General features: G+C 41.2%; 2 protein-coding genes across 6 annotated transcripts; one reads left to right on the forward strand and one right to left on the reverse strand.

The window, feature by feature from the left end:
• Positions 1–8632: 8632 nt before the first annotated feature.
• AFTPH (aftiphilin) lies at positions 8633–74985 on the forward strand. Of its 5 annotated transcripts, XM_080813022.1 has the most exons (11): positions 20204–20350; positions 21519–21587; positions 35683–37646; positions 48875–49026; positions 50869–50995; positions 51411–51467; positions 54707–54829; positions 61480–61540; positions 63082–63165; positions 67043–67166; positions 73871–74985. In XM_080813022.1, the coding sequence occupies exons 3-11, from the start codon at positions 35715–35717 to the stop codon at positions 74013–74015; spliced, it is 2805 nt and encodes a 934-aa protein (XP_080669148.1). In that variant the 5' UTR covers positions 20204–20350; positions 21519–21587; positions 35683–35714; the 3' UTR covers positions 74016–74985. The 5 variants fall into 5 exon arrangements, 3 of the variants coding, with proteins under 3 accessions (XP_080669147.1, XP_080669149.1, XP_080669148.1); XM_080813021.1 differs by lacking the exons at positions 20204–20350; positions 21519–21587 and adding an exon at positions 8633–8911; XM_080813023.1 differs by lacking the exons at positions 20204–20350; positions 21519–21587; positions 63082–63165 and adding an exon at positions 8633–8911.
• A 33557-nt stretch (positions 74986–108542) lies between these two features.
• On the reverse strand, positions 108543–126530 carry SERTAD2 (SERTA domain containing 2). Its single transcript, XM_080813940.1, has 2 exons — positions 126369–126530; positions 108543–109861 (listed from the first exon to the last, which is right to left on the reverse strand). Exon 2 carries the CDS (start codon positions 109855–109857, stop codon positions 108916–108918), a length of 942 nt encoding a protein of 313 aa, XP_080670066.1. The 5' UTR covers positions 109858–109861; positions 126369–126530; the 3' UTR covers positions 108543–108915.
• Between the last annotated feature and the right edge of the window lie 17649 nt (positions 126531–144179).

Here is a 144179-nt window from a genome sequence, read left to right on the forward strand (position 1 = left end):
AAAAGTGCACAAAACATGTAAAATCTTTGCATGTACCTGATACCAGGCTGCAGATTGCTGAGGGCTAAGAAGTAGCTTGTTCATATTTGTCTTCACAGCACCTGGGACAGGGCCTTAACAAAGTGGTTAATGTTGTTACATGGTTAAATAATAAGCTCATGGCCAAACGTAGATAAATAGCCCCTTGTCTTGGGGGCGCCTGGGTGGCTAAGTGAGTTAAAGCCTCTGCCTTCGGCTCAGGTCATGATCTCAGGGTCCTGAGATCGAGTCCTACATTGGGTTCCCTGCTGAGCGGGGAGCCTGCTTCCTCCTCTCTCTCTGCCTGCCTCTCTGCCTACTTGTGATCTCTCTCTGTCAAATAAATAAATAAAATCTTAAAAAAAAATAGTCCCTTGTCTTGTTATCAACTTTTTGGCACATCATTATCATCTGTGGAAATTTGAAGATTTTTTTTAAATTTATTTATTTGACAAAGAGACAGTGAGAGAGGGAACACAAGCGGGGGAGTGGGAGAGGAAGAAGCAGACTCCCCACTGAGCAGGGAGCCCAATGCAGGGCTTGATCCCAGGACCCTGGGATCATGACCTGAGCTGAAGGCAGACGCTTAACTGACTGAGCCACCCAGGTGCCCCATCATCTGTGGAACTTTGAAAGACACGGCTGACTATGCTCCAAGCCTGGGGATCCTGATACAGTGGGAGACTTTTGATTCAGTAGCTGGATTTTTGGCCATATAAATGTTTTCATTAACCTTTAACCTGATGCTGTTCTCAAATGAGAACACTTTGCTATGACTCCACTAAATCACATGGCTAGAAGCTTCAAAATGTGTACCTGTCATCGCTTTACTTCTAAAATGACTTTTTTACACAACTCTTTATCTCAAATGCCTAAATTAAAGTACTCTAGGGGATATCACTTAAAGGGTTTCTTAAACCCACACTTTCAACATTTTTACATCAAAAAAAGAATAAAAGTAATCATTGGAATAACAATGAAAATGTCTCTGGCAGTGCACAAAAGGGAAATAGTTACTAGATTAAGAAGGAATCCATTAATATTATGGGTATCGGTAATATTCAAAGAATTTACAGTGGTATTTTGTAAAAGCAATACTCCAAAATTTGCTCTATTTTTCTTGTCAAGAGAACCTTATCGATGTTCTATTATGACAAGAATGTAAATGGTTAAAAAAAGAAAACCTTAGAAATGGTAACAATTTATGTCCAGAGCTGTTATAAACATACTAAATTTCATACCATCAATTTCATGCACTCAATTACTCATTCATCCAACAAATATTAGATAAACATCATACTAGGCACTAGAGATACAGAGATGAAGAACACAGTTCTTTCCTTTAAAGTTATGCGTTTAGTGAGAGAGACAGTTCAGGAAATTAGAAATTACAATGGATGTGATAAGAACAATATTATAGATACACACAAAGCACGACAAGGGCTTAGAAGAGAAGAAACAAATTTGAGGGGGGCAGGGAGTACAGGGAAGAGGTCAGTGAAGGTTTTCAGGAGGAGTAATTCTTGTGGTTTGAATTTTATCTCAAGGAACAAATAGAAGCCACAGAGGTAAAAGGAGTATCTGTCAGAGTTCTTAGTCTCCAGCAACAGAAATGGACATTAACTGTTTAAAATATTAGGTAGCTCACAGAATTTCCTATATGATTCCAGAACCAGGCTCAGAGTCCAAACAGCCAGAAATATCTCCCCCAAATCATGCCAGAGATCTGGTCCAGTGAGGAGGCTGCGGAAACTGGTCTCGACCACGCCACTGACCCTGGATATGAGGCGGTCCCCAGACCCTGCTGCCTCAGAAGCTCAGTGTCACCAAGAGAGCGGCCATCACCATCAGAAAAAGTTCTCTGTGGTTCTTGCTTCTATTTGTTAATTTGCTTCTAATTCCAAGTCTGGGGAGGGGCATCTGTTCATGCTCCACCTTTGCAGCAGCAAAGGAAGCTGAGAAAGGAAGTTTCTTCCTGTTTTCATTGCCAGTTGCTGAGTAACAAACCACCACAGAACTTAGTGGCTTAAAACAGCAATGACCATTATATCTCAAGAGTCTATGGAATGACTGGACTCAGCTGTTTGTTCTTCGGCTCTACATGGTACCTGCTGGGTCTAAAAATCATCTGAACACTCGTCTGCCTGGAAGGTCCCAGACGGCTCACTTACATAGCTGGCTGTTGGCTGGGAGTTTAGCGTAAGTCACTTCTCCCATCCTCATGGAGATTGGGCTTCCCACAGCATGCTGCAGTCAGGGGAGTTGTACGTTTTATGTGATGTCTCTCTTCCAGGATGGTCATGCCAAGCAGCAAAGTGAGAAGCTTCAGCTCTCTTAATACTCAGCCTGAGAACTCACGCAGCACCCCATCCATCCATTCTGTGGGTCAAGTTAAGCCACAGGCTACCTACTACACACTCAAGAGTGATAAACTCCATCACAGAATTGCAAAGTGGCAAAAATCTGCAGGGGTCCTTAATTCCCCACATTGGCCCTTTCAGCCTTTAAACTGGGAGGAAGGCGTTGCCTCCCGCCTAGACTCATATATTGGTAATTTTCCCAAACATAGGAAAGAGGTTCAGATTCTGAGCTCTTCAAAAAGAGAAAGAAAAAAGAAAGAGATAATCGTCCACTGTAAGAATCAGGAAGAAAGGCATTTCAAGCAGAAGGAACAGTCTTGGAAAGTCAGAGAGGGCTCGGCAGAGACTGCCACTTAAATAGTGCTCTACTCTTGATAATTCCTGCTGTGCCCTTGCTAACACTGCATTAGAACTGCTCCTTGTTGAGCAGAGCTGTAATTCTACTGTATTTGTGCGTATTAGAGGATTTAAACTAATTACAATTGATTTGGAAGTTGCAGTCCTTGCTTGTTTTCTCCTTTCTACATCTTTAAAACCCCTTACAAGACCACAGTTTACAAGGTCTGCTCCAGAACCAGAAATGTGTATTTGACAGTGATTGCCTAGGGAATGCAGTCATTTGGAAATAAATGTAAGGGAAACCCAGACCTCATCGGTATACTTGGTATTGTTTAATAGCCTTTTCTTTTACTTCTTATCACGAAATACTCAAAATAGCAGAAAAGTAAAAAGAACAGCATAATAAACACTAGGACATGCACCGCCTAGATTCAATTTAATAATTTCTAGCATTTTGCCATATTTGTTTTATCTCTACGTATTTGGGGTTTTTTTTTTCCTGAACCATCTTATTTTTATTTCTTTATTTATAAAGATTTATTTATTTATTTGAGAGAGACAGAGAGAGCAAGCAGGGGGAGGGGCAGAGGGAGAGGAAGACAAGAAGACTGATCTGAGCAGGGAGCTCAACAATGGGGCTAATCCCAGGACCCTGAGATCATGACCTGAGCCAAAACCAAGAGTCAGATGCTTAACAAACTGAGCCACCCAGACATCCCCTCCTAAACCATTTTAAAATAAATTATATATATATATACATACATATGTGTGTGTGTGTGTGTGTGTGTGTGTATCATTACATGTCAGGCATCTCCAAAAAGGGCATTCTCATGCATATACATAATTCCATTAATCTATCTTAAAAATTAATAATTACTCAGAACACTTAATGCCAGTACATACTCAGATTTCCTCTCTCCCCAAAATGTCTTTTATAACTGGTTTATTCAAATAACAATTCTATCAAGAACCACAAATTGCATTAGGTTGTAATTTCTCTTAAGTCTCTCTTTTTTTTAAGATTTTTATTTATTTATTTGACAGTCAGAAATCACAAATAAGCAGAGAAGCAGGCTCCCCGCTGAGCAGAGAGCCCGACATGGGGCTCGATTCCAAGACCCTGGGATCATGACCTGAGCCGAAGGCAGAGGCTTTAACCCACTGAGCCACCCAGGCGCCCCTCTTAAGTCTCTTTTAACTTAGACTATCCCTTTTGAAGAGAATAAGTTATTTGTTTGTAGAATAATCCATGTACTGGGCTGGTACAGTTGTTTCTCAGCAGTCCTGCTTAACTCGTTCCTCCAGTATTTCCTATAAACTGGAAGGTCGTTTTAAAGGCTTAATGAGATTCAGATTAAATGTATTTGGCGGGAATACTATGTACTTCTGCCATCTCCATACTTTTTGTGATCTGTGTATTTTAGCTATGATCTGCATCACATTGGGGGCTCATTGTGTCCGATTGCCTTTGTCTTTCAGTTGGGGGAGGGACAAACAGAAATAATGTACACAGGCTGGGTGAGACAAAATAGTCTAAGACAGGATTACAGCAGGACTAAAGGTGTGGAGAGAAGTGACAGCCAGCCCCATGGGGTTGCTCTCTGCTTCTGAGCCTTAGGCTGACTCGATTACCTGAGAGGAGAGACACTCATCTTGATGGTATTAATGACGGGAGGCAAAGATCCCGCCTGGAGTCTGAGAACAAGTCCTCCTCTACCCCAGAGAAGAGTTAAGTTCCCAGCATAGTCCCTGCTCAAGTGCCTCTGGCCTTGTTCTGGGAGATTCTGGCCTGATTTCCTGTTAGGAAAGTACTACACCAACATTTACCTCAGGGGTCTACAGTGCTGTAAGAATTTAGGGTATGGCATACTTAATATGGAGGTCAGAGGTCAGAATTACTGTCTCTGTCAGTTCTAATACACCAGTAGAGGCCCAAAATGCCAGTAGGAAGCTCTCCAGAAAACCAGTGTGGCAGTTTGGCTCCTGGAATGATTTTTAAGTTTGGGGGAGCATAGCAGACACTTGAGGGAGGGACCCTAGAGGCTCTACAGGGACTGTGTGAGAATCAGGAGAGATAGTATAGTGAAAAGCTTTGAAAAGTTGTACAAATCTCAGATACTAGCATTAGCACAATACGTCAGGAACTCTCTAGAATGCTGTACACAATTCATGGTTTTAAACTAACTAGCTCTGGAAAAGCTATTCATGTAAAAATGAATACAGAGCATGTCAGAGCATTATATAACACCCATCCATGTACCCTCCACCTAGAATTAAATGTATATGGCTTTTTCACAACATCAATTATACATCTTAAGTAAATATAATTTTTATTTGTTAAAGCTAGAAAAAAGGGGCGCCTGGGTGGCTCAGTGGGTTAAGCCTCTGCCTTCGGCTCAGGTCATGATCTCAGCGTCCTGGGATCGAGCCCCGCATCGGGCTCTCTGCTCAGTGGAGAGCCTGCTTCCCTCTCTCTTTGCCTGCCTCTCTGTCTACTTGTGATCTCTCTGTCAAATAAATAAATAAAATCTTTAAAAAAAAAAAAAAAAAAAAAAGCTAGAAAAAAAACTGTAAATGGCTTGTCACATTTGCTTCAGATTTTCTTAAAGATATAAAACATTGCAATTACAGATAAAGTCTCCTTTAGTGTTCTCTGACCCATTCCATACTTGCCCCTAATGAGTTTTGTGTATATCATTCCAGTCCATATTTTATACTTTATTATATAAAATTTATATCCATAAAGTACTCATTCATTTTTAAAACTCACAGACACTATAAAATTCATATCACATTTTACCCATTCTGAAGCTTCATTCACTCTTGTTTTTATAATCTAACCATATTGATACCTATAGACCTAGTTTATTTAAGTGCTGAAAAGTAATCCATCTATGAATGTATTATCATTTATTTGTCCACTAAAAAGTATTACTTAGCCAGAAAGTGTTTACTGGATCATAAAATGAAATCCTAGGAAAATGTGCAGATGCAAAGGACCTTGGAAGGCATCTGATGCAGGGTTTCTGAAGCTGAGGTTCACAGACCCTCTTCCGTGAATGAGCTTTAGGAGGTCTAAGAAATCTGAACCTCTGTGGGATGAGCATTTTCTGCAGAAAAAACTGAAGATTTGACCATATCCTCAAAGAGATACATGTGCCATTTACTCGTCCTAAAGGTGTAGAGAGCCTGTGATCTAGTTTTACACTCTCATTTGACATATAAAAAGACTGAAGTCCAGAGAGGTTAAGTAACTTATACAGAATCATAGTGATAATAGACCTATTTATAAATCCAAGTGTATATTATTGCTTTTCCAGAATATCACATTGCTGGGATTTTGTGCTTGTTGATTTCTTATACAATATGAGTTAAGTTCCTTTCAGCTTTTAGTCCATTAAGTATAATTCCATCTTTTTTTTTGTTTTAATTATTATCCACTACTGGTAAGGAGGTGGTAAAATTGGTACATTCCTACATTACTGGTGGTATTGTAAATTGGTATATTCCTTTGGAAAATAATATGAAAAAGTGCCAATAAAACATTAATAGTTTTTTGGCTCAATCATTTTTATATTGAGAAAAGAAGTCCTACAATTGGACAAAGCCGCATGCACAAATGTTCATTAGAGTATTATTTGTAATAATGGAAAATATCTACTAATAGGATAATGGATAAATCACAGTATGTCCACTCCATTGAATACCATGTAGACAATTAAAGTTAAGGTTTTATAAAATGTTAAGCAATAGAAGGAAACCCTTAGAGCATAATATTAAGCGGAAAGTTATGTTTATATAACTTTATTAAGTCATGATTACAACTTTGTAAAAATAATCTGCACAGGAGGAAAAACTAAAACTAAATACAACACAATGATAAATGATCACTTACTTTTTCTTTTCTTGATGCAAATTCTTAGATAAGGAAGTTATGGTCGTAATTTTTAAAAATAAACAAAAATAATACCATCATTGGATCCAAATGCAATGATTTTTTTTCAGATACAATGAATTTTGATAATTGTCTCCTACAGGTTCATCATCTTAAAAACAGAAGCAAAAACTGTCATTTTGTACTACATTTTTGTAGGCTTTGGAATGCTGTCTTCAGAATCCTCTGTAAGATTACCAATTACAAGTTGGTTGATTGCACTCACATGTCATCTGACCAAACAGCTACTCAATTTCCATATTCAAAGTTGGACACTGATTCTTAAATTGTTGTCCTTAAGTGAATAGAATTGGCTTCTACAGTTATCTGACAAAAATCATCACATTATAAATCATGTTATGTATGGATCAGGGAGATATTTTTCCTAAAGCAGGGTTTTCTTTTTAACGTTTTGATGTTTAAATTCATTATTTCAATTTAAACATTTTCTTGGTGTAAGATCTGCTTTAGGATTTTATCATATGTTCTTCTTACTCCAATATTTCTGTTTAGTAGAGCTATCAAATTAAAACAAGCATGTGTTCACCTAAAGTCAATTCATTTCCAGTTCTCTACACATATATTTTTTTCCTCGGTCAATAAACATTTATAGTGACATACACACATATTTTGTTTCACCCTTGCACGCAAGCTACCAGCAGGGGGCGAAATACAATAGGAATTTGACAAGCCAGGTAGATTTTTCTTTAGTGACTGAGCAATAACAAAAAATCCAGTACCACCACAAAGCAATTGGTACTCCAACTTAAAGTGATGCAGTCTCCGTATTTCTTGCAGCGATTGAGTTGTAAAAAGACAAATGCGGGTCTATTTTAGCGCTCTAAGTTAATTTGTCTAGAACATTGCAGAGGCGGGATAAACCGTGATGAACTGCTTTTGTCCTTATCGTTCCCCTGATTTGTATAATTTCTCCACTCAAGGGGGTGGACACTTCTCTGTGGCTGAGGGGGTGTTTTCCGTCCTTGTTTCTTTGCGTAGCTGTTGAGCTTTGCTGTCTTGGAACTATTTTAAATTATTCAAATGATTGGTGCAGGTTTCGCAAAAGTGAGCAGAATGAGCGCTCAGCAGGGCTCATCACCCCGGACGGTAACAATAATCTCTGAAACCTTTGTAGACTGATTTTTACAGTGGTCGGTGTTGTAACACGTATTTGATTTTAAAAAAAGGGGGGGGGGTTATAAAAACCCAAATGATTAACTGCTCAAGATTGATGATAGAAAAAGAATCCTTTATGACCCTTGCTAAAGAAATGCATAAGTTGATTTGATATCTTTAGCTTCATTGGATATTCTCCCGCAGCATCTATGAAAAATTACCACCGTCTCCATCTGTTAGCAAAATTCCCAATTTTTTTTTTCCTGTTGGTCTCAAAGCCGATTTGTCAGTCTTCGGCGGGTGCTTTCCCTCTTAGGGTTGATTTATAACAATCTCTTTGTTATGTATCAACCACCAGCTTCCTCTTCTGTCAGTTTTAATTACAAAGAGGAAGGGACTCGTACTGAAGGAAAAGTTGTCTTTCGAGGCGAAAAGGGCAAGGTGGTAAGGCTCTCTGGTAGGTTTTTGGTGGAGAAGATATGGTTCTGTACTTCAAAATCTTGGAAATTTTATTCGGAGAGCAAAAGACTTAACTAGGTCCTAACTGAACGATATCGTCAATCAGCGGAAAAGCACCTGTCCCTCGGCCGGAGCGCAGCTTCAGCGGGAGGCGGAACGCGGAAAGACGTCTTTCCCCGCAAGAGCTCGATGACTCGCAAGGAAGTAAAGGGAAAGGGCAGCTTGCCCACACTCAAAATGGCGGCCGGCACGCTGCACCACCGCGCCTGCGCAAGGGTAAGCGTTCTGTGACACTAATTCCCCTGGAGTGTCCTCCCCCCCAACCCCCCTGCACCCACCAGCGCCCGGCCCCGACCTAGCCACCTGCGCCCGGAAGTGACGTGTCGGCGGCAGCGGTTCCCCCGCTGCATGATGGGAGAGTGTGTGGAGTGGGCGGGGGGTCTCGGCGGAGGAGGAGGTGGAGGCGGCGGCGGCGGAAGAGGGCGGAGGGTAATGGGATGGGGGTCCCGCGACAGCGCTGAAACTCCGGGTGGGCGTCCATGGCGCTGCTTCGCTGACAGGGCTGTGAGCAGCCTGCCTTCCGCTCTCACCAGCTCCGCGTCGGACTAGCCGGTCCTTCCCCGGGGAGCCAGTTACTCCCCGGGCCCCTGAGCCATGCCCATCGCGGCCGCCCCGAACGAGCCAGGTAAGCGCCACCGCTCCGCTTCCCTGGCTGCGCGGGGTAGCAGGGTGCTGGGACCCGGCCCGGCTCACTGGCCGGACCCTTGCCGGGGCCGGGAGCACCTGCCTGCCGCGGAGCCTGGGACTGCGGAGACGGGAACTGTGCCGGCTCTGCGGGCCTGCGGGCTCCGGACTTGGGCTCTGCCCTCTTCCGCGGCGGGTGCTGGGACGCCGGCGGCAGCGCCCAAAGCGCACAGATTCCTCCCTGCCTTCCCGGGCACCGGCTGGGGAACTGTAAGCCGTTCCCACATCCCCGGGGCCGCCGTTGGCTCGCCCTGCCTCTCCGCTTCCACCTGCCAAAGCTTCGGCCCGCCGCTCCCTCCTGGGAGCTGTAAAGAAGTTTGGGGCTTTGCTCCGGCTTTCTCTTTTTCCCTCCCCCATCCTCGTGACAGGTGTAAACATTCTGCTTTTCCCAGGCCTGAGGCCGGCTGCGACCGGAGTGTAGTTGCTTCCAAGGGTCTCTGAAGCAAGCGGATTTTGAGTCCTCCAACAGGCAGAGGAGAGCCCCAGAGCTCATGCATCCCTTCCTGAAAGGATCTTTTTTGCTCCTTTCTTGCACTTCTCAAGAAATAATCTGTCTCCTCCCCAGATTGCGTTCGCAAAGTTGGACCATTATTCTTTACTCTTCCAGTTTGTCAGGTACAGTGTATCTTGCTTGGGCAAAGGGCAAGAGTATAGGGTGAACAGTGGTAGGGGTCTTTTCTCCATTAGGAAAGTACTGAGAGTGGCTAGGTTTTTTCTGTTAGTGATTAGTGCAAGTTTTAGCTTGGTTTCCCACTGAATCTTCTCTTTGGGGGCCGAGGAAAAGAGTAACTCATACTTGTAAATATTGTAAATATTGTAGTGGGGACGTGGAAAGGGGGCAAATTAAACAAAAGCAGTGGTTCCGTATCAGAGTTCTCACTTTAGGAGAAGAAAAGTAACACTTTACTTTTGAACTTTAATCTTCCCAGTTCACTGGCTTCCACGGAGTACATTCTCATACTCGGAATTGGGGTTTTTTGGGTTTTGTTTGTTTTTTCTTTTGAGGATGGGAGGGGTAGACTGTTAGAGCCCTGGTGTTACATTTAATTGTTACTCTCAGTTAACCTTTAGACATTGAAAAATATGCCAAACTCTAGGGAAACAAATGTTTCAGCATTACTCCATTGATATAATCTGCAGTTTATTTACATTTGTATATGCTTTGCTGGCTTAAATGTTGGCTTTGGTAGTTAAATCATTAAGTCATTTTTAACTCTTTGCGGGTTTGTGTTTCTATACAAGAGTACCTATGGTAGCCTTGTAAATTTTGTCCATGAAGATATTGCACATGGATTTAAAGATCTTGTATAAAATATTTAGCTCTGTAAATGACACCTAGTATATGCTCATCAGACTGAATTCCTTTGTGTATCAATTAGATCTATTAATTGATCTTCAAAGTATAGATATATTTTAAAACCTTTAAAAAGCTCTTGTAAGAAATTCATTAGAATTCACATAATAGGGGCGCCTGGGTGGCTCAGTGGGTTAAAGCCTCTGCCTTCGGCTTGGGTCATGATCCCAGGGTCCTGGAATCGAGCCCCACATCGGGCTCTCGGCTCCGCAGGGAGTCTGCTTCCTCCTCTCTCTGCCTGCCTCTCTGCCTAGTTGTGATTTCTCTCTGTCAAATAAATAAAATATTAAAAAAAAAAGAATTCACATAATATATAGGGCATTTGTTCTTCTGTTTCCTGATTTTTGACCTAGAGACTATTATAAAAATAATCCTGTATCAAATGTGTCCATAATTAGATACTGAGACCATACCTGCATTAATAAATTTAATAAATTAATAAACCCAGTTGTCTTTATGAAAATTTTGCAATCTAGGTGAATCCTATTATAAAACATCGTTTAAAATTTTAATTTGTTTTACTTGCAGTTAAAAGATCAGAAAACAAGTGAAATTTGAGTACCAAATGTTTTATTTTTGTGTGAGACCTAAAGTGCTTCCCTTAACAGTTTAAAAAGTCTTTGAATAGCTTCTCATTGAAGAATTACTCCTCCTCTCCTAACCCTATCCCCCCAAACTCATAAAAGGAGGCCATTAAGTATTTAGATATTTTTAAACTGTCATAAATTATTTAAATAAATGTTTATATTGTAATTTAATGTTACCTAAAATTTGTAAGTTAAAAAATAAGGACTTTGTTCTCTCTTAGCAGTTTCAGTTCCTCTTTAATTAGGCTAGTGAATCTTTCCAGCCTGAACTTCATAAGTATTTATAGTTTTTACACACTTTGAAAAATGTCTGTCATTATATGGGTTATATGTACCTATCAGTTCAATAATTAGTCTTTTCTCAGAATGTGTATATAATATAGTCACAGGTGCTTTTACAACTTTATGATAATTAGTAACATTGATATACAGTACTTACTATGAGTGAGATACTTATCTAAGTGATTTATATAGAGTATGTTAACTCATTTAAACCTCATAACAACCCTATAAACTCATAGGTGGTATCCCATTTTTCAGAAGAGAAACTGAGGCACAGATGTTAAGCAGCTTGCCTAAGGTCTAACAGCTGGTAACAGAGCCAGGATATAATATGATAGTTTTGTTTATCATATTTAAGTAGTTTTAATATAGTTTTTAAAACATGCAGACCTATACAATATATTTCCTGGGAATCATGGAATATGTAGCAGAAGTACAAAAGCATTCATGGGAATGATAAATACAAACTGAGAATAAAAATTACTTCTGAAAAACTGAAGAGGGATAAAGGATCTAGGAAGGACCTGTGTTTTTCAACCATAGCTTTTCTCTTTAGTATACATTTGAAGCAATTTGGTAAAAGATTAAGATTTAACACAGCTAGGTGGTGGGTACTCGATCATTCATTATATTTTTTTCTAAACTTGTGTGTTGAAATCGTAATAAAAGGTCAGGTTTTTCATTTTAAAGTGAAGTATCACTTTGTCTTTTAGTATTGTGTATTTAAAAAGAGGATGGGGAAGTAGTTAAGTGTTACTTTGTATTGACTTCCCTTTAAAATATAAGGAGGTTCTAACTTGAAAATGTTTAAATAATTGTTCCCCTTCCGAGGTTCCTCTGCCGTAATCTCCCTTGCCTTGGGCTCTCCTCTTATTCCTGTCAACCATCCATAGCCCTGTATCACACTCCTGGTTTCTATTTCTGGCCTTACCCTGGGGTTGGGACACATAGGTCTGGGTTAGACCTATTCCCTGGGAAAAGCAAAAAGTGAGAAACTATATGCTGGGGAGGAAGCAGAGAGGTAGGGAATCATTGCTCATTCGTCTGGGAGAAATGAAAAATGAAGGAAAATGGGTTTAATGCTCTCTCCTTTCTTCCTCAGTCACCACCATCCCTATTTCTAATAACTAAAGTAAACCTTGCAGAGATAAATTGCTAGTAAATTAAAGGTTGTCTGTATGCTCAAAGCTTAATTTATAAGCACTGTTTTGGTGAATAGTTCCCAGAGGAAAATAAAGTAGTAAATTAGAATATATTCACTGTAGGTTCTATTTATGTAAATACTTTAAAAATGCCATAAACCATTTCAACTAAATATCTAACACCATGGTATTCTCTTCCTTTCATTCTTGCTGCAATATATGAGGCCCTGTTCTAGATGCTGAGGGTACTGAAATGAACAAATAAGGAAAAAATTGCCCTTACTGAGCTTCATTTTCTTGCATTTGTGTGTGTGCGTGTGTGTATGTGTATGGGGATTAAAAAAATAAAATATAGAGCTGGCAGATGATGTTAAGTATCACAGAGAAAAGCAGTCCATTTGAAGGGGTATGGGATTACAAACTTTTTGTCTTAGAGACAGGAGTGGGAGGTGGTGGTTGTTGGGGCTTGCTGTTTTATGTATAATGGACTCAGAGGAAGCCTAAGACCTGAAGTTGGTGAGGAGAATACGGGGGGAAGAGTGGTAGAAGCAGAAGTATGCCTGGAATATTCAAAGAATTGCAAGGGGGCAAGTAGTATATGTGATCACAGAGTTAGAGGGTAAGAGGGCAGTGTTGCAGGGCTTTGTAGAAATTTTAATGACTTTGGCTTTTTACTGTGGGAAATGGGAGGCCATTGCAGGGCTTTTGAGTAGAGATGGGACATAATCTATGTTATAAAAGGATCTGGCTGGGGGGAAAAAAAGGATCTGTCTGGCTGCTGTACAAAAAATAGACTATAGGAGTGCAGGAGTGGAAGCAGGAGGATTCTATTAGGAGGTGGTTACAGTGATATGGACAGTTTCTTGAATTGGAACCTCTGGTAATTTCCTCATTGCTAAATTCAAAAAATTTATGGAGGTACTCCCTTCTGAAAATACAAGGCCCTCACAGCCAGCTTTTCCAGCATACTGCCTACTTCCTTCATATATCCTACATTCTGGCCGAACTATTATGTGACTTACTGTTCTTTGACACTTACCCCATACTTTATTTTTAGTGCCTGCCATTATCTCTATCAGTTAAAATCCTTTTCATTTCAAATTCTGTCTCCACGAAACTTTTTCTCATTTTCACCATTCCTCCTCTTCCCAATCAAGTAAGATCTTTTTCTTAGAATCTTTGTAACTACATTTTCCTTCATTTGATGTTTATATTCTGGCTTGTGTTAATTACCTTTATTTTTCTCTTATGTTGTTTCTCCTAACTAGTTGCAGTTTTCTTTAAGATTGTGACTTCTTTTATTCATTTCTACCTCTTATGGAACCTTGCAGTTTTGTATGTAGTAGATACTCAGAAATAGTGGGTGTATATATATTTTAATTTTTAAAAATTTTTTTAAATTTTTTATAAACATATAATGTATTTTTAGCCCCAGGGGTACAGGTCTGTGAATCGCCAGGTTTACACACTTCACAGCACTCATATATATTTTAATTTTTGAAAGTCTTTAATTACAAGGGCAAAAAATCACATTCCTGCTATTCAGAAAATGGCCTTGTTAACAGTTTAGTGTGTATCTTTCCCCACATTATTTGTGTGTGTGTGTGTGTGTGTGTGTGTGTGTATTGCCCTTTTAACAAACTGCAGTCTTTCCGTACAGACTGTTTTGTAGGTTGTTTTGTGTTAGTCAACTAAATTTCCCTTACCATTTCAGAAAATTTTCATCTAAACTAATATTCAAGTCTATATTCAAGTTTTTCCCCAGGTGGATGTCCCTTTACAGTTGATTTTCCCAAATCAGCATCCACTCCATATTATATTTTTCTGATTGTTAAAGTTACAAAAGGATAATATGTTTACTATAGAATGTTTGGAAAATTTGGAAAAGCCTAAAGAACACTGGTATGCCCTTGATGACAGGGACCCATCTGTTTTAATGCCTGGCACAGAGTAACACTCAATAAATATATATTGAAAGGAACAATAACATGTTAAAAGGATATTAATAATCACACTACAAAGAGATAACTAAACATTTCGGATTGCATTCACTTTTTCCCCCCGTGGGTATGAGTGTCATATACACGTGTATATATGAATAATATTGTATCTTGCTGAAAAAGTTTGTGATCTTTGACTTTGTTTTTGGTTATTTCCATAGGACTGAGTCTTAGAAGTGGAGTTACTAAATCAAAGGGGAAACCAGTTGCTTTCCAAGAGGTTGTAGTAAAATCATTTACCTACAAGCAGTGTTTGAGAGTACCCATCTTCCTTTAATTTCCTCAGGTGATCAGTAAAAATGCACTTTTTAAACTGTTTACCTGAATTTTTATTTTGGATTTAGGCTTTTTAGGAGTTTGAAATATTTGCATAATTTAAACATTTTTGAATGGTTTAAACAGGAGATGTGTCCTTATTTGATATGAAGTTAAAATTGCTTAATGCCATGTTCTTTTTAAAATAACTCTAATTATGTTAGCAAGCTATTTAAGTACAAGAAATACAATATTATCTTCTGGAGCTATGTTGTGCAGTATAATAACCACTAGCCACATGTCACACTTTTAATAAAGCCAGTCCAAAGTAGATGTGCTCTGAGTTAAAAAACACACCAGATTTCAAAAACTAATGCTAAGATATCTATTTTAGGTTGATTATATATTAAAATAATATTTCAGATGCTTTGGATTAAGCAAAATATAATTCATCTGCTTTTTTAATTGACTATTGGAAGAGTTAAAATTGTATACATGGGTCGTGTTGTATTTCATTTGGACAGTGCTGCTCTGGAGCATGGTACTGACTTATTTTTATCTATGGAATAGAAATACGAGATTAATTCACTACTATGGAAAGCAGTAAAAAAGTTTTTAACGCTTCCTGTATTTCAGGTTGTCAGTATGTGTTTCATAGGATACACAATTTGCACAGTCAGCTTTCAAATTATAAGTGTTTGATTACAGACTATAACTTACTGCAGTTCTTATGTTCTGAATGAAATATAGGACTTGGGAGAGGGTGTTAGAAAATTTACCTGAAAATTTGTTCCCTCATCTAAGAATTGAAGGATGTGTGGGAATGTTTTAGGCAGTGGGACTGTAGATGCAAAGGCCCTGGGGCACAAAACAATGTTTGCCTTTCAATAAATGAAAGAGGCCTAGTTTAGAGCATTGGAAAAAACAGGAGAAGGGAAGAGGAGGTGACTGGTGAGATAGGAATGGCTTATATAGACTTTATTAAAGATTTTTTAAAAATCTTTATCACAAGCAGGGAATCAGTGTGATCAGATTGGCGTTTTAGAAGATTACTCGTGTTGCATATGATTGAATACCAGTCAGGAAGAGGCTGTTTAAATGATGATGGCATCTTAGACCAGAACAAGTCATAGAAGGTGAAAGAAGGTACAGATATTCTAGAATTGAGAGATTTATGAGATAAAAATAATTCTTTAGAAGATAAGGTGAGGAGCTTTGTCAGGGGTGGCTCTCTTGTTTCTGACTTAGTAACTAGGTGGGTAGAGGGGCCATTCCCTGAGTTAGAGAGCCCTGGAAGAGGACCAGATTTGAGGAAGAAAAGCTTAAGTTCTGTTACTGTTAAGCTCAGTTTGAGTTGAGGAATTCAAGTGGAGAGAACTAGTAAGAGAGTAGCCCTGGGAGGTCTGAAGCTCAGGTTTGAGAGTTGGGCTGTAGTGATAAATCTGGGAGTTCTAGAATGTGATAATTAAAGCCTAGATGGATGAGATTGTTTGTGGGGGAAGTTGAGTAAGAAAAGAGCCTGGGTGAAACCTGGAAGAACTTACCCTACTAATTTGAATATGTTCATACTTAAAAAAATCTAAGTTTGTTTTGAGACCTGTTTGTAAAAGTGAAAGTAAGGAGTAGATTGGATTGAGTAACTTAAATATTTTTGTTTGACATGTGTGTAATTGAGCAAATAATCTAACACAAGCTTATCTGATTATTTGGAAACACACCTTTTTCCTGCAGCAGAAAACAAACTGGACTTCCCTTATGAACACATTGAAAACAATTAAGAAATATTGGGTTTTTGGTTACTTTAACAGATAGACCTAAGGAAAAATTATGTAATTCCATAAATACTATAACTCCATAAATTTTGAAACTCTTTTTAATTTTTTTAAATGTGTATGCCTCAAATCAAAAAATCAGTATCTTAATTTAGGGGGAATACTAATGCCTGCTATCACCACTATCATTAGATTTGGTATTGGAGGCATTAGCCAACACAATAAAGAAAAAGAGAGACATAAGAATTGGGAAGGAAATGGTCAGACTATTCCAGTTTACTTATGTTGTGATGGTAAATTTTACAAGTAACAGGAACTTTCAATTTTATAAATAGTACTCAGCAGTTAGAAAATAAGATGGAAGTGGAGACCCCATTTTACATGAGCAGCAAAAAAAAAAAGATAAATAAAATACCTAACAGAGGGGCAGCTGGGTGGCTCAGTGGGTTAAGGCCTCTGCCTTCGGCTCAGGTCATGATCCCAGGGTCATGGGATCGAGCCCCGCATCGGGCTCTCTGCTCAGCAGGGAGCCTGCTTCCCTCTCTCTCTCTCTGCCTGCCTCTCTGCCTACTTGTGATCTCTGTCTCTCAAATAAATAAATAAAATCTTAAAAAAAAAAATACCTAACAGATTTAACAACAAATGTAAAAATTCTGCATTGCTAACATTGAATTTTTATGTTAAATTTAACAATTCTTTGTTTAGGTAATAGAGGATATGATTCTTAATTCACATCTTATTAGTCTTTAAATGTTAACTTTAAGTTTTGGGGTTGTTTTGTTTTGTTTTGGCTTTTCTTTTTCTTTCTTTCTTTCTTTTTTTTTTTTTTGACAGAGAGATAGAGCACAAGTAGGCAGAGCAGTAGGCAGAGGGAGACAGTGATGCAGGCTCCCCGAGGAGCAGAGTGCCCAACATGGGACTTATCCCAATCATGACCTGAGTCAAAGGTAGATGCTTAACTTACTGAGCCACCCATGTGCCCCTAAATGTTAACTTTAAATGATACTTTTCAAAGCGAGACTTCTCGGAATAGGATCTTTGATATTTGCATATATCTTAATGAGACCACGGTTGTTTAAAGAGATAAAGTGAATAATGTTTCTGCCTCACATACCCTCCAAGGTGGGTGTTTTTGTTGTTGTTTTCTTTTTAGTCATTGCTAATGTTTTGTAGTATTTTCTATTTTGCTGTGGTTAATCATCTCTCATCTTAATTGTTTATTATTTGGATGTAGAAATGTTGACCTGGAGTATTTTCAGGTAAAATATTTCTGCTACAGTGACACTCAAAATCTAAGGCATTAATTTCTTTTCTTATGGCTTTTGTTTTTGGTAGCTATTTATAAAAAGTAATGACCTTACATTAAGAGATAAATTAACTCTTTGTACTGGATAGTTTTAATAGCATCTTTGTTCCTTAAAAAAAGAAGAAATACCAAGAGTTTCAGGTATCACATCCAAATTTTCTCTTTCCTGAAGCCCAAACTGGAATGTTTGAATATTCATTACTTTTTAAAAAAAAAAAAAGAATATTCATTACTTTTTACCTATAGTCAAGTCATCATTTTTTCTTACTTCTTTCATATTGCAGATGCATTCCGCTATATCATAATGAGCCAGCAAATGACAGCTTTTCATCACATTAGGTTTCAGAAGTTTTCCTGAAACAGTGCAAGTGTTGCACCTAAATAAAAAGTATAGATTTTAATCAGATTACCAGTGATCTTGGTTTCTGAAAGTAGAGAAAAGTTTCTGTTGTTGCTGTTCACATTCATTTCTTAATATTCAGCTGCAAGTGAAACGGATTAATTTTTTTAAACATTATTTTTTCCAAGGGTTCTATAACATTTTTTTTGTGGGGTTCTATAACATTTAAATTATATACATAATTGCATCTGTTTCAAGGATTATTGCAGTAATTTAAATTTGATACTTTAAGGAAATTTTCCAAGTTTCATTTAAGAAAAATATCAAAAATTTTATATTGTGAACTCTTTTAAATCTTGAGTGTGAAATTTCTTTGTGATACTCTCAGATAAATGTGTATGACAGAACTTTAAGAAACATTTATACAGTTAAATCATTTTAAGTAGAGGAAAACTTTTTATAAGAAAAATTACAGTTTCGGGCGCCTGGGTGGCTCAGTGGGTTAAGCCTCTGCCTTCGGCTCAGGTCATGATCTCAGGATCCTGGGATCGAGTCCCGCATCGGGCTCTCTGCTCAGCAGGGAGCCTGCTTCCTCCTCTCTCTCTCTCTCTGCCTCTCTGCCTACTTCTGATCTCTCTCTGTCAAATAAATAAATAAAATCTTAAAAAAAAAAAAAAAAAAAAAAAAAAAGAAAAATTACAGTTTCATTGATTTACCTATATCAGTGAGTTCAGCAGTGAAGTTTACAGACATTTATGTCATCCCCAAGGTAAAAAGTCCGGTGATAGTCTTTTTTTTTTTTTTTTAAGATTTTATTTATTTGACAGAGATCACAAGTAGGCAGAGAAGCAGGCAGAGAGAGAGGGGAAGGGAAGCAGGCTCCCTGCTGAGCAGAGAGCCCGATGCGGGGCTCAATCCCAGTGAGATCATGACCTGAGCCGAAGGCAGAGGCTTTAACCCACTGAGCCACCCAGGCACCCCCCCCCCTTTTTTTTTTAAGATTTTATTTATTTATTTGACAGAGATCACAAGTAGGCAGAGAAGCAGGCAAAGAGAGAGGAAAGCAGGCTCCCCAGTGAGCAGGGAGCCCAGTGTGGGGCTCGATCCCAGTACCCTGAGATCATGACCTGAGCTGAAGGTAGAGGCTTTAACCCACTGAGCCACCCAGATGCCCCTGGTGATAGTCTTATCGTCTGGAAATATAACTCAGTGGCTCTCAATTTTTGCTGACAATCAGCACCATCTTTCAAACTTTTTGAAAAATACTGATCTTTAGGTCCACCTGTTCTATGAAAAAAGGAAAACAATACAGAGCTAAGATTGAGTAGTGTGGGTGTATAGGCTATTGGAAGAGAAAAACATAGAAACAAATTTGATTTACTTTGTCGGATGTAATAAAAGATGTAGATATAAAGAAGGATTAATTAATTCAGAAAGGCAAACTGACATAGTGAAAAGAATACTGGCTGTAATGTTAAAGCCCTACTTTCCATACTTAGTCTTTATGGGACCTTGAGCAGATTATTTGACCTCTCTGAGTCTGTTTTATTCCTCTATAACAATGGGTGGTTGAGATTAAATTGGATAGTGTATGATTCGCACCAAGCATAGTACCTATGACATAACACCTTGATAAGTATTGGTGATCTCATTTCACAGAAAACTTCATGACTGAATAAGGTTTGAAGGTATAGTAAATGGGTTCTCCAAACAGGTAAGGACAGGAAGTTAGAAAAAAGACATGTAACAACCTAGAGGAAACAGTGCCAGTGGAGGAACCAGGGGGTACGTCTGTCTGACTGGAGCAAAGAGAGAGTATCTTAGCCATGTTGGATAAGATAAGAGTTTCAAGTAGACTGTACTAATCCTGGCCAAAAATAATAAGGCCCTTAAATGAGCTATTGGTCAGGGGATATTAAAACAAATATAGTAAGCAATATAGAAGATTTAATTTGTGGTTGATTTAATTCATGGAATGGGGATGGCAAAGGGGGAGTGGTCAGGGATAACACTCAGATTTCTGGACTTAGAATTCAGAATGTTGTGTAGGAAGAAGTGGTTTCTGTTCTTTGAGTAGAGGTTAACTTCAGTTTTGGAATTGGAGAATATGAGCTATCTTTGGGACATCCAAGTAGAGATACTCAGAAAGGCATTTGGGTAGACAGATCTGGAGGTTGGGCAGCCTGTAGATAGATAGGGGTTTCGGTATTATGAACCTATAAAAACAAAAGGTGGATGAGATCTCTCCAGGATAAGAATATGGGGAGGGCGAGGCCTGGGAGACACTGAAATTTGAGAGGCAAGCAAAAGAAGCAGATCCATTGAAGGAGGAGAAGGCTGTGGTAAGTAAGAGGAGAATCAAGAGAGAATGCCTTTCAGAAATGTTTTTTTCACTTAAAAATGTGTTATAGAAACATTTCCCAATTAGTAATATAGTCTATATTTTTTATTTACCCCATTCCTTATTGATAAATATTTGTTATTTTCATTTGCTTTTTAAACTGTGTAGGAGTTAACATTTTTGGGGAATGATCTTTATATACTTCTGTGAATCCTTCTATAGGATGCATTTTTGTGGATGAAATTGTTTAGTCCAAAAAATATGCATTAAAATTTTTGGTATATTGCAGAATTGCCTGGAGTATGAACCAACATTTACTCCCACCAATAGTGTCTTTAATTTTATTCTTAAAGTGGCTTGCTTCCTAGTTTGGGGGTAGTATGAATTTGAAAAACAAATAGTATTTTTTATTACTATGTGTAAAATTCTGTGAAGAGAAAATGAATACTTTCATTTTTATCAAATTACTTAGTTCATTCAAATAATGTAATTTAAGAATGCATTTTGTCATTGTAAGCACTAGATGAAGGAGGAGTTCTTTGTTTTGAAAGAAGCTCTGTTCCCTCCTCTTACATGCTGGAAGCAGTAATTGGATTTAGAGGAAGTGGATCAGAAGGAAAGAGAATGATGGTATTATTGTGAGGGGGATTAAATCTTGAACAAAATTGATGCATGCAAACAGTTCTTGTTATAGACATACATTATTAACACAAATTCTGTGCTAAGATTTTGCACAGAGATAATTTTGAGGGTTTTTTTTCTTGTAGCAAACTTTAAGCAATGCCTACAAGACTATAAAATGAGCTTCCTATAAAACTGATCATAGGAGAATAGATGTTTTAGAAAATACAATAGAAGTACTGCAGAAGTTTTAAGTCCGCTTAAATCCTACTGCTTAAATAGCTTGAAGGTAAAAAATATGGGCAAATTTCCAGGTTTTTTTTTTATTGATTACTTGACATTGTTCATAACATCTATATAGAGGGACCTGCGTTTCGCTAACCTTAGTGGTACTAATAGTATTTAGAGGAAATTGACTGTGAGTTTTGGTCATTTTTGTTAAATTCTTCAGTGTCCTTCTTGTCTTTTTTGTTTCGTTGTTTTTTTTTTTTTTTTTACTTTGCATTTTGACCTATTCCTGGTTTATAAATTTAAGTTTATAAAATCAGTTTAGGTGATCCTGACCAGCTTTTAAGAAAAAATGGTATAGAACTATCAAGAGTACCCAGAGAATAAGGGTAAGTACTGTTTGGTGAAATTCTTTTTACCCTTTAGCCTTTCTACCTCTCAGGAGAAAGTAAAACTTTAAACCAAGAAACAACACTATTGAAAGGTCAACCACCTAGAATTTGTTTGCTAAGAAAATTCCTTCCATAGTTTCCGTGAAGGTTATCAGTATAGGGGACCTACTTGTGGCATTACCTGTGTATACCACACACACATACACTCCTGAGCACTGTTTTGGAGTGTGTTTATATTTGATTTTTCACATATACAAAACTTTTGTTTTATAATAACTCACCCAAGAATGTCATTATTTGTTGCTATTTGTGGATGATTTATGGCTATTTTTAAGTCTGGTTCATCATCTGGTTTCCTTCTCACATGTTTCTAGGTTATCTTTTTCTCAATTGATGGGTGGTCAGGGAACAAATTAAAGTAACAAATAGCACTTGGCAAAGACAATTTGTGAGGTAAATCTGCTGTTACATAGGTCATATTTTAAAGCCAAATTTGTAAGTTATAGGTTATGTAGGACACAGCACCCTTTCTCATTAGCTCAGATAATTGAATTCTAACTGCATTTGGTTGCAATTTTAGAACTATACTAGATGGTTTTTTCTCTAAAAGGTGAGCTGCTCTCATAGTAGGCATTTAGTAGAGAGTAGCACTATCAGGAAGGGCAGCTGCCAAAGACCTGCCAACATGTATGTATTTTAGTTACAGACTAGAGGGGGGCGGTTTCTGTTTTGAAAGTCCACAGAGTAGGTTTTGTGTTTTGGGTTTTTATTTTTTTCAGAATACCATGGGATCTTGAGGTTTAAACTCATCAGTCTTGGCCAGAATTTAAATCTAAAGCTTTACAGCAAGAAATTTCTTTCAAAACATGTCAGCTATTCATGCCGGCTGATTGCAAATCTGTGGGAAATTTTACATGGAGCATTAAAGTTGCTGGGAGCAGAGAACAAGAGCAGGGGAAATTAGTTGGGCCATCCAGAGTCGCATCACGCTTCGGAGACACCAGCTGACACCTCCACTTAGGGTGTGAAACTGCCTCAAATCAGAGAGTCATACTAGTTGGTCTGTACAAAACGCATCAACAAAAATTTGTCCTTCAGCTGATTTTTTTTTCTCCTAGCTTGCATATAAGTACTATCCCTCTCAACATACTCTTTTTTCAAACAGGTGCAGCACAAATGATTGGGTTTGCTCTCTTTTACATGTGTTACATTTCAGACCAGCCTGTCTCAGATCACACTTACTTAACCTTAACTGAACTTTGGTGTTTCCTGACATGGTGGAGCACCAGAGCTGGGTTTAGAAACCTAGTGCGAGGTGGAGGAGGGGACAGTTCACAAGTGGTCATTGGAGTAAATGTCCCAGCAAGAACAATAATCGTGTGTTCAGTTCCTCCTGTGCACCAGGCCCTGAGGATGCAGTGGCCGACAACAGAGGCCTGCCTATTCCTGCACAACATTTCCAGTCTTTTGAGCTCGAGTAAAGTACCTCTTGCAAGAGCAGTTTCAGTGGAGTGGTAGGACAGAAGCCAGATTGTGCTGGGTTGAGGGAGTGAGTGGGAGGTTAGGAAGTAGAGATAGCAAAAAGCAGCTTGATATGATGAGGAGGAGGGGAGGTAGAAGGACACAGAAGGGAGGAAGTTGTTTTGTTTTGCTCTGATTTGTTTTGAGATTGGAAGACTCTTGAACCTTCACAAGCTTGATGAGAAAGCATCAGTAGTAATGGAGAAATTCAAAGGGTCCTCTGAGCAAGCAATTCAGAGAACAGAAGGTCCAGGGGTTATCTGTAGACAATATTGTAGATGTAAGCAAGATTTTAGTGAAAGGACATGAAACTGAAGTAGTTCCTGCTTTTAGATTCTGTTTTCATTGTTTTAAAGGTTCGGGGTTATTAGAGGGAAAATTAGAGTGGCTAATTTATTCTGTAACTATAGTAAGAGCAGAAAGTACTGGGGAAAAAAATGTTTCCCAGGGCTAATGCATCTATCCTCACTGCTGCTTCCATTTCATTGTCTTTGTTATCAGCAGCTATCCAATATCATTTATTCATTTTCACGTTGAAGGACCTTTTGGGAAATAATAGCTAGTAATCTCAAATATGGTTAGTTGATATAATGAATTAAAGGTAAAACAGTTTCAGATGTTTTTATTTATCTTGTTTAATTTTTACTGCGGAACCATACAAACACAAATAAAAAGCCTTACGGATTAATGTAAAAAGTTAAATACACAGTAAAAGGAAAGCTCTTTCTTAGGAATTTTTGAAAACTGCCTTTTGTAAAATGGTGACTCTTACTGCTATTTAGCAACATTCATTGAAGAGTGAATGTGAGTTGCTGCTTATGTCCTCATTTACATTGTACATATGATATTTGTACTTTTGTGAATCATCCTTATTGACATCAAAACCGGGAAGACAAAATTTGGTTGTCATTTTTGGCAGTCTGGCCTTTTGAGGGTAATCAGCTTAGTTATAAAGATATTTTGCCGCTTGTTTCATTTTTCACCACATTTTTACTACTATGTACATTAATACTAAAAGAAAACACTCACCTCTTGGCATTTTTGTTGGTTATTAGGTTGTAAGCATCTTTTTTCTCCTTCCAGATTATTGTGGAAGTTTCAGAAACTTTTTTCTGAACAACTCAGAAACCTTTAAGGGATGATTCTTGTAATTCTAGTATTTGCTCTCAATTATTTCTGCAATAAGACATTTTTCAATTATTTTATTAGCTTGTGACTGATTCACCACTTAGTAATTACACTACCATGAGGGACTATTTAGCCTTTGTAAGCTTTTATTTGTAAAACGAAGACAATAATCCCTACCTCATCGCATAATATGAGAAATAATTATAATAATATGAGAAATAATTCATGAATGCTTTTCACATAGTTTCAACACATAGCATTGAGTAAATGTTAACTTGATATTGGTGTAAGCAGAAAATGAAAGCACTTGGAATATACTATTTGTTGAATGAATGTTTTATTTATTTATTTAGATTTTATTTATTTTTTGAGTGAGTGAGAGAGAGAAAGCACGAGCAGGGTGGAGGGGCGGAGGGAGAGGGAGAAGCAGACTCCTGGCTCAGCAGGGAGTCCGCCCCACGAGGGACTCAATCCCAGGACCCTGAGATCATGACTTGAGCTGAAGGCAGACGCTTAACCAACTGAGCCTCCCAGACACCCCTCAACAAATATTTTAAACAATACTGAGTGTTGGCAGTTGATGTCTGTGATGTCTTGGATTTTTGTTTTTAAATTGGCAAGTTTATAAGGAATTACAAGATCTCTTAAAAATACTCAGCTTCAGAATTAATGGAAATTTGATTAAATAGCCTTAAGTTTGCAGCTTATGTTGAACGTAGTCCTACAAAAAACAACAACAAAACTTTTCTCAATTCTTAGCTAAAAAGCATCTCTTTTTAGGGGCTTTCCTTGTTTTGTTAACGACCATAGAGCTAATAGAATATGCTGAGGACAAATCACTCAAAAAGGAAAAATGAAGATAATTATTCTTGTAGATTTTCAGTTTTAGAAGCATGAAAACTTCTATGACATCACGCATGGTCCAGTCATCTCTAGATGTATCAAAAGCCAGAAAGTTAACTAAAATCTGTATCTTCGCATCACTCAGAAGAAGGGCTCTTTCTGAGACAAGCTAATGAGATGACTCTTAAACAGAATGTAGGCTGGGCAGATTCATTGACAGTATGTTTTGATAGTTATCTTAAAACTCCTGTGAGGATATTACAGTAAAGATTTGAATAATTTGAACTACTGGAATAGCAGGCAACATTTGTAATGCAAATCAATGTTGTTAATTGCTTATGTAACATTTTCATTCATTTTTCTAAAGAAAATACACATTTTTTTCCCCATCACTCGCCCAAATGATTTGACAAGTGACTCATTAAAAACCTTAGACATCATGGTAAGAAGATAATAGTTTTTTTGTGTGTGTGATCTGTTAACTAAACCTTGGTGGTGAAGTTTGTACTACTTAAAGCTTGTAGCACAACTTCAGACATGGTTGTCTGTCCTGTCTTTTTTCTTACCACCATCCTTCTGCTTATATGTGTTCTCCATTACCCCCACCCACATTCCAGTCCAGTAAAACTAAATTTGGAGTGTAAGGTCCTCAATAAAGCTGGGGATGGTATAATCTGGGTGTGCTTATCTGGCCTTGAAAGTTGATGTACACATTGATGCAGCTTGGCTGGTGCCCTGTAAAACATGAGAGTTTCTTTCCTGGTGAGTTTTTAGCTTGTCTGGAAGGTTCTCTCAGTGTTTGAATCTGGGAAATTCCTAAAGGGCCTCTCAGAGACCTTACCTCTACCACCAAATGTGAGCCCAGAGACCCTTAAGATCGTTAACACTCTATGTGAATGATGGAGGATAAAGGGGTGGTCAAGGATGAACTCTATCTTAGAGGAATACATGGAATCCTTTCCATCCCAACCAGGTACCTTCTTAGAAGCCTTTATTCTTGTGGTCTTTTCTCTAAATGGATAGTATCTACAACCAGTTTACTTCAAGTTCCTAGAGAGGACTTCTGGGTCGTATTGTCCTGTTCCTCATCAAAACCTTGATTCCTTTAATAGACTACTACTAGCCTCTGAACTACCAGTGGTTCAGAGGCTATGGTTTCAGTCCTTCAACCTTGAGTATTGTTTCATATTTTCCAGGAATGGGTTCTAGAAATTGGCAATATAGGCAATGTCCTGTATCTTTAGTGTGGTTAGTAATATTTTTCTTAAGGGACTTATTCTTTCATTGACCTTTTAAAGTATATGCAGAGTCATGTGAATGTTTTTGGCAACTAAGCAAACATTGGCTTAGATTTTTGTTAAGGGTAGATTATGGTTTGAACCACAAACTTGGTATAAGTTAAAATGTAATGATAGTTGATAATTTGCTGAGGTACAGAATGTGCCAGGTACTGAAGGTCTGTTATCTGTAATCCTCACAACAGCATTGAAAGGGAGAAACTGCTAACCTTTATAGATAGGAAACTAAAGCTCAAGGAAGGCAAACTCACATAATTAGTAAATGAGGAAACTGGAATCTGAACCTAGTATCTATCTGACTCCAAGTCCAAGATCTTTCTCCTATACCATGCTACCTTTTGAGACATACATATATCACCTTAAATCTCAGAGGTAGGCAAAGTATAAATAAGCAAAACTTTTTTAGTAGCATGGTATGCTTATTATTATGGTCCCGTATGCATTCACTTGTAATATAATTGTTGTTAATATAAGTATGTTGATTTTCTGAGAAACACTTTTTGTTTTTTATTGTAGCATACATACAGCAAAGTGTACAAGTCTTAAATGTATAATGGGATGAATTTTTACAAATATATGTGCCTATGTAACTAGTACTAGGATCAAGAGATAACAACATTATTAGCACGCACCAGGTTCTTTTATACCCCCTTCCAGTCAATATTGTACTTGCTATAGGTACCCCTATTCTGAATTATCACTGTAGTTTAGTTTTGCCATTCCCAGAAATGGAATCACACAATATATATTTTGTGTGTGTATATATCTGGTTTCTTTGATACATCATGTCTGTGATAGTCATCGATTTTTTAAAAAGATTTATTTATTTATTCACTTGACAGAGATCACAAGTAGGCAGAGAGAGAGAGAGAGAGAAAGAGAGAAGCAGGCTCCCCGCTGAGCAGAAAGCCCGATGCGGGGCTCGATCCCAGGACCCTGAGACCATGAACTGAGCCAAAGGCAAAGGCTTAACCCACTGCACCGCCCAGGCGCTCCAGTCATCCATGTTTTTATTTATTTTTTTTTTAAAGATTTTATTTATTTATTTGTCAGAGAGAGAGAGAGGGAGGGAGAACACAAGCAGGCAGAGCGGCAGGCAGAGGCAGAGAGAGAAGCAGGCTCCCCACTGAGCAAGGAGCCCCATGCGGGACTCGATCCCAGGACCTCTGGGCTCATGACCTGAGCCGAAGGCAGTGGCCCAACCAGCTGAGCCACCCAGGCATCCCCATCCATGTTTTAAAATGTAATAATAATCCATAATGTATGCCATTGTATATGTATTATATATAGATACATTATATATATATATATATATATAAGTGCCATGATTCATTTTAACCATTCTGCTGATGGACACTTGAGTTATTTTTAGCTAAAAATAAAGTCATGAACAGTCTTGTACATGCCTTCAGTGCCTATATGTACTCACTTTTGTGAAGTACATACCTGATACAGTGTTAGTAAATACTGCCAGTTTTCCAAATGGGTATACCAGTTTACACTCCAGCCATTAAAGTATGAGAATACCAGTTGTTCATATTGTTGCCATTGGTAGCTATGATTAAAATTGTTTTAATTTTAGCTGTTCTTGTGGGTGTATAGTAGTGTCTTACTGTGGTTTTAGTGTGCATTTTCCCTGATGACTTTTCTTATGCTCACTGGCTGTTTGGATAATCTCTTTTGTGGTTTACCTGTTTTAGTATTTGGCCATTTTTCTGTTGGGTTGTCTCACATTGATTTGTAGGAATTCTGTATATATTCTGACTATGAGTTCTTTGACAGTTATGTGTACCACAGATACCTTCTCCCAGGCAGTGGCTTGCCTTTTCACTCTCTTAACGTTTGGGGTTGTTTTTTAAGATTTTTTTTATTTATGTGACAGAGAGGGAGATCACAAGTAGGCAGAGAGACAGGCAGAGAGAGATGGGGAAGCAGGCTCCCTGCTGAGCAGAGAGCCTGATGCTGGGCTCGATCCCAGGACCCTGAGATCATGACCTGAGCTGAAGGCAGAGGCTTAATCCACTGAGCCACTCAGGCACCCCTCTTAATGTTGTTCTTTAGGTGAACAGAAGTTTTAAATCTTAATGAAGTCCAATGTATCATTTTTCTCTTTTATGATTATTGCTTTCTATGCCCTATTTAAAACAGCTTGCCTTCTCTAAGGTCATGAAAATAATCTCTTAAGTTCTCTTCTAGAACATTGATTGTTTTCACATCTTTCACATTTAGGCCTACAGCCTGTCTGGAGCTGATTTTTCTGTGAGTTATTATGTAGAATCAAAGATTTGTTCCCCTTGTGTAGGTATTCACTTGATCCAGCACAATTTGTTTAAAAAAAAAAAAAAAAAGGCTTGTCCTTTCCCCCTCCACACTGCAGTGGCATCTTTGTTATCACATGACACATAGCTTTAAACTAGGTCTTGATATCTGGTAACTTAAGTGCTCCAACTTTGTTCCTTTATGGGAAACTATTTTTTTTTTTTTTTTATTATTTGTCAGAGAGAGAGAGAGAGCGAGCGAGCACAGGCAGACAGAGTGGCAGAGGGAGAAGCAGGCTCCCTGCGGAGCAAGGAGCCCGATGCGGGACTCGATCCCAGGACACCAGGATCATGACCTGAGCCGAAGGCAGCTGCTTAACCAACTGAGCCACCCAGGCGTCCCTGGGAAACTATTTTTAAATTGCCAGGTAGTTTTAGAAGATAGTTAGCCCCATTCCTCCTTTCATTCCTCTGTGTTACCAAGCCTACCTTTCCACTTGACCCAAGGGTTTTCAACCTACAGACCTACCACCTCTTCTTTTCCATGACCATTTCAGACCTGAGGCTAGAACTCCTTGAGCAGGTGCAACTTCTTTTCTTGTGAGAGATTAATATTGAATCACTTTCACCCATTGTATGCCTTATTACCCTGGCTGCTAATCTGGCACAGGACTCAGGGTTCCACTGCTGATTGCTACTAGGATTGTGGATTATTCCCCTGGCCCCTCTGTATTGGACTCCTGTAAGAATTACCAAACTGAAGATCCTTTGGTTTTCATGGTTTGTAACCCTGAAGATGATCTTTGGTTTGCATTTTTATTTACTGTTTTTCACTTATGTTGTCCCCTAGGCTCTGTATTAAGGATGTGATTTCTGATAGATCTCCAAAGTGTAGAAGGTGTGCCAAATTCTCTATCTGCATGCTCTAACTAACTTCGGGATACCCCATTTATTACCCAAGCATGAAAGCCCCATGTCTACTTTTTGTGTATCCTGTAGCTTGAATCTTTCCTAGATACCCCCATTACTTGTTTAAACAATTACTTGTTTAAGAGGTCTTGGAATAAGCAGGCATCAAAATGGGAAGTTAAACACAGCTTCCTACACACACATACTCACGTGCATGTGTTTGTTAAGTTTATAAAATTAGAGAATTTCTTGTGGTATGAAGTAAGTAGTCCATTAAGAGGGATGAAGAAATATTTATTAAGGTTGCTATGTGCCAGACACAGTATTAAAGTAGCTCATCTAGCTCTTTTTCCTGTTAAGTAAGGAATAACCATTTAAAGTCCATATTTTCTGTGTTTAAAAAAGGAGAATTTGTCTTAAGTCAAACTTAATATGCTAATTCGTCATACAGCTACTTCGTGCTCGCTTCGGCAGCACATATACAGCTACTTCAATTAACACATAATGCTTCAGCTAACAAATTTTACTGAGTTGGAAAGTTTCAAGCCTCCTCCCCACTGGCTGGTTGGCATTCTTGACTGAAACTTGAGAATAGCATTCTCTTAGATTTTTGAAGGGTGAATTGGACCAAAGCCAGGACCTGCTAAAGGGGAATGTGTAGCCCAAGTTCTTCCCATCGGTAGGTGACACCGTTTTGAAAAAGGAGGAAATGTTCATAGTCTGGGAGGCTGACAGAGCCTGTTGCATCTAGAAGGAGAAAGAGAGTACTTTTTCAAGATGTGACAAGAAGAAGAAGTATTTTCTGTGTTGTTGGTTTGATTACAAAGTTTCTGATTCAGATCTTGGTATTTCCTTAACATCCGAGTTTGAAATAAGCCTGAGCTAAGTAAAATATTTCATTTTTCAAATAATGAAAAGTTTTAAGAAAAGCAGTAGGTTAACCATGAACAGATTGTACTAATAAGAAACATCACAGGTGGTTCTTTAAAAAGTAAAGTGTTATGGGGGCACCTGGGTGACTCAGTCAGTTAAGGGTCTGCCTTCAGCTCATGTCCTGGGATCAAGTCCCACATTCCTCATCAGGCTCTTTGCTCAGTGTTGAGCCTGCTGCTCTCCCTGCTTGTATGCTCACGCTCTCTGACAAATACATAAAGTCTTAAAAAAAAAAAAAAAAAGTAAAGCATTGTGAGTATTATGGAAGGTAAAATGGTACAGCACTCTGAAAAATAGTTTGGCAGGCTTTTACAAAACTAAACATGCACTTACCGTAGAGCCCAGTAATCACACTTTTGGGACTTGTCCCAGAAAATAAGAACTTAGGTTAATACAAAAACCTGTACGTAAATGTTGTCATCATCTTTAATATGTGTACTATTTAAATATGCTACTGATACATATATTATTAATGTAGTTTATGTACTATTTATAATATCGGAAATAACCCATATGTCATTCACTTGATGAGTAGTTGAACAAACTGGTATATCTGTACCATAGAATACTACTTAGCAATAAAAATAATTGACCTACTGATAACATGCAATAACCAGGATGGACCTTAAGGGCATTATACTTAGTGAAAAAAGTCACCTTCAAGAGGTTTCATACTATATAATTTCATTTATATAACACTTTTGAAATGACAAAACTATGGAGGCGGAAAACAGATCAGTGGTTGCCCAGGGATGGGGTGTAGGAGAGGGAGCAGTTCTGTATCTTGGTAGTTGTGATAGTTACACCGATCTGTACATAGGATAAAATTGAACAGAACTACACACAAACACAAGTGGATGCAAGTTTTTGTTTTGTTTTATAAAGGTGAAGACTGAATAAGGTCTGTAGTCTAGTTAATAGTACTGTGCCAACATGGTCAATTTCCAGGGTTGCTATTGTACTAGAACTATATACGATTCACCATTAGGGAGAGTTAGGCAAAGGGTGTTCAGGTGTCTACTATTTTCACCTCTCCCAAGTATGTTAGTGTGCATTTCTGACAACCAAAGACATTCTCTTGCATAACCACAATACTACCCTTAAAATCAAGAAATTAGCATCAACACATTGCTCCTTGGCCTCTATTCAGGTTTCACAGTCATCCCAATAATGACCTGTATAGAAAGGGAAGCCAGTTGAAAATCAGGTGTTGAATTTACTTGTCATGTCTCTTTAGTCATCTTCAATTTGGAAGAGTTCTTAAGGTTTTCCTTAATTTTCATGACATTGATAATTTTGAAGATCACAGGCCAGTTGTTTTATAGACTGTCTTTCAATATGAATTTGTCTGAAGTTTCCTCATGAATAGATTGAGGTTGTGTGTTTGGGACAGCAATATTCCAGGAGTGGTCCAGTGTTCTTGTTGCATCTTGTCAGGTGATAAATACATGATTTCAGTATTTCCGTTACTAATGATGTTCACTTTGATCATTTGATGAAGTGTCACCCTCCACCACTGTAAAATTACACTTTTTTCCTTTGTAATTGAGTAATTTTGGGGAAGATATTTTGAAGCTTCAGTTATTTTATGTATTTATATCTGGGAACTGAGAGTTGATTCTTTTATTCAGTAGATTATAATCCAATATTATCTTTATTTTGATGCTCAAGTTGTCACTGATTTTACCACTGAGAATCCCTTCAAGCTGGCTTTTGTGTCCTTTTGACATGTTGCCATCATTATGAATGTTTTTAAACTAAAAAAAAAAAAAGACGAATCATGATATTAATGGCTACATAGTATCCTACTGGAAGGACAAAGCATGATTTGCTTAAATAATCCCTTGGAGCATTTTGTTTTACTTTTAAGGAAAAAAAAAAAAAAACAGTTTGTATAGTATAGCCAGATTGCCTTCTGGAAGCCTTCTAACAATTTACACACCCACCAGCAATATGTGTGTGCAAATGGCCTTTTCTCCACACACTCATTAACGATCAGAGAATTTTTAAAAATAGGAACTTCATAATCTCGGGGAAACTGTTAGAGGTCAAATTACCCCGTATACCTAAACATTGGAAGGGGTTATCAGGACTCTGGACAAAGGAGGAAAGTAGGGCTTATATGTATCTTTTACTGTTATTTTCCTTTTCTCTTTAAATCAGCAGAAAAGAAGGTAATTCAGAATTAAAGCCATCATTTTCTTCTTTATAATGCTGATTTTGTAAGGAAGGCAGTTTAAAATAGATATATTACAATGGAGTCTTTTTCTTTTCTTATGATCTGTTCAATTTCTTTCAAATAACTCCCAGTGACAGACCAGTCATTGACCTCAAAGATCCTCCTCAAAATTCTGAAGCCATTATCTACTAACCAGCTGTATGACCTTTGGGAAAGTTGCTTACCGATAGGCCTCATTTTCTTCATATCTAATTAAATTAAGTGGCTTCTAAGGTACTTTCTTCCTATAGTTAGAAAATCTTATGAAATTTTATTCTGAGAGTTGGAAGAAAGTGGTTGTTTTGTTTTGTTTTTTGAGTTTACAAAACTGAATTTTATAGTAAAATACTTCTTCATGTATCTAATTTTGCACTTGTGAATTTCAGGGAATATTCCTTGGGCTTCAGTTCATTGGAAGTATCAATTTATGGGCTGGTTTTATTCTAGGACTTTTGTTGTTAATTCTGCCTTTGCTTTTAATGTAAATCTGTCTTGTGGCCCTTTTGACTTTTTTATTACAAAGGAACAGGATAATCCAGATAGAGATTCCATTTGAGAGTTAAATGTCTATAGAAAGAAGATACCATGAACTAATGAGTATAGGAAGAATTATTCAGTAAATGGGATTATGATAATTGCTTGGCTATTTAGAAAAAAAGTTACTTTGCCTTAGATCACATACCAAAATAAATTCTAGGTGTATTAAAAACTAACTGCAGGGGCACCTGGGTGGCTTAATGGGTTAAGCCCCTGCTTTCAGCCCAGGTCATGGCCCAGGGCATGATCTCAGGGTCCTGGGATCGAGCCCCTCATCAGGCTCTCTGCTCAGCAGGGAGCCTGCTTCCCCCTATCTCTCTGCCTACTTGTGATCTCTCTCTCTGTGTCAAATAAATAAATAAAATCTTTAAGAAAAAAAAAAAACGAACTGCAGCAACAGATGAATCATTGAACACTACATCAGAAACTAATGATGCACTGTATGTTGGCTAATTGAATTTAAATTTAAAGAAAACCAACTAAAAGCAAAAAAAAAAAATAAGGAATATTAAATCTCAAGCTTATATGAAAGCAAAATAATGAAAATTACTAATGAAAAGTTGATCAGTTTGTCCCCTGAAAAATTAAACTTTGGAAAACAGTTTGGCAGTTTCTCATAAAGTTATACTTACTGTAACCAAGCATTTGCACTCCTGAGAATTTATCTTAGAAAATTAAAAACTCGTGCTCACATAACAGTCTGTACATAAATATTCGTAGCAGCTGTATTTGTAATTATTTGTGATTAGAAATAATCCAGATGTCCTACATTGAGTGAATGGAGAAACAGACTGTGGTGCAGCTATACAATGGAAGACTAGTTGGCATAAAAAAGAATGAACTCTTGACATGCAACAACACGGATGGATCTCAGGGGCATTAAGCCAAATAAAAAAAAAAAACTTCAGAGAATTACATATTCTTTAATTCCATGTACGTAATACTTGTGAAGTAGCAAAATTACAATGATGGAGGATAGATCAGCGGCTGGCACGAGTTAGGGCTTCGGGGAGGGTGTGAGTATTGAGAGGTAACTCAAGGGAGTTACTTTATATTGATGAATATTAATTGCACTGTTTTGCAGCAGTTCTTAACCTAGTTACAGTGATGGTTATTTGAATCTAATCTGCACATGTGATAAAATTTCACAGACCCACATATACAAAACTGGTGAAATCTAAATAAGGTCTGTAGCAGAGTTGATAGTGTTGTACTGATGTCAGTTTTCTGGTTTGGTCATGTACTATCATCATTTACCCTACTATCATTGTGGGAAATTGGGTGGGATATACGTGAGAACTTGATTGTTTTTGCAACTTCCTTTAAGTCAGAAACGATTTCAGTATTGAAAGTTACTTTTTTTAATTGACTTAAATAAACTGGGCTACATCTAGGCAATGGAATATTGTTCAGCACTAAAAAGAAATGAGCTATCAACTATGAAAAGACATGGAGGAGGCTTAGATGCGTATTAGTAAGTGAAAGAACCAATCATGTAGTATGTACAGGCTACATATGATGTGACATACTGTATGATTCCAACTATATGACATCCCAGAAAAGATAAGACTATGGAGACAGTAAAAAGATCAGTGGTTGCCAGGGACGGGGAAAGGAAGGGATATATGGGTGGAACAGAGGATTTTTAGGGCATTGAAATTACTCTGTGTGATACTTTAATGGTGGATTCATATTTATGTATTTGTCCTAACCAAGAATGTACAACACCAAGAGCAAACCCTAATATAAACTATGGACCTTGGGTGATAGTGATGTGATATATGTCAGTGTAGGTTTATCAGTTGTAACAAGTACACCACTCTGATGTAGGATGTTCATAATAGAGGAGGCTATGCATGAGTAGGGGTGGGGAATATATAGGAATTTACTGTACCTTCTGCGCAGTGTTGCAGTGAACCTAAACTGCTCTAAAAAAAACTGCTCTTAGTCTATTTAAAAAGAAAATTAACATGGATCAGAAATAAACATTGAAAAGCAAAGTGAGGAATATATTGTAGCAATTATTAGAGATAAAATTTTCATGTCTTATTTATAAAGAAGTCATACAAATCCGTAAGGCAGGCCCTGAATCCCCAACGGACTGGAAAGAGAACTTAAGAGAACAAGCAAGTTCCCCGAGAGAGTATTTTGTAAATATACTTTGTGTTTATTCCAACTTTTTTGGAAACCTCAAGTTCAGTAATGTAATACCAGTGTTCTTGGAAACATACACTAGAGGAGAGTTTTGTTTTTTTTTTGTTTTGTTTGCTATTATAGCTGTGTAAAGTAATTGCAACTAAGAGAAAAATAATTTGAAAGATACAAAGCAGAGCACTGTAAATTTGCATTGTTTTGAAATAGCTTTGAGAGAATTTTGAAAGACCTTAATATATGTAATCTGTCCCCTCCAAAAAGAAAAAAAAAAAACCCTGTTCTTTTTTTTTCAGGTGTAAATTAATTATTTGAAAGCAGTTGAGCAATGGAGCCAGACATCATTCGAATGTACTCTTCATCCCCACCACCACTAGACAATGGAGCCGAGGATGATGATGATGATGAATTTGGGGAATTTGGTGGGTTTTCAGAAGTTAGCCCTTCTGGTGTAGGGTTTGTTGATTTTGATGCACCAGATTATACTCGTCCCAAGGAAGAGTTTGTACCTTCAAACCATTTTATGCCAATTCATGATTTCTCAGAAAATGTAGATAGCCTTACTAGCTTTAAGTCCATTAAAAATGGTAATGATAAAGACATCACAGCTGAACTTTCTTCTCCTGTAAAAGGACAGTCTGATGTTTTACTTTCTACCACCAGCAAAGAAATAATTTCATCTAAAACGTTAGATACTTCCATTGATGGCGTAGAAAGTCTGGGAGATTTAAATACTATAGTGAAGCAGAGACAGAATGTTGGAACACCTGAAGGTTTCTCTCCAGGAGATTTTAGAACTGATATGAATGTTGTTCATCAAAACAAGCAGTTAGAGAGCTGCAATGGTGAAAAGCCTCCTTGTCTGGAGATTCTGACAAATGGGTTTGCAGTACTGGAAGCTGTAAATCCTCAGGGAACAGAAGATCTGGACACTGTAGCCAATTCAAAAGGAAGAAAGCCTCTTAGCACTCATAGTACTGAGTATAACTTAGACTGTGCACCTAGTCCTGCTGAGGAATTTGCAGATTTTGCCACATTTTCCAAAAAAGAAAGGATACAGCTAGAAGAAATAGGATATGAAGTTTTAAATGATAGAGAAGCATTAACCATTCAGGAAAACAATAAAATTAACAGAGTCAGTGAACTGAATTCTGTAAAAGCAGTGTCTTTGGGTAGAAGTTTTGATGATGAAGGAGACATGGATGGAGAGGATCAGGTTTATGTTTCAGAAATAAGCATAATGAGTACCAGAGGTTTCAGTACTGAAAAACAAGGCCTTCCAACATTGCAACAGGATGAAGTTTTAAAATCAAGTGTTCAGTCAAAGCCTTGGAATTTGGCAGACTCAGCTGATAATTCAGAATCCAGTATGAGAGAAGAGTGTAAAACTGAGGAAAAACTTGATTTGTTTACTCCTGAGTGTGCTGACCTATGTATGGATTCTATTAAAGCTTCTGATGCTAATGATGAAGTTGGTTCTTCCAAAGAAGAAAATAGAAAGTTTACTTATTCCCAAAGCCCCAGCATTGATCCTACAGAAGAAAATATTCTGGATGATTCTATAAGTGTAAAAAATGGTGATAGTAGTAATGACTTTGTGACTTGCAACGATACTAATGAGGATGAGTTTGGTGACTTCGGCACAGCCAGTGGCACAACTCCACCTTTTGTTACTGGTACTCAAGATTCAATGAGCGATATCACTTTTGAAGAGTCCTCAGAGCACTTTCCACATTTTAGTGAACCAGGTGATGACTTCGGAGAATTTGGGGATACGAATGCTGTTTCTTGCCAAGATGAAATTATATTTACAGAGTCCGACCTAAAACAGACTTCTGATAGTTTATCAGAGGAATATAAGTTGGGAGGAAAGTCTACTGAGACAGGCACTGATCCTGTTTCAAAACTGGAAATTGGGCAAGAAGGTGAATTTGGAGATTTTGATTCTGTGCCAAATATTCAAGATGACTGCAGTGCTTTTCAAGACTCTGATGATTTTGCAGACTTCAGTTCAGCTGGGCCTAGCCAAGTTGTAGATTGGAATGCTTTTGAGGATGGACAGAAAGATAGTTGCTCTTGGGCTGCTTTTGGAGACCAGCAGGCTACTGAATCTAACCATCGAAAGGAAACCTGGCAGTCACATAGGACAGATGAAAAGATTGCTACTCCAGGAACCCCCAAAATGCACAGTGTCCCTTCAGCAACTTCCAAAGGAGCAGTTGCTGGTGGCCATTTACAGGAAACAGCCACTTCAGTTCAGGTATTTACTGATTTTCTCTATTTTGTATGATAAATTAATTGCTGTGGAGGCTTTTCAGAAAGTATTTCTAGATTGGGTACCTGCTGAAGGAGTCTCTCATGATACATAATGAATGCTTGCTTGATTTGTAGGTCAGTTACATCTTTCACAACCCTTTGGTAAACTTTAAATAGTCCTATAGTAAGTAATGCTTGGTAAGCTTTTTCTTTATCTCAGTGAATTTAATATTTACAGAAATTCATCAGCTTGGTTTTTTGATTAACATAAATAGCACTTAAATAAAAATTCATTGTTTAGCTAATTAACTGTCCAGTGAATCCTTTCGCTTTTACCTTTACGGTGATTTTTCAGAAGAAGGTTAAACTGAAATATAGAAGATTTTTTTTTTAAGTTTCAGAAATAATGTCTCTTAATTTTGCCCACCGAAAGACCTAGGAAGTTGGAGTACAGTTTGTTTTAAGATTTATTTATTTATTTATTTATTTATTTATTTATTTAAGAGAGAACCAGAGCATGTGCATGAGCTGGGGTAGGGGCAGAGGAAGAGGGAGAGAGAAAGAGAAAGAACCCTCAGACACACTCCCCGCAGAGCCCGATGGAGGAGGGGCTTGATCCCAGGTCCCTGAGATCACGACCTGGCCTGAAATCAAGAGCCAGCCGCTTAACCAGTTGAGCTATCCAAGTGCCCCCGAAGTACAGTTTTGAGTTCAGGAGAGAGCAAGCAGAATTTGAAACCTCAGCCTCTGCTGAGGGCTGTAGGGAATTGAAGGATAGAAAGAATTTGAACAAAGCGGATTTGGACTTTGTAATTTGACAGCGACTAAAGACCTGGGATGAGGGATGAGAAGAATTAAGGGTAGACAGTCACACGTTGATTTACTGTGGCTGTATTTATTTACTTATAATTTCCTGCAAACGTCCATTTGTGTTTACACTTTCTGGGGAGTAGGTGTGTCAGGGAGAATATTTTTACCCCCCAGCACCTGTACTTTATCCTTCTCTGTTCCAGACTTCTTTCAGAGAAGAGCACTAAGATTTATTTTGACTTAAAGTAGCTCCTAGGGGTGCCTGGGTGGCTCAGTGGGTTAAAGCCTCTGCCTTCAGCTCAGGTCATGATCCCAAGGTTCTGGGATCGAGCCCTGCATCAGGCTCTCTGCTCAGCAACGGGCCTACTTCCTCCTCTCTTTCTCTCTGCCTGCCTCTCTGCCTACTTGTGATCTCTGTCTGTCAAATAAATAAACAAAATCTTTAAAAAAAAAATAAAGTAGCTCCTAAAGACACAGTTTGATATCCAGGTTGTTCCCCAATCCTGAGTTATACCTGTGCTAAACCTAACTTTTCCTCAACCCCAGAGGTGTCAAAAAGAGCACTCCCTAGAAAATCACTGCTTTGTAGTGGCAATTGATAAAAATAACACTCATCTCAACGAGCTTCTTTTAAAGACAAAGAACAAGATCAGAATCTGCCAGTTCTTCCAGTTATCTTATGCTAAGCAAACCATTTTCAGTTAGAAGTATTTCCAAAGTCTGAGTGTTAATTGAAATGGTTATACATCATTGCTTTGATACATGAAGATATTATTATGGTATTACCAGGTGGTAGAAATAGCTAATCACTTTTCATTTGACTTTGAGTGTCTAAAGAGCTTAATTCCCTAATTCAGTTATTACATGATTTGGCTAGTGTGTATTACTCCTGTTGATGAATTTATTATTGAAGTAGAAGGTTTCCATTTTAAACAATGAGTAAACTAATTATACAAAGCCAAGACTGTTGACTTTTTTTTTTTTAAGATTTTATTTATTTATTTGACAGACAGAGATCACAAGTAGGCAGAGAGGCAGGCAGAGAGAGAGGAGGAAGCAGGTTCCCCGCTGAGCAGAGAGCCAGATGCGGGGCTCGATCCCAGGACTCTGGGATCACGACCTGAGCGGAAGGCAGAGGCTTTAACCCAGTGAGCCACCCAGATGCCCCAAGACTGTTGACTTTTGACTTTGACCTAATCCTTTCCTATTTAGTTTCATCTTACTATAAGGTGACACTATTATTAAATGATCTTTATAGCCCTAGAACTTGTAACATCATGAGATAATGAATTTTTTAAAGTATGACCACTTCAAAAGGAATTTTCTGCATTACACTAGTTGATTGAAGTTGTTTATAACTTGATAACTGGATATAAGAGATAATAAAGTATATAAGCTTTATATAATCTTACAAGTCTAAGTTTGAGTCTTGACTCAGCCTCTTACAAGCTTTCTGATTTTGGACAAGTTACTTCTGTGCTCAGTTGCTTGTTAAAAAAAAGAGAGATAATCCACTTCAGAGGATTTTTGTGAAGATAAAATGACAGTAAATTTTAAAGTGAATGAAAAAAAATCCACTGAAAAATAAAAATTTTGTAGTATGATTCTGTTTTGTAAAGATACAGCAAAAACTGTGTAGATGTGGCAAGATACATTTAAGACTTCTTGAGATTTGTTTGGCTCACTCATCAGACTTTTATTTTTGCTGATAGGTTTGGAAAATGAATAGAATTTAGAGATGGATTATGGAAAGGAGAAATTGTTGGAAGGGGCTGGAAGATAAGTTTAGAAGGAAGTTGAGGTAGGGAATTGGGTAAGCCCCGCTGAGTAAATGACTGAATTGGAAGTGATTTTCATTCTTACCCTGCTGTTGGGAAGGCAGCTTGTGGCCTGCAGTTTCTTCCTCTCCCAGAATATGCTGGAAAAGTACATTAATGTGAGTAAGTCCCTTAGGAGAGGATTAGATTTACTGGTATTTTTCCTAAAATGTTTCTCCTGCCTGCTACAGTGTTGGGGACAGCACAGGAATCCTCACTTATTAATGACAGTGAATGTCGGGTTCTTTTTTTCCTTTTTTTTTTTTTTTTAAGATTTATTTATTTTAGAGAGCACGCACAAGCGTGGGGAGGAGCAGAGGGAAAGAGGGAGAGAGAGAGAGAGAAGCAGACTCCCCACTGAATGCAGAGCCTGACGTGGCACTTGATCTCAGGACTCTAAGATCGTGACTGGGCTGAAATCAAGAGTTGGGCACTTAACTGACTGAGCTACCCAGGAGCCCCAAATAACAATGAACATTAGGTTTTTAATGGTAAAATTTAGAATGACTTATTCCTCTTGAATCTTACCTGGATGCAGCAATTCTGTCCTGGACAGAGTAGAATGCATTCAAGTCATTTTGTCCAAATTCTGCTTTGACAGAATGTTGTGAGTCTTTTAGAATTCATAGCTCAGTTAATTCATTTAAACAAACATGGGGAACAAGTCTTTGTTTTGAGAAATGAGACAAATGGTGCAGTTGTCATTTCAAATTTCTACTTTTCACTGTGACATTGTCTGGGTCCCTGTTTTTTAGTAATTTCCTTTTTTCAGGCTACCCATAAGATATCTTAATATTTTAATAAAATATATCTTCCTTGGGTCAAGAGACTGTCAGTTGTTGCAGCTTTATTGTAATAATTTATTACTTAGGGAAAAGTCAACCAAGAAGGCATCTTTGAAACTTATAAAATGGTTTTAGTCAAGGGGCACCTGGGTGGCTCAGTGGGTTAAGCCTCTGCCTTCGGCTCAGGTCATGATCTCAGGGTCCTGGGATCGAGTCCCACATTGGGCTCTCTGCTCAGTGGGGAGCCTGCTTCCTTCTCTCTCTCTCTTTCTTTCTGCCTGCCTCTCTGCCTACTTGTGATCTCTCTCTGTCAAATAAATAAATAAATTCTTAAAAAAAATGGTTTTAGTCAAATTAATTCATAAATGTGGGTCTGGTGAGCCTTAGAGGTTCAAGCCTTGATGTAAAAGCCATACGTGACCATTTATTGAGAAATATTCTTCCCTTTCACTGAATATTTTTTTCTGAGAACCCAGAGCTCAATATATTTCATTTTCTTGTTAACATTCTTATAAATTGTAGAAAACAAGTAGTGGTATCTCTGTTGTACAAATTGGAAAAGAGGTCCAAACTGTTCTTTGGTTTTTGGGCTAAGATTCAAAGCAAAATGATGATGATAAAAAAAAAAAAAAATCCTCCTTACTTTCTTTCTTTTTTTTTTTTTTAAAGATTTTATTTATTTATTTGACAGAAATCACAAGTAGGCAGAGAGGCAGGCAGAGAGAGAGGGGGAAGCAGGCTCCCCGCTGAGCAGTGAGCCTGATGTGGGGCTCGATCCCAGGACCCTGAGATCATGACCCGAGCTGAAGGCAGAGGCTTAACCCACCGAACCACCCAGGCGCCCCCTCCTTACTTTCAAAACAGTCCTTTTTTCCAGATTTCTTTCTTTCTTTCTTCCTTTCTCCCTTACTTTCTGTCTCCCTTTCTTTCTTTTTTTAACCTGTTAATATTCCAGAAAGGAAATTCGATTGAAATAACCAAGATTACTTTTTCTTAGATATATGGTAAAGGAGGTTAACATTGTAAGTACTGCATTTAACTCTGAACTTTTATAAAATTTTTAAAATATTGCTGTGGATGTTACTTGAAAATTTAGGTAATTGGTAAGTAATCTCTTTATATTAATTGGCTATAGAAGAGGAAGCTATGAGTAATTTTTTCTTATTAGCCATCTACTTGATAATGCTCCTGGGAAAGTGTTACTAGATGAAGATTTGTTTTGAGAGCCTTAAAAATTAAGAGTATCACAAAAAGAAAAAGAAATAAAATTATGAATAATTTGGCCTATTTTACTTTGAAAGTAAATTTTTTGTTTGTTACCAGAAAGTCAGCATTCTCAAACTGACTCTAACTAACCCCACATTTTCACCTTTGTTTATTTAATCATCTGCGTAAGATTTGTGCACGTTTTCCTTTCTGTGGATGAACACCTGAACTTATTACTGAAAACATAAGCAACCAAATAAATTAAGTGGTCAAAAGATACAGACTTCCAGTTAGAAAATAAGTCCTGGAGATATAATGTACAGCACGGTGACTATAGTTAATAATACTGTATTGTGGGGGCGCCTGGGTGGCTCAGTGGGTTAAAGCCGCTGCTTTCAGCTCAGGTCATGATCTCAGGGTCCTGGGATCGAGTCCCGCATCGGGCTCTCCGCTCAGCGGGGAGCCTGCTTCCCTCCCTCTCTCTGCCTGCCTCTCTGTCTACTTGTGATCTCACTCTGTCAAATGGATAAATAAAAATCTTTAAAAAAAAAATACTGTATTGTGTATTTGAAAATGTCTAAGAAAATAGATCTTAAAAGCTCTCATCACAAGAAATAAAAAATTTGTAACTATGTGTGGTGATTGCTGTTAACTAGACTTACTTACTATGATCATTTTGCAATATATACATATCAAATCATTATGCTGTACTCCTGAAACTAATATAATGTATGTCAATTATATCTCAGTTTCGTTTTTGCTTTTGTTTTTAAGAAATTGAGATTTTGGCCTTATAGCTCTTTGCTTACTTGAAGTATCTGGATAGCAATTTCTTTTGTTATTTTTCCCTCGGAAAATTCTCGTCTTTAATTCCAAAGTAGGTAGAAATATCTTATTAGATTTATCTACAAACTGTGCAGAAGGGCCAGACCATCTTTTTGGAGCATGGTGACTATTACAGTTGGTAACTTTTCTTATGTTATAGCTTGAAATTGGGAATTGGTAAAGTGTACAACTGTAGATTGTACTTGATATCTTACTTAATATTTAATGGTGGGAAGGCATAAGGTAACCTCTTAAATGGAAGATAAAATTACTCAGTGGATTTTATATTTCTTCTAAATTTCCACTTAAGAGTAAGATCTATTGCTATCAATTTTAAAACTATTAATGTTAATCAACTTTTGTTCAGAAGAAAGAAAACTAACTAGAAATATGTTGAAGGAACCTTAGGAACTACCTTAAATACAAGATACTTTAAAGAAGACACACATTTGAGTGGCATAAGAACCAGAGTCTAGGATAGGATCCTAGGTGCTGGTCTTACACACCCCTTTGGAAAACTGAATGAGATTTTCTTTTTTTTGTTGTTTGTTTTTTTGTTAAAGATTTTATTTATTGGGGCGCCTGGGTGACTCAGTGGGTTAAAGCCTCTGCCTTCGGCTCGGGTCATGATCCCAGGGTCCTGGGATCAAGCCCCGCATCGGGCTCTCTGCTCAGCAGAGAGCCTTCTTCCTTTCCTCTCTCTCTCTGCCTGCCTCTCTGCCTACTTGGGATCTCTGTCTGTCAAATAAATAAATAAAATCTTTAAAAAAATAAAAAAAGATTTTATTTATTTATTTGACAGAGATCCCAAGTAGGCAGAGAGGCAAGCAGAGAAGGGGGGGGAAGAAGGCTCTCTGCTCAGCTGGGAGCCTGCTTCCTCCTCTCTGCCTTCCTCTCTGCCTACTTGTGATCTCTCTGTCAAATAAATAAATAAAATCTTAAAAAAAAAAAAATAACCATCAGAAGAGGGAGCACGTTTGTCCCTGTATAGCTTTCACTTATACTCATTCTAAGTTCTGTCATATCTCCATGTTTAGGGTAGGAGGTATATAAGCAGCCATTTCATTTCACCTACTGATGCAAACAGGTCCTATTACTGAATGAAGAGTTTCCCAATTGGTAGGCCCCAGTCACAAACAGGTTACAAGTCTCCCCGAAATCCTGAATGCTGACTTTCTGGTAACAAACCAAAAATTTACTCCCTGAGCTTTCATTTCATCTCTAATATTGGAAATAATAATACTTAGCTTTGGGGATTTTTTTAAAAAAGATACATAAAGTAATATATGTAAGTATCAAGCAATAGTACCTAGTATGTAAGGGATTCAGTTATTATTATTTATACTTGTTACAATTATATAAATATATCCAACCTATGTACAAAAATGGTTTAGATGGCTTATAAAAAGATACACTTTCATAAGTAGAATATGCCCCCTGCAGTCTTAAATAAAAGCGAAGTGTATTTTGTTTTGTTTTGTTTTTTAAATCTAGTGCACACTGATCTCGCTAACATTTCTGTATTGGCTGATACAGAAACCTAAGTACTGGAGATCCAAAATGAGACACATTCCCTGCCCTCAAAGCTCCTATAATTTTTAGAGATTGAGCTTAAAACTGCTTTGATGAGGGGCGCCTGGATGGCTCAATGGGTTAAAGCCTCTGCCTTCGGCTCAGGTCATGATCCCAGGGTCCTGGGATCGAGCCCCACATTGGGCTCTCTGCTCAGCAGGGACTCTGCTTCCTCCTCTCTCTCTGACTGCTTCTCTGCCTATTTGTGATCTCTGTCTGTCAAATAAATAAATAAAATCTTTAATAAAATCTTTTAAAAAAAAAAAACTGCTTTGATGACAGCTTTAATACAGCGTGTAAGAACACAGACTCTGAAACTATACTCCCTAGATCAGGATTCAGCGTGTAATACTCATCTGACTGTGGGCGAGTTAACCTCTTAGTGCTACATTTTTCTCCTCTAGAAAATGGGGATAATAATATGACTGTCACCTCCCTCCTGTGGTTCCTCTGTGTTCTTCTGTAAGTTAATATTTGTAAAGCATTTAGAATAATGCCTGGCATGTGGTGAGCACTGTGTAAGCATTAAATAAAAAACATAATGAGCTATATCAGGCTGTTGCAGTTTCTAACTATGTTTCAGAGAACATCTTTTGATATTTTACTGAATTTAGGTACTCACTTTCTTGAACTGTTTAGGGTTATATTGATATTGTTTGATTTATACATACTGCACTGTCTGCCTAGGGAAACCCATTTAGCCAGTCTGACTTTACCTCTAATTCCAAATAATATACAGTCTTTTAGAATTTTATATCTAATACAAGTCCACTTGTACTATAACATATTAATAAATATTACTATTTAATTCACATCTTTTTCTGAGTTAATTAGCTACAAGGAGTTTAAAAGTATGTAGTGTCCCCATTTAATCAAAACCAGGAGTTGATTGCCTCTTATGGCTAGATATACTCTATACAGAAATAAGAATTCTTATAAGCAGGGTAATATTAAGTTCCTTTTCACTTACACAGTAGAGTAAGTCCAAGTTTAAATAATATTTCACTTTGTTGACCCTAGTGTTGATATAATATTAATTTTATTACTCATTTGGTTTAAGGCTATTGTAGGTATTAAACTGGGCACTGCTTAAGATTCTCTGTCTCTCTCTGCCCTGCACCCCCCTCTTTTCTCTCTCTCAGAAAAAAAATAATTTTTTTAAGCTTTTATTTATTTATTTGACAGAGAGAGAGATCACAAGTAGGCAAAGAGGCAGGCAGAGAGAGAGAGGGAAGCAGGTTCCCTGCTGACCAGAGAGCCTGATGCGGGGCTCAATCCCAGGACCCTGGGATCATGACCTGAGCCGAAGGCAGAGGCTTAACCCACTGAGCCACCCAGGCGCCCCCCCCCCCAAATTTTTTTTTTTTTTTCATAAAAACTAAAATCCACAAGGAGTAGCAGTAAGAGGTTCTATTTATATAAGTGGCTCTTGATGATAGACATTTTTAAAATTGGTACTTATTTTCCAATTCAGTAAGAGGATCTTAAGGAGGGTGCAGAAATTTGGATTATTTAATTTCTTCTTATGGTAGAAATTGATAGATTGAAACAGGTATTTTCATAATGATTTAGAATGCTAAATAGTGGTAGAGAAACATCCCTAGTGAGATTTGAACCTAGTTTTGACATTTATTTTATTCCTTGGTAGGGTACTATGTTTTGTGTACCATCTGTATAACAACAATAGTAGTGATAAAAGTTACTTCTTAGGCACACACTGGTGCCAGACATTTAATCCTGTAATTCGTCACCTACCCTATGAGAGTGCCCCTGCTATTTCCAGTTGATAAGTCCAGAAACTGAGTCTCACCTCTAGGTCCACAGCCCTTGATTGAAGAATTATAGTTAATCAGCCATTTACTTCCTGGAATTAACTAGTAGCAAATGAAATTTGGCATGTATTACCATGAACAACATATTAGTAAGAAACTCTTTTTAGAGGATTCCTTTTTACCATCAGACTAGTCTTGTGGATAGCTGGGAATTGTATTTTTAAAGGAAAATGTCAGGAAATTTAATTTTCATCACAATCTTTGTTAATTCTGTTAGCTGCTTTCTTTTTTAATTGTTAGAGTTCCTCCTTGAGGTGTGGGTGGTGCTGTTAGTGGTGCAGTTAGTGGATTCTGATATTTGAATCTTTGTTATTTATTGCTCTACCTCAGGGGTCAGCAAACTGTGGCCTATGAGACAAATCTATCCTGCTCCCTGTTTTAGTAAATAAAGTTTCATTGGAACACACCTCACTTATTTGTTTATAGATGGCACAAAGCTGAAAATACTTACTACCTGGCCCTATATTGAAAAGAATAGCTAAAAGAAAAGAAAGAATTGCCGACCCCTACTCTACTTCATTCAACAAAATAATTGAAGCAGTTGGGTGTAATACCTAACCGCAAAGATAAATGAAACTTTCTTTTAAGTTTTTCATGTAATTTACATTCTGTATGAAAAAAGGTGAGGTGAATGTGTTCTGTTTGTTCATGTACATTCCACTGATTTGACAATTTGCTCACTGGTGTACCTAAGACTGATAGTTAGGTATAATATTGCCCAATTAACTGAGTGTGTTTTGGGATTATTTCTTCCTTCCTTTGACAAATATTTTTTCTTTCCATTAAAAGGATAACAAAGAGGATATGAGAGAGATTCAGTTTTAATTTACAGAGAAGTAAAATTTAGTCATATGTGAGTTTTTGTTTACCTTCCCTGCCCAGAAGGAGCCAGGGCTCATCATGTTTCCAATTAGATGGTTATCTGATCCCTTTAAAAGTAGTGTCTGTCCATTCCCTCTGCTGAAGCAAGTAAGTGCAGGTCCCCTTGACACACTCAGGTTTCACAAGCCTTGGGATCTTGAGTCTACTCTTTACTGTAGGTTTCATAATTGATACTGAGAAGCTTTTCCCATATCACACACTATGAATATAATGAAGGTGTTCGAGTAACTTTTGGAGAGATAGCAGAAGAGTACCCTGAGACTAATTATTCAGTGTTAAGTTTTTTGCTCTAATATTGCTTCCAGAAGAGAGATTTTGGTTTGGAAAACATGTTTGTGAAGATTTTTCCTTTTGTTTTTTATTTTCCTGTTTGGTGACTGTGCTAAACAACGGAAATCAAGCATTAACTTGTTCTTGTTACTTGGCAGGAAATACCACCATGATGTGGCGTTTTCTTTTACACTTGGTATCATTTCAGGAGTACGCTAACAACAATCTTTAACTTAATAGTTTGTATTCCTGTTTGGTATTTAAGTAGTAAATTGAGCTAAGTTGAAAATATTTTACATGTATCTGACATACAGTTAGGAAAGTGGGAATAAATGTTATCATAGGCTACACGTGTAGAACAACCTAGTAGTATCCCCAAAAATGTAAGTTAATCTCAATTTATTAAGTTTTAATTAATGAACATACTCCAAAATGCCAATGTTTTCAGTGAAAATACTCTAGGGAATATTCTGTCTTTGCTTGGAGGAAAGGCAGCGTTCTATTCAAAAATACATTCATACACACCATAGATAGAAGAGTAGAGAAATGGAATTTTTAAAAGATAACATAGATCATCAAAATGCTAAATGAGCTATTGAATTTCTTAGTAAAAATTGAGGCATTCTTTCCTACTTTGGTTTCTATTAGCAGCAGAGATATTTCTAAAAGGCTTTTAGAATTCAGATGTTTATATTCAAGAAAAAAGTTCTGTTCAACTATAATAGCATAATGCTTTTCATAAACATTCATGTTAATGATTCTTAAATCTAAAGTACATGAGTGGTAGTTGGAACATCTAGTGATAGAAGGAATATGAATGCTGCTTGTTTGTTTTTCTGAGTGTGTCTCTTTGTTTTTATTTTTGCTTTGGGTAGATTATGCACACTTTGAGGTTGCTTTCTCACTGTACAATTGAGTAATAATTTCTTCTTTGTGAATTCTGTAATAGATTAAATAAGGTAATGTTTGTAAAGTACCAGATACGTTGCTTGGCATTTAACTACGTTAGTCACCACTATATCATTATGGTTACTTAATGTAATCATTTAGAACAGTTGTTCTGTGAGTAGTTTTGCTCCTTTCACTTAGTGTTTCCTGTACCTGAGTGGTAGTTAACCTCTCATAGTAGTGGAGAGGGTATGGGGTTAGAGGTATATGTGTGTGTTGATGATAAAACTGATGTCATTGAAATTAGAGAAATGAAAATAAACTTTTGGGGGTGTTTTGATGCAGACAGCTTTACTAAACCGCCTGGAGCGAATTTTCGAAGCATGTTTTCCTTCAATATTTATCCCTGGTACTGAAGAGGAAGTTACTTCCCTGAAGCACTTGCTGGAAACAAGCACCTTCCCAATAAAAACAAGAGAGGCCTTAGCTGAAAGTGGGTAAGTAGTAGACAGTTTTTAGACAGCATGTCTATTTGTTAGTTTCAACTGTTTTAACTTAGAAGATTGTCTTAAAGCTGAAATGTTCTTGTAACATTGTGAATTTTTAAAAATCAGATTGTGCTATTAAAATTTTAAAAACTCCCTGCTCCATTTTTAATGCTTTTTAAAATATTTCTAGATCAATATTCTCATCAATTTTATATATTATCTTTTGACTTCTGATATGACAGATGAGAATTTAGACTCTATATCTGCTCCCTTCATGGTCCCTATATATTTTTTTTATTTTTTATTTTTTAAATTCAGTTAGCCAATACATAGTACGTCATTATATTTATATCATAGTTTTTCATTCGGCTGGTATTTGGTATTTTCATTATTATAATCGTGTAAATAGTGTTCATTGTCCACTATTAGAGCTTCTTCCTGGATATATAATCGCCTCTTTTTCATTTACTAAGTCTTTTCCTACCTTCCAGCAGCCTGTTAATACTTGTGATCAAACCTGTCAGGCTAGCCATTCTATTTTTTTTTCCTGAGTCCTCCGTCCTCCTATTCCAATCTGGAATGGATTCAGTCTAGGCTTCTTAAACACATGTTGTCTTGGGACTTCCCTTCACTCATAGTCCATTTTGGTGGAACACATCCTCTAATAGCCTCCTGAGAAATGAAGTATAGGGGTGGTAAAATTTTACTTTATTCTGCCCTCACATTAAATTTATAATTTAGGATTTTTTGTTGTTGGTATTCTGAAAATTCACAACGAAGTGTCTTGATGAGACTTTTCATTCATTGGACTGAGCACAGGTGTACAATCTTTCAGTGTGGAGACTTCTGTTCTTCAGTACTGGGCAGTTCTCTTGTATTGACAATAACCTTCCCTCCATTGTTTTCTTTCTGGAACTCCTATTATTAGATGTTAGAGGGTCTAGATTGATTTTCTAATTTTAATTTCAGAATTATTCTTATTCCTGTACTCTTGCATTTCATTACTCTCCACCTCTGGACGCATTCTCTCCCTCTGTGCAAGTCTCTCTTTCATCTCTTTTTGTAACCTCAGTGCTTGTGGTTCAGGGTTTTAAGTACCTCTTAATTTCTTTAAAGATGAAGATTATGATCTGCTTCTTGGTGTTTTGGAGGGTGATTTCTGAGAAGAAAAGGGGACAAAAAGGTTTATGCTTTACCATCTTAAGACCATTTAGATGTGTTATTTAAAAATATGCTAGTTGTCCAAATAGACCCAGGAATCTCTCCAGGAGATTCATTTTTGGGATATAACACAACTCTGCAACGAAACACCATAAAATACAGGAAGATACTTTTGCCTTAACTAACAATAGGAGCTGAACAGTAAAAACAACTTACTTAGACTGTAGGGTTGTGGCCAAATAAATGATACATTCTGTCTAGTAGAACACTACACCGCTATTGACAAAGCTATACATGTAGATGAAGAAATGCTTAAAATCTGAAAAAGATTACAAAATTCTCTATATATTATAATTGCAGCTGTGTTTGTGGGTCAAGATTCAAAGAGAAAAAAAGCACAAATATTAAATGGCTCTAGTAATTTGGTGGAAGGTTGAGTGATTTCTTCTTTTAAATGTTTTTGTTTTACAGTTAAAAAAAAGGCTAAATCTTGGTTGTTTACTGGCATATTGTTCCAAATGAGTTTAACTTAGCTACTTTAATGACTAAGTGGTGGTCGTTGATTTTATTCAAATAGTAGTTGTATACTCATGTTAAATGCAAGATTGATTGGAATGTGTAACATTTCACCATCACATTAAAACTAGAATCCATGATGAATTCATGGTGGCTTTGTCATGACCTTTGCAGGGAACTGCTGGATGTGTGGACCGAGCTCCAGGATATCCATGATGCACATGGCTTGAGATATCAGTGGGGCGGCTCCCATAGCAACAAGAAGCTTTTGTGCTCCTTGGGAATAGATACTCGAAACATTGTGAGTTTTGTTAATACCTTGGGAAATCCTTTAGTGGGCCTATGAGTGTTTTTAAATTCTGTTACAACTTCTGATCAAGTTGTGATAAGTAGTTGCTCAGAAAAATTAATTATTAGTTGTCTTAAATGCTCATGTTTTTTGAATATGCCAACCTCTAAACATAAGTCTAAATTTTTCTCCAGTTAGTATTTCTTATTTTAAGAAAAGGTTGTTTTAGTGTTTTTCTGTTATTTATAAAATGAAGGGATTGGACTAAGAGATCAAAAATATAATCCCATATGGGCAATTTAATAATTTGTTGTATTTATTTTTCACAGTGTATATAATAAAGCATTCCAAGCATATTTTAACTGTTTCATTGTATGCCATAGCATTCTCTAACTATGTGTTCTTTTTCTCTAACACATGTATGTAGCTCTTCACGGGTAATAAGAAGCAGCCTGTTATAGTGCCCATGTATGCAGCAGGATTGGTAAGTACAAAAAATGTCTCTGCAAATTTATCATTGCTACATTCTGTAAAATTATCTTACATGGCATGACATGGAAAGTGTATTTTAAGGGGCACTTGGTGTGAGAACATTAAATGATGAACTATTAATTTCCTTTTTGATGTCATAAATCCCTTCAAGTCTTGATTTAAGGACATTTTTCCATATTCTATTAATTAAAGATACTGTTTTGTTTTAGTTTGAAGATTATTTTTATCCAAGTAATAATGGTGCTCATAACTGTAAATGTACCTTTGGAGGTCTTGCTCTTTCTTCCTTTTTTTTTTTTTCTTTCTAAATTTGCTTTTAAAAAGTGGAAGCTGAAGTACCTGAGGGCTTAGATATCGTGTGTTTTAATCCAGTTGTGATAAATTTTAAATGATGCATTAGTGAAGCTATGGATGTATATGAAAGCTTGGGAATACCATATGATAGTAATTGAAAATGAGCCAGGACCCATAATTGGTTCTTAGTTTTGCGCTTAATTTTTTAAATGTGTTCAGTTTTGCTTTTTCAGGTAGGCCAGGTAGTCCAGGATAACTGAGGAATTTTCTTTCTGTACCTTATCAAGACTCACATTTTAGATGTGTTTGTGTTGTTGGCATGTCTTTGAGTTATTGGTGAAAAAAATGTTCTATTAAGCAAGATATTTTTATACATTTTTTTACCAATAACTTGAAAATAAGGTAAAAATACAGTGTTTAAGAAAAAATAACTAATTTGGTATGGGATTTAAATTATACAACCCTTTATGTGCATGCAAAAATGAATTTGCTGTGAAACTTGACCTTCTTTAATGTACAGACTTTTCCCCTGAATAAGTTCTAATTATTGATAATGAATTGGAATGTTTTACTTTGTTTCCATTTTTATAGTTTTCTTTTATGGAATTAGACAAAAACTTTTTTTTTTTTAAGATCTTATTTATTTGACAAAGAGATAGAGACCACAAGTAGGCAGCGGTAGGCAGAGGGAGAGGGAAAACAGGCTCTCCACTGAGCAGAGAGCCTGATGTGGGGCTCCATCCCAGGACCCTTGGATCGTGACCTGAGCCAAAGGCAGAGGCTCAACCGACAGAGCCACCCTGGCGCCCAAGACAAAAACTTTTCTGTGCTTCAGCCTTTTAATCAGTTTCTGCTCCTTTATAAATATAAATGTTACTTATCTGATATTTTCAAAATACCATAATTATCCTTATACTTACTTCTGTTGTGGTAAATATAATGGAGAACATTCTTCAACTTTTTGGTTATTTGTATCTTTTTTTTCCTCAAGGAGTAGCATTCTAGAGATTGTTGGTGTTACTGTCACTTCTGAGTAGAAACTATGAATTCAGTTTGTACGAGTTTTCATTCAGCACATTGGGAGCAGTAACCTACTTAATCCTTATGTGTAGGCTCAGCACATTAGCCAGTCCTTTGAATTTTGTGAGGAGTTAGAGACTAATATTTTTGCTTTATTTTCCTACTTTAATTACAATCTTTATTAGTGATAATTTTACCATTTTTATAAGCTTTTAATACCAAAGTTGATTTAGTAAATACACCTTTCCTGTTCCATCTTTATGATAACTTACATTTAGAAACTTATTCTTTTTCATATCTGGTTTCAAATTGTAATTGTAACGGAATTTTTTCCATGGTGCTTCACACAGATGAAGTGTTCAGTGTCTTTTGGTCTCATCTGGAGGAATAAGACCTGAAATGATGGTTTAAGTCACTCCTTCTCAGACCTTAATATGCATCATAATTGCTTGGAAGACGTGTTAAAACAGAATGCTGGGCACCACCCCGCCCAAGTTTCTTACTCAGTAGGGGTGAGGCTGCACAACTGACAAGTTCCGAGGTGATACAAAAACTACTGATTGGGGACCACTTTGAGACCCACTGATAATAAGAGATAGTTCATGTTAGAAAAGTCAGCTAAGGCTGGGAATTGCATTGTCTCTTTATATAAGGATGCACTAGATAGAAAGCCTGTATGATGTATAAGCTCTTGAGTTAGACCGTGAATTTATTTTCGTTCAGGCTGCTGGAGTAAAGCCTTTCACAAATGCCATTGTTAAGAATTGAATCTGTAAGTTGCTTTAGTTAGCATTTGCCCTATTTTTTGAGAAGAAGGGGGATTGTTCTGAAAACTTGTCCTTAGAAATTTACAGATTTTGACCTTACTGTCGTAGCTGCTTTGCTATTTTTCTCCCAGTAAAGGAAGACTTTTGTGTAGTTTGGTTGATAAATATTCAAGAGTTTATCGAGTATTATTTTTTAAGATTTTATTTATTTGACAGAGATTACAAGTAGGCAGAGTGGCAGGCAGAGGGAGAAGCAGGCTCCCCGCTGAGCAGAGAGCCCAATGTGGGGCTTGATCTCAGGGCCCTGGGATCATGACCTGAGCCAAAGGCAGACGCTTAACCGACTGAGCCACCCAAATGCTCCTTGAGTATTATTTTAAAATGTATTAAAGCTTAGCTTTTTTTCAGGCCATTAACTGATGATTACCCATTATTATTAGTGTTTGGGAAAGTATTGATACAGAATGTTGGGGTGTTTTTTTTTTCCTTCTTTATTTCTACCTCCACCTTCCTGATTGCCTTCCTTTCTTACTCAGAGAGTGTGTTAGATTTGTAACACATCTATAGGAACATGTAACATGTTTTCCCCTCTGAAATGGCTGTGTCTCTGCTTTGCTAATCCCAGAAACTTAAGTATTAAGGCTCTCATCTTTTAATGTAGATAGGATCAAATACTAAATTTACACTGAAGCATGTAGACATCATCACATTAGATGGCATGTTTTAGAATTCTCGCTTCTCCAAGCACCATCATGGTATAAAGGGTACAAAGGGTGTCCTCTTCTGCAGTTTCAGTGTCTGAAACATCATAATAGTGTTGGAGTCTTAGGGCCTTGATATAATCTGTGGTGCTTGCCCTCCCCTCCCCCCTGCCCCCTGCCATCCCAAATTGCTTATGCTTTTGTGTAGCAGAGATAACTAGATACTTTAAGACCAAACAAATACAGTTTGGATTCCAAAAGTACTATTGTAAAACATTTTCCATTACAGTACTAGAAGATCATCTCTAAACAAAATTTAAGAATAGTTCTTTTTGTCTTTAGTACTTTCCAAATGACTTGGTTTTTTACTTTCTGCTAGACTGACTTTCTCATAAAGTTTGAGTTGATTTCTCTCCGTCTTCCACTAATGGCTAATATGCCTTTTTCAGGGTATGTTAGAGCCCACCAAGGAACCACTGAAACCACTCTCTGCTGCAGAAAAAATTGCTTCCATTGGTCAGACAAACACCATGTCACCAGAAATGAATACATGTACATCTGACCAATTCCAGGTAAAAATATCTGTACGTGTATTGATACATTTATGCATGTATACACACATATGTCCAGAAAGACACAGTGTTTCCCATAATATATAACTTTTAGTTTAAGACATTTTAAAAATTGATTTAGAGATGGACATGATTTTGATTACTTATTAACATCCCTTGCAATACAATAAACAAGCTATCTTTAATTTTCAAAAAAGGCACAATTTGAGAACTGGCTGGTTTTGGGTAAGTTCTTTAAACCTTTCTAGGCCCTAATTTCCTTACCTGTAAAATGAAGAGTTTGAAGCAGGCGTCTCTAAAAATCCCTTACAGCCTGAACACTGTATGATCATAATTACTGACACACCAATCTGGTAAGTACTGATTTTCAAAATAATTGGGAAACACTGCATTTACACCAGCTCTTCAAATCTGCTAATGTGTGTTTTTCTGGAAGCCTGGAAATTTTGTAAAGTAATAAAATTAGGTGTGTTTATTACATCAAAAACTGTTGTTTTGAGAGTTTGAATAAAAATATTACTTAAGGTAAAAATGATGTGGCCTTTACAAAACATTATTTGAATTAAGAAAAAAAGCTGTCTTACCTTTCTTATCTTTTACCACCTTGGCACCATTAAGCACAATTTTTTTTTCAGTCTAATATGTTTATTATCAAAGCCATCCCCCTCACTTTTTTATCTGGGAAAAAAATTGCTTACTCTTCCCACATCAAATTAGAAAACTGACTCAGTTTCTTAGAAGATTAATATTTTATATTAATACTTATATTAATATTAATCACTAATATTTATATTAATTTTTATTGATTAATAATAAAGGTTAAAATATGAATATTTTAACGTGAACATTGCCATGCTTGTCACTCCTTACCTTCAATATCATCTTCAGTTTTATCTAACACAAAAATGTGTATTTGGACAGCCGTTCCCAAAATGTGTGTTCCATTGAACGCTAATCCCCAGAGATGCTCCACTAAAGGAGGGTTCCAAGGGGAAGTAAGTTTGGAAAATTTTTCATATCATATCCTTTAACTACCCTTGGAAATTCTCAGCACACAATTAAGGACTCTGGAGAATCCTGCAGTGAATAACCCTATTTAATTTTATTTTATTTTTTTTTTTTTTAAAGATTTTATTTATTTATTTGACAGACAGATCACAAATAGGCAGAGAGGCAGGCAGAGAGAGAAGGGAGGAAGCAGGCTCCCTGCTGAGCAGAGAGCCCGACGCGGGGCTCGATCCCAGGACTCTGGGATCATGACCCGAGCCGAAGGCAGCGGCCTTAACCCACTGAGCCACCCAGGCGCCCCAACCCTATTTAATTTTAATTATTTCTTAAATTTACTTGGCCACAGGACCCGTCTCTGCAGGGACCAGAGGAAAAGAGTCATGACACCCATAGAACTAGTATTTTAAAGAATATGCTTTAGAAAATAATGATACAAAGCAAAGTCCTACCCTTTCATATGTGTTTCAAGGAACATCTAATATTACTGCTGTGCACCACTGTGGTTTATACCTGAGCATAGCTTAAACATCCCTTTGAAGTCGATCTATTATTAGCCCTGAAACAGTGGGCAAGGAGGCCTGAGGCATAAAATGCCTGGCCTTGTTGATGGTTGGGCAACAGGCAAGGAGGTTTGGGCACATTTGTCTCAGCAGGTAGACTCTGTCCTTAGTTATCTTTCTTTAATTGCCCATATATTATTCTCTGGCTATCAGCTTCCCTCCCAGGCTGCCCTGCATAAGCAGATTCCAGAATTACTTATCCCACAGCACCTTCCCACTTCGGCCTTAAGCAAGGTTTTTCTTCCAGCAGTGCTGGGTGTTAGGATAATAATTTGAACTACCTAGTTCAAACTGCCTGCTATGTTTACTGAAAACGAAGCCGTTCTTTATTTGAGGCCACTTGTTGCTAGTTTTGCTTGCCTTCGCCACCTCCTCCTCCTCTTCTCCCCCATCCAAGCACTTCTCTGTGTTACAGCCCCATAAACTTGCTTATTTTATCAGAGTTAGCTCTCACCTGTCATTTTTGCCCCTAGCTGGCTTAATGAATCTCATATATTTCATTCTAGTCACACCTCATATCTATTACCTTTCTTACAGAATTTAATTATAAATGACTAGAAGTCTAGATGATTTAATTTAAAAAGTGTATTAATTTAATGGAACTTCTAATGGAAATTAATGTGTATTAATTTAATGGAGGTCAGTCATAGCTCCATGGTAGGTGTTTAGCTGCTGCTATCTTTTTACATGTACACACCCACCTCTACATTTGTAATCAAAGGACTGTTGTCCCCCTATTCATAGGCAAGTATAGAAGTTTTCAGCAGCATTTAAGCATATCTTACTTTTTTGCTGGAAGATGGAACTTTGGTCTCTTGCTAATTATATAAAAAAAAACCCTCTTAATCACATCCTTTTATTCAGTTTAGTGAACACATCTCTCTTGTTAATCCAGTACTTAGGTATAATTTTTAAAAAGTTTATTCTGTACTTTTTTGTGGTAGTTTGTGATCCTCATTAGCTTTCACTTTTAGGCTTTTTTGGGAGCCAATGAAAATATTATTTCCCAGTGGAAGTTGTTGTTCAAACTTAGTTCTGAATCAGCTTGAGCTTCTCTCAGTCTTCATTCTAACATACACACAATTAAACTGAACATTTCAGTATTTATGCCTCACCTTCAGTATTTATGCCTCACCTTCTTCACTAAATTACATGATCTTTGCTTGGCTCCTTACCCCTGAGTCAAGTTAAATTATTTTTAAAACATCTCAAATGAATTGTAAGATTCTCTTTATATAAAGCAGTATTTCTTACCACTATTCTTTGGCAGACAGTGTATATATTATTTTTACATTTTGGCCATGCAGTAATACTCTTACGTCTTCCCACTAGTCATAATATCTAGAGGAAATGGCCATAGACTTTAGTGCTGAAGTTCAGCGAAATGTATCAGGAAAGATCTGGTTTCTTTTGTTGTTTTGTTTTGTTTTGTCAACCATACACCAAACCTTGCTTTTACGTTTTTATATTGGCACCACTAACAGTGACTTTCAAACTTAGCATCATTGTTTAATTCTCATTATGGCTGCCTGTTTTCTAATCTGTCTGTTCTGTCTCAGTTTTGGTACCCACTGGATTTTTATTATTTCTTCCAAATTAGTTTATACTCATTATCCTAATAACTAGTACATCTCATGTTTAGGAGCTGGATGACTTACTAACCACTGCTCCTGGTGTTTTTTCCAGGATACTTTCACCTGAAAAGAGAGCTTATGGGCAAAAAGCAGTAGTGATACTTCTGTTGTTTTGTTTTTCAGAAATCTTTATTCACTGAATTTCAGGGTCACATCACTCATAGTGCCATTATTGACCTCCCGGGTAAGATCAGTGTGCTAACCACACTCCAGCCACTGCTGAGTAGTCAGCTCTCTGGCTAGCAGTTACCCAGCTAGTCACTACTTAGCAAATTTCCTCTTAGACCATTTGATGTGGCTCTTTCATTTGTGAATCAGAATTTTAAAGTTAGAAGAAAGAAAAAAAAGATTATGTGGCACTGTGCTCTTTTTTACATTAAGAGAACATATTTGGAAAGGCTAAATGGTACACCTAAAATCATTAATCAGTAGTACAGCTAGGAGTAGAACCCAAATCTGTGATCTCAAGTCCCCATGGGGGGGAGGGGGGATGGGGCCTGCTTTTTTTTTTTTAATAAGCATCTTTGTCTTTATTCACAAATGATATGATCATCTACACAGAAAATTCCAATGAATTTACAAAAAAAAACGACAGTAATGCCAGTTAGTGAATTTAGCGAAATTTCAGGGTCTCAGATCAATATTAAAAAATGAACCTATATTTCTATATATATTAAAAACAAGGATTGGAAATTGAAATAAAAAGCATGTTATTTACCAAAGCAACAAAACCATGAAATACTTAGGAATAAATCAAAATGTACTTAATTTTTCTCATTTCATTCTTTTTTATTTCAAGTTTTTATTTAAACTCCAATTAGTTAACATAAAGTGTTTTTGCTCTTTTTTATTAAGACCTTTTCTTCCTTTAGTGCTTTTAGTTACTGTAGTAATCATTCATACCACATTGCTTGAAGTTGTTTTAAAGATTTTATTTATTTATTTGAGAGAGAGAGACAGAGTGAGAGAGCATGAGAGGGGAGGTCAGAGAGAGAAGCAGACTCCCCATTGAGCTGGGAGCCTGATGTGGGCCTCCATCCCAGGATTCCGGGATCATGACCTGAACCCGAAGGCATCACTTAACCAACTGAGCCACCCAGGCACCCTGAAGTTGTTTTATTTTATTTTATTTTTTTTTAAGGATTTTATTTATCAGACAGAGATCACAAGTAGGCAGAGAGGCAGGCAGAGAGAGAGAGGAAGGGAAGCAGGCTCCCCACCGAGCAGAGAGCCCGACGCAGGGCTCGATCCCAGGACCCCGAGATCATGACCCGAGCCGAAGGCAAAGGCTTCAACCCACTGAGCCACCCAGGCGCCCCCCCCCCCTTTTTTTTAAGCCTGAAGTTGCTTTAAAATGCTTCATTCAGTGCTTTCTCTTTAAGTAGCCTTCCTCACCAGTGCCATTTGTTAGCTTATAATTGCTAAGGTCTTCTGTTTTACTTCTGTCTTATTTCCATTAAATGTTGATTCGTGTTTTAGCACCTCATTATTATAATATTGGCTATGTCTTCTATTCTTTAGAAGAATCTAAAATTCCAGCAAATCATGAAATGTTTCTAAGCAACCAGCTACTTGACATTATTTAGGTAAAACATGTTAATGAAAGAGCTTTGCTCCATTTAACCAGAAATTTGTTATTGCGTAAACCTGGGTGTTATCCATCCAGTCAGTATTCAGTAGGACTGAAGGTTTCACTGATCTCTAAGAAGAATAATAGGAGTTGAATCTGTGGGAATACTTAGAGGTTTTTGTTTGTTTTTGAGATCAGCTAAAGAAGATCTTTTCTAAATGTTTATTAGTCTTGTAGGTAGGTTATAAACTAGATTTTCACCAGCATTATTTCTAATTTTATTTGAAATAATTACAGAGTCACAGGAAGTTGCAAAGATAGTACAAGTTGCAAAGACAGTACAAGAGGAGATGCTTTGTAGCCTTCACTAGTTTCTCCCCTTAATTATATCTTAATTATGGCATAATATCAAAACAAGGGATATGACTTGATTACAATGTGTGTATAGCTCTGTGTCATTTTATCATGTGGATAGATTTGTGTAACCACCACCACAATCAAGATACATGACTCTTCACCACCATAAAGAACTGTCTTAATAGCTGTCCCCACCCCCAACTATCCCTAATGCCCTAGCAACCACTAATGTGAGGATTTTGCTTTGTTTATACCCCCCTCTTCAACCTCCAGGCCTGACCTGATTTAGGAAAGACTGATTGCGTAATAGTAACATGCCTGTCATTGGCATCCCAGTTATCAAGACAACTGTATTATAATATCATGGGATTAGACTTCGAAAAATACCCAATTCATACTCCTTTTCTACAGGGAACAAGTCTTTATCTACACACCAAAAAAATGAACGTAAAGTTTTAATAGTACCTACCTTAAAATAAAGCATAGTGGTAAGCGATACCAGAAAAAAAAAAAGATAGCAGCAACATGTTGGTATTGAGAGTCTGTCAGAACACAGGCTATTTCAGTGTTGTCAGCACCACCCTAAAATAAAAGAAGAAAATCAGGAATTCCAATTTTTTCTTATTAAGATTGTTCCTAAAGCAATGGTCATTTTTTAAATGTTTTGTATTTTCCATTTTAACATGTATTGTTTGCTCAATTTATCCTTATGTGTCTGGCAGTCAACAAAATTTAAAAACCTAGAATATTCAGATGAGCTCTGAGTATACTTTTTAAGTACATTATTTTAAAAATTAAGTTCTGATACTGATTATAAGTAATTGCTAAAGAAGTTGATTTAAATTTTTTTTTTTAATTTTAAATTTAGTTCCTATTTACTGGCCCATAATTTTCTTTGTAATTTGGGAAATTGTAAAGAACCAGAGACCTTGGTCTTTAAACCTTCTCGTTTTATTTACAAAGAGACCAACTAAGTTAAGCTACACATGGTCATGCAACTAGTTATTTAGCAGTTACTTGGTCTTGAATAACTCAAATCTTATTTTCAGTGTGGTACCTTATCTATTCCATTAGACTGTCCATGGAGAAATTTTAAGTGGCTAGTCATTTAATATAGAGTAGATCACTCTTTAGTGATAAAAGTCAGTGATTTTTTTTAAATATTTGAATTATAATCTAGCCAATAGTTTAAATCATAACTTGAGAATAGATTGAAATCTTGATATAAAATCAGTCCATAAAAATCTGAAAATGTAAAGTGAATTCCATTTCTCAAAGACAGTTTTTTGGTATCAATAAGCTATATTATTTGTCAGTTTTTCAGTTTCAGTTTGTGTTCATATTTTTAGGTAACCTTCTGAAATGGTAAATTATCCCAATTTTGTCTTTAGGTACTTTATTGCCTAATGATCTTGCTATAATAGTTTTTGGGGCTTTTTTTGGTTTTTTGTTTTTTTAAGAATTCTTTATGTTGCTATAGTCTGTACTGATTAATTTTGATTTTTTGGTTTCCAACTCTAGGAGTCTCTACCACCCGTCCAGTTTGACTGGAGTAGCAGTGGCCTTACTAACCCTTTAGATGGTACGTCTCTCCGTAGAGCCTCTAGCACCAGAGCTAGAGTTAAGAAAGCTACAAAGTTCAGACAAACTTCTCTCTGCTGATTTCCTTTTTTGTTTGAACATAACTTCTTATTCTTATCTTTGGAAATTCAGGCTTTCTTTCTGAATAGTAATTGCTCAAAAAAACAGCTGTTACTATTATTAACAGTAATAATGTCCATAAGTAGGTAGCAGTAGCTAGGTAAAATTTTAATTTATCTTAAGTCAAAAAAAAAGCGTCTTTATTTTTTACAATTATCTAAGTAGTTGAAATGATATTTTAGGTAGGACCAGTTTACTTGAAATTTGTTTCTGTAGTTTTAATTTATGGAATTTTCTTGGATGCAAAGTCTTGTGGCTAGAGGCTGCTTAAAAAAAAGCACAAAGCACAATTATATAACCAAAAACAATGTGCAAATAGATCCATATTTACTGACTAAAAGTAGTTTTCAGATTTAATAATATTTTATAGTGCACTTATTATGCAAATAGAAAATGAATGATTTTCATTATCCTTTTCTAAAACTTATCTCAAAATACTAGTAGGTAGTTCCAGAAATAATTGGTTTCTCTCATGGCTTTAAGAGAAAATCCTGAAAAAGGAATAACATCCTAGTAATGTGGGTCTTTAAAATAAATGACACAAAATGGTAGTTTTCCAGTGCATTGACACCACAGATTTTAATTGGACCCTAAAATACAATTATTCTTACTCCTTATACTTCATAAGTTATTTGAGCCATTGTCTAAAACACCTGTCATTCTATCAGCTTTGCCTTAGATGAGGGGTCCTAGGACTTCTGAAAAGCATCCAATTGAATAACAGTGCTGAAGGAAAGCCTGGATGCACCTTTTGCTGTTGTCTGGTGTCTCAAATATTCAGTCAAATCATCATGCTTTTTATTAACAAACTTCTTTAAAACTGTATACTATTTCTGATTACTGTTTCAGAGTTAAAGGGGAACAGTACAGCTTGAGGTTGCACATCAGGGTAGGGCAGTTATGACAGTCCTTACAAATGTTACTTTAATTTAAACAAAGTTAACGTATTGGTGCGTGTCCTGAAACTGACAACTTTGTCACTTTTTAAAAATCATTAATTCAAAACCAACATTACTAACATGGAAGATTGATTTGGGCATGTACAGTAATTTACTGTTGGGCTGAGATTAAAGTATTGTTTCCCTTTAACGGGTACACTTTCCCCTTGGTCTTTATGGTATGGCTTTGAGTTTTGATTGAAAGAACTGAACTCCTAACTAAAACCTTACTAAGTGTTAAATTTTTTACTTTGTACATGAGAAAATGTACATTGAATTATTAAATTGTTACTTTAGAAATGTCCTTAGTAATGAAAAACTAATACTGTACACATTGTTTTAATGTTGATTTTAAAATATGTAATGACTACTAATTATAACCTGCATGTTCAAGTGTGTGTCTTACCCCTTTTTACACATAACCCCTCCTCCCTTGGCTTACCTTCTGTGTGGCTGCCTACCAACACGGTCACTGAATTTCAAGCTAGTGGAGGTTCCACTCTTCTGAACCTTGATTTCTTTGGGCCCGTGGATGACAGTAGCTCTAGCAGCAGCACCACAATCCCAGGTCAGCAGAGTGTTAAAACCACAATTCTGGTTTAATTACTAAAAGCATGACCACATCACTTGACTTTCCTATAAACAAGGAAACAAGTAGTTGTATTCTCTGTATCTTTCTAATACTTTTCCTTTATCTATCTATTGTTATTTTCTAGTATCTGACTATAACAAATGACTTCTGTGAAATGTGTTTTAAGGAAAGCTTTCTCAGTGTACCAGTCAGAGCTGAAAGTAGTTTCTAGGAATAAAGTAGCCCTAATGTCCTTAGACAGTTAAAGGCAGGGTTTTGTTTGGGGGCGGGTGGGGGGAGGGTTCCTGTAAATGGAAAATGTGATATTTTATATGCTTATTTTTGAAAGCATATTCTATAAAGCCATTTGAAAAAAATACAGGTTTAGAGATACAAGAATATTTTAGTATACAAAGATGATTTACATTGTAGTGCCTGTGGTAATAGAACCTCTAAAATTCTAGCATTCAGTTAGTTGTTTATTAATGCTAAGTGTATAATTAGGTTCCAAAATGTTAAGAGTCTAGCACTTAGTTCTATATAGATCCCACATAGAACTTATGTAGTTTTTATGTAGCTCTTAAATAGAAAGTATTGTTAGTTTTCCATGGAGAAAAAAGAAATGTTACAGAAGTTACTAGAAAATAATTGCTATGAGATATTAAAAGCTAGAAATTAAAACTTACTGGAGTGCCTGTTAATGTTCAGCCCTGCGAAATTCAGTTTATTGACCAAAGGACTAATGTACTTTGTCATTTTTTTAACTGAATAAAAGATTAAAATATAATGGCATTTTTATGTTTACATTTTATTTGATATGATTTTAATGAATCCCTGTCATCCCTCCTTGTGATCTGGTAATCATGACCATTGATCACCAGACAGCTGTTGGGGTGCTATATAGATGCTGCTACCCAGAATGCGTAGCAAGGATCCGTTTAGCCCCACTAGCAGCCAGTTACACAGCCAGCCTTGTTCCCGAGAATTTGCTGGTTTTGTCTATTCCACTTGATACCCTACCACTCACTTCCAGCAGTTCAGGAGCCATGGTGGGAAATGGGGGAGACCAAGAGAGTCAGATAAGGGTGAGCGTGGAACCCAGCACATCCTTCTCTAAAATCTGGTCATGGAAATCTGTTCCTACTCTAAGGAAGTTCCAAGGCCTTTAGGTAGAATGACTGGATTTCTCAAATCTAAGCCCCTGAATCATTTTCATTACTTCCAGGATTTTGCAAGCATATGAAAAAAAAAAAAATCTATGTCTGGTTTTGACTTCAAAATGGTATTTTACTATTTACTCAAATTACCTTTAAATACATTTGAGCTATGAAATGACCAGGGTGAGCCTAATTAGCTACTTTTAATTCTTAATTGGGGGAAAAGACAACAAAAGTTTATGTATCAGTTTCCTTATTACCTTATTCCCAAGAATGAATTACCAAACTCCATTTTTAATTTGCTCTCAGATTTGTTTTGTCATGAACTGTACTATAATTTACATGAGTTCACTACTTTTGGATACCTAAAACCTGGTTTAAATTTAATTCTTGATTACATTTCAAACTCAGTTAAGATCACAAAGAAGTACAGAAATTACATGATAACTAGACTCAGTATACACAGCTTCAAGAAGAACAAGTGGTTTCAAAAACTTAGAGCTATAATGGAAGTGAAATTAGCCTGCTCAAATGCAGTCCTCATTACTTTGAAACCTTTAAGTATTTTTGTTCCATATTTTCATTAATACGCTCTAGCTGCTGTATATAAACTTGATTACTATAAATTTGCTTTGGCTTCTTTTTATTGCTATTGGGTTTTGTTAAAACTTAGCATCAACCTACAGGTATCAACACCTTTCTCAGTATTCCATTTTACCACTTGCTTGCACTTTTTCTGACTTGTTTCTGGGAAAGTCATTTTGTCTTAGCTTGCGGTTATTTAATTATTTTGTGTGTGAGACTTAGGAGGTTGGCATAGAACTTGGTTGGCTAGCTTTAGTTATGTAACTAAACTATGCCTCATTAAGGTTCTGTAAAAAACAAAAACAAGCAGACTCTTCCATTAAAAAAAAAATTACTCTCCAATTATTAGTGTAGACTAAGCAGTTATTTTTTGAAAAATATAAAATATAGTCATGGTACTTTCCTGGGTTTTTTGTTTTGGTTTGGTTTGACTTGGTTTTTTTGTGATGGTGGTGGTTTTGTTTAGGGCAAGGGGGGCTCGGGTTTTTTGTTTTTTTTTCTCCCTTTTTTTTTTTATCTCCCACTTTATTCTTTGACAGCCAAGTGGCCAGTATTTTACAAACCCGACCAAATTTTTACTACCACTTTTCTGTTGGCAGTCAGAATACAGTTGTTTATTCTGCACTATATATTAGACATCAGCTTAAATTTTGTGGTTACTTGGAATCTAACCTTTCACAGTGGAGGAAGGAGGTACTTTGGGTTCATTTGGTCCCCTACAGGTATCTACAATTTTTTTAGGTTTTAATTGAAACTCACATCCTTACAGAGATACAAAGAAAGGGCCTCATTAAGTAATTTTTGAAACTGTACCTTAATGAAATATTAAGAACTTGGGAGAGTCAACAAACATTTTCTATAGCCTTCCTCCCTTGTTGGACATGATAACTGTGGAAGCTGCTTTTGCTTGTTTGATTTCTGTAAACATCTGAGATCTGTGTTTACATCTGCCACTCATCTGCAAAGCTGGTTAATAGAAGGCAGTTCGTGATTTTTTTTCTTAACCTTAAAATATCTTAAAAGGAGGAAAATTAATAACACTAGTATTTACACTTATATATAATTTTCTCTGCCGATTTTCAGAATTTTAGAAATAAGTAAAAATTGATGAAACTAATAAGACATTCTTCTCTTATAATCTGCATTTCTGCTATAATCTGAAACTACTAAACTTTTTACCTCAGATAATTTGCTGGTACCATAGAGAGTAGGGGATTTTTTTTTTTTTAATCTGAGTCTCTATTATCCAAAGTTGAGCTTGAGTTGAAAATATTTATTGTTCTTTTCATTGTTTTTGTAGTCAGTTAATATAAATCTATATTCTTTGGAAATATAAAAATGTATATTTAGTGAAGTCAAATCTAAGAGACTCAGCTTCATTTTGAATTCCTTAAAACCAGGTCGAATATGAAACCAAAGAAATATAATTAACCCTTGAGACAGTTTTCATTTTGTCTAAAAGTAGTGCTTTTATTAGTTTTTCTGGGAATATTTTACCCTCCCTACTTCTGACCTGAAGAAAGAACAATGTGGTACATAATTTATCTTTAGTAATAATTTGACACTTTGAGTAATATTTTATGTCCTCGGGTGGTCAGAATATATTTAACCAAGTCATTTACTGTATTTGAGACTTTAGACTAGCTCCTAAATCTTTCAGTATGGAAAAAAGTATAATGGAGGTAAAATTGTTAGAGAGGTGTAGAGGGGGAGAAAATTCCAAAAATGAAGTTAATCAGTCCATTTAAACATTGAGGTACCTGTAACAAATCATGTGCACTTTCTATAAAACATTGATAACTTTTATATCACTAACTAATCCAAAATTGAGTTTTCTACAGCAGATAGAAATTGTAGAAGTATTTGCATGATATCTACTACATAAATGTTAGATGAATTAAGGCTGTATTTAATACCTAAGTGAGATTTTAAAAGTATTTTCCTACTTTATAAAAATTCTGAAAGTTGGAATCTATAATTTAAAAAATAAATGCAACATTAGTCTAAAGACGTTGTGCTCATAAAAGACTCAGATGTTTACAGAATGAGTGCCTTTTGCATCTTGGATCGTGGCTGACTGAGTAATAACGCACTGCAGCTTGCCCTCACTGACTGTCGTTTTATACTATAAGGTGTGGATCCAGAGTTGTATGAGTTAACAACTTCTAAGCTGGAAATCTCCACCTCAAGCCTCAAAGTGACTGATGCATTTGCAAGACTCATGTCCACAGTAGAGAAGACAAGCACATCTACCAGGTAAACAGCTAGTGTTCATTATACCCTAAATTTTGAATTTAAGAAAGCAATAAGTTGACGGTATTTCAGTATATTGTATTAAAATGCACTTTCTATTTATCAGTAGGTGATGCCTAATTCCAAAAAACAGTTATCAAATTATGTTTAATTATGGACTTTATTAGAGCAGAGCTATTTCATAAGAAGCTGGAAAGGGCTGCAGATGTGTTTTTTTCTTTTTACCCCCCTCCCTCGGCCAAACTTTGTTGAGAAGAATTCTGATTAAGTATTGAGATCTTAAGCCATTTTAGAAACTGTCCCTCTTTCCCTTCATAACCACTGAGATGATGATCACTTTCACACTCCCAGTCACTTAGGCTAAACTTTTTACCCCGGACCTAAGCTGGAGTAGGTGAGGCAATGGCTACTCTTATTTTCTGCATTTTTGCTGATGTGCAGCACCTCTGATTTGGGATGTGAAGCCTTACTTAAGCCAAGCTTTCCGGGAGGCCCTTCAGGGACATGGCCTTTAGAAAAGCAGTGTTGGAACCAAACGGAAGGAATGTCACTTGGGCCCTGTGCTCAGGATTCAGGAAACCTTTAGTTTAACGTAGTTTAGCACCGAAGAGTAAGCCATTGCTTAGACACGTTAGCCATAAGAATAGGCCAGTTCCTCAGAAGAGGTAATCATTGTGAACCCGGAGACCACGACTGTTGGAGCAAATACTGGTTGATAGGAGCACCAGCTTCGCTGTTCCAAATGCGCTGTTCATCAGCATTTTCAAGTGGAAATATTTACCTGCTAGTGGCCCACTTTGGCAGAAGTATTATAGCCCTTACTCCTCAACAAATAAACTGTCAGATTCAGATTTATCTTTTGAAGCAGTTCTTCTGGAGAAAAACAGCCATTTAAAAAAAAAAACAACTTTTTTCCTTATAAATAATAAATGCTTACCAGGCTTAAAACTGTAGTTTGAATTATCCATTGCCTTTCAAACTGTGTTGTGTGCTTAAATATCCATTCATTCAACAGATATATATTATTAATAATATTTATAATTATAAAAGAGGCATTGTTATGTATTTTATAATTGTGGATACTCTTAACTTCTCCCTAGAATAATTTACAGAGTGCACACACCACAGATTCTCTTATTCTCATTGTTCCCATGTCTTTGGGATAAAGCCTCCTCTTAAGTGAACCTATTTGTAAATGAATCCTCTGTGGATCCTTTTTGCTCACTTTATAATTTTTTCCTCTCCCCCCAAATCATATTTTCAAATTGAAATTCTCAAATTTCTCGTCCATTTTTTCTATATGTTAGCCAAAAGCTACTGCACATTTGACTTAAAAAAAAAATTACTGATGCCTTTATTGTTTGGGCTTTTTTCCCCTGTCATTTTTAGGGCAGCCTTCTCTAAGGACAGTACTACTGTTTCATTACCCTTTTCCTTCTGCAGTGTCACTGAATGAACTATGGTAGTGTTTCCAAAGTCCCATGTTGAGAATTCAGTCTTTGTGCCATTAGGAGGAGCTCTATACCACATTGTTAGCTTGCTTGCTCTCCTAACTGGAACTCATCCTTGAAACATCCCATGTATACCCGGGAACTTGAACAACTCCTGTCACTTTAAGAAATTATTTTCATTGTTTCCCTTATTCTGTACTACTACAGAATGAACTAGAACCATTGTGTGTATCCTAAGGTGAGTGTTACAACTGCACCGAATTGCTCTCTAATATCTGTCCAACTTCGTGTTTAAAACATAACAAATTGGGGGGGGGGGGCGGAAATGAGTTGCCAACTCATTTCAGTTATTTGATAATGGTAAGAAATGCAAATTTTCACAAGCCTTTACAATTACTGTAAAATGTACCCATGAATGATTCTCAGTTGCACAGGTAAGAGAAAGGCAGATGGCAGGCATCGTTTCAGAAAATGTCAATGTCTTTTTTTTTTTTTTTTACATCGTTCTGTTTTTTGTTTTGAATGGAATAAACTACAGAAAGTAAAGCTCAGCAAAATCTTCTTGACTACTGACAACACACAGAAGGTAGAGTGATGTAGGGTACTACAAGGTTAAGAAACCAAGGTGTAAGTAGAGGAAGTTGACGGGTAACAGCATACTCTTTTCCAAGTGCCTTTGCTGCATATGTAGGAAGACGTGCATGAGCTCATCTCTTTCCGTACACAGCCTGTTAAAAGTAACTTCTCACTTTTTAAAGAAATGCACATTCTTAGTTTTAAAATAGTTCCTCCTTCTTGCTTTACCTTTTCTAGTATAGAGAAAAATAACTTCCTTAATCAGTGGGTGACCACCTAGTTAGTAGTGGTAGATCTCTAACTCAAGTTTATACAAGCCTAACGACTAGTTGCCAAAATAGATACATATTTTTTTCTTTTTTTTTAACCTTTTAATTTTGACCTTTGACCTTTTAATTGGCTAACATACATAGTCCACATAACGTAAAATCCACCCTTCTCAAGTGTGCAGTTCGGTGATTTTTAGTACATTCATAGCATTGCACAACCATTACCACTAATTCCAGAACATTTTTATCACCCTCAGTGGAAACTCCATACTCATTAATTAGCAGTTACTCCCTTTTCTGTCAGTTTTCCCAGGCATCCTGACATCTACTAATCTGCCTTCTGTCTCTAGGAATTTGTCTGTTCTGGCTATTTCCTGTAAATGGAATCATCTATGTGACCTTTTGTCCCTGGCTTCTTTCTCTTAGTGTGTTTTCAAGTTTGGCCATGATATTGTGTGTATCAGTATTTTTCATTCCTTTTTACAGCTGCATAATATTCCTTTGTGTGATTATACCACGTTTTACTTACCCATTAGTCAGTTGATGGATACTTGGGTTGTATTCACTTTTTGACTATTACGACTAATGCTGCTATGAGCATTCATGTACAGGTTCTTATGTGGACAAATGCTTTCCATTTTCTTGGGAATGAAACTACCAGGTCCTATGGTAACAATGTTGAACTTTTTGAGCAACTGCTGAACTGTTTTTCAAAGTAGTGCCACCATTTTACATTCTTTACATTATTTACATTACACTATTTACATTTACATTATATATTTATATTTACATTATTTACATCCATTTTACATTCATACATATTCATTATATATTCTTACATATGTCATGGATTCTTGTTTCTCCACATTCTCACTGAGGCTTGTTTTGTCTGACTTTCTGGTTACAGCCATCCCAGAAACCATTGCCTACTTCATGGTCAGGAAGATTTGCACCTAGGTTTTTTTCTTGATAGTTCTATAGCTTCAACTCTTACATTTAGGTCTTTGATCCATTGATTTAATATTTGAATTTAATATTTGAATGTTCTGAGATAGGGGTCCAGCTTCATTCTTTTACATGTCAATATCCCACACTATTTGAAAAGACTTTCTTCCCCATCAGTGGTCGTGGCACCCTTACTGAAAATCAACTTTCCATTAATATATGGGTTTGTTTCTGGACTCTCAGTTGTATTCCACTGACAAAAAGGATAAATCCTGGCTAGCAAGAATATAAATCAGAATTAGATCACTGCTTTTGGATTTGAGAAAAGTTCATGATACAACTTTTTATTTTCAAATCCTCCTCTAGAACACATCAATGCACAGTGACTATAGATAAATACACAGACTATCGGCTCTGTAAACTATTATTTCAATTTACTATTGCCTCTAAGTAGTGCCTCTGAAACAAGACCATTAAGTAGAAAGTCCAGAGTAATCTTTACTAACCATTTCTTGGGTAAAAGTTTCTACCTTGTTCTCCTTCCCCATATTCCAACTGCATTTCACAAATGAGAAAGTTCCTTTAGGTGCAGTTTTTATTTTTTACTGCATTTTTTTTTTTTTTAAGATTTATTAGAGAGAGTACAAGTCGGTGGGGAGGGACAGACAGACTCTCTGCTGAGCAGGGAGCCTGACACAGGGCTCCATCCCAGGACCCCAGGATCATGACCTGAGCCAAAGGCAGATGCTTAACTGAGCCACACAGGTGCCCCTATTTGTTACTGTTTTTTTGTTTCTTTTTAATTCAATAACCAACATACAGTACATTCATTAGTTTTTGATATAATGTTCGATGATTCATTAGTTGCATATAATATCCAGTGCTCATCACATCACGTTCCCTCCTTAGTGCCCATCACCCAGTTACCCCATCCCCCTACCCGCCGCCCCTTCCACAGCCCTGTGTTTTTCCTGGAGTCAGGAGTCTCTCTGTTACTGTTTTTTTTTGTGTTTTTTTTTTTTTAAGATTTTATTTATTTATTTGACAGAGATCACAAGCAGGCAGAGAGGAAGGCAGAGAGAGAAAGGGAAGCAGGCTCCCAGCTGAGCAGAGAGCCCGATGCGGGGCTCGATCCCAGGACCCTGGGATCATGACCTGAGCCGAAGGCAGAGGCTTTAACCCACTGAGCCACCCAGGCACCCCTTTGTTACTGTTTTTAATTAACTTTCTGTCATTACAGAAGCAGTAAGATATATTATGGAAAGTTAGAAAATACAAAAATTAAAACTTAGTTTCACATTCTTACCTCTCAGATCAGTGTAACTCCTTTCAGATCACTTTCCATGCAAATACATACATATGTGTCTTGTTTTAACCAAAAATGAGATTTTATAGTCCATACAAAATTCAACTTACCTCTGCAGCCTGTGATCTCCATCTGTCAACTTCAGTGCACTTTTAGTCCATCTTATACCAAAGCTATATTCAGATGTCCCCTCAACTCAATATTGGTTTCAACAAAGCAGGGAACTGTTGTACCTGGCTGTTACGGCTCTTCAACCTCCTTTAACCTAGCTTATCCACCCCCAACCCTTTTGTTTGTTTTCAGTTTTAGCAGTAGCATATTAAAAAGATCAGCCCAGATGTCCTGCAGAATGTCCCAACCTCAGGATTTATCTGTTGGCTTCCTCAAGTAGTATTTAATGTTTCTCATTTCCCCTTACTTCCTGTAAGCTAGAAATTATATCCACAAGTTTAATGAGCTTGGGTGAAACATTGTGGCTGGACTACAGCACAGGTGTTGTACTGTGTCAGAAGTTGCATAATAACCTGGTTGACTCCATCGTTAGTGATGCTAAGATGGACCACTGGTTGAGAGGCTGGCCTTTTTCATTATGCAGACACTTCCAGTCTTTCACTTTACTCTCTGGTTTTTCTTCATCAAACATCCACCTAGTAATTTTGCCACCATTTAAATGCAATGAAAATTGTAGATTTTAAGTAGAAAATACTGGATTGCTCTTCCGTTCTTCTGAGAAACCGTAGAACTGAGTATTGGTTGATCTGATGGTTTTGGTGTGCTTAAAGCCCACCCCTTTTTGAAGAACTTTGGTCCTAAAATTCTGATGTTTGATTTTTCCATCATTCTAATAAATCATTTCATTGCAGCCTGAATTCGAAAGTGATAACAGAAAAGTCTAGGTATGAAGTAAAGACCCGTATCTATCTTTCCCTTCTCGCCTCATCTCCTGATGTCCCATTCCCCATCCCAACAACAAAGAAAATAATTAGGTGGAAGAAATAACTTGTACTGGGGCACCTGGGTGGCTCAGTGAGTTAAAGCCTCTGCCTTTGGCTCAGGTCATGATCCCAGGGTCCTGGGATCGAGCCCCACATCGGGCTCTCTGCTCAGCAGGGAGCCTGCTTCCTCCTCTCTGCCTGCTTCTCTGTGATCTCTGTCTGTCAAATAAATAAATAAAATCTTTAAAAAAAAAAAAGAAATAACTTGTACCACACCTAATATAGTACCAGCTATTTTACCATAAAAGAGTATTGAGCTTTTTAGAATGAACAGTTTTAAATGAACTTTAGTCTAAAATTAGTATCTGTATGACCGCAACTATTCTTTGAATATTTTTAACATTCTGGAAAAAATCAAGGTTGGCTTACAGTCATGTGCTCAATTTGAGCCACATTTGAGGCTCTCTTGACATTTCTGCAGCTCACCATCTGGGAAGCCCTGGATGAAAAGGAGTTCTTCCTATCTGTGTTAGGCACTAACATGCTCACCTTTAATACCAGGGGCAGTGAGTGAAATGTACTTTGTCTCTGGAACCTCTAGGATTTCAAGATTTCCCCTCTCCCCAAGCACTTCCTGCCCACGTCCATTCTCAGCATCTGCAACCAGCTCCCGCGCTGCTCCTGTTGGACCTGCTGTCTGTGTCCCAGCAGGGTCAAGCCTAGGTGTTTCTGAGCCAAGGGCTTTCTCCTGGAATTCCCCATTGGAGATTGAGAGAGCCTGAGGTTAAAATGACTTACAGGGTCTTGTGCCAGATATACTTTGTTTTATATTGAAGTAATTTCACGGGGGTCAGAGGGAAATCCGGTTGGGTGAAGTTTTATCAGGGCTCCAGCATTCTGTTTCTGCTTAGAACATTTTAAAAGCGGGCCTGAGTAGATGCTTCGAGCCTTCAGCAAATCTGTGACCTGCCCATGGGTACATGGGAATGTCTGTATGTCCATGCCCAGCTATAACAAGCACACATAACATGGGCATGCAGCTCTGTAAGGGATTTGGCCTCTGGCACTGGAAGCACACGCACGTGTGCATGCACACACACACATGTTACAAGGTTCAGGACCTGGCAGAGAAGCCCCACAGATCGCTGTCTACCCTGAGAAAGGATTTTCCCCCATTTCTCCTACAGCAAAGTCACATTAACAAGTTTTTTTCATTTGTCAATAGGAAACCAAAAAGAGAAGAGCACCTGAGTGAAGAAGCCATCAAGGTGATCGCGAGCCTTCCGGACTTAACATTCATGCATGCCAAGGTGTTGATGTTCCCAGCCACGTTAACACCTTCCACAAGGTCCCAAGAGAAAGCAGACTGATAACTGATGCGAATTGGACAATTTCAATTGCTTTTCCTTCCCTCCCACCCATCCCTCCCTCCCATCAAAAGCATACCTGCTCTAATTAAAAAAAAAAAAAAAAGTTCAGCTGATTTGTTGGTAAGCCGCACTAGAAAGGTATACATAGTAATGTATATTTATTTACATACTGAAGTCCTAAATTTATATTAGAAAAAAATGTAAATAATTGGGGGTGAACATTTTTGAAGATTTATTCTTTTTGTGTTGCTGGGGTGTATACATTTATGTCTTTGTGAAATACACTGGTGGTGTCCTTCTTACAAAACTTTTGAAATAAAAAAAAGAAAATTAAAAATTCAAATCTCCACTGTCTGTGAAATCCCCTTCAGTCTTTCCAGATTGCATTGAATGTTCTATTAATTTTTCATATCACATGTTGAATTACTTTTGCTATCATAAATAAGCTCCAAAGTCCCCGTTTTTTTTGTTTGTTTTTTTTTTCAATTTCATGTGTGGTGGGTTTGTTTCAGATCCGGCTTTTGTTAACATTTTTGCCTCTTTTTTTAATCTTTCCAATCTGGCATATTGCTGTTTGACCTTTTGCAAGGTACTTTATCGATTGCTCTTTTGTCACAGGGTGTGGATCATTGTCAGAACTTGATTGGAGGGGTTTAAAGAGATTGTGTCTGTTTTCGATCAGTTTGGTTTGGAGAAGGACCAAATTACATGTCTTACAATGAAATTTACTTGTTAATGATTTTTTGTTTTATCGTACCACTATTTTTTGAGGATTTTGCACAGTGTAAAATGACATAATCATAGATTGCTATGGTTTAGGCTGTATATACAGTAAAAACTATGGGTTTTAAATGTTTGGGGAAATTCCTATGGAAAAAAGAAAGACATGTAGAAGAACCTCTGACAGGGTTAATGTGCATGCCCAAGGTCTTTTGAGATTTCAGTGTGTAAATTTCCTTTTAGCTTACACAAAAATAAAATAATTTAAAAGAAATTTAGCCTGGCCTTTTTGTACTTTGGTATCTGAGGGAAAATATGATGAGTTTGGATGTGAAGGTTTATTCTATCTTAATGTATTTCAATCCAGTGGAAATCATTTGGTAGGTCGGGCTTCCACTTTTTTGAAAGCAGACAGGTTTAGGCTGAGGCCCCATAGGAACTGGATCAGTACTAAGGCAGAGCCGTTTTTATGTAGAACATGAAATCATAAAAGAAATTCCCATGATTCACTATAATATATCTTCATCAGAACTGGCAAGGTTAAATAAGCATTTCTAGGGAATTTTTTCTTTTCCAGTAAACACATGCATGATATTAAGGTGAGCAGGAAATTTCTCCAAGGTAATTTTTAAATATTGTTAGTAGCTATTACATCAGCAGAGTCACATGACATATTTCATTAGGAATAGGCAGTCGGCCCGACAGTAGTCCACCTTCTGCCAGGGGAACCTGTGCTGCTCCCTCACTGACAGATTCCTGCACTGCAGGTTATCACAAGCGCTGTGGGAACCTCTGGTGAGTGTACTAGGAGTCTGGCCTGGAGCAACGGTGCCTGTCTGGTCCATTCCCACCACTTACCTAACGTTTTCGTTGTCATCGTCATTGTCATTTCAGAGTCTCTTTCAGAATAGTCTCAAGTCCTCAGTGTCCAGTGACCCTTCTGAATGGAAGGATAAAAGTATTCCTTAGCAGAATTTTACACATTTCAGTAATTGAAGCTGAAAGTGCTGCTTCTCAGTACAACTGCACTATAATGGTGGCCTTTACCAACGTAAGTCCAGAGCCCATTTATTAGTTGCGTTACTATGAGAAAGTTAATCAACTTCTCAGAGCCTTAATTTGAAAATGGGAATGATCCTGCCTTTCTGTAGGGTTGATGTATTAAATAATAAATGTAAAACACTTGTCACGTGAGGAAAGAGTCAATAAATGGTAGCCAGAATGTAGAGTCAGCAAAATCTGTGATGGCCCCCGGAGTCCCAGTAGATTCAAGAAGCAATCCCCGGAGAAAGGATCCCGTAAAGTAACAAGTAATTGCAGTATTATTTAGAGGAGGTCAAGTGGGTCTTCCTCCTGAACGTGACCCTGCTTTAATGATACACAGAATGGATATTTCATCTTAGAGTCACATTCAGATAAGCGAGATTGCCCTTTTGTTTGTCCTATTGGCCTTTGACGTTTTAACCACAACAGGCACATCAGTACTGAATCATCACAGGTTAAAGTCAGGACTCACCTTGAGGACCGGAAGTGCTCGCCCCAAACCAGGGCTCAGGCTGCACCAAAAAGCGGTAGCAGTGGCTGCTGAGGGAGGAGCCTCTCGGCTAACCGAGCCCATTGGCAGCACACAGCTGCTGGCCATTGGTCCTTTCTCAAAGTCAACCAGGTGGACACTGCAGAGTCGGGGAGAAGGCTCTGAAGAGGCAGAGACCCTAAAAGCCAATCACACACAGTGGAGACTGCTTTAACAATCAGTTTTGTGTCCTCGACACCTTAAAGGCAGCTCAACTCACAGCCAAATCCAAGTAGCCGTACCTAAGTCCCCATTTATTCCAAGCCAGACTGGGAAGTAAAGGAGAAATGTCCCTAAATTGAGTCATGTGTCACTACTATTTTTGTGAGTCATTCTTTTATATAGAAACTTGTTCCTCCCTCTACATGATAATCATGTTCTTTATTTAGAACTTGCCACTTTTCGTTCCCTCATGTTTCTTGAATCAGTTAGGATTAGGTTTGGCTGTGAGTAACAAAAACCCAAAATACTGCATTCCATGTAATAAGACTCATACTTCTGTCACATCTGAACTTCTGAGATTGGAATGTGCCCTACAATCAGAGGGGCATCCCATTTCACTGGCAGTGGTTTTCCTGTTAGTGATGTACAAATTAATGCTGTCTTAGAGCTGATGGCCAGAGTTGCTGAACTGTGGTAATGGTGGCTTAAACCATAGAAGTTCATTTCTCTCACAGTCTAGCGCTGGCAAGGGGGCTTCAGAAGATCATCAGTGACTGAAGCTCTTGACTATCCTGTTGTTACACCATGACCCACAACCCACATATGGTGTCTGCTTCATGGTCCAAGGTGGCTGCTGAAAGATCAGCCACTGTGCCTATGTTCCAGCCATCAGTGAAGGAAGAGCAAAGAAGAGTATTCTCTAACACTTTCTATGGGGCGCCTGGGTGGCTCAGTTGTTGGGCATCTGCCTTCAGCTCAGGTCGTGATCCCAGGATCCTGGGATCGAGCCCCACATCGGGCTCCCTGCTCGGCAGGAAGCCTGCTTCTCCCTCTCCCATTCCCCCTGCTTGTGTTCCCTCTCTTATTGTGTCTCTCTCTGTCAAGTAAATAAAATCTAAAAAAAAAAAAAAAATTTCCATAAGGTATACAAAATATTTCTAATTATTACTTCATGGCCAGAACTTCGTTGCAGCGCCCTATCTGGTTACAAAAGAGACAGGGAAGTTCCTGTGTTCCAGGCAGCCATCTAAACAGGGCGCTCATGGCAAAAAGGGGAGGATACTGTAGGACCACTGCAAAGCTGGGCCTCATTTTTCACTTCACATTTCATACACACACTATTTCACTGAGCTCAAGTCATACCTAGAGAAATGAATTCCAGAATCGTCTCAGAGCTGGATCTGTTGGCTCTCTGGTGTTTTCTTGTCAGAGGGGAAGGAATCTATAGGGGGCAACACAGGTTTCCCCTTAGCATGAGGAACTCATGCTAAGACAAATCGCTGGTGGTGGTAAGGAGCAGCTTGGGGAGGTAGAAGGGACCCCGGATTAGGCTGGGAGTTGTGTCCTCTAAATACAGATCTCCACTAATCAGCTGGAAGATGCCGAGTAAATCTCTTTTCTAAGTCTCTGGTACTTCAGCATCTACAGAATTGAAAACTAAGGTAGGAAGAAATCTTAGAGAATCACAGAATTCTAGGGTTGGAAGATGAGCCAGTTGGGCACCTGGAAACCACCCCTGGGGAGCCCTGCAGTGCCTGCCCCACAGTGACCAGGGCGGGGGAGGGGGGGGCGCGGGCTACTAACTCTCTGGGACTCTCTGATGGGGGACAGGCGTGCAGCAGATTCCAAATCTGAAAAAGCCAAGGCATTCCCGTCTGCAAGCTGTAGCGATGGGAAGTCTACACAGAAAACAGACTTGCACAGCCTTATGCATCTATAACCAAAGAGGCATGACCTGAACCCGGTTTTCCTGACTCTCCTGCATCTCCCCTCTGTAGGGGTGGCCAGGGCCTGCCCGTGAACACTCATAGGGACCTCGAATGAGCTCCGAATCTCACAAGACAGCTGCCAGCACCTACCGCCAGCACCTACCAGTAGAGCAGACACCTAGGGTCCCCACAGCCTCCTGCAGTTGTATCCTGGTTGAGTCCTGACAGGTAAGTCAGCCTGACTCCACAGCCTTCCATGTCAGTTAGCCACTGTTGTAGTTGGTCCTTTGGGCCTGGCCTATCAAGGAGAAGAGCATTTCCAATCACTTGGCACAATATGTGTGAGGTCCTGAGATCTTCATCCTCTCTGCCCCTGCCTGGGCTCCTGGAGACTGATCCTGGCTAGTGCCTCTTCAGGGAACGCCCTTCCTCACCAGCCAGCCAGCACCCCTCCCTCTGGGAGCCTTTCTGGACGTCTCCCACCCCGGATCCCACCTCACCCCACACAGCCACTCTCCGGTCTCCCAGAGTGCTCAGCAAGCCTCTCTGATAATGTAACACTTGTAATAAACCCAGTATACACTGATTACGAGCATTCCTGAGTGCCAGACACTGGGGCTTCACACACATTCTCTCCCTGAATCCTCCCACGACCCCTAACAGGCACCTGACCTTTACCTAGCTCCAGTTTACTGGTGAGGAAACCAAGACTAGGAACAGGATGTCACATCCCCAAGGTCACTCAGCCAGGAAGAGGAAGTCTAGAACCCAAGTCTGTCTGATCCCAAAGGCTGAACGCTTCCCCACAGGGTATCAGCCTCTTGGCATGATGAGGGTCCCTAGAGCACCCGTCACCTTGCTTTATGATGACCGATTTGCTCTTCTTTCTCCTCTAAGCTGTGAGGTCCTTGAGGGCAGGATCAGTGTCTGGCCCAGATTTGTCCCCCTGGCCCCTGGCACAGTGCCAGACACGTAGGCGAACTCTCACCTGGTTTGCTTCCTAAACCAGTTTATGCATAAGCCTCCCAGTGAAATGGATGGGGATCCTTCTAGAATCTGTGTTTCGCCTTTGCCTGCAAATATTCTAAACCCCACCTCAAGCCCCATCTGAATTTTTTCCAAAACATACCCTATTCTATTGATCACTGACTCAACCCTTCAAGCTCTGAAGCAACCCCCAAACACCACCCCAACCCTGTGGGGCTCCATTTTGCCAAAAGCTATTTGTTTGGGTTTGGTTTTGCCTCAATCCCTGCCTTGGGCAAGCAGCAAGTAGGGGCTGAACATACAGGGATCTGGGCCACTCCTGGGGCACAACTCTGCAGCCTACATACACCCCCAGCGGCCCCTGGCTGAGAAGTACATGGCTCTCTAAGAGACTCCCAAACCTAGAATGATCCTGACCATTTCCCAGAGGGTTCCCTAAGCAGATGGTTATCTGGGATAGTAAAGATGCCTCAGTCTCGAGCAAGGCCCGACGTGACTCAGAGGGGCTCACATGACCATGCCATTGGGTCCTCAGACAAAGCTGGACAGCCCTGAAAGCGGATGTTACGCTGACTGTCATTACCTTCCAGGGACACAACGAGGATGCCTGAAGGCATGCTCCAAGATGAAAACTGCCTCTCGGGCCTTGGCTTTCCCACTTACTCAACCCCTTTTCTTCTGTTCTCCAAAGCAGGGCTTCCATTCCAGAGCTGGCAGTGGCGCAGGCCTGCCCGGTGGGGAACACTGCTTCTGACTGTATGGTTCTGGGCCCAGGCTCCCATCACGGCCGCAGGACCCCAAATCCAGCAGGACTGCCGCCAGAGCAAGCTACCCCAAGGGCTCGCCTTCCGTTAGGAAGTCAAGCCTCCATGGAATGCAGACATTTTACTGAAATCAGTATTTTTTTCTCTGTCAGAGAAGTGTGGCCCAATGACCATCCAACTCCCCCCTTCAGGCTCTGCTCAGGGAAGCATCTGTTTGAGGAGCTTACAATTTGTTTCACTTATTTTTGCTGAGTTGCCGTGGGAGCCTGAACTTTGATCTGGGTGGGAGTCACTAATTCATTGGCTCAAGAGAACGACACAGAACAGTGTTCCACCTCTTGTCAGAAGAAAACAGCCCTCCCTGGCTCAGAGAAGAGCCCAGAACTCTCTCCCAAGCCACCTCCTACCTGTGGCAGGCCCTCCTGGACTCCAATCCCTGTTCCTGGGCCTGGCGTGTCACCTTCCCCGGTGGCCCGTGCCCGCAGTGCAGCCACAGCTCAGACCCAGAGAACAGGGAGGCGTTGTTTCCCTGCAGCTACTATCTTGTAACTCCCTCTTAATTTACAGTCTGTTTGCTGTTTCAGATGTTTGGAAAGAAAACTCCTTACTCAGCAGCTCTGCAAAGCTTCATTTGCAGTGAAATCTGGACTCTTCTTTCCACCCCAGATTTTTTTTTCTTTTTTTTTTTCTTTTTGGTTTTGTGGCTAGAACCTAACATCTGTGAGGCAGGCAGGACCTCATGGGCCCTGTGTCACCAAACACCTATTGAAAGGATGCATTCAAGGGTGGCAAATCTGGGCAGAGCCCACCGGTGACAACTGGTGTTTATCTAATATCGGCTTCAGCCGACTAGGACATGGGCTGTCATCCCATGTCCCTCCCCCGACACCACCATCATCAAAATACAAAGATATTCTCATCGAACTACAATACTATTATCACACCTACAAAATAAACAATAATATCTGAATACCATTTGAAAACCAGTCCATTTCAATTCCCCAAAGCATCCCTAAAATGTCTGTCATAGCTTCCCTGTTAAAACCAGGGTCTGCTCAATGTGGACGCATCCCATTTGACTCTCTATTCCTTTTAATCTAGAACAGTTCTCCCATCCTTATTTTTTATTACATTGTTGTCATTTTTAAGAGACCAGGACAGCTGTGTTGCAGAATGTCCCACATTCTGGATGTACCTGGTTCCTCCTGGTGTCACGTAGCTTGTTCATTTCTCTCTCCCCCATACATCCTCTAACAGCGTCTGAGTCCCTTCAGCCTGTTTAAACAACAGTACCATAGATAGGGTGGTTTGTAACGTCAGGAATTATTTCTCACAGTTCTGAAGGCTGAGAAGTCCAAGGTCAAGACACCAGCTTGGCTAGGTTCTGGTGAGAGCCCGTGTCCTGGTTCATAGACAGCTGTCTTTTACCTCATCCTCACATGGCAAAAGGGGTGAGGGAGCTCTCTGGGGTGTCATAGAGAAGCACTAATCTTATCCCAAAGGCCTAATCACCTCCCAAAGATCCCACCTCCAAATACCATCACACTGTGGCTTAGGATTTCAACACAGGAGTTTTGAGAGGTCACAAACCACAAACATTCAGTCTATAGCAAACAGTATAGCCTTTCCTAAGGTCAGCATCTTGAAATATCACTGACTCCATCCAACTTTCAGCAGAAATCTTTGGGCTCTGAGAAGTATAGGTACAATAGGGAAGGGAAAGGCTCTAGAAGAAATGTGCTCTCAGCATGGCAGAGAGGCCTGAGCACATAGCCAGGAAGGACCTATGTGCCCCAGGAAGGTTCTAGCAAAGGGCAGGGACCATCCAGCCGCCTGGCTATTCAGAAACCCCCAGCTGTGGGAACTGGCCTTTGGGTCCTCAGTCATGCTGGGCTGTCCAACCCAACCAGGATTGGCCACCTGGTAGATGGCCTTCCTTCTTCCTAGGGACCTCCCCAGACCTCCGCATGGCTCCAGGTCTTTTCCTTTAGGCCTCAGCCCAAAGAAGCTTTCCTGAGCACTAGCTAAAATAGTGTCCCATGACCCTGTCTAGCCACTAGGGGCCATATTTTTCTTCTCAGTACACATTACCATCCGACATATAGTTACTGTTTATTTGGTTATCTGTCTCTCCTGCCAAGACTGTAAACTTCATTAGGACAGGGAACTTTGCTGCCTTGTGCACTGCTCTATCTCCAGTGCCTCGAACAGGTCTTCGTGTGTAAGGAAGGTACCTAATAAATCTCGAATGAATGAATTGGGCCCCACAGCATACAGCCCAATTCCAAGCCCACAACTGACCTCAAGCAAATAGATATTGAGGTTATTGTCTTTCCAGAAACTCGTATGAAAATTCTGAAACTACACTTAATATTAAGTGGATCAAAAAATCACACCAATTGTGAACAATAAAATCTCCCCTGCAAGCTGTCTGATCTCTCCAGCCCCGTGTCCTTCCTCCCTGCTGCCAGAGTTTGGGCAACTCCTGAATCACTCAACTCAGGGTGAGCTCAGGGCCTGTTGGTCATAAATATCATTTAGTCCCACTCAGCGAATAAATGCCGATGAATTATGGCATTGGGTTTAGAGGATGATTCCTTTTTTTTTTTTTTTTTTTTTGAGTCTTCTTCTCTTTCTTCTCCTTCTTTTTTTTCTTCTTCACCCTCAAACATTGAGCAGGTGCTGTTAACTCCTAGCCAAGGGTCATGGCCTGGAGTAGGTAGGTACTCAGTGAGCCAGGGGGCCTGTGGAGAGGAATTGGGGGGGGCATGGGAGCCAGTGTAGAAGCCAAGCAGCCACCCACTGATGAGTAAAGGAAAAGAGGCAGCTTTTGTTTTGTTGGAGTGAAACCTACAAACAACACATGCAGGGTGTCTCATCCAAAGAGGGGCTACTGAGGATGCCTGGGTGGCTCAGTCAGTTAAACATCTGCTTTCAGCTCAGGTCATGATCCCGGGGTCCGGGGATTGAGCCCCGCATCGGCCTCCCTACTTGGCAGAGAGCCTGGTTCTCCCTCTCCTTCTTCTGCTCCCCCTGCTATTTATTTACTAAATAAATAAAACCTTTTAAAAAATAAATAAAGAGGGGCTTCTCACCCTGGCCCTCAAGGGGTCCAGGAATCCTCTGAAACCCTGTGCAACATACTGTGAATATTTGCCTCTGAGTGCCTTTCTGGGGAGACGGTCCAGAGCTTTCATCAGTTTCCCAGCAAACTTTGTGACACGGTTCCAACCTCTACTCCCACTAAAGAGGTGGGAATAAAAGTAAGAAAACACAGAGAGGGCATCTGGCAGCTTGCTGGATGGTGAATCAACGAAGCTGCATCAAACTCCTGCCTTGTGCCCCTCCCACCCAGGAGCGTAAGCTAATGGGGAGAAGAGGCCTGAAATGAGGAGTGGGATTGGGGTGCTGGGGCTCCTTCCCTGCAAGGGCTACCATGCACACAGCTCTATGGCAGTGGGCGCCCACCTAGCCCGCAGTAAGGGCCAGGCTTGGCTCAAAGTGCCCTCCGTGCATTTGCTCACTTATTCTCCCAGCAGTCCTGGGAACTGCTTCTTGGGAATTCCTCACCTTACAGACCATAAAACTGAGGCCCAGAAAGCTCAAGTAACTTGCCCAAAGCACCCAGCAGACTGGATTGAATCCTGGAGTTTAGAGAGCAGGTGCCATTGCTCCAGCTCTGATCTCTTGGGAGCCTCCCCACCACCCCCCTGAAGTATCTCCGATGATGATCTCCATTCCACAGGTAGTGACACTAAGGTTGGGTAACTTGCCAGACGTCACCCTGGGCTTTCCAGATCTCCTGCTGGGAGGGCTGAGAGCCAAAAAGAAAGTCAGAGGAATTCTGAGGGGCAAGAGGTCACGCTGGGCAGGGGTGACCAGGGGAAGATTGGGCACGAAGCAATGGACACTGGAAGGTCGTCCAGCTTGGCTGTAGGGGGCCTCTAGGACAGCTCCCGGGGACCACCAAGCAGGGCTCCTCGTCCTGGTCCCATCACTTTGCCTCCTTCCAGAGACCCCAGCTGGGAAGAGATGGCTTATGAGGTGGGGCCCTGGCGTCAAGGTTAAGATCCTCTCTCACTCTCTCTTCTGCACATAAGTCACAGGGTCTTCCGAGGAGTGCCTTCCATGGGGAGAGAGAGATGCACAAGCCTCCCCAGTCCGCTCGCATCCCACCTCAACCCTCCTCCTCAGGCTGCTGTCCCACTTTTGCTGACCAGGTACCTATTTACAGTTCTGCAGGAGAGACCTGGCAGAAGACAGCGGGGCCTCCAGCAGACCTTTCTCAAATGTTCTCTGGGGTTTGCTAAGGATTCCCTTGCTTTAGATGTTTGGACAAAAGTCACAGTGAGACCTCAAGTCTCGAAGCTTGGGAGATGCCAGCCAAGTCCCACTGCATTCAAGACCCCTCACATTCCTGCCCTTCCTGCTGGTATTTAACCTTTATCTAGATTTTGTGAAACAAATATACAAACAAAATAGTACACATATTTATACATTCTATATTTTTTTATATCTTTAAGCTACTTGCCAGGGCCTTTTTGCCACTTGCAACCAGACTGTGTTCTATAATTCTCTGAGCCATCTGGACATTTTGTAAGAGCTTCCCTTCTTGCAGATGGGGGTAGGGGTGGGCTGGGGAGCACATGAAGGCCTCTGGGTTAATCTATTGGAAGCTGCTGCCAAGCTTATAAATTAAGAAGTAGTGTCTTTAAAACTCATTCAGTAAATCTATAGAAAAATGGATTTAAGTTGAAAATAATGTCATTTCCACCCAGTCTCAGGAGCAGGTGCAAAGCCTCAAAGCTAAAGGCTCCTAGACACTGTGTCCAAGAGCTCCCAGCCTGGTGGCAGCTGCCTGCAGCCCTCATGGGGGCTTGGGCCCTTAGGGCCTTCCTGTGGCACTGGGGCAGGGCCAAGCCAGGCTTCAGCCTCAGCGGGAGGTACAGCCAGGAGCTGTCTCCTGTCCAGCTGGATTTTCCAGTCAAGCCTGCACGTTCCTTCCTGTTCCTTCCCTCATCCCCGGGCAAACACGTGACTGTAAACCGGGCACCCAGATAGTGAGGGGATTCCCACAGGGACCTCCCCTTTTGGAGGCCAGGATGCCTGCCTTCTGCCTCATCCTACTTCCCTCCCCCACTGCATGGCTCCCCACCTAGCCTCACCTCTGTTCTCTGCCCTCCTTTGGACCCGAGCCCACCCTCACCCACTTACACGGTCCAGGTGGGCAATCAGAGCCCTGGACAGCTGGAGGGGACCTCAGAGACCACGTCCCTCCAACTCAGTTGCTTTACACAGGAGAAACTGAGGCCAGGGAGATGAAGGGAGCTGTAGAAGGCCACATAGCTGTGAGGGACCACCCCGGAGATAGGATCCAGGTGGCTAGACCCGTGGTCTGGGGCTGGAGGGTGCTTGAAGCCTCGGTCTGGTCCTGTGGGCCAGAGGGCGAGCCCCGCGCTCCAGCCACAGGCAGCAGAGGAGGCGAAAAGCTCAGGAGGGACGGTCAGCAGGGTAGCCTCAGCCGCTGGCCCCTGAGCGCACCTCGATCCCGCCACGCTGGGCTCCGGCTTGCCCGCCCCCACTGCTCCCCTCGGTGGGCCCCAACCCACCACCCCCTCCCCGGCCGCTGCCGCCGCCCACTAGCGCACTCCCGCCCGCCCGGGGCCCGAGCCCGAGCCCGTCCCGCCGCCCGGGGGCGCCGCTGCCTGCCTCCCCCACCCCGCTCCGGCCCCGTGAGCCGCCCTCGTCCCCCCTTGCCAGACCCCGGACCGTGGGACGTGCCGCCGGGACCACAAAACACCCTCCACCCCCACCCCCAACAGCAGCCGAGTCTCCGGCGCGGCAGCCGCGCTCCGCAGGGCCGCAGGACACCGTCAGGTCCGCGGAAGTTTGCAAAGCGCGACTCCGGAGCACGGACCCCTCCGCGCCCCTCTGTCTGTGGAAGGACGCCGGTCCTGTCTTTGTTCCCTCCGTTAGCGGGCTGTTCGGTGCACCCATTCACCTCTGCGGCTTGAGTGACTCCGGGAGAGGTGTTCCTCCGGGCAGCCCTGGCTTCTTTAATGAAACTCGTCTTTCCTGGATGATGACCAGGAGGGACTTGGAAATTGACCCAAATTTCCTCAAAGAATGGATCCACTTAGCATTTCCCTAGTTTAAACCCCAAATTGTTCACAGGAGAGCTGGAAGAGCACTCTGATTCTTGTTTTCCAGGCCTCTGAGGAGCTCGAAACACCCGGCGTGACTGTCTATCCAGCCTTTGCTGGGGGCCGTGGGCCGCTGCTTTATGGAGGTCATTCATAGGCTGGATGAAACTCTCCCCAAGAAGAGTTTTGAATACATTTAAAGATACTGATCTAAAAGCTCACTAAAGGTCATTCCTATTCCACAAGAAGAGACTACTTCACTAACCTAGAACAATGTGGAAGGATGAAAAAGATAGCTTTTTCCCAGAATCATCTTCAATATTTTTATATAAATGTTTTCAATAAAAATTTAAACATGCATAACTCTAAGGTGTCCCATTCTCCGAGACCCAAATCTTGACTATTAACCTAGTGACAGAGAAGGGTAACCTAGTAGCTGTGATTTAGAGGGAAGGTCTCCAACTGGAGACACCTTACATTTTACAACCAATTTACAACCAGCAACCTTTGAGCCACACTGCCCTTCATCCAAGAAATAATTCTGATGATGGAATCCAGACCAGAGAGGGGTAGATTTGAGCAGGGGTTGGCCACGGCCTTCAGTCCCATCTCCCAGGTGACCCTCCCACTTGCTTCTGAGCATCTGAAAGGTCAGAGTGTTGTGGAATAAGAGAAGGCCCTAGAGAACTGGGCCTCTGGCTGGTCGATTGTGCACCGGGCTAGGTGAGGCAAGAGAGGGTTTGAGAGCAGGGGTTTGTTCAGAGACAACTGTGATATGTCAAGAGCCTTGCAAAGAGCCTTTCTCTTTGTCCCAGCGATGATTCCACTTCAGGTGTTTCTCATGGAGATATCAGAGAAGCCTTAAATGGACCACAACAAGGTGGGAGTGGTTTAAATAGGAGGAGCACTACCACATAAAAGAACAATCTACAGCCATCAAACATCCCATTTCAAATCATTCCTAATGATCTGGGAATTGCTCATGATATAAGGTGGAAAAGCAGTGTAAAAAGTATCATCGGACCGGGCACCTGGGTGGCTCAGTGGGTTGAAGCCTCTGCCTTCGGCTCAGGTCATCCCAGGGTCCTAGGATCGAGCCCCGCATCGGGCTCTCTACTCAGCAGGGAGCCTTCTGCCTACCTCTCTGCGTACTTGTGATCTCTATCAAATAAATAAAATCTTTTAAAAAAAAATTATCATTGGAGGGCCTGGCTACCTTAGCCGGTGGAGTGTGTGACTCTTAATCTCAAGGTTGTGGGTTCGAGTCCCACACTGGGTGTAGAGATTACTTGGAAAGAAAATATTTTTTTAAATGGTATTGTATGTTGTTCTGTTTTATCTGAAATACATATTATTTGTCTAAAGATGCATATTATTATGATATACTTATTTATATATAAAGAAAACAAAGGGCTAAAAGGAAATTCACCAAAATAGTAACAAAGGTTTTCTCTGGGTGGTGGGATCACAGGTGATATTTATTTTCTATTTCACTTCTTCTGTGTTTTCCTTTTTCTAGAATGAGAACTTCCTTAGAGTTAGAAAATTTAAGAGACTGCAATGTTCTAAGCATTGCACCAGACTCAAAGATGCATAAGATAACAAAAGCATATTTTCTGCCCTGGGGGAACTCATGGTCCAAGGAGACAGAGGTACCCCCAAAATACCAATTCAAGGCAGGGTAGGATGAATCCTGAAGAAATGAGCATGATAGAGTGGGAGCACAGGGGAGGGAAAGAGAACACCTACTGGAGTTGAAGCTCCCTGGGGCCAGGCACAAAGGAGAAGGTCAGCGTATATGACTTGGAACACAGAGCACGGTGGAGTGAGAATTCAACCCTGCTCCCCAATCCCCTGTGATTTTAGGCAAGCTATGCAGAACTAGTCTAACTTTCCTCATCTGTAAAATGGGATAACAAAAATGTTCCTGTGAATAGTTCATAAGGTCATGGAGATGAAGCACAGTGCCTGGCACAAAGTAAGCTCAATAAAAATTAGATTTACAGTAAAAACTTTAGTCAAGTCTGGGTGGGAAGCACTAGGGCTATGGGGAATGGATGGGAGAGTATGGGATTCTCGGGGGAGGAGGGATGAGGCAGGGGGCTGAGTGCAGGCAGAGGAGTCCAGCTTCTGGTGTAGGAGAGGCTCAGTGCGGGGGGGGAGGGGGGGGACGACTTTGGGGGACTGCCTCCTCCGTCCCAAGGATGAAAAGGAGGGTGGGGACTCAAGCTGGACTCTGAGCCTTCAGCTTGGCTTTGACCCGCAAATGTAGGGAAAGGGCATGGAGGGGCATGCACGGAACACCCCTGGCTTATACTCAGAATCCACAGCGTGCTACATACTGCTTTTCTGGTCTTTTCAGTGATCCTGAGCATCAGCATTACAACTTCCATTTTACAGATGAACACACTGAGGCTCAGGGTTGCCTACCAGCACAAGGGAGACTAGGATCCACATGTGGCTTCCCCCTTCCTCTGGGAGCAATAGCACCTGGAAGACCCACTTTGCAAGGCCTCAGCCACACCACCTAGCATGGCACCAAGCCAGGCTGGGGCTTTCCAGGGAACTTCCTGAGTACCTCACCAGAAAGACCCTTTCACCCCCATCCTGTCCACCGGGTGGGACCTGCACAGCCCACGCCAGGGCAGTCCTGTGGGTTTTAACAGAATTTAACAGAATTCAAGTAAGTTTGCTTTGACAACGTATTCAACCCCTTGAGAGGACCAGACCGTAGTGGAGGTAGCCCTCCCATTACCTATGGGACCCCTCCCACCCTCGAGGCAGCGCTCGGAGCCAGGGGATGGTTCTCTCCAGGATGGCCTGATTCCTTGGGCCTGCACTCCTCTCTCATGCTGACAACTGAAAGGAGATCAAATGCCTCAGAGAAGACTTTGATTCGAAAACTTGAGGCCCCAGAGAGGGCAAGACTGCTGTGCATCTGAAGGGGAGGATGCAACAGAGAAGCAAATATGTTCCACAGAAACCCAACCTTTTACTACGCCACCCACCCCCCCACCCCTGGCTTAGAGCTCAGCCTGTCTTCGGGGAAAGCCTTGTTGCCTGAGCGAGCATTTTTAATTTTTTCCAATCCACCTGGCAGAGAGCCTGACCACAGCATCTGCCTCACCCTTTCTCCTGAAACTGGCCTCCTTGATGGGATTTATAGAATTTAGGAGGGGGTGCTGTGTTGTTTTCCAGTTCTGCTGCCCATTTTTCACAAGAGAAAACTGGGTGTCAAAGAAAGGAGAATAGATTCTGCAATAAAACCTTTGGAGCCAGACAGGGAGAAATCTAATTTATAACAAGGGTTCTCAACCATAGCTGCAAATTAGAAGCACGAGGACACTTTAAAACATACTGATAGCCAGGCTCCAGCAAATATTTACTCTGGGATGAGGACTTTTCCCTTCTCTCTCTCTCCCTCCCTTCCTTCCATCCTCCCTCTCTTCATTTCTTTAAAAAGACTTCCAGGTGATTCTCATACAACAGGGGCAAGAACTACTCACGTAAATAAGACAACTGCGTTAAAAAGAAGATGATCCAATAGAAAAATGGACCCAGGATGTGAATGGGTAATTCAGAGAAGAAATAAAAATGGCTAATAGGCACATGAAAAACTGTTGACCCCAATTAATAATTAAAGAAATGCTAAATAAAACAATGATGAGATAGCATTTCATGTATCAAATTATCAACCTTTTTTTTTAATGGAAGAATATTCCTAGGAATGGCAACAGTGTCTTGTGAGTGAGTGTGGTGGGGAGGGGTTTCAAGCACTGTTTAAGAGGGCAGAGGAACTTGGCAATAGGTACACACCTTTTGACTCATCAACTTCACTTCAAGATTCTAGATAAGGACGTCCTGAGATTTTTAACTAAAGTTGTTAATCATAGCAAGAATAAAAAAATCAGAAATTCCTAAATATTTAACATTAGGAAATTAGTTCAATGAATTACAGTGTAGCCACAGAACAGAATGCCACACAGCATATGATATAGTAGGTGAATAACTATGTCCCTGCTTGGGACAATGTTTAGATACATTGAATGCAAAAAGTTTCCAAATAATAATGGTAACAGTTTTGCTTTGTTAGAAAAATAGAGTATGAAACAGTGTATGTGTGTCCCTACTTCCAAAAGAACTTACAAAAATACATGCAAGGTTTCAGCAGTCATCACCTCTAACACAAAAATGAGTATTTTACATTTTTATTTTTGCTTCTCTGTATTTTCTAGCTTTGCCCTACAAAAGACATTCTTGTTTTTGTCAAGAGGAAAAAAATTTAATTTTAAAACTTACTTACCGGAGCAAAATTTGCTAATCTGTTTTCTTCTGGGAGGGGCAGCGTCAATATCTTGGAACCAGGAAATCTCCAGATAATCCCGACTACTCATCTTCCTCTAGAATCTCATCTTTGACCAAGAAGCCAAAAGAGAGGCTCAAACTTGGATTCTTCCTCTCCTTCCAGGCCTTTCCCACATTGTTGAGCTGTGAGAACTGGCTAGGGAGTTGGCACTGGGGAAGAAGAGAATCCAGAGGTCTGAGGAATCCCCATCAGCGTGGAGAAGAACCCAGGGTTTGAAGTCCTGGATCCACCTCTATTTAGCTATGTGACCTTGGGTGAAACCCTTAACCTCTCTAAGCCTCAGTGTGCGCCGCTGCTATCAAGTGGGAATAATAATAGTGCTGACCTCATGGGTGACGATAAGGCTTTACTAGATAATGCACGTAAAGGGTTCAGCACATTGCCTGGCACAAAGCACTCAGTAAATGGCACTTCAGATCATTTCGGATTTGGGAAGGCAGACTCTTTCCTGCCCAAGAGGTGGGAGAGCCACACAGGGAGCCTCTGACAGTGCTGACATTCACTCACTGAGGCCTTTCCAGCCATCTTGGGAAGGAAACTGGAAGAGAAGCCAAATCCCTGACCCACAGACTCCAGAAGGGCCTTCTAGACTCCGGGCTGGACCTATCACCTAGGAGGCTGCTCATGGTGAGGGCTATTAACTGCAGCCCTTTCCCCACATGCCCTATCCCTCCTTCCTGTAATTGCCCCCAGAGCCTGGGTCCCCATCTTGACCCTTCTTCCACAGTACCTCCATCCATCATAGTCTACTTGGGGATGCCTCAGAACCACCCAAGGCCTGTAAACTTATCTTGTTCACCACCCAACGTGGGACTAAGGGATTCAAAAAAACCTTCCCCGCTCATCCTCTCAACCCCCATGACCATCTCCATGCTGCCAAGCCCGTGCTATCAACCCAGAAGAAAGTTCTCACGGAGTTGACCCAGCTCTGCAGTCTAGAGCAAGGGTCGTGGTTCCCCAGTCAGTGCAGCAGCTGGGACCTGTCCCCCAGGCTCAAGGAGTTTTCTCAACAACAGCACAGCCACCCTCTGAAAAAAGTGGGAACAGAGTGACTCTCTGGTCTTCTAGAAGGTTCCATCTGGGAGACAGAGAAGCTATGCCCACTCCCTGACACAGAGGAAGCCACAGTCCCTGGAGGCAGCAACTGGCCCACCCATTCTCCACCCCTATCCAGAGAAGGGTTGCCCAAACAGGGCCTCAGAAACAGTTGGGAGGAGAGAGCCTTTATAGCACCACAGAGAGGACCTGTGAAAGCCTCTTCCCTGAAGACCATGAAAGAGTTGGGGGAACAACTAGGGTTTTCAGTATAAAGGATCTGGTAGGCCAGCCTGACTTCACTTATCCTGAATGAGTGAGGGGATGAATAAATGAATTATTGGAGATTATTTTTTATATTTGTAGAGTTAATTAACATAGAATAAAACATTCATATAAATAAGATGTGGTATATACATATATATATACACACACACACACACACACATACATACCTACCCAGAGGAATATTATTCAGCCATAAAAAAGCACAAGATCTTGCCATTTACAACAACATGGACAGACCTGGAGGGTTTTATGTTAAGTGAAATAAGTCAGATTGAGAAAGACAAGTACCATATGTGGAATCTAAAACCTATAAGTATAGACAACAAACTGATGGTTTCCAGAAGGGAGGTGAGGGATGGGCAAAATGGGGGATGGGGAATGGGAGATGAAGTCTTCCAGGTATGAAATAAATAAGTCATGGGAATGAAAAGGATAGCATAGGGAATACAGTCAATGATATCATAATAGCACTGTATGGTGAAAGAAGGCAGCTACACTTGTGGGGAGCACAGCTTGATAGATGTTGAATCACTATGTTGTTCACCTGGAAATAATGTCCCGGTGTGGGCCAACTATCCTCAAATAAAAACTGTTTTTTAAAAAAATCTGTAAGTGTGCTAACCATTAGAAAATAGTTAAACAAGGGCACCTGGGTGGCTCCATTGGTTAAGTAGCTGACTCTTGATTAGGCTCAGGTCATGACCTCAGGGTCGTGAGATGGAGCCCTGTGACAAGCTCCTCACTCATTGTGGAGTCTGGTTGAGATTCTCTCTCTCGCCCTCTCCCTCTGGAGCTCCCCTGCTCCTGTTCTCTCTCTCTCTCTAAGTAAACAAATAAAATCTTTTTTTAAAAAAGCAAATAGTTAAATAAACCCAGAAGCTTAGTTGAGCACACAAGTGTCAGTCAGGAGTCACATGTTGCATTTGCGGCTCAGCCGCTAAACCAGAACAACAGTTGAATCAGCTACTGAATGGACGAATGAATGACTTTACCAGACCTCTGAGATAAGGCAGGGAAAAGGGGAGGAAGCTCTGGGTGTGTCTTCACACCCTCCGGAGTTAAAACTACTTGCACTTGCTGGTGTGACCTGAAAAGGTGGTGAACATTTGGAGTCACACACCCGCAGATGGGAAGCTCATTTAAAAAGGTGAAATTAACGGGGCGCCTGGGTGGCTCAGTGGGTCAAGCCTCTGCCTTCGGCTCAGGTCATGTGGTCCTGGGATCAAGCACCGCATCGGGCTCTCTGCTCAGTGGGGAGCCTGCTTCCCTCTCTCTCTCTCTGACTGCCTTTATGCCTACTTGTGATCTCTCTCTGTCAAATAAATAAATATAATCTTTAAAAAAAAAAAAGTGAAATTAACAAAGCAGGAGGGGCGGGCAGGTCAGGGGGTTTCCACTGGCCCCACAGGCCACTCTCCTGACCCACTAGTAACCAGCCCAGAGCTCCTGCTGAGTAAGAGAATCCAGTAATACCTGTCTGGGCCGTGGGTCGCTACCCACCCCCCCCACCCTCAGAACTGCCTGACACTCTAAGACACACAGCCCACCCCTCTCCACATAGACACTCTGACCCTGTCCCTGACATTCTGACCCTGTCCTGGACTGTTCTGAGTGTCGGACGCTCAAGCCAGAGTTAGGGTTTGTGTAGACTAGATTCCTCGGAGGTGGAGCTCCTGGATGGGACCAAGTGCCCAAGAATTTCTAGGGAGAACCCAACACAAGCCACTGGGTGACCTATTGCCTCAGAGCCTCTGGCCTTATTGCTCTGTTGTTGACTCAGCTGGGGTGGCTGTGAGGCTCTCCCCAATCTGGATTTTTCCCCGGGGCTCCGGCCTTCTGCTTGGTCCCGATCTCCTGTCTTCCATCCTTGGACTCCCCTAGCAATGGGCTGCTCCAGTCTGAAAGGGGCAGTACCAGGGGCAGTGCCCAGGCCCAGTCAAGCTAGGGCCTCAGCACCAGGCAGCATCTGGAGTGCAAGGCAGACCCAGGAAGCTGGTGTTTTTTTTCTTGGGGAGTGGCCCCTTTTTGTGACTCAGACCCTGGGAATCTGGGAGCCTTGCTAGGCTCTCGCTGAAGCTGGGCTCCCAGGAGCCCCCACCGGGCTCAGAGTGAATGGACTTGGGTTTCTTAGCTCCCCTGGCCCCCTCCCATTTCCCTCAGTGGGTTCCTTTTGTTGTCACTAAATCCCCTCCAATCTCCCTTTCCAAAAGCCGGCAGATCCAAGTGGAATTCAACACCCAAACACTCACACAAAAGCTAGGATTAATAGCTGGCTTTGTCTGGGCACAGATGTGCAGCAGCTTGGAAGGGGGGGCGTATTTTCCTGCCACTTGAGTCAACCCAGCTCCACACGGCAGGGGGGTGGGGAGGGACTGCTACAAGGGCCCTCTGGGAGGGTGGGGGGAACCATGCCCCACCTCTCTGAACTTGTGTGTTCTTGGGGGTCTGATTCCACCAAGGAGGAGACAAAAGTCCCCCCTCACTGGGAGGCCCCTCAGTCTCTCCTCCTTCCCTTTCTAGCAAGTCACACTCCTCCTCAGCAGCAAGGCAGCATGGCCAGCTGGCACTCAGTCTCTGGACTCAGTCCCTATTCTTCTGGATCCTGACCTCTGAAACAGACCCCAGCAAATCTCAAAGAAACCCTGTGAGCTGCCCGAGATAACAGGTCACTGCCAGGAGACATGCAATGTCAGAGAGGCAGGGGAGGCTCTCGGAGGAGACAGAGCTTACTCGGAGCTCCAAAGGACAGGCTGGGTCTGGTTAGGTACCCAGGGAGAAAGGACTCCAGAAAGAGTCCATGGGGCAGGGGACAGCAGGGTCTGGCCATAAGGAACCACCAAAAGTTATAGATCTGGAGGAACATGGTAGGGTGTAAGGAAAGCCATTCTGTTGTTGAGTGGAGGACAGGAGGGTAGAGGTGGTAGCCAAGAAAACAAGTAGGTGTTGCTGGTGCAGAGACGGTTCTTACTCAGTGCCCTCTGCCTCCAGGAGAATACCTTTCTTGAACAATCCACGCTACTGTCCAACTACATGGTTGTAGAGATTTTGAACTTGGTCCTTAACACTTAGGGGAAGACATATTTCTCTGTTGTTCTATGTCAGATAAATCAGGCTCCCTGCCCAACAGGATTGCTGGTCGGAAATATGACATCAGTCAAGTTTTGGAGTGGGGTGGGAGGAGGCAACCCCCTCCCCAAAACTACTGCTAGGAGGTTTATATGCCAAAGGAAATAAATGGGTAACAAACAAGGAAATAAATAAATGAATGCGATGATCTCACATGCCAATAAATGTTATGAAGAAAATAAAACAGAGCTATGTGCCTAGCTGAGGGTGGGGTAGGGTGGTCAGGGATGGGCCACTCTGGGGAGGTGACATTAGAGCTGAATCTTGGAAGATGAGAAACAACAGAATGTATTAGATTGACCCCCAGGTAATTATGGAGATTTAACCTTTTGGGGGGGACGGTCTACAAAAATACTAATTTCATAGGGTTTAGCAAAATACAAGGGTAGAGAGGAAAGGCACAGCAAATGCCAAGGTCCTGAGGCAAAACCAAGCTTGGAGTGGTGGTCCAACTTCGGAAAGGTTAATGGAGTCATGGGGCATCAAGCAAGGGAAAGACTTAGGAAGAATGAGGTTGGAGGGGAGGACTGGTCAGGAAAGGAACTGGGAATATTGAGGGAGAAAAAAAAAAATTAGGATCTGACCCCTCAACCTCCTGATTTACAATAAAGCTATGGTGATCAAGACGGCCCTGTAAGGAAAGAAGAAACACAGATGAGTGCAAGAGAACACAGTACCTGGAAACAGACCCACCCCAATATAGTAACTAATCTTTGATAAAAGAGCAAAGGCAATTCAATGGAGAAATGATAGTCCTTTCAACAAAAGATCCTAGAACAACTGAGCATTCACAACACACACAATGAATCCAAGCACAGACCTTGGATTCTTCGCAAAAATCAACTCAAAACAGATTATAGACTTAAATATAAAATGCAAAACTACGTGAAACTTCTATAAGATAACACTGGGGAAAATCTAGGTGACATTGGGTTTGGTGATTACTTTTTAGAGAAAACACCAAAAGTGTGATCCATGAAAGAAAAAATTAGAAAAGATGGACTTCATTAAAATTTAGCCTTTCTGCTCTGCAAAAGACACTACTAAGAGAACAAAAGGAAGTCACAGAGGGAAGAAAATGTTAGCAAAGCACATATCTGATAAAGAACTAGTATCTCAAATATACAAAGAACTTTTCAACAATTAGAAAAGAAACAACCTAATTAAAAATGGGCAAAAGGGGCGCCTGGGTGGCTCAGTGGATTAAAGCCGCTGCCTTCAGCTCAGGTCATGATCCCAGCATCCTGGGATCGAGCCCCGCATTGGGCTCTGCTGCTCAGCAGGGAGCCTGCTTCCTCCCTTCTCTTTCTGCCTGCCTCTCTGCCTACTTGTGATCTCTCAAATAAATAAAATAAAATAAAAATCTTTAAAAAAAAATGGGCAAAAGATCTGAATAAACAAATACATCAGATGACAGATAGGCACACGAAAAGATCATCAACATCATTTGTCATTACGGAACTGCAAATTAAGGGGGTATCACTACACACCTATTAGAATGGCTGAAGTCCAAAATGCTGATACCACCAAATGCTGGTGAGAATGTGAAGCAACAGGGACTCTCCTTCACTACTAGGGCACAGCCACTTGGGAAGACCAGTTCATTAGTTTCTTACAAAGAATACTCTCAGGGAGCCTGGGTGGCTCAGTTAGTTAAGCATCTGCCTTCAGTTCAGGTCATGATCCCAGGGTCCTGGGATCAAGTCCCACATCAGGTTCCCTGCTTAGTGGGGAGCCTGCTTCTCCCTCTCCCTCTGCCTGTCACTCCCACTGCTTGAGCGCGCGCTCTCTCTCTCTCTGCCAAATAAATAAATACAATCTTAAAAAAAAAAAAAAGAAGAAGAAGAAGAATCCAGTCTGAGAAGGCTACATATTATAATGTTCCAATTACACGACATTCTGGAATAGGCAAAACTATGGATATAGAAAAGATATTAGGGGTTGTCAGGGGCCCAGTGGGGAGAGGAGGGATGAACAGGTGAAGAAGGGGAGATTTTAGAGTAGAAAAGCTATTCTGTATGACACTGTAATTGTGGACACTACATTAGAATTTTATCAAAATCCATAGAAGTGTACGACACAAGAAGTGAGCCCTAATATAAACTGTGGACTTTAGGTGATAACAGTAATGCATTAATATTGGCTCGTCAATTGTAACAAATGTAATACTCTAATACAAAACGATATAATGGGGGAAAATTTAGGGGGATAGGGAGAGGGGATATATGGGAACTCTTGTTTTGTTTTGTTTTGAGAAGGTCAGGGGCGGGGCAGGGGGAGAGAGACTCTCAAGCAGGCTCCATGCCCAGCACAGACCCAGAAGCCAGGCTCCATCTCAGGACCCTGAGATCAAAACCTGAGCAGAAATCAAGAGTCAGCCACTAAACCGACTGAGCCACCAAAGCCCCTAGGAACTCTGTACTTTGGTTACAACTTTTCTATAAACCTAAAGATGCTCTAAAAAGTAAACTTTATTAATAAAAAGTCTTCAAAAGTAGTTTAAAAAAGATTTCGGCTACCCACTTCTCTCTCCTTCAGGGCAGGGCTGGCCCACCCACCTCCCTCAGCGGCAGCAGCACCGCCACTCCCCCACCCCCACCCCAGCCAAAGCCCTTCAGGGGAGGAGGGCTGGGGAGAAGTGCACAAAACTTCCCTGGCTGGAAAAGGGAAATTCCCACCCGGAAACAAGCCCAGCACATACATCATTCTCCCAATCAGTTACCTGCCCTAGGGTGATGGCCCTTGGGCCTGCTCCCTCCAGGCTGGAGCCACTGGGACCCCACCATGCCATCCCTTAGCAGCAAAGGTGGTGGGGGTGAGGGTGGGGGTGGGGGAGACTGGACAAGTGCCTGGTACCTGGACCTGGTCCAAGAGCACAAGGCTGCGGAGGAGGTGCAGGTCTAGCGCCTTCTCCTCTCTGAAGGATGCCCAGGCTTTGCCCATGAGGGATGAAGAGTGAGGAAGTCAGGTCACCAATGCGGGGGGAGAGAAAGCACATCCCGAAAGGGCGAGCAGGAGGCCGCCCTGAAACAGGAAGGTGGTGGTAATGACACCTACCTTACTGCGCTGTAGCAGGGTTAAATGAGATACTTCACGGAAAACATTTCGCCCAGGGCAAACCCAAGAACAGACTGAGTACTGACTGACCACAACCGTTTGGTGACTCAACCCCACGCCTGTCCTCAACCCCACACTCGGCACCTCCATGTGTCGTCCATGGACCAGTGTCTCCCAGAAGCCTGTTAGAAACACAGGTGCTCAGCCTGCACTCCAGGCCTGCCCCCCAGGTGTACATTTTGGGGAGCACGGTGATTATTTCTATTTCTAAAGGGTCATTCTGCTGCTCTGCTGAAGACAGAGGATCCAGACAAGGGTGGGGGCAGGGAGACAAGCTAGGAGGCGGAGCCACTGGGCTGCAACTTTGTGGAGGGCAGAGCATATACGGGGCAGAGTGGGGGCAAGGAGGGGCTCAAGAAGGACTCTGAGGACTTGGGCCCCATCAGTTAGGGGGTGGTGGCAGCATCTACTGCACTAGGGACACTGGGGGTGAGCCAATACAGGCTAACTGAATGAAAGAACAAATGAGCCCCGTGAGCTCGCTGGCCTGAGCTGCCTCCGAAGACTTCCTGCTGCTACCGGCCCTCAGACAGGCTCACAGGTTGTTTCTGACTGGTGAGGGATCTGTCCCGTGGTTTGTTATGACCCACAGGGATCAGTCTCATGGGGTGGGAGCCCTTCTGGCCTCTGAAGTTTCTCTCTTGTCCATCCTATTCTTCCTTGGAGCCCAGCAGAGGTGGTTGGCAGGCCAGGGAGGCAAGCTGCTAGGATTTGGGGATTCAAACCTCCTCCTGGCCCCACATTCCCCCAAGGCAGCTGCAGACCATGTCCAAGCCTTGCCTGGCAGCATCTCCACAATGACCCACAGTGTGGCCCGCACCGCCTGGACAGTAGTGGGCTACGTCCCCACTGCAGAACAGAGTCTTACAGGCACACATAGAACTCTACTCTGAGACCCCCATTACCAGCTATACCACCTTGGACAACTTGCCTAACTTTTCGGGACCTCAGTTTCCCTAGGCGGATTAGTGAGAGTGGGACCAGTGAATCCAGTGTCTAGCAGAACGAAGTTGCTTTAAAGAAGGTAGTCTCCCCTCGCTTATCACCCTGAACATAGGCTCTTGGCCTGACCCCTCAGCCAGCCCTCACTTGGGGTCCCAAGCAGACTCTTGCCCACACTATGCAGTCTGTTTGCAGATCACTTAGAACAGAATGACCCAAGACTCATCCAGCGCCCATTCCCTGCCAGCACCACTGGCTCCTGGTAGTGTCCTGCCAGGTAGACCCCTCTCCTCAGAGCCTACCTTGCCCAGCACTGACCCCCCAGCCAGCTCAGCCAGGCCTCCCCTCTGCTTAGAATCTCTCTCCCTGCCTGTAGGCCAACTGCACTCAGTCCAGTCAGAGCTGCTCAGGCCAACCTGGCAAACAAAGCTAAAAAAACCTCTTACTCTAACTGGCCCCACAGCCAGGTGGCCAGGGGGTCCCGGGTAGGAAGCTGGGGACTCAAAGGCCCTTGATGAGCAGGTGAGCCCCACTCAGAGCTCCCCCTCCTCCTCCCAATCCCACCAGGATCACTCAAGGGTCTACCCAGTTCCCCAGATCCTAGGGCAAAGAGACCTGTGCTATCCACAGACTCTGGGGCAGCAAAGCTGGCTTGTAAGTACAAATGTAGGAGACAGACAGATGGAGGCAGACAGACTGACTGAGACAGAAGGGGCAAGGAGGGATACCAAGAGACTGAGAGTCAAGAGATTGAGGGAGGGAGCGAGACCGAGAGAGAGTGGGAGAGAGAGATGGAGACAGGAAGACTAAGATCCAGCCCTTGGGCAGGCGACAGCAGGAGCTCAGCACCAGCAAGGCTTCGGGGCAGCATCTGCGGTGGGGGCGTGGGGGGTGTTGGGCTTGGGATTTGTCTCTAAACTGGAACAATTCAGCAAGTGCCTCACTCTCTTTTAGGTTGATATTTGGGATGGCACTGTGGGTCCCAATCAGGTCTGACAAGCTGAACTGAGGTAGACCACTGGCTCTCCCCTTCTCTGAGCTGCTTCTGCCCCCCTCAGCTCCAGGGAATGTGTGAGTTTGGGGAAAGAGGAGGGAGGCTTTCAGAGGAAAGGCTGTCTGGAAGCTCTAAATGACTTCAATTACCCCTGAGTCTGCTCCAAGACAAGCGGTGACTTCGAGCTCCCTGCCTTGCTGTGGATCACTATTTTTTCATAACTAAGTTTCTGGCCAGTTTCTTTGAAATGCCTGGGGGTAATAAAGGTTGGAGTTCAGAGTTTGACATAGCATCTCTCGCCCTCCCCACACACACGGCACCTGGCAGCCTTGGGCCCCTCTGTGTACCTCAGTTTCCCCAGGTCTGCTCAGCCTCCCCCATTGCCACCCTCATCAGAACCATCATGAAAATCACAGAGTGACTGAACGACGGGACCAAGCTGCACACAAGTGCCGGGCTGATTATTACCGTAGCTGGCACCTGTCCAGACCCCAGGACGTGGTCCCCACGACAAGCTGAGCGTGCGGATTGCATTGCCTTCCAACAACACTATTTCAAAAGCCCTCAGCCACCTGGCCCTGTTTTCAGGCACTTGGCTGGGAGAAAAGTGACTGAAACTCCTTTCCTAGAGGCAGCCTGACTCTGTACTTTAACCCACAGCACCAGTGACCACACGTCCAGCGAGGATCCCAACCTGAGAAGACAAGCAAAGCCAGCCATGGGTTGGGTGTGTTTGTTTGTGCTGGGGCGACAGCGCTGTTGGGAGACATTTCCCCAGCGCCCCACCCCTCCCCCTTCCCTGCCAGCCTCCGGAGCCTGTGCTCCTGCAGCCATCCCTTGTCACTGCTGAACAATAGGCCCTGCTAGCAGCTGGTAGCTCGGCCTTGTTGTGGGGGCGGGCAGTGTGGAGACTGCCGTAGGCTGCGGGGCTGGGGCAGCCGGAGGCTCCAAGGGGCTTCCCAGCTCCAGGGACAATGCTGGCATGTGTGCCTCCCCGGTCATGTACACACCGTGCCCTCCTCCTTGACTCCCCAAATGCTGGCACTGGTGCCCTCAGAACAGTGGGCTCCTCCCACACAGTGTTTCTGCAAAATCCCCCAGGCCCGGCCCCAGCACCCAGTGATGCTGCTGGAGCCCCCAGGCTTCTAACTTGCAGCCAGGGAGAACCATGGTCCCCAGAGTATATATGTAGGCCTGCCCCCTTTCATTGCCACTGAGCCAGCTGAGTCTCTGAAACGGGAAGTGCCTGGTCCAAGGTCACAGAGAGCCAGGATGAGAGAGGGTAGGGGGATTCAGCCCTGGAGAGCAGCCCTAACTCCTGGTTCCCTGCCCCTCATGGGGCCATCTTCCTCTTGTCCCTCCAGGGGATGCCTCAGTGTGCCAGTGGGATACACACCCCAGTGAAGAAGAGGAGAGCTGAAGGGTTTGCTGGAAGTCAGGCAAGTGAAAGAGGTAAAGCTCAGATTGGGATGAAATCTCCTGACTCCTTCCCCCTGCCCAGCCTCCAGGCCTTGGCCTGGCCCCACATCTCCCATGACACCAGATGGGCCCTAGGAGAGGGTGCCGAAGGGGTTATGGTGATGAGTTACAATCCCAGCTCTGCCACTTGCTGGCTGTGTGAGCTCTGGGAAGTTTCTTAACCTCTCGGAGCCTGGCCTCCTTCCTCTGCAAAGCTGAGGAGGTAGGATAAACCTCCAAGGGCTGGGGCAGCGACCGTGAGGACACACACGCCGGCACTCATGGGTGTCTGGCACACGCAAGTGCTCAATAAGTGGTAACCCTGGAGACTGTGACTCGCGATTCAGTCAAAGCTTCCTTTCCAAGCGGAGCAAGAGGAAAAAGGCAATGGGCACTCTGAGCCCCCAGATTGCCACACAAGCTGGGAGCACAGTCCTCGGTAAACAAACACTGACCACCATGACGACAAGTACGGTGTTGGGAAATGGTGGTGTCCCCACAAAACACGCCTTCAGCATTAAGACGCCCCAGCTTTGCTTTATGGCTCGACCTAAAACACGAAAACACCACAGCGAGCAGAGACTCGGGTTTGAGCCTTGCCCACGGTTGTGTTAAAGCTGCAGCTGCCATTTCTGGACTTCTTTTCTTTAAGGTCCCAGAACTAAGTGCTTTACACATATGGACTCATTGAATCCCCACCATTGTGCGAAATAAGCTCAGTTGTCACCCTCGTCTTACCTGTGAGGAAGCTGAGGCACGTAGAGATTCAGGAGCTTGCCCCAGCATACAGGCTGTAGACGGTGGAGCCGGGATTCAAGCTCAGGCGGTCCGGTTGCAGAGCCAAACTCCGAACCCGGATGCTGTGAACTGTGGCTTGCATCAGACAATCATTACTTTCTCGCTGTGCGTGTCAGCTTTCATTTTTGTAAAATGGGGCCTTTTCACGGCGAGCGTTGTGACTCCGCCTCCTCCGCCATCTTTAGCTCTAGAAGATGGCCGCTCTCGTGAGACTCCGCGGACCGCTCTGTCTCCTCCGGCCCTTGCAGCCCCTCCTCCAGCACCTGGAGACGCCTGTCCCGAACACGCACTGTATTCAGTCCACGCGTGCCCTTGGGCACAGGGGCCGGGCCCTGCGGCACTTTGGGGCCCCAGCTAGGATCAGACACCGACTGAGGCATTATGTGGTTTGCAAACATCAGGGTCTGGCGGATTTTTTCTATGAAGGGCCGAATATTTTAGATCTTGGGAGACTTAGGGTCGGTGCCATTGCAGCAGGACAGCTGCACAGATGACTGAATGTGGCTGTATTCCAACAAAACTCTACTTAAACAAATAGGCAGTCCACAGGATTTGGCCCAAGGGCCATAGTTTGCAGACCTCTGGCAAAGATGAACATCAGGAGGTCACAGAGCAGAAGGGAGTGGAGGAAACAAAGGGTGCACAGCTCACCTAAGACCTGGCAGGACTTGCTGAGAGCATTTCCAGAAGTTTCCAGAGCCCTCTAGCAGAGGAAGACGTCAGTTCTGAACTTGGGGGGGGGGGGGGATGTAGAGAAAGCTCATGGATGGCACTTGAACTTGGCCTTGGAGTGATGGGTAAATTTCTACAAGCAGAGAGAGGGGCGTGAGCAAGGATATGTGTGCTGGGAATGGGGCATCCAGAGGGTTGGGATAGGAGCCGGCTAGGGACCCAGACAAGGAAGGCTGAGCTCTGGGCTTCTCCCATACGGTAAAGAGAACTATAGCCCTTTTTCCTTCTTTTAATTCAACAGATATTTTGGGTGCATACTTTGTGCTAGGCACTGCTGGGGGCACGAGGAAAGACAATATTCCAATTTTGCATCTTCATTGCATTGTGAACATTTTTGAAAAGATTTAGGAGCTGTGACTTTATCTTGCCCTCACAAGCACAGAGTGAATGATTTTCCAAAGTTCTATCTCTAATTAATAGCAGCTGCTCATATTCCCGAGACAAACCTCTCTACTGAGCAGCAGATTCTTATTTCTAGCTGCCTAATGAGTATCTTCCACCGCAACGTCTGGAAAGAGCTCCTCCTGCCTGTTCTCCTCCCCTAGATTAGTTTGCTACAGCTGCTGTAACAACATACCACAAACTGAGTGGTTTAAACAACAGAAATGTGTGGTTCTGGAGGCTGGAAGTCAGAGATCCAGGTGTCAGCAGAGTTGGTTCCCGTTGAGGGCTGGGGGAGGGGAGGAGGGGCAGACCTGCTCCAAGCCAGTCCCCTAGCTTCTCTGGGTTGGCTGGCAGTCCTTGGTGTTTGTTGGCCTAGAGGCATATCACCCTGTTCTCTGCCCTCATCTTTACCTGGTGTACTCCCTGTGTGCTTGTGTGTCAACATCTCCGCGTCTTAAAAGGCCATTAGTCATATTGCATTAGGGCTCCCCCTAATAACCTCATTTTGATTTGATTATCTCTGTGAAGACCCTATTTGTGGATTAAGGTCACATTCTGCGGTACTGGGGGTTAGGACATCAACATCAATTTTGGAGCACAGAATTCAACCCCTAACCTCTCCCTAACACCAACCCCCCAAATATCCCACTGGTGGTTGAATGGAACCCTCATTTTACAGGACCTTCACATCTAGCTCCATTCCCTCGCCAGCTGGTATGGTGGGCCAGAAATGCCTGAACCACTGGTACTCCGTCAACTCTAGCATCAAGGATGTTAAAGAAACCGCTGTGGCATTGACAGTAGATAGGAAGCAGTTGCAGGAGGGAAGAGGGCCGGGGTTGGGGAAGCTGTGGCAGGGATGGAAAGGACACAGCCAGGGAGCATGGACATTGGGGAACAGAGTGGCTGGGATGAGAGGGAGGACCAAAGGAGAAGGATCCGCCCTGAGGGGAAACATGGTGAGTGTGGGGTGGCCGAGCTTGGCAGATACTTAACTCCAGAGCTTGGGAGAGAGGGGCAGGAGTGGGAAACAGGTCTTCGTTGTCCTGAGTGGATTGGATCCCACCGGGAAAGAGAGAGCTGGGGAAAATAAGTGAGCACCAGGAGATCGAGAAGGGTCCAAGAGGCAAGGAAGAGAACCAGGAGGGAAATGTGCTCCCGAGGCCAAGACAGGACAAGAAGGTCAACTGCACCAACCCCAGTACAGGCTGAGGGTGGGCCGTTCCTTCACACCAGCGAACTGTGACATCGGAGCTGGTTGTGCTCCAGTCAGAAGCAAACTGCAAACACGCCTCGCTCATCTTTTAACTGTTTATTGTATAATATAAAACTACAAAAGTAAGACTGCTCATTTCCATGTACATTTAATCTGTCCAATTGTTTAGATTACAGCCCAAACCTACATGTGAATACAGCTATCTGGGTTCCGATGTAACGTCTGTAATATTGCATAGAAAAGGCACAGCTCTCAGGTCTGTGGGGGAAAGGTTACACCTCCTTTTTGACAAAAGCCTTCCTCAAAAACCATGCACCAAACATCTCAATATGTACATTATTTTCCAAAATCTTGTATTTGTTTGCTTGTCTGGACTGTATTTCTCTTCCAAACTTGTTATCCCCAAAACACGTCTGCAATTTTTATTGGCTTTGTCTGCCACAGCATTTGATCCTGGCTAATTTTCAAGAACCATTCAGACTCATTCTTAGAAGCACTGAGGACAATTGTACACAAGCAGGACGCACACAGTTCACTGCCTTCGGCAGTTACAGGAAGTTAACCATTCACGGCCAGAACTGGTTAAATATGCTCTTTTCAATATTTTCAGAAAAGGTATAAAGGTCCAATTTGTAACAGCAAGGTTTTGAAATTAAGACAATTCATATAGAGGGTAACAATTGCTGCACAAAGTAGAGTTTTATTGTTTTTTTACATCTGTCATTTAAGAAGGCTGCCCTGTGGTATTCATAATTCATTGTTTACCACAAAGGTGGTTAATAAATTTAAGCTTTAAAAACGATCTGTAAGATGATACTTTGGCTCTTTGGAGCTTATTTATTTAAGAAATTTTCCTTGATTGACCTCAGGGCAGTTGGGATACTCCACGGGGATATGGCAATAAAAAGCTCAATTGATAAAGACACTCGAGGTGTAGCAGAGGTTCTGGCTAGTTCTCACACCCTTTGGTGTGAACGAGGGTGTCAGTGTGGCTGCCCCTTCTGTCATCAAGAGAAAGTGTTACTAAAAAAAGTTTAAAAATATCAACCCTTTGATGCTTGATTTTCTTAAAAATTTGGAGGTATTGAAACATTCCTCATCCATACCCTTTGCATATTTCAAACAGACCTACATTAGAGAAGAGGCGAAAATTGGATGTGGACCATGCATACAAGAGATCCAGGGGTCTGGCTCGGACCCCCTTGGAACACAGACTGACATTCCTACAAGAGAATACATTCCTACCATACATTCTTGCACATGGTACGATCCAGATGTTGTTAGAGCTCCACAGTCAAATAAATATATTTACACAGAAAAAAAAGGAATAAATAACTTATGAAAAAAATCACTTCAAATTCAAAGCTCTTATGATTCTGCTCTCATCTTGTCATTTCATTGCACATCACTGTCAATAATTTTCCTCTCCCAGCCCCACCCAGCATGTCTTTCTCAGAAAGGCACCTCCAACTGCCAGGCTGAGTCTGGATGCCTGCAATGTCCTTTAGGAAGGGGGAAGGCACGAGAGCCAGGTGGCATCTGGAAGCACTCCGACACTCAACCTGGGGCTTGGAGAACACACCCAGGCCCGCGTTCTTCCCTGTTGGGACATCACTTTGTGAAAATAAGACAACAGTCACTTGGACACTTGATGTTTTTGCTCTTTGAAAAATGGGCCCCTAATTTCCCACGTCTTCCTCAACAGACCTGGAATAGCAAGCATTTATGGTGAGGGTCCAGCGTTAAAAAGCATTTATTTGCCTGCTGTTGTTGGGGGTTTTTTGTTTTGATTTGGAAGCCCAGCCTTACAAATACGGGAGAGTCAGAGAACCATGTTTGGGCAACACTTTGCTACGCTTATTTGAACTGTTGCCCAACATATGGGATTTGTTTAAACACACGATTTGCTAATGCAACCAAAGTACAGTTGTTCTAAGTTACTGTAAATCAGTTTTTAACAATGGCAAATCAACCGCCTTACCCTGGTATTGTTCAGAATAATCAACACTATTGTGTCTGTACACGTATGTATGTGCGCGAGGCATGTGGGGAGTTCGCCGGGGCCTCTGGTTATCAGAAGCGCGGCGCCTGGGCTGCCTTGTTCTCCAAAGGAAGAGGAAGCTCTTAAAATGGACAGGCACAGTGACACCGGAAGCATCTACAACAGGCCTCACCTCAGCTAGATGGTCCCTGGTCCTGTCAAAGGAAATGTCCCATCTGCAGCAGAGAGAGGCGTCCAGGTGGAGGCTGCTTGTAGGAGAACAAGTGCAATTTGATCTCTCACTGCTCTACTGAGGGGACGATTAGCCTTTGAAAACACATTCAAGTGGGGGAAAATGTAAATTCGAATACAGAAAAATTCAATCATACCATACACAAATCTTTTGCTTAAATGAGCAGTTCCTTCATCACAAATGTATTTGCTCTGCCATGTGCATTATAAAAATAAAACTATCTATGGCTTGTTTAAAGTGCCATTTTATAAAGCTGTCTTTTTTAATTGGCCAGAAAGACTCAATTTTATCCATGGCAAGAAGTGAGCAGAATTGGTGACTGAATATTGACAAATGACCAACAACAAAGACAACATCAATAACACAAATCCCATAATTTAAAAATTCTTAAATAAATATAAAAGTTATTCCTAAAGAAGCCATCTGCATTTCAACAATATAGGTTGTAACCAGCTAAAGTACCATTGGAAGAAAGAAAAAAAAAACCTGAAACGAAAAGGCCATCAACAATTTCGGCAACAAGCATGATACATTGCAAATGTTTTTTTAAAATTAAATATACACCACTAGGAATAAAAAGCTACTTCTCAAGTGTCCTGGGGGTGGAAGACGGGGGTGGGGTAGAGGGGAAGCAGGGGGAAGGAAGAGGAACATGCATAGTGAGTCCTGTCTGTGTATTTGGGTAAAACAGCCTTGTAAAGTGTAGTTAAAGCAGTTGATTCGAGGAAGCAACCAGATTGGAAGCTGTGACATAATGGTATCAACTCCAGGTTCAAGAGCCAACGGATGTTACAAGACAGCACCCCAGGCTGGGCCGAGGTGAGCTGTGCTCACTGTGGTGATCACGAAGATGCCATTTTCAGCACTTAGCAACAGAGGGAACAAAAGCTCTAGGGAAGAGAAGCTGGAAAAGACAACTGAGCAACACAGTGGATGCCTTCTGGGGTAGTTTCTTCCTTGTGAGCTCTAAGCATTGCAAATAGGGTTTAGTTCCACAAAGAGGTCAGTTACTTTTCAGAAAATTTTGTTCTCATGTAAAATTTCAGGTCATCATAAAAATTATGCCAAAAGGGAAAGATCTGGGTTTCTGTTTAAAAAAAATAAGAACAATTAAAAGCACAAACTTGGCATAAATACAGTGAGTATTCGGTATCAAGAGAGGGAGCTAAAGAGAACCATCACTTCAAACCTCCCCCCACCCCAGCTCCACGGGCCATCTCCCGCCAACTGCTTAATGCAAGTTTGATGAGCAGACGTGGCTCTGGCTTTGGAAGTCACAGTGCTGGCGGGTGTTCGTGCCAGGGGGTCGGTGCCTGTGAAATTTGGGTATGATATCGCCTGGCCCTTTCTTAAAGCAGTGTGTGTGTGTGTGTGTGTGTGTGTGTTTGCTTTTGGGGACATCAACTGTGGGTTAATTTGATCCAATTTTCTCTTTGCACCAAACACATATAAAACATTACAACTCTATAAAAGTACAAGTGCAACTTGTACATCTGAAGTTTGCAGGAACTATGTGAGCAAATCCTATCAAAATAGCTATCTCATATGTATAAACAGCATTTGTTTTTAGAAAAACAATATCATAAACTGCAGAATCTGTACAAAAATATAAAATAAATTTGGGCAGCAGTTTCTAAACAGCCATGTAAATGCAACACTTAGGAGGAGTAGTTAATGCCTCTAAAAAGGCTGAATTGCCAAGTCAACCTATACAGGGCGAAAATGCCAGAAAAGGTACTGAGATTATCTAAATAATATATATATATATTTTCTCTTTTTACCTCTTGCAATAAAACTTATAGAAAAAATAGACAAATATGCACATGCAATTTACAGCTTTTCCAACTTATTCCTTGTGCTTCACTTGAACTGTTTATTTTTGTCATTCAGCATAGCAACATTGTCTTCCAATGTAGTCTTTCCTATTCCAGGGCAGTAGGTCTCTGAGAACCACTCAAGAAAAGCATATTAAAAGTGGTCATACGTGGATGAAGGCACTCCAACTCTGCTCAAAGCAAAAACTAGTGTGATCCTTGTGTAAAACGATCTTTTTCTCTGAAAAAGGCAAGCAAGGGTGCATGCACAGTGCGGAGAGCTGGGGGTGCGGGGACACTCGCAGGGTCTGGGCGGCGCAGGCACCGGTCTGGGGCTCTTAGGAGCCGACCAGCACCTCCATGATGTGGTCCAGCTCCGTGAGGTCCATTTTGAAAGGCTGACTCGGGGCCACCGGCTGGCTGCTGTACGGGGCCAGAGTCTTGAGGAGGTCGTCGGCCGACACCGGGGCCATCTTGGAGGCCGTCCCCGCCGCGGACGTGCAGGGGTCGAAGTCATACATGGACGTGTCGATGTCTGCAAACAGGATGTCGTCCAAGGTCAAGTCTGTCAGAAAGCCTGTGGACGTCGTGATTTCAAAGTTCCCGGGCAGAGAGTCCATCAGCTTGGCGTCGTCGGGCCTTGGGACGCCCGGCGCGCCGGAGCCCCCTCGGGAGCTGTCAGGCGCGGCCGCGGCGGCCCCTGGGGAGGTAGATGTGGGACAGAGCTCCTCGATCTCGTCCAGGGCGGAGGAGAAGCTGTCCTTCTCTGGCGGGGGCGCTGGAGCCGGAAGTCTGGCGGGAGCCGCGGGCGGCGCAGCCGGGGAAGTGCAAAACGGGGCGTCGTCGTCGTCCTCGAGCAGCGAGGCAGGCGTGAGGCAGGCCTCCAGGGGCGTAGTGCTTCCGAGGTCGCCGACCAGCGCGGGTGGGGGCGGAGGCGGCGGCGGCGCGGGGGCGCTGAGCGCGGCCGGCGCCTCCCGGTAGCTGGCGCTCAGCGAGTCGGGCGGGGGCGAAGCAGCGGCAGCCAACACCGGCCTCAGGCTGCCTTCCTGTTTGAGCTCCTCCTGGATCCGCCGCAACATGTTGTTGATCAAAACGGTCTTTTGCAAGCTGGGCTCGGTGAGGGGCCTGTGGTTATAGAGTTTCATAAGGGAAATGTTGAAGATAGTCTGGCGCTGTAAGGTGTAAGACACCTTGGATGGACCATCGGAGGGAGACACGATTTTGCCTTCCAGCCCATCTTCATGCTCATCAAACTTCCGTTTTTCTCCTTTACCCAACATATATCTGCAAAAGGGAAAGGAAGGAAGTGGAATTAATCACATGAAAACGAATTTCTCCCCTAAAAAAACGGCGCTGATTCGGTGGTCAGGAGTTGGGAATTGAGTTCCTTGCCCAAGGTTGGTTAGAAGAGATGAATTAATTGGGGGAAGATCTTTTGGAATGCGAGAGCATTGGGAAATCTACCTTTGTATGCTGGTGGAGCAATTTTTATCACTAGGTAGTCTGGTGAATGTATTTCTTGAGAAATGTGTACGACACAGACAAGTTAAACGTTACCATGGAAACCATGATTTTGACTTTCTCCACTCGTGCGCTTGCGTTGGCTTGCCTAACATTACCATGCAGGTTCCATTTCCCTCCCCCAAACAGATTTATTTTTAACGCCCAAGAAAACACTTGCAATGCTATGACCTAACAGATAAAGGTGTCACAGATTACAGCTTGAACGCATCTTGAATGATTAAAAGAACCTAGGTGGAGAAGTGGGGAGAAGGGCATGGACAATTTTCGTAGAACCCCGTGTGCTTTCAAAATGCCTTTTCCTTCCTCATTATGCACACAGCTTTTCTGCCTGTTTGGTGACATGTGGTGAAGCACTTGGCCTGTGTCAAATGACCACAGTGATGGAGCTGCCACCGCTTTTCAGCCTAGAATAAAGTGGAGGAATGTGGCTTTCCCAGCCCTAGTGCCAATGGCTCAATTTGACTGCATACAGTTACCTCTGAACGCACTGGACGAATTCAAAAGTAATTTTTTCTGATTATAAGCACTGCTGTTTGAGTACGGGAGACATTTCATAACAAATACCTACTGTGATTCCAGAGATACATACGTATTTCAAAAAAACAACCACCTCCTATCTCAGACCTTGAGTATGTGGGAATGGCTTGAATTTTAACTCCTGCCCCACCTCACGTGCTGCTCCCAACCTAGGCCACCTCCTTGCCTGCTCTTGACTCAGTGAAGACCCCCTCAGGGGGCTGCACCTTCTGGAGAGTGGTCCTTCCTTTCAGAACTTCCACCATCAAGACCACTGGCCTTCACCTCATAGACCTCACTTGCTAACCATTAATCAAGGAAGTTGTTCTTCTGCCATCCAGACCAGGAGACATGGTTCTCATTACTCCAGGCCTGTGCTTCCTACCCGCACCCCCCACCTCTGCAGCACTTACCCACAGAGGAGTGTTAATCCTCCCCTCAGTGCCACTCACTCATTGATCTCTTCATATACAAAAGCAGTTTGTACTTATCCCACTTTTCTTCTAAAAGCAACTTGCCTTTACTAAATTGCTTCAGCTGATTCACATGGAGCCTCGCTGAATCCTTTATATTTTACTCATTCTGCATCTATGCTATCCTGGGCACCCTGCCAGAAAGAGGGTAGCCTGGAAGATGAATATAGCCTGGTCTTAAAGGGGGTGAAAATCATCTCCTATACCTCATTCTCATTTTGAGTTGAGTCTCATCCTGAAGGAATAAGGCTAACCATAATAAAACTCACAGATCTTCCTTGCGACAATTTGTTGAGGAAGACCATGCTGCCCACCCCCACCCCCCCAAGCAGACAAACATGTGGGTGGTCACGGGGCACATGAGTTCCACCTGCAGTGACTGCCTCCACACGCCTCAGTCCCTGGGAGAGAACAGCCACAACCCAGCAATGTCAGTCAGCTTGAGGATTTGTTAATGTTCGTAAAGAATGTAAGTTACTTGTATGGAACGCTCTCCCTCATGGAAACATTAAGACAATGGATGTCGATCACAAGGACCAAAGACCAGTCCCATAATGTTCTATGAGGCAAGGAAGATATGGTGGTAATAACTCTTGTATCTACTACTTCACATGACAAAACATTTCCTATTGTTTAGTGCTAGAAAGTCTCATTTGTGTATATACTTTGCATAGAACATTTCCCATCTAAAGTATCTGCGCTCATTTTAACTTGAGTGTGAATCAGAGAGGAGGTGATTTCATTTCACATTACAAAACACTTTCTCCTTTATGCCTTAGAAGTGTTACTGGACGATTGTGTTTTGAAACAGTTATACTGTTTGTTATCTGCCTAAAATTTACGCATTTAAATATTCATTTCTAGGAAAATTTCAGTTTTGCCAAAGAACTCACCAAATGCATTTAATTCTCATTATAAAGCTGGTAGATGGTCTATGTTATAGGTTATAATGTAATAGTACCTAATACATGTAAATCTGTGTGAGACAACACAAATGCAGAGAAATATACTCCCAAACAGTGTTGCTCAAAGCGTGGTCTGCAAACGGTGCCAGTCTGTGAATTGTTACTGGCCCATGAGGAGTTAAACAGAGATACTGTATTACTTAGAAATGTTTAACAGCATATTTACAAAGTAACTGTATGTCTGTAAGTCTAATTTCTAAAATGAGGCTTCTGTTTTTGTCTTTGTACTTAAATTTCATTTCTCTATTAAGAATTTTTATATTTTACATAAGTATTCATCTATGAAAGAAAAAACAAACAAGACGGTTCTTCATCATAAAAAGTTTGAGAAGCACTGTCCTCAAATGTAAACCAAAATCGAATACCAAACAACTGAAAACAAATTAGTAAAGCTCACTGCCACTTGGAATTTTTATTGGTTTTCTGGAGGAGAGGGAATAGCTGAAACAGTGTAGGCTTTTCTTTGTCTTCTAGTCATCGATAAGGATTGTCTTTTAAATACTGGTTGCCAGAATAAACAATAGGGCTTTCTCAATAACTTTCTCAGTAAGGATTACTTCTCTAGAAATCATCAATGAATCGATAAAACTCGAATATTTACCAAGCATGCAGTACTAGGCATTTAGCAGAATTCCCATAGCTGAAGGAGATCAGTGGTGATGTTTTCAAAGAGATTTCAATGTGAGAAGCACTTAATTTCCAATTAGAATGACCCAGCTGGTCATAGCTGTGTGATAATCCTAATGATTTAGGAACAGCCTGATAAGATGTTGTAATGCTGGAAGGGGAAGGAGGAGGACCCTTGTAAGCAAAATCTGTGGGCAGGACAGACAAATCGAAGCTTGGATGCTTTTCAAAAGTGTAAATAAGAGCCCATGACAGTGTCTCCAAGCAGGTTAGCCTTCATTTCACTATGGCATTTTATGAGGCCAGGCTGGCTCAACACACCCAGCGAGACTGCAAAATGCACACAATACTGATTTGTAATCCTGATTCTATTGAGATTTTTATAGAAAGGAATAAAATGCAACATGATAAAATCCAGTCCACCTTTTCGCTTAAAGGCTTTAGATTTAATTTTTTTTTTAAAGGTTAAAGTTTTTCCAGAGTTTGAGTAAAACATTGAGTCAAGTGTTGCCACTGACCACGTTCAGAAGAGGCCTCCAACTCCTCAGGGTGGGAGGTTTTGAGAACTCTCTCTCTCAGGGCGTGTGTTAATGACCACTTCCTGGAGCAGGGCACGGTTCAGAGAAGGAAAGACCAGACACTCAAGAACCTGAGGGCAAAAAGCCAAATGGTGTCCCTGGGCCTGGAGCTGGGCTAGTCAAATCCAGGGTCAGCAGCTCCTCAGAAGCCTCTTTCCTCAGGCAAACTAAGAAAATAACAATAGCTCTTTAAAGCCCGAGATTGGAGAAGCATGTGACCTTTGAAAAGGCCTCATGGCTGGGGCTCATTAAGTGCTTCAAGGTTAACACTGGAGGAGAGGCTGTTCTGCTGTTCCTGACTCCCAGACCCTGGCCGTGCAGCACTGACACCGACACCAGGACAATGGACCTGAAGTTCACCGAAAGGAGGAGCTTGTGACAAGTGTGGCTTCTAGGCCATCCAGAGACCTGACACCAGTCTTTGTCTCCTCTCTTGGCTTGGAAAGACTTTAGCCCAAACCACAGGTCTTCTACCCCATTTTTCAGTCAAAAATCCAAAAAGGACCCTGAATTTCAGGGCTGGTTAGAGACAACCCCCCCCCCATGGAGGAAAGAGGGGGTTGCTTCCTCCCCTTTCTGCCCCTCCAAAAAGGAGCCTGAAGCCAACCACAGACACTTCTCTTGGATATTCAGTGTTTTGTTTTTTTTTAAAGATTTTATTTATTTATTTGACAGAGAGAGATCACAAGTAGACAGAGAGGCAGGCAGAGAGAGAGAGAGGGAAGCAGGCTCCCCGCTGAGCAGAGAGCCCCATGCGGGACTCGATCCCAGGACCCTGAGATCATGACCTGAGCCGAAGGCAGCGGCTTAACCCACTGAGCCACCCAGGCGCCCTTCAGTGGTTTTTAATATAAGGTTCATGATAAAACACCCTTCTTTCCAATAAACCTATTAGAAACAAATGCCTAGCATCCTGATTTTAACATAAATTTTAGCAAGTATTTACTAGGGCAAACTGAGCCTTGAAGATAAAGAGAAACCCATGGGTAGCAATAGAATGAAAACTTCTCTTCCAGAGTTTTCTAGTAAGCTTAACACTGAATACAACTCTATATACCAAACCCAGCTTTCAATTGCACAACTTTCATCAGAAAGGACCTTGCCCTCAAAGGCTACAATCTGCTTGGGCAAATGATCAAAAATAACAAAGGGTAACTAAAACATTCCTCAGAAGAAAAAGGACCAGAAACACAGGGGCCTATATTACCTCACTATGGTGGAGTTTGCACTTCCAGATTCTTTTCTTTTTCTTTTTTTAGATTTATTTATTTGAGAGGAGAGAGCATGAGCGGGGTGGGGGTGGGTGCAGACAGGCAGAGAGGGAGAGAGAATCTTCAAGCAGACTCCCTGCTGAGCCTGGAGTTGGATGTGGGGCTAATCTCAGGACCTTGAGATCATGATCTGACCTGAAATCAAGAGTCGGCTGCTTACCCAGCTGAGCCACCTGGTCGCCCCTGCATTTCCAGATTCTGAGTGACTCCCCAGAGCAAGGCATGTGAGAGTTTATTATGGGCTGGGGTGATGAGGAGAGACTTTTGGAGATAGGATTTGAGATTTAAATATAAGGCGGGATTGTCTCTTAAGGCCTGTTTCCTAGTCTGACAGTAAGCACCATGAGGGCACAGACTCTGTCTCATTCATCTCTGTATCCTCAGGACAGGGCAGTCTCGGACACACAGAAGATGCCCCATAAACAGCTGCTGACTAAATGAAATGAACGGAAAGAATGAGAAAGAGTCTGAGGGACAGCCAGGGAACTGAAAGACATAGAGATGTGTGTGTCTTTGTCCCTGACTGTGAACTGTGCATGGGCCGAAGGGTCTGAGAAAGAGGAGAACTGAACAGACCTCAGAGGAGGCAGCTGTACAGGATGGGACGTCCGTAAGGCAAAGCGGTGAGACAGAGGCACATCCGGTGGGCAGGGAAGCCTCAGCTCAGAAGGCTGTCTCATGAATGCCTGTCACACTTCTCAAATTTGGGCAAGTACTAGACTCACCTCACCTTGAGGTGAGTAACACAGAATGCTGACCCCCTGCCCCCAAGATTCTCATTCAGCAGGTCTAGTGTGGGACCCAAGAAGGCATTTCCAGGTCTCCAGGTAATGGTGGTCTGGGGACCCTATATCGTGAACCACAACTTCCTCTTTTCCCCCTCCAGCCTTTTCATATTTAAGCCTGTGGATATTTTTACCCAATTAATTTTGACTCCAAAGGTCTTCCCTATTTGTGTCTAAGCAAGTAAGGGAAAAAAGAGAAATGAGCAGAGTTTCTGCAAAGGCAATTGACAAATGGCATTAAAAAAAAACCCAACTCTATGCAGAATTAAGGTGTCTTTGGCTCAATTTAATGGTGAAGTCCAGCTTTCTCAGCCTGATACATCAGATCCCTCTAGCTCAGTGGGACCCAAATTCTTCTTGCTGTGATCTTAGAGTGCAAGGTAGTGAAGCCTCAAGCCCAGCATCCAAAAAGGAACTGAAATAGTACGTACACGTTACCTATGTGTTACCCATGTATTAAAAGGCTAACATTTCATAGCTTTTATATTGTTAAGGCATTAAGGGAAAAATGCAAACTTAAAAAAAAAATCAAAAGTTCTCTTTAACTCGGTGTTTTTTGACTTTTTAAAAGCTATGTTTTAAATTTAAAAAAAAAAAAACCCTCTCCTTTGATGCTATTTGAACTGTCAAAAATAAGTGTTACATTTAAATTAAGATTATTAAATCTGCTTTCGCAAACTACTACTTCATCATTCTCCCCCCACCCCAACCCATTGCTTTAACATGCAGGCTTCTCTATAGCCCTCTGTGGCCTCCCACAGACAGGTCCACGGAGGGCACTGCTGCTGACCCAGCATCCCCACTGCGTCCTGTGGTGGTCTGAATGGGAAGCCTCCTCAGCCCACCATAAGGGCTGGCTTTCTATGTATGGGTCAAAAAAGGATGTAAATCATTACTTCAAAACACCTCAAGGCCCAACTGTTTCATACCTTGTGTACATTTTCAAGAGCCTGTTCCAATTTCCTTTTGTACTAGTAAATAAAAACTAGAAAGCCACTGTTTTCCCTTCTCGGGATTGTAGCAGGCTTCACAATTAAGTGACATGTTGTTTTAAAAGTCAGTTAACCAGGCAGAGCTAAGCCATGGTATCTGTAGTCAGGGAAGGGTGGCTACAAGGTGGGCACGGCTTCTGGAGAGCTGGTCACCAGCCTGTACACTTAGGGTCTACGCACATATCTGTAATAATACTGTACTTTAGTAAAAATGTTTTAAAAACACTAGTTAATAGCTCTCAAGAAAAAGGCTCCCAGTTCAAAGGGGAGCTCTGAGAAGCCATATCCCTAATCTTTTCATCTGCATCCTCCAGTGTGACCTCCAATGTGACTGGCTGCTGAAGGGCACAGAAGTACCCATGCTGACACTAAAAATATAAAAATGAGATATTTACAGTATGCCAACAATTCAGAACAATGGTTTGTCCTCACGGATCAAGCTCATTTGAAGAAAAAAGAAGCTAAGAGAAAATGTGTGACAAGTGTCTTCGAAAAGGCTAGCAGGGATTATTTCCTCATCTGACATCCTGTGCTGCCAAAACCCACCGCCCTTTAAGTGGAAAAACACTTTCTTTCAGTTTCTTTGGGGGTAGTGGTAGAAAGGAGTGTCCCTGGCAAAATCATTGTGTGTGTGACAGACTTCCAAGACCCAAAGAGAGGCCAGCCAGAGAACTGGCTCTGAGACAACTTCTGAGACACGGAATATTCTCATTTCTCTTCTCTGCACCCCGTATACTTGCCTTAAGATGCATTCTGGATCCTGTTTTTGAGGTGGTCCAAACAGAGAGCTTCTGTGCATAAGAGAGGACACCTCCCAAGAGCCACAGGGCACAACTCTTGAGAAATGGTTCTTCCACTGTCAGATTGTCACACAGCAACTCCCAGGCAGGAAGGAAAAGCCTGATCCAACTTTAATGGGGGGAAGCCACATTTGCTTAGACAACTTTCTATGCTGTTAAAATGTTACACCTTAAAAAACACACAGGACTCAGAACTCTGATAATGTCTACCCTTCTAACACCCACTCTCCTACAAGTAACAACAAAACACACCGGGAGAACAAAAAGGCCACCCTGAAAAAGACATGGTAGGTGGGGGGAGAGGGGGCAGGATCATAGAAACAGCAAACAGAAACAAGCCCAGTCCTCCAAGGGCTCACTATCTACGGCTGTGCCCTGTGCCTCGCGCCTCTTGGCTCCTCGCAGTGGGGCCAGAAACCCGAGTGCTGGGGTGGGTGGTGACATGGGGAGGGAGGGCGGCGGAGAACTGGAGGGTGTAGAAAGGAGTGGGGGCTATGGAATTAGCCCTCCCAAAGGCTGCCTTCAGACCCCAAAGTGACTGCCTCTGGCCTCGGGGAATGGCGGAAACAGGGGCAAAACTCCAATGGGGAGAAAGCCTCTCTGCTTATTTACAGACAGGATAAGGACTCCCAGAAGACACTTGGGGGGGGGGGAGATGTTAGTAACAGAACCCCTAAAGCTGCGTGCCTCGGGAAAGGTTATTTTTTTTCAAACAGCAAAATAAAACAAACAAACAAACAAACAAACCCCAAGCAAAGCTCAGCCAGGATGAGGTCCCTGCAGTAACATCCATGCTAATTGGTAAGTAAGACAAAGCCTTCCCTAACAAATCAGCAATGTAATTATGAAGCCAGTCACTAGATGAAGCCAGTTAGGCGCGCTCCGGCGCTAGTCTGCAGCTGTAACCCGACACCACTGTTGGCGGCGGCGCCTCCTCCCGGCTCTGCCCGCTGCGCTGGGGGCTCGGGGCCGCGGGGCACCGGCTGCTCGCCGCTGGTCACACACCGCATTGCCACGGAGACCCAGGGAACAATCCTCCCTGTTTTCCTGACAGCGCCCCAAAGCCTAGAGATAAAACCGAAATCCCGCCAGGAAGTCCACCTCTCACTCAACCAAAAAAATAAATAAAAACAAAAACTTTTACTGTTTGGGAATGTCTTCTAAAGTCCACGTTTCAAGAAACTCTAGCTCTCCCCTCTCAGGATTTTCACCTCTATGCTTCCATTAAATTGAAGACCCTTTCGGACACTGTTGGTTTGTCAAATACCATCTTTTCTCTTGGAAAAAGAAAAGGAAAAATGTAAACGCGGACAATTAACTGCATTTAGTTGGCAAACCAGACTTAAATTCCGGGAGAGAATGTTTCCAGTGAATATTTCTTTGGACTATACTATGGCCTTGTTAATAAACAGCTGGAAAGAAAAAGGGGCTTTTTAGAATGTAACTGTTAAGTAGTATAAAATGTTTCTAATATCCTGTCTTACTGGATCCTCTACCAGCTAGGAATTTTAGATTTTAAGGCTAAGTCTTAAGAAGCTGGGGTGGGGAGGGGTGAGACACGAGTCCCCTTCTTCCAAAGACAATGGAAATTCTAACAATTATTTTATTTTACCTAAGGATTCTGGCTAAAAGCACCACATCCTTAAAGTAAAAGACTGAGCAGAAATATACAGATTCTGAACGTAAGTTAACAAAATCACAATCAATACATGATGCCTGGATTTGCGTTTAAATCCTCTAGAAAAAAACCTGGCCATGTAGATAAAACAAAATTGACACAATGCTGACAATTACTGAAACTGGATAATAAGTATGAGCGGATACGTTACACTGTTCTTTTACTTTTAAGTGTTTGGAATTTTCCATAATAAAAAGTTAAAAACAGATACACACGACACATCAATACATATGTTTAAAATCCTACGAATTCAAAAAATCAAATAAGCACAATAAATTATTTACACCCTCAGCGAGAACTATTCTTTTAACCTGATAGGTTAGTTTACACAGAAGAAAGCTAATATTAACGCTCCATGTAAACAAGCATGCCCCGTACAAGTCAAGTCCTTTCAAACTCTGAAAGACAGCATATCACATCCAGCCACAAGGGGGCGCAGCAGAGCAATAAGGCGCCCCTGAAATCTGATTATTACTGCAATTCTACCTATTCATCTCTCAAAGTATACAGACTTCCGAGATTGTTCCCAAATTCCAGTCTACACAGAACAGTGCTAAGCAAGCCAAGAGCCTTGTCAAGACCAAAGTGAATTATGTTATGCTATGGTGCAGACTCTGAAAATACTGTACGTAGAAAAGTTTGCTGCCTGTATATAGGTGACACTGATGTTTGCAAAACCATGGTTAAAACCCCTGGAGGGTTCCTGAAGTGAGAACATACAACAACAACGACAAACATATAAACCCAAGTCATAAGGTGAGGACTTGGAAAAGCCAACAGTTCAACATTGCCAGCAGGAGTCCTAAAGTAGACTCCCAACCACACAATGAGTTAGTCTCAATGTTAGCATCAAGAATTTTACCAGTATTGAAAAGCCTTCAATAATCCTACTGCCTCTTAAGAACAAGAAACTACTTCTACACTGAACAGATATGGCTTCAGGCAGTTATTTGGGAAAAATTCATAAAGGATACTAGGGAGGAGCCATTTAATTGTAAAATGTAACAAAGTTATCCTTAGAGAGATAATGAAACCAGTTACTGTGTAACTACTTGCTGAAATTTTTTCTACTCAAATTATAAGTTGAGGTTCTATGTTGTTATATGTTCCATACTAATGTCCATAAGCAATTAACTATTAACACCAATCTTTCCATTTGAAACTGTAAATATAAACATATTATTTATGATAATTTATAATCATTTAAATTACGACGCTAATTCATACTAACTTGGTGTCAGGAACATCTTTAACATGCTGAATCTAAAGACTTATAATCAATTACGGAAAAACATTCTTAGATTTTAATTTCTTTCTTTCGCTTCAGAGAATGTGCCTGTAAAGGATAGCCAGCCTTGCTTGCCCCACCCCCATTCCCGTGCATAATGAAAATATTTTTTTCTCCTGTATTTATAATTGCTTGGATGGGACTCTGGTTTCAACCCTCCTGTAGCGTCTTTTCCCCAAAGATACCTTGTTTTTTCCCCTCACATTAGAGACCCGTAATAAACAATGGCAGGGGGAATAAAAGGCTTAGGGTAGAAACCCAATGCTTTGCCAAAAGTAAGTGACAGTTCTTTGCATTTTTTTTTTAAAGAGGATCATCAGATCTATAAAACAGTCACAGGAAAATGTAATTTGTTAAAATGAATATGTATAAAATTAAATAAACTTTAATTAAACAAAAGGTTGCCTTTCAGCTTTTCTTAGCCAACTACCTGCCTTAGTTAAGAAACTAAGTATGTATACTAAGAAACTAAGTATGTATACATCAGGAAGCATTTTTATAGAAGTGTTTCTTAAAGGCAATGAGTAGTTTTTCATCTTTGTGTTCGAATTCAGAATGCTTTAATACTGTGAAAAATCATTTTAAAGAAGATGTGTTATAAAATAACAAACATTTCATCTTAACTTCTACATGCAGTCTAGTTTGTTGTTTTTTTTTTTAATTTACTTAATGAGTAAAACTGAACATTGTACTGTATGGTCCAAATCTGGATTCCTTAAAAGAAATTTCTACATGACACACATGAGAGGATAAAAACTGAAGGTATAGGGTAACAGAAATAGACTTAAGGGACACATAAATGGGAGGAAATTATTCAACTGTGTGCATCGCAGTCCATCCATACTCAGAATCAGCATGCGTATTTTAGTTACTCCTAAGAATTAGGTAGGCTAGTGATAAAGTTTTACAAAGACAATTTCGACTTCGTATCATATACTTGAATAACTCACAAAGTAGAAAAAAGAAAATGAGGAAACACACTAAACTTGAGAGCAGTGAATACTACTTTGTAAAATATGCCAGCCATTCATATTTAAAAATAATTACTTTGGGGCTACTTTGAGATAAAATGTATTTCTTTCTGAGGACCTCTGCATATTGACAATTAGTGACCCACGGAACACAAAGTCACTTAGTCAAAGACAATAAAAATAGAGTACCTCACTGAATGTGATAAATATTTATTTTCTAAGGAACCAACCTCTCAACATTTCAAAGCTCTTCGATGATCCCTAAGGAGAGCTTGCCTCCAGCCTACCACACTTGCTACCCCTAACATTCCATTCACCCTGACTATCTTCAGGAGTCTCAGAAGCAAGAAGGCAGGTGCCACCTGAAAAATCCACACTTTGACTTTGTAAGTCAGCTACCATTAGACCACTAACAATCATGATCAGATGAAATCTATTTTATTTTCCATTTCTGGGTGTGGTAAAAAAGTATTTTTTAAAAATCAGCCTGTTTTAAAAACTACTCAGAAGAGACCATCACCAAGTTCCTGACAAGCAGAGAGGCAGCCAAAAATGTCTTCTTCAGCTGCAGACCACAGAACTCAAATTCCTCTGCTGGTTCACTTCTCTCTGACAGCAGGAAAGACAGAGAAGTACACATACATGCATATGGAGGCTCCCTCCTCCAAAAAGGAGACAAATCTGAAAAGCAAATCTGTATCATGTGTTATTATAAAATGGGATAACCACTCAGGGAGGATCGGTTTAAAACAGTTGCCACGTCATTATCTCACTTGCGTGGCTAGAATTTTATGCAAACCTGTTCTGGTGGAGAGATGACCTTGGGACTTTCAGATTCCCTGACTTTAACTCGGGCAACACGTCTAAACACCAGGGTGGGGTGTTCTGGCAGCTCTGCTGGAAGCCCCAGGAGCTGCAGCGTGCCATGGGATGATAAGCAGCCAGCCAGGAGAGGAGAGCGAGGAGTTAAAGGTTCGTTTGCAGCAAGGAGCATATCCGCATGTAACTTTCTGACCAAGCCACATTCAGGTCGTTCTTTTTCCTTTTCTTCCACAGATTCACACAGCCCACTACAAACATGAGTGTTCATACGTAAGATGCCCTGAAGAGCCCGAATCCCTTCCCCTTCACTGTTCTACATGGAACTCCCTAGAACCACAAAAAATGCTTGGTTTAGGGGCTTCTGGTCAGTTAACCGCCCATGAAGACGGTTAAAGCAAAAGCCTCTGAACCAGGCATTCTGCAAAGTTACAGTTTCTGCAAAGAGACAGAAAGATAGTAATTCAGACATGAATTAGTTTTAAGAACTTAGGTTTGCTGCTACCCGGAGTCACTAGAGAAACAAAGCTGCCTCTGGGCACCTAAACTAGTCAGACCTGCTGTAGCAGTTGCGAGGTGGCTCCAGCTCTGCCCTCCACTCCCCTCCCTCCAGCCCCCACCCCACACATCAGCACAGCTCACTCCACTCGGGGCGGTGCCACGCCTGGCACACTCATCCCTCGTTCTGCCATCCCCGCTCAGAGGCAGGGCCCGCGCTGCACACATAGCCAGCGTGCAAGGGTAAGGGGAGGCTAGCCAGGCCAGCAGATGCCAACTCCATTCTGAACTGAGAGCAGCCGTGGGTACCGAACACGGCTTCCATGATCCCGGGTTTCGAAAATAAATCAAATTGTAATATTTGTGTCAGTGAATCCTGGCAGGTATTTCCAATTAAGTGCAGATGAGGGACAGAAGACCTTGAGAGGAGACAAATGAGCCTTTCCAGCTTTTGGAGCCCTCTGACCACGAAGAGAGCAGATTTCCAAAAGGGAGTTTGCATTGTCTGTCTGAAGTGCTTCGTTTAGATGATATGCATTTGTTTTGCCCTGTTAAAAGTCATACATTTTCAAAAAATTGGGGGATGTTTTTATTTTGAAATTTTTATTTGTGTTTCAATGAAAATTTTTAGACAGCCAAGCATGTTTTGTTTGTCTCATGATCTTCAAGAAAAAAAAAAAGAAAGAAAGAAAAAGAAAAAAAAAAAAAAAACACACACACACACACAAGGCATCTATTTATTACCCAGAATAGGAATGTCGTCTTATTGGCCTGACATATGCCATTCACAGATTCATACAAAGAATGAACTGCCACACAGTGCTCATGGAGAAAGACACTGCTCCACACAATGAGTGATGGGCGCTCCAGGGGACAGTTCTGTTCACAGGGTTTCCCAGCATCTGCACAGAGGGCAGAAGTTTGCTTTTCATACCAACTGCACTGGCCATTGGAGACAATTTTTTTTTAAAGACACGCCACCTTTGGTTAGTAGCTGTTTCCTTCAACAATATTAAAACTAAATTAAATATCCACATACTTTTTAATCAGGAGTCCTAGCTTATGGGTTTCTATCATTGGTTTAAGTAACGATATCAACAATAGGTAGAAAATTATGGTTTACGCATACCCAAGTGGCTGGAGAATTTTTTATGTTCTGTTGGTCTGTATTAATTAATGGAAAAACCTATGAAGGTAGGCATTACCCTTCCCGGAAGGCCACTTTTCACTTAAAACTGAAGCTTGCTCTTTGGTGCCTTTAGCATATATGTGATCTTTGGACTCAGTAATCAAAGAAACCTCTTTCTCTTTCTGTCCTTAGCCAATAAACTACTTCAACTAGAGCCATCTCCTACAGGATATGCCATAACAATAAATATGAAATTTCTGTAGCAACAAAATTTTAAAACAATTCTACAAGTGAATTAAAGTTCACATTACTAAATACCATGTTTTTAATCTACATATAATATTGACAGTGATCTTGATTTTTCTGATGTAAATGAAATATAAAATAAAGTGCCATGCTCTTACTAGTGTTCTTTAACAAGAAACTGCAGCAAAAAAACAAACTCAAAAAGTTTCTGTTGTAGCTTTTACCTTTCTGAGTTAATTAAAGTGTAAAATATTTTGATAAGAGAGTGGCCTTGTAGTATAATTTGATACTGATCATTTGTAGTATGCCACTTCAGAAAAAAAAAAAAAAACCTTTATGCATCTGTCTATATTTTTTACCTCCCCCTTACCTTTTTTATGTTTTGTGTATGTCTTTCTAAAGTAAACTACTTTTATTCTGCCACTGGAGCGTTATTTAAAATAGTGGATGCCAAAAGTATCAGTTGCTACATAAATTTGAGTGAGTTTTAAATTAGCAAAATTTTTACTCTTTTCTATGCTCATTATTAATAATTCAGTGTGTGGCAACTGGATAAAATTTATATTTCAATTTCTCACTAAAAACGCTCCCAAGGGGGACAATTCAGTAAACAGGAGCCTAAAGAATTTCAAAATCTGAATTAATATCCTTCTCTTGGTTCCTAAAGGGAAACAAGCCTGAGCAGCTGTTACCTAAGAAGCTATGACATTTGCCTGACAATTACACAGTTCCTTAGGACACCTCTTGTTGTATACTTGGTTGGTTTTATAAAATGTGAATCCTCTCTCCTACCTGTTGTAATAAAGCAAGGAACAGACTGAGTGTCAAAAAAGAAAAAAAAATGTCAAATCCATTTCATCGGATTTCTCACCTGACAGCAACATGGTTATGTACAATTTAATTGGCGGGGCGGTGGGGGGAGCAAAAATTATTTTCAGGGCTCCCAAACTTGATGAACAACATAAACAACTTTACATTAATATATAATTCCTCTAAGTAAATCAATGAGGCTAAAGGAAAACTTTCTAATACATGTCTCTTTTTCTCCTACAAAGAAACTGATTAACTTAACAGGAAAGCAGAGATCCATGAACAAGCTATTCTTGCTCAGGCCAGAAGCTGGGTCTTGCCATGAGTATTTCACCCTCACAGCACACCCTCCCTTGCTCAAATCAGAATAGACTGCTATAAAAAGTGGGAGCGATGGGAGGAGCTCCCAGAGTGAGGCATGCCTTCTGGTTAGCTGAGCAACTATCCCCTTCACCCCCTGAAGCAAAACAATGAAGAGGCTCTCAGGTGGACTGTCCTCCAGGGGTTGAGTGGGGCCAAGAGCCCACTTCAATCTTGTCAGAGACTAGACCCTAATTATAAAATGCTACTTTGAACACTTGAGGCCTCAGGGATCCTATTGGCTGCTACAACTTCTGGGTTCCTTCCACACATTATGGACATTTCTTAACATATATTGGGAAATCAAAAAGCATATTTCAAGAACAAAGCTTGAAAACACTCACTGTCTTCCTTAAGACTGACTGGGGCTGCCCAATTCAATTCAAATAAAAACTTCTATCATCGGAGGCTGTATGTCTCACCCTGCTGGTTGCCCTTCCCCATCTAGTGCCTCTAAAAACTTACTTTCTACCACTCAAAACATCCTGAAACTCCCCAGTTTGAAAGCAGAAAGTTATTCTAAGACAAACTATACCTAATCTTTTTGTGAACTTTAAAACTAAACCCAAAACACTCCTCCCATCTCAATACCACAACTTCTGCTAAAGGTAAGCTAACTGATGGCCAAGAATAAAAATTAGAACAACTTATGATTTTCTCTAGATCCAATGGCCCTCTGAGGCACCCTCTGTCTTAATGGTACAAAGTCCAGAGCCAGGGACAGCTGGCTCCCCTCGGCCCCCTCCCTTTCGGTCATAGGCGGTTACCACCAAGATGACTTGTAGATTTCTAACTTAAAAGCCAGTTGGACGTTAAGTTTAATACACACATATATTCAAAATCAATTCACTTGTCAAGGGTGAAAGGAGGGTAGAGAGGGATGTTTTCAAGCTAAAAACACAGAGAAACTCACAGAAACACACTATAGCAAGTTGGATGCAGACCCGGTCACGGAACCCAAAAGTGAAGCAGCCTTCACTCCAGCAATCCGAGCCTTAAAAAAAGAAGTCTCGTACGTTCACAACACAACTGCCACAACACGCACACACATCTCGGCTGTAAAAGCGACAGCTCCAAGCTCCCTCCGCCCCATTGCTGGGCTCCGGTTAGCTCCCGACCCCCTCCTGACCCGGGTCCGTGACTGCCCGTCCCCTGCCCTTCCCCCAGCAGGTCTGCCCGCGTACGCTGGTGGCGGGGGGCGGGGGCGGGGGGGGTTCCCGGCCCTCGCCCCGGGGGTCTAAGGGTGCAGGGCCGGGAAGCAGTGGGAGGGAGCGCTCCTCCGGGTACCTGCACCAGGCCAGGTCCGTCTATCCGAGGCGCCCTCGACCCTCGCGGCCGCCCGGGCCCCTCCTCCGCCCTCCGGGCTCTCCCAGCCCTGGCCGGGTCCCAACACCGCCCACCACCCATCGGGAGCCCGGCGCATCCGAGGATCCCCTCCAGCCTGGCGCCGGGAGAACTTACCACATGCAGCTCCACCTGGGAACTAACGCATCAGGAGGGGTTTCTGCCCACTCCTCAAGCTACTCCCTCTCCATGCGGAGTCCCCGCTCCGGGGGCCCGAGGGTGGCGCCGGGGAGCGGGCAGGAGGCGAGACCGAAGCTAAGACTCCGCAGTCCTCTGCCGGCGCGCTCGGAGCATTATACAATGGTGGAGGCGGTGGAGGCGGCGGCGGCGGCGGCGGCGGCGGCGGCGGCAGGCAGGCAGCGGAGGAGGAAGCGGGAGGCGGGCGGAGGGGGCGCCCTGACCGAGCGAGCAGCAGCTCGTGCTCCAGCACTCGCTGTGCAGGAGTGACGTGCGGCCAGCGAGCCTCCCGCGAGCTCCGGGCCCCGGGCTCAGCAGGCCCCGCCCCTCCTCCGGCCCCGCCCCCTCCCCCGGCGGTCCCGGGAGGCGAGATAAATGCCGAGCCGGGCCCCGGCCGCCGCAGGAGCAGGAAGGGGCAGGCAGAGCACGGGAGACGTCGGGTGGCAGCGCCGCCCACGGCTCCCTCTCCAGCCGGCGTGCCCTTTATTTTCTCTTAAGGAAAGGCTTAAGGAGATGGCGAGAGGAGAAGAGACACTCCGGCCAGGGGACCACAACTAACCACCAATAATCCCTCACACTCCAGAAAATACTCATGCAAATGACCGGGCGGCTAGTGACAAAGGCGGCGGCGAGTGCAGCGCGCGCACAGCCCGCTGAGTCGCGCGACCGCAAATATGACAAGCATCTAAGCTATTCGGCAACTTGGGGCCGGTCAGCAGGGCGGGCAGGGTCCCGCGGGGGAGGGGGGGGATAGGAGGTGAGGGGCAAAAATTCGACCCCGAGGCACCGCATCCACGCTGCCTGCGCGGCTTTCGAGACAGGAGTCCCGGGAGAGCGGGGGCCAGCAGCGTCCACAGCTGGGACACTCCCAGACGCCCCCGTCTCCGGACGCACCAGTGGCCTGCAGAGATGTCCCAATGGCAGGACGGGGGCTCCAGCTGGAACCGGGGTCAGAAAATGCCCCTTGGGCGCAGCGGCCTCGGCCCAACACTCGAAATGGGTCACCAACTCAACAGTACTTTCGGAGTAGGACGGAGCCGAGTTGCATTCTTCGTGGCCCGCCGCGACGTGGTGCAGAGCCGGCAGCCGGCCGCCCGCGCTGGCAGAGCCCACGCAGGTAGGGAAGCCAAGCTTGGAGATGCAGGAGGGTCAGAGACCCCGTCCTCTGCCCAGAAGCTTCCTGCGGATAACCTTTCCCCTCTCCTTAGAAAGGCGTCGGCTTTGAACTACTTACAGGTAGCACGGAAATTTATACTAATTGGGAGAGGTGTGTATGCCTAAGTGGTGAGAGAAAAGAAGACAGCTCCCCCGGAAAATTAATGATTGTTTTAAAAATTACATGCGCGTTCAGTGTAAAGATGTTAAAAAAAAAAAGTAATTCAGGCACCATAAAATTTTGGCTGCCACCCCAATCAATATCTCAGGTATCTGGCGTTTAATGGCTCACTGTACTGGTTATATTTAAGGATAATAAAGCTTTAAGACCTAACATAAAGGTGATTATAAGTCGTTAACATCAAGACAAGTTTAGACCTATTCAACTCTTCTGTAATGATTTGTTATCAATCAAACTGATGATCTTATTGAAATTAAACCTGGGGTAAAATGTTGCTAGAGAAGACTGTGTTTCTTGTTTTATCTTGAAGGAGAATAAAAAAGGTATGTACTTCACCCTCAGTATAATTAAAATCTTATAGATTTTTCTTTAAGTATAACCGATGCCAAAAGCTAATTATTTGTGGATATCTCTGGAAAGTTTCATTATAGTGGCGCTCCAAATTACACACCATGGAAGTAGTGCTCAGGGCCCTCTGCAGGTCCTGCTGTCTGCGCCTGGGTGGCACAGCATTCAAATATTTTGCTGCAAAGCCAAGATATTTTTCATTTCCAGAGTTCTGCCTTTTAGAGACAACACTAACTACTAACAGTTTCCTAACCACCCACTCACGTATACTTTCAGCGCTCACTTTAAGGAAAAGCCATTGAAATAGAAGCTGCAATAATCTCTTCCTGTGATATCTTTGTAGCAGAGACCAGAGGCTCTGTTGAATTTAAAGTGAATTTAAACTGTTATTCATGAATTGAAGTTAGCAGCGAGTTAGACTTGCAGGATTTTTGTGACATTTGGATATTTTCGAGCAAATGGATTACAAAATGCAGTGTTCCTGTACAAAAGAACCAAGATCAAAGTGACAACTTTTGTGTCTCCAGAGTGGACCTGAGATTCTGCTAAGGCACGTTATTCAGGAAAGGTCGGACTTCTTAGGAGAGCAACCTGAGTCTTCGAGGGAAAAGATTTTCACCTTTCCACACTTTTGAAGGTAGTAACCTCTTAAGAGTGTACACAGTATATACAAGTTCCTCTTCCCCCACTTTTAGATTCTGGTATCTTTCATCAAAGCATGAAGTGGCAGCTTCAACAGCTGCTAATGTGGTCCCACACAAGGTGGTTAACCACCCCTCCCCCAGGCTGAGCCCCCACAAGCCAGCCCAGCAACCCCTGCCTGGCCCTGGGAACCCAACTCCACAAAGATAAGGAAAAGCCCTCCCTGAGCTTTTGAAGTCCACCCCCTTTGGTATGCAGTGGCATGATTAAAAAAAAAAAAATCACTGTTCATTCCTAGCAAATGAACAAGAAATATTTCGTGAAAATATAAGTGTGGTTTTCACTCTCACTCCTTGGGACATTTAAAAGCCCATTTAAAATAATCCTACCCTCAGAATTTAGAGTTTAGAGTTTCTCCTTCTCACTTTCACATATAAGAAATCAGGCCAGGCATCCACATTTAACTATCCGGCACATTATCTGTTTAGGGAGAAAACAAACGTGGCTTTTGTAAGTATAGAATGGTGATGGTAATTTGCAAAAATACTCATTAGTTTAGTTTCAGAGAGGTACTTCTCAACATTGTATTCTGGGTACTAGTTTGCACTTCACTGCTTCTCTTTGAAAGTTTCTGGGCCTTCACATCTTGCAAACTACTAGACCACTTTGCTAACTGAAGGCCACTTTTAGCACTTAATTAGCGTATACCCAAGAAATGACACCAGGACAAGCTGGCCATATAAACTGAGAAACAAAGACTAAAACAAGTTTTAAACTTCACTTTTTCTTTCTCTTTTACTACATTTTATCTCTCAGGTTCCATTTGAAATACTAGTAGTAATCATCCACCTCTGTACCTTGGAAATACTGGTTTTAACAGCAAAAAAAAAAAAAAAAAAAATCAGATAAAATAAACATTTCGGGGGCGCCTGAGTGGCTCAGTGGGTTAAAGCCTCTGCCTTCGGCTCAGGTCATGATCCCAGAGTCCTGGGATGGAGCCCCGCATCAGGCTCTCTGCTAGGCGGGGAGCCTGCTTCCCCTCCCTCTCCCTCTGCCTGCCTCTCTGCCTCTTTGTGATCTCTGCCTGCCAAATAAATAAAATCTTTAAAAAAAACAAAAACAAAAAACATTTCAGTTCTTGAAACACATTGTAGGCAGCCAGCTGGGCTCAATCATCTTTTCATGGAAAATACAGACATCCTTACTGAACCTGGACTTCCCATTCGCTGATAACTTAAAACCATTAACTTCAAAATAAAGTTCTGGAAGTCACATCACCTAACTGATTACCAAGGAGTTGATACTGGACACATGATTAGGACAACGCAACTCTCTCACAAAGATGGCACAGATGATCAGTATTTACAGCCACCGGCAACCGAAAACTTCCTTGTAGCAATGGAGAATGCTAACACATCTCCTTCTGCCGACTGCTCTCCAGCTGTTCCTCTACCTACTTTGTCAGGTTTTCCCCCTCTTTCTCCCTGAGGTCACCGTTCACACAAGGAGAACTTCAACTCCAGGGAAGGGCTGCTTTTGCACAGCTTCCCTAATTATTATTGGCCGGCTTTGCCTCAACAGCCCCTTAGAGGGCTATTCTGTGAGAGATATGCCTTCTTCTCTTTTAAAAATATGACAATATTTAAGTCCTAATTTGGGACAAGATCTTAGGGATAATATTTGAAGAAAATGCTTTTAAAAACATTTTTCCCTCTAACATTGTTGATTAGTCCCTTCTAACCATGACTAGAAAAGATAGCTTCTGTTGGGCATCAGTGTCCTTCCTATTCCATTTGCCACTATTCTCCATTAACATCTTCCGATAAACTGTGAGGTCCAATTTGAAGCAGCCCTTCTTAAAGACTCCAGCTTTTGGTCTCTCCCTTTTCTCAGCTGGAAAGCGGAAGCCCTTCCTGGTAACAGCTCCAGTGTTCCCTTCTTGCTGGCTGCTGCTCCGCTAGAGACTGGCGGTGGCTTCTTGCAAGCCTGTCTCCTTGTCCCCAGTTCCCCTCACAGCACTGCCTTCCCAGGGGCCCCTGCATGTGGACTCTGCACTACTTGCATACAAACCAGCTTCCCTTCTTGAGGAGTTCATACTCTTCTCCAGATACTTGGCACTACTGGCATCCACGGAAAACATCCATAAATGTTAGAAATTGCATGGTCTCCAGGCCTTCCTTGTCCTGAGGAACCAGCCTGAGGAGATGATGATTCCTGAAGTAGGAGTACAAAGATCTTGTACAAATAAATCACTCAACTATGATTATGACTTTTTGGTTTCTTAATCCTCTATGTCACAGATTTAGGGTCACCTCTGGTTCTGGGGGAAAGAGCAGGTTGGTCAGGAGATTTTGGGTCTAGTTCCTCAGCCAGAGCCAGCAGGGAAGCTGAATCAGACCCTGGCATCACAGGGTCTACTTTCGCCTTCAAAAGGAGACGCTCAGGCTCAGAGATTTCCATAGCCCCTTCCCAGAGCTAGGAGTCTATAAAAAAATGATTCCAATGTAGAACTCGGAGTTCTGGGCTCAAATGAAATAATCAGCTCAAACTGGAAGAATATAAAACCAACTTCACATTCACACATTTCTAAGAGAAAAGAGAAGTGCAAATAATGATAATATACTCTATTCAATAGGATATGTTCTTGGAATTATTTTCGTATCCAGAAGACAGATTTGAGCCAGCGATCCATATTCTCCTGGATCTGTTACCCATTATGGTTCAAGTAACCTATCTGGGAAATCTGAAGCCCACCCCATCCCTCCCCCGATGTTTGGAGAGAAGCAGGATGGTTTACAAGGCATTTTAGTGTGGATTTACAGGCTCAATCTTCACAGCACCTTCCCTGTGCCACAGGCAGGACAGGGACTCCTCACATCTTACAGAAGAGGAAACAAAGGCTTGGAGATGGACCTGCCAACTGAACTCCTTTATCAAGCTGACTCTCAGGGACAGAGAAGGTCTGGAGGCTGTGAGATTTCTAACATTCAGGGAAATTGTTTGTGGAAGCCAGAGAAGATGAAACTGAGGGTCCTGAGAAGAGTATGAACTCCTCAAGCAGGGAGGATGGTACAGGCAGGAGGTACAAGGCTGACATGCAGAGGCCACCGGGAGGGTAGTGCTGGGCCAGGATCCTGACACCATTTTGCTTTGACCTTATACTAGGGTTCTGAAATAACAATTCTGTTTCTTACACAAAGAACTCCAAATCTGCCTGTCCTTGGCTTTGTCAGCATCCTATTCTAGCCCACAGAATTAATAACCCATAAACATCACAATGAAAAAGAAAACTCAACATGCCCTTCAGACCCCTCACTCATTTCCAATATGGTTCACAAAACTGGCATTCTTGTTTATCACTTTGTCTTTAGCCTCTAGAACAGCACCTGACACAGTAGGTATTTATGAGTTTTCACTGAATGAATAATTTAAAGAATGCTGAAGAGTTTATACCAGCTTCATAAACTCAAGGGGTTAATCTTTCCTGCTAATGTTTTCCTCTCACTACCCTTTCACTAAGCTCTGTGTGTGTGTGTGTGTGTGTGTGTGTGTGTATACACATAAAAATAAATATACACATGTATTTTTAAGCAGTATTTGGGAACCTTCATAATTAGAGGGATCACTTTAAGCAATATAATATTGTCCTTATAACTGCTTTTCAGCAATTCTAAAATGTACCAATTGGGTTTAACATAGTTACAAAGACTAATGGGCACTCACATAGTACTATTAATCTATATGGTCTCACTACTGGGGGAATAACCTTGCAGATAAATTATTGGCATAATTCCACTATTCTATACTTCTTTATAAAGATTTTCTCTTCCTACCTTAAGAATTAAGTCTTGGTCAAATGATATTTAAAACCACAGCAGCATTTGGTAATTATGGAGTGGGTTGGTGGTGAAGACTAACCTACCCAAATCTTCAAGTGATTACCTGAACGGTACAAATGACCACTTGTTACTGGCACCTTCATGTTCTCATGGCCATGGAATTTAAAAGTATGCCAATAATCAAATATGTTATGAATATCATCAGCTAATATTAACTCCCAGGAAAACTTGGCAAAATGATGACAGGAAAAATAATTTTTTTAAAATATTACTCTAATGCCAGCTGTTTTTTAACTGTCAAAATCAAGCATTTATATAACTGGCTAAACTAAAGTATATTTTCTGCTATAATAGCCTCATATCTCTTGTAGAAACTAGGATTGTATATCTTTAAATCATATATGAGTAAAGAAGTCACTTAAGAGAAATATGGTAATTTGGAAATTGTAAATAATATATTTAAGTCATTTTTGAAGTCTCAGCTGTAAAAATTCTACTTTGAGAAGTTTAAAAAAAAATGCAAAGCTTTAAGCTGTGTGTATAGATGCCCAAGAAAAGCCTCTAAGTTCAGGCTATGAGGTATCATTAGAAAATAAACATGTGGCCAGAGAACCCAGTTTAAATGTAAACATAGTATACAACTAAAAATGCATCAGCTTGTTTGCCACTTTGGATTTTTATTGGGTTTTCTGGAAGATAGGTTACACTTAGGTAAAATGGTATAGACTTTTCTTTTAGTCACCAGTGGAGAACTATTTTTTTTAAAAACCTGTTGTCAAAATAAACAAGAATAAATATTTTTTCAAAATTACCCAACTGTCCAATCATACGGGTCCCTTGCTTTAAATTGAAAAAAGGTTAATTTTTTTTTTTAAGATTTTGTTTATTTATTTGACAGAGAGAGATCACAAGTAGGCATAGAGGCAGGGAGGCGGGGGGGTGGAAAGCAGGCTCCCCGCCGAGCGGAGAGCCCGATGTGGGCTCGATCCCAGGACCCTGGGATCATGACCTGGGCCGAAGGCAGAGGCTTTAACCCACTGAGCCACCCAAATGCCCCAAAAAGGTTAAATTTTAAGTGAAAAGTTGTTAATATTTAAAATTTCAGAAATGCAGTGAGGTCAAGTAGGAAGAACTAAAACAAGCATTCCAGATAAACACTAACACATTAGATATATGCTTTAAATATTGAATGAAAAATTTGATCTTGCTAAGTAACACATTTCAAACTGTTTTCTTAGAGAAGTCTTGAGTTATATGAAACTCCTTAAATGGGCAATTATCAGAGAAACTGGCTTTTAAGGAGAAAATAGTGTGAATGAGCTATATGTAACTTCCCTTTTTAAAAACAGAAGTTGAATCTGTGACACCAAATTTAGAAAGGAGAGCGCGAGAATATCATTTCTATCATAAACGCCCACTACTGTGCTATTCTGTTACAAATCAATGTACATGCTATGAATTTGAGTTTGCTCACACAATACATAGAGTTAATCATTCCTAAAGATGATTCTTTTAAAAGAAAACATAAATGTAAAAGAGTCACATTATATAAAAAAACTCACTTAAAAAGGGCAAGATTCCCTGATTTTGACTGTAGTGATTCATTTGGCCTTATTATACACAGAGCAGCACAGTCCACACTGGGGATGCAGAAAACTAGCTTTTGTGGGAATAATACAGGTAATTTCAACAGTATTTATACTTCCTTTTAACGTTACTTAAGAAATTAAGGCCCAAATTACAAAATTATAATGAATCAGATGTTCACGTTCAATCTACTCTCATTTATTGCCACTTTAGAACTGTTAGACATCATACTTTTAGTTCTAGTGATAATAACAGCTGTAAAGATAAACACTCCAGAATTACTATTTTCTCATTTGGCCAAAAATGAAAAGTGAGAAAATAGAAACCTTTCTGAAAGTTCATCAGATGAAAAGAACAGAATTAATGGGGAAATGACACCATTTATGGACAAGAATATTTAATACTTTATAAATACCATTTCTCAGGGTGCTTGGGTGGATCAGTAGGTTAAGTGTCTGCCTTCAGCTCAGGTCATAATCTCAGAGTCCTGGGATTCAACCCCATATCCAGTTCCCTGCTCAGTGGGGAGTCTGCTTCTCCCTCTCCCCCACCCCTTCCCCTGTGCTTGTGCTTGCTCTTACTCTCTCTAATAAATAAGAAATCTTAAGACAAAATAAATATCACTTCTCTCACTCCTCAACTCATCAATAAATTGAATACAATTCCAATTTAAATCCCAATTTTTTTTTTTTCAGAGAACTTGGTAAGCAAAACCAGAAATCATCTGGAATAGCAAAGGGTAGAAAGATAGCTAAATAAAAAGTTTAAAGGACAAAATGCAAGATGTGTCCTGTCAGATATCAAGGCTTATTATAAATTTCTAGTAATTAAAAGAGAATGTTGTGTCATAGGGATAGATAAGTAAATCAAGAGAACAGAATTGACAGTACAGAAATAGTCACACACATATATGGAAGTATAAAATACAGCAGAGGTGGTATTACAGATCAGTGGGAAAGAACAGGTTAGTCAATAAATGGCTAAGGGTCACCTGGTTAACTTCATGAAAAATAAAATAAAATTAGGTACCTAATATTCCTCCAAAAAATTTCAGGTGGACTAAATCTAAATATGTAAAACATAATTTTAAAACTTTTAAAGAGAGAATACAGGAGAATATGTTTATGGCTTCAGGATAGGGAATGTGAAATTACTGTTTGATTCCTAAGACTCCTTCTCTACCTTCTCTACTTGCCTCTGCTTTGCTCTGTGCCTTGAAATGCTGACCCCCTAGGAAGTAAGCTCTTTTGCCAACTAGTTGCCAGCTGGATTCAGTGAAAGCAAGGCACCAGAAGGAAACCAGTCAGTCAGAGAGGAAAGAGGGTGGGGTATTTTATCCTGATCCTTCCTGCTTTGAGACCCTGTCATGGCAGTATCCATCCCTGCATACCCACAGCTTCTGTGGATGGCTCCTTCTCCAGGGTGTCAACTCTCACAAATTCAAGCAAGACCACTTCCTCCCCCTTTCCCCTATAGACCTAAAGACAGGGACAGCTTGTTGCTGGTCTTCCATGCCTCCACTTTTGTCACATCTCTATAAAATGTCCCTTTATTAAAGTCTCATGAGTTGAATCATTTGAATGGAATTCTGCTTCCTGCCGAGACTTTGACTGTTCAGAAACAAGACACCCAATGCAGAAACCATATTGAAAAAGATGGATAATTTGATTACATTAAAATTAAACATCTATTAAACAAAAGAAAGGCACACTAAAGACTGTGGAATGACATATGTGATACATATAATCAACACAAGATTAGTATTCAGAGTAAATTTTTTAGAAGTCCTATAACCCCAATAGAAATATGAGTTAAATAGGAAACTTACATGTCCGATAAACATGTGAAAAGACACTCAACCTCATCAGTAGTAAGAAAAAGGCAAATTAAGGGGCACCTGGGTGACTCAGTGGGTTAAGCCTCTGCCTTCGGCTCAGGTCATGATCTCAGGGTCCTGGGATCGAGCCCTGCATCAGGCTCTCTGCTCAGTGGGGAGCTTGCTTCCCCCTCTCTTTCTGCCTGCCTCTCTGCCTACTTGTGATCTCTCTCTCTCTCTCTCTGTCAAATAAATAAATAAAATCTTTTTAAAAAAAGAAAAATGCAAATTATAAAAAGACAGTTCACAGCTATCAGATTGACCATTTTGAAGATGAGTTGGCATTATCTGGTAACATGGGAGATGCATACACCCTGCCTGTAGATATGCAATCTTTCTTGCTGGGGTTCCATGAAAAAATAAGCCCTACAGAAAATGGCTCCTCAATTCACCCACGGATGGAATGAAGTTAAAAACCGGTAGTGTGCTGGTCAATGGTTAACAACTGGCTAGGTAGATGGGGAAAGAAGCCTTTATTTGTAGCACTTGTTGATTTCTGTGGTGTAAATACCCTCAGCACAGCTGATTTCAAACTGTCCAAATGAACTCAAGAGTTAGAAAGAGATTCACACAATCGCTGCCAGGAGCTGGTATCAGTCTCTAGCTCCAGCCCCACACTGGAACCACTCTAGACCTATAGGACTGAAGTTAATTCGTTACATATAATGGATGCCTTAGGGTACTGGGGCTTAATTCTCTGAAGGAATTCTGGATGAGAAGAGCTAAACCTAGAATCTAGAGAAATTCTTGCTTTTATCCCCCATGGAGACATAGAAGAATGTTTGTATCAGTTTTGCTTGTAATAGCTAAAACATTGGAAACACCTTAATGTTCATCAAGATAAGAATAAATTGATAGACTTGGAAACTATAGTGGTTAAGAAGTACTAAAGGTACCATATATCGACATGGTTACATCTTAAAAACACAAATGTTGACTAAAACAAAGCAAGCTGTTAAATATGTACAGTATAATATCATTATACAAAATCTTTTAAAACATGCAAAATACTGCTATACGTTGTTTACAAAAAAGGTATGCTATTATAGAAAGACATTAGAGATAAAAAATATTTAGGAAAGTGGTCACCTCTGGCAAACAGATGAAGGAAATGGAATCAGGGATAGACACACAGGTGTCCTCTCTTTTACTCATAATGTTTAATTTCTTTTGTAAAAACATGAAAAGCGGGGCGCCTGGGTGGTTCAGTGGGTTAAGGCCTCTGCCTTTGGCTAGGGTCATGATCCCAGGATTCTGGGATGGAGCCCCGGGTCGGGCTCTCTGCTCAGCAGGGAGCCTGCTTCCTCCTCTCTCTCTGACTGCCTCTCTGCCTACTTGTGATTTCTGTCAAATAAATAAATAAAATCTTAAAATAAAAAAAAAACCATAAAAGCAAGTAAGTATTTTGGAATAAATTTGAATTTATTGATTTAGATTTCATCAGGTTAAAACAATAAACCTTCTTTTCTTTCTTCCTTATAGTTCCTGTGAAAAAGAACTTCCTAGGTTTTTTCCTGAAATTTCCAGTATCTATTATCTAATATCTAGTATCTAATATCTAAAAAACATCTAAAATTTTAATATCTATCTAATATCTAAAGCATTGGACAGTATTCATATTTGATGTATTTATTTATCCCCCATTATTTCAGTAAGAACTTATTCCTTTCACTCATTTTGATACATTGTCCTTCTTTCTCTCTTAATAGCAGACTGTAAAATCCAACCTCTCTTAATAGCAGACTGTAAAATCCAACGATAACACTATAGTAACCTAAAGTTCTTAATAGGAAGCCCAGCTGACAGGTCAGGTATAAGAGAATAATTGGTATAAAGCCCATGTTTGGGGTGTATTTCTCACCTGCCAGGCTAACTTCTGTCATGCTAGAAACGATTAAAGCTTCCTCACAAAATATGAGGCTTGTGACTTCCTTAATATATGCCAAATAATGCATTTAGCAGTAAAAGGTGAAATTGTGTGTGTTTAAAACAATGGAAACACATCTACCCATGAAATAAATTTCTTTTACTTGGTGTTGCGGTGACCACTGGCTGCTATACCAAATGCATTTTGATTCTTTCTGATTTTGTGTCTCTTGATATAGGGACAGAAATAAAGCCCATATGCTCTCTCGACCTCTGGGAACATGATGTTGTCTCAGTGCATGGGTAATGTGACTTTTTTTCAGAGATTGTCTTGAAATAAACCTATGTTTTAAATACACACTTTTCTGCGTGCTAGCAGGCATTCTGAAGCTAGGTGGTTCTAAATAAAGAACTCTAGTCAACAACAGGAAATAACTCCCACAGAAAAAAGGGGCAGAATACAAACTCTCACCAACTCTTGTACACAGTTCACAACGGCCTTTTGTTCCATGCACATTAAGCCTGAAATCTTTACTTTTCAGAGCATGTCTGGGCCTTTGCAGAGCAATTAAACCTTTATTTTCCTTTAGCTGGTGTCCTTGCCTTCTTCTCTCTGAGGAAGTTAACCTTGTAACTAACTTCTTACTGTGAGCTAGATCAGAAAACCGAACGGTTTCTATACTGAAGCTTAAAGTTTTTCTGTGTGTGTGTGTTTTTAATGGAGATTCTCATGGAAATAAAAACCAACTCTCAGTTTAAAACTCATTTTTCCTTCTAAGATGTACAATGCCACATAAATACACACGTATGTTCTAAAGGAATATGTTCATCTGCGGTATACGTTTCTATGCTCCTATGGGCTGATATGATATACGACAAGGATATATCATCATATCAACTCATAAGTCTACATTGATGGGTTATTAACACTTTATTAGTGACATGTCAGCAAATTAGTGCAAATGGAAGATAAATTTAAATTCTAGTCAAAAGTTCCCATCTTGAGTCTTTTATGAAAAATTGGGAGAAAAATCCAGATCCCAAGCTAATCAAATTTTAAGACATCTGAATAATAGTTTTCAAAGTCAGAGTGACTCCTACTGGAATGGGTTGGTGGCATTCAACTGTAGGACGGGACAGGTACTACCGACAAGAAAATTGGGCCAAGGAAAACAGCTTGAATACAACTGCATACTGCTATTTCTTTCCTCCCCTTTACACTCAAGCCTTGCCCTCTCTACTGGCTCCTCCCTGAAGTCAATAAATTATAGACTCAACACTGTCTATATTCAATTTTAAAACAAGAAACAATCTTCCTGTGCTTCAGTGCTTCAGGAAGACTAGGAGCTGCTCCTGTCTCTACCCTTTACAGCTTTAGTCCCTCCTCCCTCCTTCCTCTCGCTTCTGCAGGCCAACATTATCGGCTACCCCTTGACCAGCCTGAGAAAAGAGCACCAGTGCCCTCTAAGCACCAAGGCCAATGGAAACTTCCCAGTTCCTCATAGTACTGAGCCCCTCTGTAGCACAGGACATTACTGACCACCTCCAACCACTTTTTTCAGTGAGTTTGTTTAAACGACAGTCTGCTGGTTCTCATCTCTCTGGACACTTATAGTCTCCCAGGCTGGCTCCTCTTCCTCTGACTGTCCCCCACCCCAAACCTGTAGTTCTTGACTTCAAAAAAAAAAAAATCACCTCCTCCAGTTACAATTTGGGACCAGAAAGGGTTAAGGAGGTGAATGGGGGATGGGGATGGTTGGTTCGAATCTTCAGGAAAACACACAAACGTGTGTTTCGAAAAAATTTTGCCATTTGATAATCACTACCTAAATTTTTGTATTCCCTATGATTTTCTTCTTGCTCCTTCTTCTCTTCTTATCTTATAAACTTTCCCCAGGCAACCTCACCAACTCTCAGGGCATCTGTATGCTAATGATTCACAAATCATTAACCACATTCCAGATCTTTCTCTTTGAGCTTCATATTTGACCTTTATGTAGAGAGAGACCATATATCCCAGTTTGTCAGGGTCATTCCTAGTTTATGCTTGTCCCGGCATAATTTTTTTTTTTTTTTAAAGAATATAGTGTTCTTTTTTTTTTTTTTTTAAAGATTTTATTTATTTATTTGACAGACAGAGATCACAAGTAGGCAGAGAGGCAGGCAGAGAGAGAGGAGAAAGCAGGCTCCCTGCTGAGCAGAGAGCCCGATGCGGGGCTCGATCCCAGGACCCTGGGATCATGACCTGAGCTGAAGGCAGAGGCTTTAACCCACTGAGCCACCCAGGCGCCCCCCCGGCATAATTATTAATAGCACCCTGTTTCAATCTCAAAACAGTCCTGATCTGAACAATAAAAGTATATAATTAGCCTCTTTCTATCACGTTGCCCATTAGACATCTCCACTGGGTATCATAAAAACACCTCCAACTCACAGCACATCTAAAATTGTCCTAATCGTATCCTCCTTAAATCTGTACCTCCTCCTGAATGCTTAAGGGAGGTTAAGGTACCAACAAGGTACCTTGGTGTCTAGATTAGAAAGATGAGAAATCTAAGATTCAAAGCGTTTTCCCGTTCCCATTCCCTCACATTTAACCAGATACACAGTCCTGTCAATTTCCCCTCTTAAATTTTTTTCAACTATGCCCCCTCCTCTCCATTTTCCCATCGTTGCCCTAGTCAAGACCCTAATCATCTTTCATTTTGATGACTGCAAAAATCCATCTCCCTACTTCCAGTCTTGAATAGTCCCTCTCTACTCCATCTACACCACCTACTGTGTGACGGGTAGCATGCAATGTACTAAAAATACAAAACGAACAAGAGATGCTCCCACCAAATTCACAGGGGAGACGAACTCATGAATGCAATGCCACAGGTGATGTGGTGACAGAGACATGAGCAGGGTGACAATGGACACTTCCGAGTGGCCACAGACCCTGGCCAGTGTGAAAGACACAGTGATGGTTTTAGGGTAAATGGGTCAAGGTCATCAAAGGCAGATGGAGCAGCAGAGATGGGGAGGTGAGAAATAGTACAGTATATGGGTGCAGATCTGAAGTGTAAATCGCAAGAAAGGAGTAGCAACATATAAGACTACGGAGTTTGGCTGGACAAACTCCTTCAGTCTAGGAAGGCCTTGGATGCCACATTAAAGGGTCTGGACTTCATATTCTGAAGGCAGTGAGGGGTCATTAAAAGATTTTCCCATAAGAGTGGCATGATCTGATTTTTATTTTCGGACATTAATCCTATATCTATACCTGAACTTGAGAGAACAATCTTAAAAGTTATTTAGAATAACCAACAAATGAAGAAAAAATAAACTTTACTGAAGATGTTAAAAAGCTGTAATAATTAATAGAGTTGGGCTCCGGCAAAAGAAAAATACCAATGGATCTGCACTGAAAAACTTGGAAGAGACCTTAGTATAAAGATCTAATATTGTCAGAGATAGCATTCTTTTAGGGCGAGAGGACACCCTATTTATTATTTAAGGAGAAAGAACTGGATGTTAGATTTTTGCCCCAAACAATGTGATAAAACACTAGAGATTAACTAAAGAATAAAATATATTAAAAAAAAAAAAAACCATGAGAACTAAAAGAAATTACAGATGAATAACTGATCCTAAAGGTAGACAAGACCTTCGGGCGCCTGGGTGGCTCAGTGTGTTAAAGCCTCTGCCTTCGGCTCAGGTCATGATTCAGGGTTCTGGGATCGAGCCCCGCATCAGGCTCTCTGCTCAGTGGGGAGACTGCTTCCCCTCCCACCCACCCCTGCCTCTCTGCCTATTTGTGATCTCTGTCAAATAAATAAATAAATAAATAAATAAATAATCTTAAAAAAAAAAAAAAAGATAGACAACACCTTTCCAAACATAAAGCAAAAGAACCATAAACTTAAAACAGATTACACTACAAAACTATATACTAAGAAACACCATAAGCAAAATTAAAAGGAGGACAAACTAGGAAAAATATTTATAACACAGTTAACAAAGAATTAGTAACTTAATACCTAATGAGGTCTCATGAATCAATTAGAAAAACACCAATACTAAATTAGAAAAACACTGACACTAAATTGGAAAAATGCGCAAAGGATACAAACTAATAATCACCAAAAGAAGAAATGCATGAAACAACAAACACAAATTCACCCAATCAAAGCAATACAAATGAGAAAGAAATAGGATTGCCACACACGGAGCTGGCTACAGATGTGTGAGCACTGTTAACAATGTGAGGGCACAGGGGGCTGGGCTGTCAGAGCCACTGATGAAAGTGGAACTGGATTCAACCTTGAGAAGACAGGGTTTGGTCAGGGTTTGTATTAGAACTTCTGAAAATATCCATATCCTATAATGTGGTCCTTTCACTGCTAGGAATTTACTCCACAGAACTAATCAGAGCTGTGCATAAAAATCATATGCATTCAACAACTATTTATTGAATGCCCACTGTGTCCTAGGTTCTGGGAGTTGGGAATGTGGCAGCAAACAAAACCCACAAGGATCCCTATTCTCACAGCTCTTACATGCTAGTGAGGGGAAAGAGAAAAAAACAGAATAAATTAGTATATTTTATGGCATATTAGAAATTAAGTGCTATATAGAAAAATAAAACAGGAAAGGAGGATGGGGAATGTGTGCCTGAGTGTGTATGTGTGGGGTGGAGGTGTGATCTTGAAGAGGTGCTTAAGAAAGCCTCACTGAGAAGATGACAGTAAGTAAAGCCGTGAGGAAGGTGAGAACTGAAGCCAAGCACAGGAGTTTTCCCAGGAGAGGGAAGAGAAAATGCAAGCATGTCTGAGGGCTCCACATCCAAAAGGAGGAGAGTTTGGGAGGGGTGGAGTGGAAAGGGGGGGACCGGGAGGGGGCAAGTTGTGGAAGTCCTTATAAGCCAACGCAATGACTTTGGCTTTTACCTTGAGTCCCAAGGGAAGCGATGGCTGCAGTACTCTTACCCCTATGTATTCTCAAGACAGTGGCCAGTGGTCTTTTTAAAACTAAAGTCAGGTCATGTCATTCCTCTCTCCAAATCCTCAATCACAGTGACTGTGTTGTAATGATTGATTTGCTCAGGGTCGCTTTGAGGTTTGAATCTCTTCCAAGTGTGCCAAAAATTCTAGTGTTTGAGAATGTGCCACTGACATTAAACAACTGAGAACCAGTTGTGTCACCAGCGGGTGTAATGGTTAAGCAGTACAGTTAAGGCAGATCTGCCACCTAAGAGCTTTCTACCAGTGAACCCTGAGCATGTTTCTCAACCTCTGATTCTTAACTGTAAAAAGGGGGAAATAGTATTGACCCCATGGTATTACGGAGATTAAACTAGACAATGCATTTGTTTTTCAGAGTGAAGTGTGCCACAGGTGGTACCTGAGGTGATTTAAAAGGTTCAAGGAGCTGGCACTAAAGGACCAGCTCGGAAGAGAGAAGTAACAGGTAGGTGAGAGTTAAGTGTTGTCTGAAGGGATGCAAAGATTTCCAGGAGGAGGACTTGAGGTTTCTTGCTGCCTCCCATGCTGCTGGAAGTAGCCAGGTGATGCGGTTTTCGCTAGTGCAATGTCAGGAGAAGTCCGTCTGCTGGGAGCCCTGGGGAAGAATGTTACCACCCGGAATAAAAAGTGAGGCACAGGCAGGCTTGCAGAGAGAGCTCCCATTCCCTTTCCAGGCTGTGCGAGGATGTGGTGCCTTCCTGTGTGCATGACCTAACGACAAAAGTCCAAGGCACCAAGGGTGGTGAGGCAGAGGTTGAAGTGGAGCCTGGGTCCTTGACAACATCACCAAAGAGCTAAAGAGAACCACCCACACTAGGAATGCAACTTCTAAGGGAAATGATAAATGGCTTACGGGTATGTTTATAATGCTGTAGGTGAGGTCCCAGGACCCCAGGCCTATGAATCACCTAGGGACTAGTTTAGTCCCACATCCTTGGATCCCACCCAGCTCTGCTAAAACATTATCTCTGTGGGAGAGGTTTAAGAATCTGCATTTTATACTTCTCAGTGGTATTGGTTTCCTATTGCTGCTATAACAAATTTACCATAGAATTAGTGGCTTAAAGTGATGCAAATTTACTCTCTTACAGTTCTGGAGGTCAGAAGTCTAAAACTGCAGTGTTGACAGAGCTACATTCCTTCTGGAGGCTTCAAGAAGAATCTGTCTCCTTGTCATTTCCAGCTCACAGAGGCCACCTGCACTCCTTGGCTCACGACCCCTTCCTCCATCTTCAAAACACATTTATTCCA

This window comes from Martes martes, assembly GCF_963455335.1.
Source record: "Martes martes genome assembly, chromosome: 9".
NCBI classification, from domain to species: Eukaryota; Metazoa; Chordata; class Mammalia; order Carnivora; family Mustelidae; genus Martes; species Martes martes.

Bases quoted from the DNA above. Each gene is read 5' to 3' on its own strand.
- AFTPH (XM_080813021.1), top strand. From the start codon at position 35,715: ATGGAGCCAGACATCATTCGAATGTACTCTTCATCCCCACCACCACTA. The intron at 49,027-50,868 runs GTAAGTAGTAGA...TGACCTTTGCAG, and splicing joins GAGGCCTTAGCTGAAAGTGG to GGAACTGCTGGATGTGTGGA. The intron at 61,541-63,081 runs GTACGTCTCTCC...CTGAATTTCAAG, and splicing joins CCTTACTAACCCTTTAGATG to CTAGTGGAGGTTCCACTCTT.
- SERTAD2 (XM_080813940.1), bottom strand. From the start codon at position 109,857: ATGTTGGGTAAAGGAGAAAAACGGAAGTTTGATGAGCATGAAGATGGG.